This window comes from Orbicella faveolata, unplaced genomic scaffold (assembly GCF_042242905.1).
Source record: "Orbicella faveolata isolate gen_17 unplaced genomic scaffold, um_ofav_v1 contig_26, whole genome shotgun sequence".
In the NCBI taxonomy this organism is placed as follows: Eukaryota; Metazoa; Cnidaria; class Anthozoa; order Scleractinia; family Merulinidae; genus Orbicella; species Orbicella faveolata.
In genome coordinates, this window is record NW_028301554.1 from 15,478,418 (window position 1) to 15,622,596 (window position 144,179).

At 38.9% G+C, this 144,179-nt stretch overlaps 7 protein-coding genes, 3 long non-coding RNA genes and 1 other non-coding gene across 13 annotated transcripts in view; 6 read left to right on the forward strand and 5 right to left on the reverse strand.

The window, feature by feature from the left end:
- Positions 1-5,426: 5,426 nt before the first annotated feature.
- LOC149108276 (uncharacterized) lies at positions 5,427-7,458 on the reverse strand. Its single transcript, XR_016209113.1, has 2 exons — positions 7,387-7,458; positions 5,427-7,065 (listed from the first exon to the last, which is right to left on the reverse strand). It is a non-coding gene; the product is annotated as an uncharacterized LOC149108276 (long non-coding RNA).
- On the forward strand, positions 7,028-8,344 carry LOC149108277 (uncharacterized). Of its 2 annotated transcripts, XR_016209111.1 has the most exons (3): positions 7,028-7,123; positions 7,282-7,469; positions 7,789-8,344. It is a non-coding gene; the product is annotated as an uncharacterized LOC149108277 (long non-coding RNA). The 2 variants fall into 2 exon arrangements; XR_016209110.1 differs by lacking the exon at positions 7,789-8,344 and having other exon boundaries at positions 7,282-7,514.
- Positions 7,906-11,552, forward strand: LOC149108278 (uncharacterized). Its single transcript, XR_016209112.1, has 4 exons — positions 7,906-8,081; positions 9,232-9,408; positions 9,756-9,837; positions 10,363-11,552. It is a non-coding gene; the product is annotated as an uncharacterized LOC149108278 (long non-coding RNA).
- Positions 11,553-12,815: 1,263 nt separating this feature from the next.
- Positions 12,816-29,499, reverse strand: LOC110044112 (electron transfer flavoprotein subunit alpha, mitochondrial-like). The gene is made up of 13 exons (XM_089296180.1): positions 29,352-29,499; positions 27,959-28,123; positions 26,987-27,068; positions 23,974-24,056; positions 23,671-23,770; positions 19,713-19,823; positions 19,088-19,192; positions 17,067-17,135; positions 16,310-16,392; positions 15,281-15,346; positions 14,545-14,590; positions 13,858-13,892; positions 12,816-13,007 (listed from the first exon to the last, which is right to left on the reverse strand). The coding sequence occupies exons 1-13, from the start codon at positions 29,391-29,393 to the stop codon at positions 12,978-12,980; spliced, it is 1,017 nt and encodes a 338-aa protein (XP_089152306.1). The 5' UTR covers positions 29,394-29,499; the 3' UTR covers positions 12,816-12,977.
- Positions 29,500-29,735: 236 nt separating this feature from the next.
- On the forward strand, positions 29,736-30,398 carry LOC149108279 (histone H2A-like). The gene has a single exon (XM_089296181.1). The coding sequence runs from the start codon at positions 29,902-29,904 to the stop codon at positions 30,331-30,333; it is 432 nt and encodes a 143-aa protein (XP_089152307.1). The 5' UTR covers positions 29,736-29,901; the 3' UTR covers positions 30,334-30,398.
- A 64-nt stretch (positions 30,399-30,462) lies between these two features.
- LOC149108280 (uncharacterized) lies at positions 30,463-37,760 on the forward strand. The gene is made up of 8 exons (XM_089295261.1): positions 30,463-30,501; positions 30,615-30,826; positions 30,947-31,036; positions 33,213-33,249; positions 34,400-34,617; positions 35,001-35,232; positions 35,695-35,790; positions 36,672-37,760. Exons 1-8 carry the CDS (start codon positions 30,463-30,465, stop codon positions 36,822-36,824), a joined length of 1,077 nt encoding a protein of 358 aa, XP_089151387.1. The 3' UTR covers positions 36,825-37,760.
- On the reverse strand, positions 31,576-31,648 carry Trnaa-ggc (transfer RNA alanine (anticodon GGC)). Its single transcript has one exon. It is a non-coding gene; the product is annotated as a tRNA-Ala (tRNA).
- A 490-nt stretch (positions 37,761-38,250) lies between the features above and the next one.
- On the forward strand, positions 38,251-68,920 carry LOC110044111 (E3 ubiquitin-protein ligase NEDD4-like). 2 transcript variants are annotated; one of them, XM_089296178.1, is made up of 28 exons: positions 38,251-38,412; positions 38,533-38,609; positions 40,054-40,138; positions 42,575-42,613; positions 46,939-46,992; positions 49,307-49,357; positions 50,097-50,152; positions 50,395-50,483; positions 52,340-52,518; positions 56,000-56,080; positions 56,290-56,363; positions 57,742-57,865; positions 57,968-58,072; positions 58,572-58,670; positions 60,315-60,369; positions 60,644-60,702; positions 61,344-61,409; positions 61,903-62,066; positions 62,616-62,684; positions 63,795-63,916; positions 64,267-64,337; positions 64,768-64,863; positions 65,236-65,309; positions 65,873-65,933; positions 66,206-66,265; positions 66,674-66,781; positions 67,444-67,613; positions 67,920-68,920. In XM_089296178.1, the coding sequence occupies exons 1-28, from the start codon at positions 38,359-38,361 to the stop codon at positions 68,020-68,022; spliced, it is 2,445 nt and encodes an 814-aa protein (XP_089152304.1). In that variant the 5' UTR covers positions 38,251-38,358; the 3' UTR covers positions 68,023-68,920. The 2 variants fall into 2 exon arrangements, with proteins under 2 accessions (XP_089152304.1, XP_089152305.1); XM_089296179.1 differs by having other exon boundaries at positions 52,346-52,518.
- A 17,214-nt stretch (positions 68,921-86,134) lies between these two features.
- On the forward strand, positions 86,135-123,022 carry LOC110044104 (uncharacterized). Its single transcript, XM_089296229.1, has 20 exons — positions 86,135-88,802; positions 93,141-93,233; positions 96,696-96,861; positions 98,759-98,940; positions 102,250-102,427; positions 103,193-103,365; positions 103,753-103,974; positions 106,181-106,340; positions 109,339-109,511; positions 111,830-112,450; positions 113,233-113,398; positions 114,705-114,916; positions 116,348-116,532; positions 117,710-117,814; positions 118,965-119,081; positions 120,158-120,346; positions 120,574-120,785; positions 121,654-121,694; positions 121,800-121,896; positions 122,003-123,022. Exons 2-20 carry the CDS (start codon positions 93,143-93,145, stop codon positions 122,160-122,162), a joined length of 3,450 nt encoding a protein of 1,149 aa, XP_089152355.1. The 5' UTR covers positions 86,135-88,802; positions 93,141-93,142; the 3' UTR covers positions 122,163-123,022.
- LOC149108282 (uncharacterized) lies at positions 104,533-105,424 on the reverse strand. The gene has a single exon (XM_089296099.1). The coding sequence runs from the start codon at positions 105,422-105,424 to the stop codon at positions 104,648-104,650; it is 777 nt and encodes a 258-aa protein (XP_089152225.1). The 3' UTR covers positions 104,533-104,647.
- Positions 123,023-132,810: 9,788 nt separating the features above from the next.
- LOC110044115 (uncharacterized) overlaps positions 132,811-144,179 on the reverse strand; it is a 169,446-nt gene continuing 158,077 nt past the window's right edge. The window contains exons 19-20 of the mRNA XM_089296221.1: positions 137,764-137,930; positions 132,811-134,778 (exon numbers count right to left, since the gene is read on the reverse strand). Of these exons, the coding sequence (XP_089152347.1) occupies positions 134,500-134,778; positions 137,764-137,930 (446 nt within the window). The 3' untranslated portion in view covers positions 132,811-134,499. The remainder of the gene's footprint in view (positions 134,779-137,763; positions 137,931-144,179) is intronic.

Here is a 144,179-nt window from a genome sequence, read left to right on the forward strand (position 1 = left end):
TCAGTTTTATTCGTGTAAAGATCCAGTAAATTCTCTGTTGTCGATGAATGAGAGCGCCCGCCGATGCGTGTTTTGTACAGTCAGTAAACATGACAAATTGTACTTCCGCCGCACTTTCGTGTGAAAGCGTACATCGAACTCAAACAATAGCTCTATAGTTTTTAAATATGTTTGAGATTGATAAATGTTTGAGAACATATTAAAAGCTAAGCTGAAAATATGTGAATAAAGCAGAAACAATCAGCAAAGTTACGATGACGCTTTCTTTAATCAACTTGGAATAACGATTTCGATTTTGTTGATCGAGTTATAAAAACTCCTTGTCTATTTTCATTTTCGCAGTGTAAAACTTCACTATGCTTATGTTGAAGAAACACACATGATGTTAGTAGCCTTTTTTGCATTCGTGAAATTTGTTGCAGCATCTCAACACAAAAGATAACGAAAGAAATCTTTGTCAAGATTTGTTGACAATTGAAAACACCGACTCGGACTTGAAAGTGCACGAGCTGCACTATGCAAATGAGCTAATTGTACGCGTCAGACTTTCCTTTCAAAAACCTTTGCAAACTCACCAAACAAGCAGACACAATAAGAAACCATCAAAACAGGTTTTGTTTATGATTAAACATTGTCTGAGAAACTCACAAATTAACTCGATACCAGAGTAGAGAGTTTTCTTGCTATATTCTTAAGCATACGCGTGAGCTTACAACTAGCGTGAGCAGATCTTATTATTCATTCCCAGCGCGAGATTGAAGTCTTGTTTTCGACCTTGAAAAACCCACCTTTTCCGTTAGCTCAGAGTATTAAACTACATATAAGCGCCCTGGTTCGTATTCCCTGCCTTATTCCCTGCCATTGCTGTGAAAAATACGCAAGAGAATCTCTAACTCTCACCATTTGATCACGCAACGTGACAACATCCACGCGAGAGCCCCTGACATGTGCGTGAATCCGCGCGGATATATGACGTCAGGATGGCGCAATTTGTTCTAAAAATAGAAAAATTGTCCCATATCATAGGTGCGCGCGAATCCCGAGACTTACGGTCTCCGTCCCCGATTATGGCTCCTGGTTCTATAGAGTTCATTAAGCGCAAAATTTGCATTTGTCAAACTACCGTTTGTGGGGGCTTTTACATGGGCTTATAAACGGAGGGGTTTATATCCGAGGGGGCTCATAACCGGAATGAAAAAAACATTTCGGAACGTACTATAGCTGCACATGTTGATCGAAATAGGTTTTTCGTTGACTGGTAATTAAGGGCCCATTAACCTATTTATGCGCGCGCTCGCGCGCGTTGCTAAGGAGGTGAAATTTCACTTCCGGTCACCTACGTCAGCCTGAGCACGGAAAATAAAAACAACTCAAAAACTTGCAAATTCGCATACATTTTAGATGTTTTTCTTTGTGTTTCGCAAAATGCAAAGAAAAAAAGTACAAGCAAAGACAAAATAAGAGAAAGACAGAAAAACAAGAGCAATAGAAAGAGAAAACTAACTCCGTGTGGCTTTGTTCGATCTTACCGAAGTGCGCTGGTAGTGTAAATTGCGCACGCGCTGATAGGGTAACTTACAATAGATATCGGGCGCACTTCCGGCTTCTTTAAATGCTAAAGGAAACGCGATTTTTCGTTAAATCCAGCCTTTTTCGACGAATTTCGATTAAAGCCAACGTTGGCAACATAGCTATGCATTCCTTTTTCGAAATCATGCTTTTTTCAGAAAATTACGAATTTTTCAATATTTTGAGATGCTCTCAAAATCTGACATTTTAGAATTGAAACAAAATCGATACATAGCGTAATGAGGATTTAAAATTAAAATATTAAATCAATGAAAAAAATACCGAGAAAGTAATTTGCCTGAGAGCCTTTGCGTTTTTTCTGTATTAGTCACATGACCATGGGCGTGGCCTGATGACGTCATCACTAGTGTTACTGGTCATGAAAAAGTTGAAACACACGAAATAACTCTGAACTAGCTAAAAATGAGGAGGTTAGAGGAGACTAAATTTTCCTTAGCAACGGCTCGAAAAGATCGGTTAATGGGCCCTTAAGCTTTAAAACATAAAACGAATTCAACACATGGAAAGAACGTATGTTTTGATTTAGAGATAGATGAGCCTATAATGGGGGGGGGGTGGGGGCGTTCCTAAGTAGGGGGGGCTTATAAGCGGCAGTTTTAGGCAGGAGGGGGCTCCGGCTTGGCAAGGCCACTTTTTTCTCAGAATGTCTTCTCGACGTCATTAAAGTGGTACTACGACGAAACCATTTTAAAACATAGACAAGTAGTCTGTACGAGAAGAAAAACACTGTTTACTATTTTCAATTATTAGATGGCTAGCTCCGTGAGTGGACAAGATGAATCAAATCCTGCACTGTGATTAGCTACCCGAGCGGGCAAGATGGAGCTATCTTGCCCGCTCGGGACTACCCGCCATATAATAAATCCTTTATTGACCAAGCTTGCGAGTTTATAGACCTTGACTCCGTCTCGGTCCGTAAACACGCTAAAAAAGAACTTGGCCAATATCCAGCCATCTTGACCTCACACTTGGCCAATAACCCATACATATCCCTTTTCGTTTCGGATTTATTCAAGTTTTTAAAATATGCAAATTACCTAAGTGATGGTAAACCAAAAGCAGGAAAGAAAACTCAAGGACTGCTTTGGATGGTAATTTCTTCACCTAAACACAAGATTCCCACGCGTGTTAGACTGCAAAACAGCCGTTTTCGGACGTTTTCGGACGTTTTCGGAAGGCGCGAAGCGCCGTAAGCGCGATCCTGGCGTGTGAAGCGCGCGAGCCTCACACGCCCGTAGGGTGTGTGAGGCGAGAAAACGTCTCTCCACATTCTTCCTCGTCGTTTTTACACTCGTTCCAGACCTTTCGTTCGAATATTGACCGTCGCCCGCGTTCGCAAAAATACGACTGTTTTGCAGTCTACACGCGTGTTTATAGTCTGTTTACATTTGTCCTTAGCGAGAATGTATTTTGTCAAGGTATAGTTGTTCTATTAAATCCAGTTTGTGTTTTACTATCTGGAATGCTTCATTTTTATAAGAGCGACGTAAGTGTTGCAGTTTTGGAGACTTGATGACCTCCAAAACACTGGCTTCGATCGATTGAAACTCGTAGAATTGTTCGGACCTGTATTTTTTGAAGCAGTGGGAAGCAAGGCGGAAGGAAACATTTCATACAATTACCGATTTCACATCGTCACACGTTTAAAGTCGTAACTCTAAACAACCAATGTAAATTTTTCTCAAAGTTTGCAATGAAATTCTTCGGATAAGCGAAAAGGATGTGTTCCCTAAGCGGTCCGCAGATAACGTTACGCGGTCATATTAGTTCTTCAATGGTTCTGACAGGCTCAGTTCGCTTGTTTCGGTTCAACAAAATCAACCATCGCTCACGTCTTTATTGTACCATTTATCGATCATTGCCCGTAAATTCGAGGATTTAACTGAATCGAAACATTTTTTCGCAGAAGTATTTCAAATAACAAGTAAATTCGTTTTAGCACAAAAAAAAATTGGGGTTAGGTGCACTTTAATTAGTGAATTACGAGACCATTGTACTTGGATGACTGCTTTAAAGGTGACTTGACTACACAGAGCAACAAAGATATCACTATTGAAGGAAAATCTTTGTATTAGAAAACCTTAAGCAAGCTTACAGCCGGTTCTATTCTCAGCAGGCACAGTGTGTTTACACGCAATGGAGACGTTACCTCTTTGCTGCTTAAATTTACTCAAAATATTTATTCAAAATATTTTACTGAATCAAAATATTTTTATTGCTTGGATTAGTATTGGTTAAGTTTAATATTATTGTCTCCATTTTTTAGCACGCGCATGTTTAAACGAGTTATTTACAGTGTCCCCAATTAGCACATTAGTGCTAAATACATCGACACTTAAATAAAGTTATTATTATTATTATTATTATTATTATTATTTATTACTCATAAATGTTGCGTGGGTAAATAAAGGATTGTATTGTACCTAATTGCAAAGAAAACCCTACTATTAGTATAAATTGACCACCTAGTACATTTGCCACAAGACCCTGAAACGTGACTGTTCAGAGAAGAAATTGGATGTGAAATAATAATTTGTAAAAAATGGTTGGAGGAGCAGTGGCTCGATGTATGCGCGAAACCTCTTTCAGGCGTCTGTTTGTTGTTGAGAGAGAAAAAATAAGGGAGGAAAGGGGGCGGGAAAGCTAGAGGACGTTCGTTCACTCCTCGCACCAACTAATTGCGTTGGACTCAGGATCTAGCAGTGCAGGTTGGTGCGTTAGCAGGAATGCATCTCTCCACTTCGGGATATTAAAGGTTGACGCCAAAATGTCAGGTCAACCTGAGGAAATGCTCAGAGGTAGCCTGCAATGGGCTAGCAGTAGCATTACCTCTCGCTTGGAAACCGGGATAGCTTGCTCAACTGCAGTCTTCACCATTGTCAAACTTGGCATCAAATTTGGAACTTATAGGCAGAATGGCTTTTTTCATCACCAAACTCTAAGGTATTTTAAGTAAAATAAAAGTATACTGTACTATACTACTTGTTAGCAATCATTTTTGTACATCGACGTTTTTTCTTTTGTTCCACAGATGAGCTCGTTCAGCTCGCGAAATTATCCAGCTTGACAAGTGGGAACTTCTCCCCGAGCAAATAGAACACGATGGTTTACAAAGCAACACCAAAGAGACGAGTTGGAATAGAAGTGTTTGATACCGAAAAACAACTGAAGACCCAGGAGCCGTGCCAGGTGGTTGCAGTCAAAGAACTGCAAGGTAACTGCAGTCATCATGCAAAATCATGTATGAAATGACAAATCGTTACACAACTTGGGTAGGTCCAGTGTCTTTAAAATACACCTGAAAGAGTATTAAGAGCATGTCCACCAGAGGACCAGGCAGAGGTGATACATGACGTCTCACCGATTTCAGTGAAATTTGGCCAGATTGAAGGGCATACCCAATAACTCAAAAAGCCAAAACGGTTTCAAAATTGCAATTTTCCGGGGGGAGTTACACCACCCCCCTACTTTTTTCACATAAATTTCTTTAAATACTACAGTAAATGAGGGTAAAAGTAAGGGGCTCTTAAACCTGAGCAATTCATCCAATTCAATTGTGGCTATACATGAGTGTAGATTAGTCCTACATGAGTTATGTACGGGAGTTTCATGTAATTTGATTGATTACCTGTCAATCAATGTAAGCTAATAACTACCCATGTAAAATGGCATAGCAAAGTATGGTGATTTTGAGGCCAAATATCTCCTGTGGCCAAGTCCCTCCCAAAGAGATATCTATACCACGGTTCAGTTCCACCTTTGGTCTGTACGAATTATCAAAAAAAATTTTGGGACCTGCCATTTTTTGTCCGCAGATCGACCTCAAACCCTGCACATCTTGCACAAGATTTTAGTTTAATGACTGACATCGTAAAAGTTCCTGCATAAACCGCACCCGTAGATTAGCCATAACCCCAAGATGGAAGCTCAAATATTGAAAAGCAACGTAAAGACAATAAAGTTTGAAGTTCCAGTGAAGTTCTAATTGGTATAAAAACAAAGACAACCAAGTGCGGTTTCAGAACACTGATACAGCGGCTGTTGCGAGCCTTCAAATGCATTTAAAAGTCTTTAGACAACAAATTTTCACTTGTTATACCTTCTCGTCTTCCTAATTCACTCTTCCTAAACTTGAGATTTTCTCTTGATAACATTATCGCTTCGCCGGAACACTCCATGACATTGAACTTCGTACACCATATCGAAACGATACGAATTAGTGCTTAGTAGCCAAGCTTTGAAATGTGGAGAGGAGTCTGGGCATCACAACCCGTAATAGAGGGGCTACGACAAAACACTGACCCCTGGTCAACTGACCCCCTACTTACCCCCCTTACCGACCCCCTCTTAAATCCACTGGAAATAATAATTAAAGAAAAATATACATTAAGGCCGACTTACCCAAGGAAAAAATTATTTTTCAATACCGCACAGTGTTATTACGGATACACAACGTGTATGAGCCGAGCGATAATTTTCACGTGCGTTATATCGTTTGCACGTTCACTGAGAGACTTGAGAACATCACAGCATAAAACGAAAAAAAATAGTAGCATTTCCCCAAAACATTTGCGTTTCTGACGGGCAAAACAAATTGATTGAAAGGGGGAAATAAATTACCATTCCTACTGTAAACATTTTCACTGATGCGCCGAGGTTTCTTGCTTTGTTTACTTCTTGGCGCAAAGATAATTATGTGGCGTCACGAAATATCCCAGTTCATGTTTCACCGAGGTTTTTGAATAGTAAGTTCAAAAACGATTTGATGATCCTGAACTTGGAAAAAAGAAATTAACCCGACATTCCCTGAAAAAATTCAGAAAACTATTACTGCAATAAGCCGAGACAGAAAATTACGGACATTCATAGTTACTGTCCATTTTCAGCTTAAATAAAACACTTCTTCGCCTTGTTTATTTCAAAGTACCTTTCCTTTTTCTTTTTAACAGCATTTCTTAACGACTATTATTAAATATATTTTTGTGAAATTGTTCTTGAACTTATTGTTTAAAAACTTCAGCGAAACATGAACTGTGATGTTTCGTGCGCCAAATAATTACGTCTACACTGAAAAGTAAACAACTTTGTCTGCGATTGTAAGTGGGACCTTGGCACAACAAAGTCATTTTCTTCGTGACCTTTACGTTGTGAAAACAATGTCTAATTTTTCCTGTTCCTTTGCCTCGCACTGTGACTCTCACTGCGATATTTCATCCCAAGGAAACGAGCTTCTTCCTCTGAGCTCTTGCTAGAGATATAAGTGCTCATCTTCGACAAATCTCCGTATCCCAAACAAGCGTCTCTTCTGAGAAAGAACTAATTCTTGCACGCGTGGGGTTGTTTGATGAAGGCGGCCGTGACTTCACAATTTGTCCAAAACACCGGGATCAGTTAGGCGTCAAGTTCAAGGCCTCGATAAAATGTCAGCATCCACTCCATGGAAATCGTAAGGGTAAGAGGGAGAGGAGTGTTAACCTGCGAATGTCAAAGGAAATCAAGAATAAATGGAATGCTGTTGTCCCCGTTGGAGCAGGTAAACTGCTTTGTCTCTTTATCTTCGAATCCAGCTAAAGTACGAATTCCTACCTTGATTTGTTTTCAAGAATTATAAGCTCGATTACCAGTCGGTGTTCGAGAAAGCGGAGAAAATCTGGCCTTACAAATAAATGATGTCATATTCCATGAACACAGGTATTTCTAGAATTTGTCGTGGGAAACATCAAGCTACCATGAAATTCGTAGCAAATGCTTCACCGCCCCAGGAGCAGAGAGAGGAACAAAGTTCAGCAGACCTACCCATGGAGAAGGCTGACAGCACCATTGTTGATCCACAAGCGCACGTGCGATTCTTGTTACCACCGGAAGAACCATCAAGTGAGGTATTACACATGTGTACTCAGTTATCTATTAGTTTGTTATGGTAACACAAGAGTATTTTATACGTAGATACGGTTCCAAGAGATTTTCGAGTCGATTTTTGAAAGGAGAGTTTTGAAGAGGCAGATGAGGAAGACATGCCTTTGGTTACACAGCTCATTAAATGCAGAAGAGATGAGTATATGCCCAATTAGCGTTAAAATATTTAGTATTTGAGAATTATAATGCACTGTTGATCCTTTTTGATAAAATTATTAGCATTGTAAATAATTATCATTATTAGTTCTTCTAGTTTAGCTGCGACTGCTATCACTTTTACAGCAACATTTATCCATTGGATTATCCAACTACTCGTCTGTGTGAAGTTTTTGTCCTGCTGTAGTCGATCAAAGATCTTGATGGTACGTAGTATCCCTCGAAAGTAAATAGGTGTCTTCTTGTGTGTTGTGATGCCCAGACTCCTCTCCACATTTCAAAGCTTGGCTACTAAGCACTAATTCGTATCGTTTCGATATGGTGTACGAAGTTCAATGTCATGGAGTGTTCCGGCGAAGCGATAATGTTATCAAGAGAAAATCTCAAGTTTAGGAAGAGTGAATTAGGAAGACGAGAAGGTATAACAAGTGAAAATTTGTTGTCTAAAGACTTTTAAATGCATTTGAAGGCTCGCAACAGCCGCTGTATCAGTGTTCTGAAACCGCACTTGGTTGTCTTTGTTTTTATACCAATTAGAACTTCACTGGAACTTCAAACTTTATTGTCTTTACGTTGCTTTTCAATATTTGAGCTTCCATCTTGGGGTTATGGCTAATCTACGGGTGCGGTTTATGCAGGAACTTTTACGATGTCAGTCATTAAACTAAAATCTTGTGCAAGATGTGCAGGGTTTGAGGTCGATCTGCGGACAAAAAATGGCAGGTCCCAAAATTTTTTTTGATAATTCGTACAGACCAAAGGTGGAACTGAACCGTGGTATAGATATCTCTTTGGGAGGGACTTGGCCACAGGAGATATTTGGCCTCAAAATCAACATACTTTGCTATGCCATTTTACATGGGTAGTTATTAGCTTACATTGATTGACAGGTAATCAATCAAATTACATGAAACTACCGTACATAACTCATGTAGGACTAATCTACACTCATGTATAGCCACAATTGAATTGGATGAATTGCTCAGGTTTAAGAGCCCCCTACTTTTACCCTCATTTACTGTAGTATTTAAAGAAATTTATGTGAAAAAAGTAGGGGGGTGGTGTAACTCCCCCCGGAAAATTGCAATTTTGAAACCGTTTTGGCTTTTTGAGTTATTGGGTATGCCCTTCAATCTGGCCAAGTTTCACTGAAATCGGTGAGATGGCATGTATCACCTCTGCCTGGTCCTCTGGTGGACATGCTCTTAAATTCTCGGTGATCGTGCTTGGTCTTTTGCAATCAGATCGTAAGCTGTATCTCTCCAGTCTAAAGCTTAAGGTGACATTACGAACGACAAAACTGAGCCATTTCCCTTTATAGTGTGAATATGATTAAAACTAACCATCGGTCGCCTGTTTGTCTTTTCTTTTCATGTCCCGTTATCCCTAAATTAGACAGCAGATAGTCCTGAGCATGAAACGCAATTGAATTTCCTGTCGGAATGTACTCAGACCGTGACTGAAGCAAAGCCTAATATATGGCCGATTGACTTTTGAATCTGGTTTTAAAATCTTCTAATCGTAGTTAATAGGAATTTAACTGTATCATTTGCGTTAATATGATCCAAGCGAGGACCAAAAACAAGAGTTCTCTCGCAGGAGATAGAGCAGATGAAGCTGTTGGGTGTACACCAGAATATTGTATCCCTGGTTGGCTGTTGCACTTTTCAGGAGCACAAGTTCCTGGTGATAGAGTTCGTTCCTTTTGGTGATCTGTTGCAGTGGTTACGGCGCAGGAGACGATCGGTAAGATATTTTTCAAAGGAATATTTAAATGATTTGATGTTGCCTCAAGTGTTTGTTAGCAATGGATTTTACGGTAACTCTGTTTTAAAGGACAGTGGTGTAGTCCTTCACAAGATAGTTCGTGCTAATTATATGTGGCTCTTGCCAATCTATCAAAGTTCACAGTTTAACCTGCAGCCATAGGATTTTCAATGGCTAGATGTCTCTCAAGTGGGCAGTGTTGGGTTCTGAATATAACTAAATTTCCAGTCGATATTGTTCAGCCCTCATCTTGAAACTTAATTACTTCCACGTTTAGATCAACCTTGCTGGTAATTTATGACCTAATCATGTTCATTGTACTCTAGATCAATCGAAACCAAGGCACTGGAGGGTAACGAGGAGAAGAAATGTCATGAAGACAAGGAAATGTTCAATGCTCAAAAAGAAGTGAGTGAATGTGACCAAGTTCATGGAGGCGCCTTACATTAAACCCTATTCTGACGGCAGATATGTTTAGAACTTCAAGAATGTGAGTGGTGTGATGGAGTGGCGAATAAAAGTTCTGAGGCCTTTGAATCCACCAGTATGAAACACGGTACATGTTTCCTGTTAAAGCATGGATCGGAATTGAGGTCGAGAGGTTAATAAGGGACACAGAGCTAAAAAAGATTCACAAATTCATTAATAAAACCTAATAAATACTAATACAGTGTAATTAAAATTAGAATTGGTCTAGTTACAAAATGTCCTTATAAACAACCAATCATTGGCATAGCTTATCACAAGATTTACTGATGATACATTGCTGGGCGCGATCCAGGATGTAATACGTCACGTTTATTTCTTTTTCACATTATTTTGGATCTAGCCTTGTAATGTATTTCAAGTTGCCTTTGACAAATATTGTAGATTGATCGGGTTTGTTCCGCAATGCAGTTATTTAACTTTTTGTTATCTTCTTATCCATGATAGATATGAACTGATGTCTGAGTGCTGGAATGAAGATCCATCCTTTCGTCACAGTTTCTCGGAGTTGATTGACCGACTGGAGGTGTTCATGACGAGGAATGTACCATATTGTGACTTGGACAAACATGATGAGTCACGCTCCTACTACAACCTGCCCGCTAAAGCTGATGAACACAGCGGATAAGAAAGTGACAGAAAGGTCTACAGGATAATGCACTATGGACGAGAACTTTAAACTTTAAAAGACCATATTTAACTTTTTATAGGATAAAAACTAGCGACAAGTCAAAAACTGGTTAAAATTTTTGCATATGTCATTGAGTAAGACAATAGGACTAGATAAGACAATAGGACTATGTTAAAAACTTCAAACGGTCTAATTAATATAAAATATATTATAATCTGCGCTACAAACATAACTTTGTGCCGATGGTGTCAGACTGCTTGTTCAAAGTTGGCTTTTTAGGTCTGTTGTGCAAAGCATATCATAAATTAAGCATTGAAATTTAACTTGAAAAAGGAAAAAAAAAAGCCTATATATATAAACCAGACTTCAATCATAAACAGAACTAGTTGAGACAAGTCGAGCATCGTGCAGATAATAATTTTCCTTCAAAAGCTTCATCTAAAACAATTAAACCTTGTTCTCATCTTCAAACGACTCACACCGTTCAATGTTATTTAAGGAAGTTAATAAACGAGAAGACATAGACATAGCAATTTTTCTTGGACAATTCTGTTTGAAGGGGAAAGGCGCAATGAGGTTAACCCTATATGAAGCGTCAACCTGTGAGACAAGGCCAGACCACGACATTGGGAACTCTGGGCTCCTCAGGGGGTCTCATATAAAAATGTCAAGGATGCTCGTCGGAAAATTTGAATGCAACGCCTAAAGGAAACCAATCTGGGTGTGCCTCAGGCTTTATTTGACCCCTAAAAGATACCACTTAAAACGGAATTTAGAATACAGTCAAACCTGTATTAGGCGGACACCCTCGGGACCCATGCTAGTGTCCGCTTAATACAGGGTGTCCGTTGAAAACAGGTTACCTCAGAGTTCGTCTTAAATGGGTCATATCAATATTGGTCAGTATTGAAAGACCTTGAAAGAGACAAATAGCATTCTCGTGATCGATCTATAACTTAAATGACCGCTCTACTAAAACGTGGACAATAAAATCATGTACTTTTCGCAGTGTCCGTTTGCTACAGGTTTCTAACGATAAAAATGACCATAAAAGTCAAGTTTAAGGTGTCCTTGTCCGCTTAATAGGTGTCCGTTGAATACAGGTATTTTCTACAGTGAATGTGGGAAAAGAAAAATGGGACTTGCACTGCTGTCCGCTTAATAGAGGGTGTCCGTTTAATATGGGGTCCTCTTAATACAGGTTTGACTGTAGGCTCGATTACCAGCTGTTGTTCACGTAAGTAGATCGGACCTGGGAGACCGACGGAAATCGAGCCTAAAGTTTGTTATTATTTCTTCGAGTGCACCCTAAAAGCTACTTTCTTGACAGCTAAAAATAGTGGCGTTTCTTCATTAGCATCCTAAATGAGACCAGAATCTTTGATTGATACCCCTAAGCAAGGCGAAGAACATCCCCGATCTTTTCATACGGGAGTTCCCTCCTCCGGGTCCGTACCCTGCTTAATCTCTTTAGTAGATAAGTCTGTGGGTTCTTTGACGTCCCTTGCTAACCTTGCAACACTTGGACGTCTGAGTAATCATTTGCAGAGGTAATTACAAAGGAAGCACATTCTCCCGAGTGCTCCTGAGAAGTTTTGGACAAAAAGAAAAAAACTCCTGAAGAGGGAGAAGGTTCGGAAGTTAGAAAGGTTGCTAGCCCATGTTAGACTTCCCTTGTCTCAGCAGTTCTATCAAACATGTTATTTTAACATGAGCAAGGAAAGTTAATGCGTTTGTATGTCTTGATGTGCTAGTTGTGTACGATGAAGCAAAGAGAGTGTCAGGGGCAAAATCCTCAACTGATATAGCCCTCCAGGACTACTAACGAACCCGACACTAAACTAATTCTTGGCGTCACAAAACCAAGCCATACTAGTTCCCAGGGCTTTCTCTTGCTTTGCGCCAAGCATAGAGAGAACGCCAGGGACCGGTAGTTCAAAGTCCGATTAAGCTAACCCACGATTACCAAGAAGTTTGATTTCAATTTTGTAACTTTTTGGCGAGGTTTCTGTTTATATCGTTTGCCCATTAGTTTTGAGCTTGAATGAGTAATCTCAAACTACTCAAAACATACGCAATGAATACCATTTTTATGCAAGAAAAATTAATACTTTGGTTAACTTTTAATCCTGGGTTAGTGCTAACCGGTTTTGGAACAACCCTGCCCAGGAGACTAGACAGTCTTTGCGACTAATTCAAGGATGCGCCTCTTCAGCCACTGCCCGCCGAGAAACGCGTGACTACGAGTTACAAAGACAAACAAAAAATATGAACCAAATCGATAATTTATTCATCAAACCAAAAACCAAGCTTCAGCAGGCAATTCACCCTCACGAGACGCAAAATTAAGTATCATTGATCGACGCAGTGTCTTTACACGGCTGTACAGTGCTAATGTTGTGCTGCACAATATTACATGAAGTTTTTCTTCTCAGATCTTCTCTGTCATTTCAGGAACCGCCTGTAAGAATGAAGACGGAATTTTTTAAAAAGTTTTACTTTTAAAATATACTTTCCTCAGAAAATAACATACACCCATTTTATATTTAAGAATGTTGTTTTTTCTCCCTGAGGCTGAAAATTCTTATTTTTCTGTTGAGTTTAGGCTGAAAATATTACTAGATTATAGCATATGACATTCCTATTTTCGAATGTACTTGGTGTCTGGATGGTATTAACGTAATTTTGAAGCCAGCCTCCAGGCATTGAAAGCATGCTACGTCTTGCAGAAATGTTATTAGCATTGAACATACGGCTAGTGCTGTTTTTGTATCTTTCTGGCTACAGCGTATTTTGTCCTTAAGAGAAAGGAAGAATTTTATACGGTTTAGTTAAACATATATTTGTACTGTATTTACAAATTTTCAACACACAAAATTATTTGTGATCACGTCACTCCACCAAATCATCCTCTTGGGCCCGATCCACAGTTGAGTTTAAGTTCAATTTGGAATACACTTTGTTCAATTTATTACTCAATAGAGCGGTTTTCAATTGAGTGTCGGGTTTTGGTTTTGGTTTTACTACGGTTTGAGATTTGCTTAGTAGTCTAATTGGTGAGTAATTGGTTTGGTTTTGGTTTCACGACAGTCAAATGAAAACCGCGAGCTAACTTTCCTTCTATATAATTACGTGGTGGGCATTAGTTATTGCCTTCTGAATCCTCTATTTTCAGACACTGGTGATCAAAGCACCAGCGAATGTTTTCTTTTAAACACTAATCCCCCATTCTGATTGATGGCATACCTTCATGAATTACAAAATACATGCAGCTAGACCTTTAATATATACAATAGTCAGTTGTGACTTACTTTAAATAAATCAGCAACCAAGCCGTAATCAGCCACTGAAAGAAAGCAAAGAGGACAAGCTAAGAGGTGAGCACTCTTTCAGAATAGTAGAATGTGTGGCATAGCTGTTGCACAGCAGGGATTGGTGGGGTGGGGGTGGGGGTGGGGGTGGGGGGCAACCATGCACGACAGGTTAGGACCAGAGAAGGAACAAGTAGCCTGTGGAATGGACAGAGGAAGAAGAACCGTGTATAACAAAGTGGGCCTGAGTAACCTTGGTGAAATGACGAGGGAAGGGTAAGCTGTAAGTCTGAGCGAATTATTGCATTCCTTTGAGGGTCCCTCTCAACCAGTTTGCATTGCAGCTGTTTCTTATTGCTTATCATCCAGGCACTTTTTTCTTACTTGGGCACCATAGCTGTCCATGACAGATTTCGAGGTTGTTCGATTTGGCATTACACTTGGGTAATGAATACAGTCGACTCTAAACAGCACCTTAAATAAAGCCAAAGATTTCACAAAGAACCTTCAAGAGTAACTATTTTTGTATGCAACAAATGTGACAAGCAGTGAGGTGCTTGGTGCATACTACATAAAGGAGGCATTTGATTTAAAGCCAATTCTAAACAAATAATAAGAGGTTAAGATCGTTATTACAGTACTTGAAGTAACATATGCATACAGCAACAAACCATTAAGAAAACTTACCTTGGAAAATTGGAGCCTCAGGGTCCTTATTGATTGCAACAATAGTCTGCAACAAGAATTATAAAAGACAGAATGATGAATGATAATGTCAGTTAATGGCTAAGCTTTTAACAATATTTGAACAGTGTCTAATTTTTCCTCGCAATTTTGATACAAAGACCAGACATGGAGGTAATAAGAATTTATTCTCTAACTATGAAGCGACTAGGAGTACAAATTTTTTCTTCTTCTCCCCCCCTGGATGGGATGCTAGTCCATCACAGGGTTATCCCCAGCATTACATTCGCCGATACCCAGTTATACACCTGGGTGGGAAAAGGCACTGTGACGGTAAGGTGTATTGCCCAAGAACAAAACACAATGTCCTCAGCCAGGGCTCAGGCCTGGACTGCTCAATCTGGAGTCGAGCACACTAACCATGAAGCCACTGTGCCTCCCCAAAAAATTGACATACAGTATAACCCCAGCCTAGAGTGAATCATGAAGTAAGAGAATCTACTTTCTTAACCCTCCTTCCCCCCCCCCCCCCCAAAAAAAAAACATAATGATTATGGTGTAAGTTAATTCAGTTCCCGAGATGGAAAAGCATACAGTAAATGACATTACAATAATGATAATGCAGGGGAAATCTTTGGAAATCTTCAAAATAATGATCTTAGTTTGGAAGATCTCAAGTGGTGTCCCACAGAGTTCCTTTCGAAATATGAATTAAATGCTACCCCATGCTGCAACCCACCTTGCTGTCTTTCATGCCAGCTAAATGCTGGATGGCACCAGAAATACCCACTGCTATGTAGAGTTCCTGGGAAAAAAAGATTCAGAGAAATAACTTCAAAGAAGTTAGTTATCGAGGAAATACAGTGTAAACAACAAGGAAAAATGGAAACCGTTCTCATACACTTAGCAGTAGTGTACTCAATTTGCCAACAGGAAATAGAAAGAGGACCCATCTCTGATTTTTCTTGACAAGAATAGGTGGCTGTACACAGGTTACTTTTGACATTTTAAAACCCAGCTAAAGGAATAAAACTGCAGTTATACAGACATCATACAGGAATGCAGGTTCAAAGAACTGGAACAGCAAACAAGGGTTCTCCTAATGTGCATCTCTGGTAAATATCCATACCCATCCCAAGGAAGGTTATGGAAATTCTAAGGTGGAGGAAGGGGGAGGGGGGGGGGGGGGGGTGGGGTGGTTGTAAACCAAAATAAGTATAAAGATACCTGTAAATGGGAAATTCCAGGGGGTATGAGGGGGTTTTGAAAACCAACATTAATTTAATCTAAATGGCAATTTCCACAGGGTGGGGTGTGGGTTTAATTAAGAAACCTTTCTATGGAAGGGTTATGGATATTTTCACTAACAACGCAATCACTGATACCAAATATGAACGAAATTCATGTGAATGCGAATGAGTCAGTGAGGTCACAAAACATTAAAAAGTTTGTTTACTATAACAGAGAATTTACAGCTCCAGTGTTTTCTTTTCTTGAATCAAAATTGAGTCATTTCATGCTAACTTTACCTCACGGAGAAACAACGACAACATGATTAAGTGCAAATTCTGGGAGAAATGTATACTCGGAAAAAATGTGAGTCCCAGAATGGGATTTAAACCCACGACCCTTTGTGATCTAGTCGAATGCTCTAACCACTGAGCTACTGGAGACTCTATGGTGAGCAAGGGTAAACATTTCTCCCAGAATTTACACTTAATAACTTTAACTCAGCTGTTGGATTTTCTCTGTAGCCTAATGAACTTACAGGAGCCACCATCTTGCCTGTCTGTCCAACCTGCATGTCATTTGGTACAAATCCAGCATCCACAGCTGCTCTTGAGGCACCCACTGTAAAGAATAACAACTTCACGTACTGTACCAGAGTCATGCCCACAGGCCTGAGAAAATGGTTGTCTCTCACAGAATTCTTGTTTTTGTCTTTTGTACATGAATGTTTACAAGCAAAATATCTTGAACTGGATTACTTTTTGTAGATATTGGAGGGTTGGGCAGACTTATCCATTACCTTTAACATTATTCATAACCCATACACTGCACCTGTATTACTTTCTTCTAAGTTCTTTGCAAGATAACAGGTTCTTATTTTTCCAAGTTAATTCAGATTTTGTTATATCGAGGGCAATAGTAGATTTGCACCATATTGTCATTTGACTACAACTATGAAATAAAATAAATAACCAAGGTAATACAACTTTACAGATTAATACAGGTGATATGTGCTGGATAAAATTTGTGCAATTACTTGGAAGCAAGTGAACAAGGAAGCGCCTTGCTGGTGTGTTCAAGATCAAGGATTTAACTCACATCAGAGTTAAATATTAATGTAGAATTTTAGGACAACAACGTATCTTTATCATATCATAAAATTGGGACAGAGGAAAAATCTGAGTCCCAGACAAGATTTGAACCCACATGACCTCCCAGACACTGGGTGGGTGCTTACAATTCCATGGACTTTCTAAAAAATTCCAGCTCTTAAAATTCTTCAATTTTCCTCTTACCTGCAGCATTGAACTTTTCAGCAAGCTTATAAAGTAGTTCGAAATTATCTCCACTTTTCAATCCTCTCCCTATTATGGAGATAATAATGAAAATCATTATTCAAAATGCCACTGTACCACTAAATTGTACATGGTAATGTACAACTAATTAGTCATGTTCTTGTTTGTTAAAATTACACCAAACAAAATAGAATGTGATGGAATGAAACAGAATAGAGCATATAATTATATTAAATAATTTAGGTATTATTACATTCATATACTACACTGTGCATTAATAGTTAACAATTATTCACCGAAGTGGAGGTAAATATCCATCACTTTCACCAACACTATATAGTATAGTAATAAACACTATATAATATAGTATATAGTGTAGTATATACCACACCAGCTGAATAAATAGCGGACCAAAACTTTATTTTATGTGTGACAAGCGGTCAGAAATTTTAAAATTTCTCGCCCCGGCTGCTTGAAGGTGAATAGTACTTGCTAATCACCTCAAAGTTTACCAATCAGAGTGTGCGAAAACCACTATTCACTTGTGTGGTATATGCTAAAATATAATACAATTAACAATACACTATAACAGAAGCAAAGCAAAGAGAAGAGAAGAGAAGAGAAGAGAAGGAAAGAAAAAAATAGGTCCGCAATGCGTACTTGTGAGCTTATGCTTAGTTTTATTCCACTCGGTTGGAGTTTGTTTTTAAAAGTCAGTGTCTGGGAGTTCAACTGCTATAAGTGAGAAGGCAATCACTACAAAGATAAAGGAGTTACTTTGAAACTGGAGACATGGTACTCGTTGTAGAAAACTTGTGGCCCTTTGGTTGCATACTCGAAGTAAACCCAAACAAGAGAGACAGGCTAAAAACCAAGTCCGCAGTCCTGGAACATCCCATCTACAAGATCATTCTTCTAGAGGTTCCTAGACTCCATGAAAGCAGCTAAACATTGTTGAACTTAATGTCCTCAATAGATTGTGAGCAGCTTCTCTTTTGCTCAGAAATCCCTGAGGAAGAACAAACCGTGATCAAGACAGGCGAACTACATGCAACGTGACCTAGGACAATGAAGGAATTTGACACGGAAAATCCCTTGAACTTTGAAGGTGACCATTACCAAGTAGACCAAAGAAGTTACGGAATATATTTATTTTTCTTGAAAAAAAAAAATTCTGTGAGATACATTTGGATGAATGTTATGTCATGTTTTGATGTTAACTCAGCACGAATTCAAAACATAAACAAAAGAACAAGCTTAAATTTTGGCCTGTAAGCAATTTTAAAGCTCCCATCCGATTTGCGTTCATGAAAATCTTCTCGCTCACCCAAAGGGAAATTTGCTTTGGTTTGCAAAATTTCATAATTTGGGCTCTGCATCAATGCTAAGTTCTGTTTGTTAATTTCAATTTACTGTCAATGAACTCAGACCACAGGGGACTCAAATAGCATAATCATTTACATTCATGTAAACATTCTCATGTTAAATGTGACTTCTGTTTCCATTCATTTAACCTGCTAACCAGGCAATTCAAATTCAAAAAACTGCACAACTTTCAGAAATTTTCCACGAAAAGAACACATCGCAACGCTTTTCATTGCAAATAACTTTATTTCACTGAACACCTTAGCGTGAAAAACACAAACACTGCACACCAAAGGGTTTGAGATCACCACAACACTGCAAGTTGGGTTGCCCAAGTTGCCATTTTGTAAATGTGACAATCCCACTTTGTCTCCAGTCTTCACTATCTTCATTGACTATTAACTCTCATTAAGGGAGAGATTCTCAGGTTTCATAGAGTCCTCAAACCGTCAACATGCACGGTGACTATATGAGATTATGCGATAATATTGCATTATCTCACAAAAAAGAAAATGAGAGAAGAGAAGGGTAGAGAAGAGAAAAGAGGAGGGCAGAATAGAATGGAACAGAACAGACCAGTGTACAGCTGTATGACATGCAATGACGAGAGTGAAGTTGTACTTTCTAGGTCTTTAATATAGATCTCATTGTCACACCTCCAGACACAACCACTTTGGCACTTGTTAACTCTGGTCTGTCACTGACATTCAGCTCTTCCCCGACCCATGATGACAGATCATTACCGGTTTCTGCTGCTGGTGCTGTGAGGCAGAGAATAATCACAAATAAAGTTATAACAAATCAGTGTTCTTACCAGGAATTTGCCTTGGGGGGTCCCATAATCCATTCTTGACTAGGGTACAAAAAAAATCAACAGGGTGCCAAGATCGTAATCAAACTGGAACATTGCGATTCTTCATATATGTATTTTGATGCAAAGTCAAGAGAGGCAATTACAAATTCAAAGAAACTGAACATAAGTAGTTTTGCACATATATGGTAGTCTAATTTTTAATTTCTTTGGTATTGAAAACAGCTCACCAAATTGGGGACTTTTATGTCATTTTAGTCACCTTATTTCCTTTCACTCACTCTTGGTGACCAAAATGGTCCCAGCTTGGAGCCTTGCCCTAACAGTTTGCCAGTATCAAGATCATTGTCAGAGATAGTGCCAATCCTAAAACCACTTGGGCTGCCACTAACTGGAGTTCAGGGTACTAATCATTTGTGCATTTCACACAACAAAAGTTATGTACTATACTATATCCTTAATTCCTTTACCATTTTCACTGGCAGCTCCACCACCAGATGTCTTTGCAGCCTCAAAAGCCGTCCCTCTGACAGTGAATATCTTTATGTTATCATTACATTTACAAGTCATAACAGCATTGCCTGGAAAAAATAATTACAGCAATAGGGTAATCACCATGCTGTCAAATGCTATCTGTTTCAAGGATGACAACAATTATAGATGATTTATTTTACTTAGTGTCCAAAACCTTCACACCCTCAGGGATTGGGAAGGCCATGTGCCACGCGCATATGGTGCATAAAGCTACGAAATGACGCACTATATAGTACCCACCATGGCCTGCGATGCAACCTAGCCGTGAAACCGCTATTTTGTGGAAATGATTTTCATTTGTGAAATTTTCAGTGTAATCATGAATAAACACGCAAGAAATCACAATGCCTATGCTCTTTAATTGACGTTATAAAAGCGTCCATTTTGTTTTCATCCCCAGATCCCTTACTCTGACTCTACCCACAAATGAGGCTTTTGCTCAATCCATGTGCTTTCTGTTTTCAATGATAGAATTGGCTGATTTGAATATGTTTTGCATGCTGTAATTAGCCAAATATGCTTCCAAAAGCAAAAGTTTCAAAATTGGAAATGTCTCAGAGATTGCTGCCGTTTTGTACTATGAACATGGAGTCCCCCACAACAATAATTGTGATCCTGAAAACAACGACCAAGACGAAGCTTCCAAGCTGTCTAGTTCTGAGGACCAACAACATTTTTGGTTAACGTTTCATTAACTGTTAGAGAGCTACAGGTGTGTTATGTACAGTTCATACATAACTCAAGTTTTAAATTGAAGGGGTGAGTGCAAAACCATGCTAAGTGACGATTTAGGTGAAAAAAAAATTTTCATGAAAGGGCTTGAATTTTTGCATGTGGTCTTCAAAGTAATAGAAAAACGCGGCCCTGTATTTCTGTCGCTGGTTTTTGCTTCGTTTTCGAGTTATAACGTATGCAAAAATACTTGGCTTTTCCTAGCCATGTCTTTAGGAGTTTATTTGTTGAACAGCAAACAGGCAGACTGTTTATAGTGTATGAAGTCAAAATCAAATCTCACAGCATATATAGAGTGGAAATCTGGGAACAGATTGTTTACATTGGTTATTGTGACGTGAACACAACATGTGAATCGATCGAGCGCCAAACTAACATCCAACAATTTAAAAAGAGATGTGCCGCATTAGACCTCTGTCAACTAATATCTTAAGCATTGTTTAAAAGTACCTTGTATGCCTGCCTGGTGGTTGAGAGGCATCATAAAGACTCGATAAACCCATAAGTCATCAGCACGTTTTAAAGAATCAAAATGTGTTCTGAAACTTCGAAGGCAGCTGATATACCGTAATCGTGTTATCAGCATTCGAAGTCAGATCGAGTAAGGCAGCAAAGTCCAAGAGCAGTTCTTGCCCAAGAAAAATACCCTCTGGTGAGTCGTGGCCCAATTGCCAAGCGTTGCTAGCATCAAAGTTTGGTAAGCGAGAACTGGTTTTAGACTTATAAAATTTGTCTTGTATCGACCACCATGTTTCCCGCACACGAGGTGTAAAGACCCTTCCCGGCATGCATTGCGATCACGTTCTGTGGACGTTTCTCGAACTGGTAACTAGATTGTTTAAACATAATAATGGCCAACAAGTAGCGATTGATCGTAACATAGATCTGTGATCCAGGTTGCGTTGATTTTATTTCAAATCGGCATGATTTGTAGCGTTGTGAGCTTCTGGGATCAGTGGACATGCAGATGTATGGAGACCCGTACGTTGTGCAGAAGGGTTAATCTGTTAATCTGTCAGCCCTATTTATGGCACGTTTTCACGTGAAATCAACATCATTGAGCTTATAAGTTGCGGGAAATTACCATTTTGCTGATTTCTAAGTGAAACTAACATCCTTGCCGTCAAGCGTTAATGTGAAATCAACATTTTAACCTATTTAGACCTGAAATCAAGATCATTGAGCTTATGCGCTGCGTGAAATTGACTTTTGCTGGTTTCTAAGTGAAACCAACATCCTTGCCGTCATGTGTTAACGTGAAATCATCATTTTAACCTATTTAGACCTGAAATCAACATCACTGAGCTTATGTGCTGCGTGAAATTGACATTTTGCTGGTTTCTAAGTGAAACCAACATCCTTGCCGTCATGCGTTAACGTGAAATCAACATTTTAACCTATTTAGACCTGAAATCGAGATCATTGAGCTTATGCGCTGCGTGAAATTGACATTTTGCTGGTTTCTAAGTGAAACCAACATCCTTGCCGTCACATGTTAACGTGAAATCAACATTTTAACCTATTTAGACCTGAAATCGAGATCATTGAGCTTATGCGCTGCGTGAAATTGACATTTAGCTGGTTTCTGAGTGAAATCAACATCCTTGCCGTCACGCGTTAACGTGAAATCAACATATAAACCTATTTAGACCTGAAATCAACATCATTGAGCTTATACGTTGCACAAAATTGACATTTTGCTGGTTTCTAAGAGAAATCAACCTCCTTGCCATCATGTGTTAACGTGAAATCAACATTTAAACCTTTTTTGACCTAAAATCAACATTTTTGAGCTTATACGTTGCGTGAAATTGACATTTTGCTGCTTTCTAAGTGAAATCAAAGTCCTTGCAGTCGCGGCGGGCCGATCCTTTGTTATGATAAACCGAGGCGAGACTTTGACTTATAAGAAAGGCTTGGCTTTGTTATTATAACAAAGGATCGGCTCTGTTTATCATAACAAAGGCCCAGCTTCGTTTATTTGAAGGCCTCGGCGGGACAAGGGCGTTAGTATTTTAATCAAAAGTGAACTTTGTCGAAAACGCTCCAAATTTCACATGCAGTTTTGTTTAGGTATGTTTAGCAATGTCCCGTGGTTTTTCCGCTAAGCTTCGCTTCATTTTCGAGATAGTGCGTATGCAAAAAAACCACTTGGTTTTCCTAGCGGTGTCTTTATAAACGAAGCAAAAACCAGTGGGAAAAACACAGCACCATGTTTTTCTATTACATTGAAGACCACAAGCAAAAATTCAAGCCCTTTTGCAAAAATTTTTTTTTCACCCAAATCGTCACTTAGCATGGTTTTGCACTCACCCCTTCAATTGTAAATGCAACTTTACTTGTATCTCTAAATCAAAAACTGAGCATGTCTGAGTGATGTTGAAGTCAGACTACTCCATGTGTTAAGTTCAATCAGTTCCAGTTCAGTATGTATAGTTTAACCTCAGTGAAAGGTTATAAAATTTGTATTAGCTATATTCTGTGACTGCACACTTAAATCAAGCTTGAAGTCCGGTAAAAAGTGTAAAACAATAGCAATCAAGAACTACGTATTGTTTGTCAAATTTTTTTTTGTGGCCCATTTATTTACCTTAATGGTCCAAAATTTTTGTAAATGGCCCATAACTTTCCAATGCCATGGGCCATAGGCTCATTTGCTTGTTTTGCCTTCCCGATCCCTGTACCCTTAACAAGCACACCCTTTACAAAGGCTATCTGTAGCCTTGTGAGATGGCTTTTGAACACAAAAACTACTTAGTACAATCCTGAACAGAACTTGTCGTAAGAAACAAGACAAGAAAATGAGCAATCATTTGAAGCTTTCCAAACATCAATTGATGCTTAAATTCATTTGATGCTTGTGTCTTGAAATTTTGTCCAAGATTGTAAAATCTTGATAAGAAGCTTTTTTCCCACCAAAACTTGCACTCAGTAAATGAACTTGACCAGGCTGTTTGGCTTACTTTTATTATAACTATTTAGTACCCAAGCAGTTAAGTTGCATCCTCTCTTAGGTTCTCCATGAAACCAAAACCATACTTCCCACTGGTTATTATCAGGAAGCCTATTCTCATCTAGGTACATGTATTCATAAATTTGTGATATAAAATCAAAATCTCATAACTCATGCAAAAATTATATTCTAATCAGTTCTTTTGTCACCTGCATAAATTGTCCTGACAAATGTATCCTCTGACTGAATCTCTATGACATCCTGCAGAGGTGCAACATCCAAAAGTGCAGCTACACGAGGAAGCACATTCTACAAGAAGGTCCATAATTTGGTTATAAACAAAGTGAGTTTTACTTGAAATAACATAACCTTCCGTTTGTAACATTGTAAAAACAAAGATAGAGAAAGATAGTTCAAAAAGCTCACTACACATATATGTACTGGTAGTTTACTGTCTGATAACTTTGAGGAACTAGTAAGGTTAAATAAAGAAAAAATATTAAGTACAGTACCTTTCCCATAGCTGTTGAACCAGCAGTTATGTGAGAGAAGTTGAATTGCTTTTGGGTTCCAACAATCAGTGGAGCTAGTACCTCTGTCCAAAGCAAAAATTGAGTTTTAGATTAGAACTGTATTACAAGCTATATCTTAAATTCTACACAATTTCACAAATTGATGTCAGGTTTTCATGCGTCCGTCCTGTTATTGATCATAAATTTTACCATAACATTGCCAAAGTACTGTAGCTCTGGATCCGCTGAGGTGATAGCCAAGTGGATCTGCAGACTACTTTGACATTCATTGTCAATAGCAGGACAGACTAAAGAAAAACTGACATCAATTTTTTTTTACGATAACAAAATAATTGTCAAATTGTCCACTCTCGCTTGTTGATGCATCGCATTAATTATAAATTCATGAGTCTGTCTGCTAATTGACCATGAAAATAAGCCAATGAGCAAGAAAGAATTTCTGCAGTGTAATTCTCCCCTCACTGATAAAACTCATCCTGTTCCATGCACAAGGTTTGTCACACTTAAACTGTAGTTACATGATTGTAAATATACATTTGTAACTCTCTTGAGTCTTCTGCATCTTAAGGGTGAGCCAAAGGTCACACATGTAGACACTGCAGGTTTGACTACTGGTCCTGGTGGATGGATAATGCTATCCACTGGCTTCATGTAAATAACCATCCAGTGGATAGAGTAGCTTGAATTCTAGATATTCGTCCACTAAATAGCAGTTTATTTAGTGGATGAATACATGAAGTTAGTGGTATACCAAGTGATAACAAATTGACAAAAATGATATCTCACATGTGAGGATATCATTTTTGATAACATTTTTGTCCCTTTAACTGCACTTACATTTGTTAGTGTATGATCAAAGTCTCCATAAAGCGACTTAAGGATTTTGTAATTTCGAACCCACTGACTACATGTCTATCACTTAAAAAATGCCATCTCATTGTGACAACTAAAACCATGTGATTAACTTCTAGTTAGGACTTACAGTACCGGTCAAAGGGACTGCAGCATTACACGCGCGTTAAGCGTGTGTACTACACGCACATTTCACACAGTGTTCACGCACCTTACACGAACCTTACACACAAATACACGAAAATGCATGTAATTACACGCGTGTAACTACATGCAGTAAACGTGATATTGTGTGTAAAATTACTCACAGTCTTTCAACTGGAACTCACTAAGTGCATGTAATAAGAACGAAGTATTAAAAGTGCGTGTAATGAAAATGAAACATTTACCGAGTAACATTTACCGAGTAACATTTACCATACTGGACTGCACAGCGATACAGTTTAGTCTTTCGCCTTCTTGCTTCTGGTCGTCAAACATTTCCGATAGAATTGACAAGTATCCTTAAACTGGCTTACCACTTTACAGTAAAAGTATTTTTCCGTTGTAGTTTCAACAAGTGGCACCAGCGGAGCACAGGCATGCTTAAGCTAGAATTCACTGAGATAACAGAACATAAAAATACAATGCCGCTTTCATTTTTAAATTACACGAATCAGTGTACTTTAAATCAATCCGAAGATTCATTAAAAATATTTTGTACTCCAAAGCGTTTGGAGTTAACCGGTGTTCAAAAGCTTTTCCCGTTGTGTTTTTTTCTTTTCGTGAGAAACAACAAGGGCGCCAGCGACTGACGAACTGAGGCTTGACGGACATGAAATAACAGCAAAACACAATATTTTGCTTGAGATTTTCAGTTAATTTTTAAACATCAGTTATCCTTCTTTAAGTTTAAAAAGCCTTTGAAGATTCGTCATTAATAGCTCAGAAGCGAATGTTCTCTATCTGAAAACAAGATAAAAATGAAATTTGATCTGTTTCTTGAAACACGTTGCCTAGGATGTGACCAAAATCTACCCCAGGCGAAATCCTGTGCAGTGTGAGAGTTGTTTTGAAATTAGTTACTGCTTCATTTCATTCTATACGCGAATACATATACAGACATGCAACGATCTGTCAACCAGACTTAACCCACGGTAGTCTGAGTGAAATGTACTGTAATTTAAGCCAAATAATCAAACGAACCGGGTGTAAACATTGCAGGTTTACACACGAATCTGATGAATTGAAAATTAACAAATTTGCTTAGATTTTGTTAAATTTTTTTTCGATTTTTCGCTGTTTAAGATTAAGAGAGAATCCGCGAGTTTCTGTTTGAATCCCTATTTCATTGTTATCGAAGGAACAGGAGTTCAAAATGACATTTCTTGCATGGGTAAACATTACGTTGCGACGTATGTCATACGTGTTTTAAGGTAAATGAAAGCTCAGAGATCTTTAAGAATTAAGCTTTGATGTTAAGCAGAAGTGCGTACTGCTACAGATTAAGAAAGAGTATTTGTTTGATAGGTGCTCGAGCTAGTCCAGTAATTTAGCAGTGCTTGTCGGCTTTTAAATTTACTTTTTGTTGTGAACATTGAAAGTCGTGTGTTTCAAATACAAGTTCGTAGTGGCTTTTTGTTTTGCAAAATACATGCAACTGCGTGTATGAATAACAAAGGTTTCTTGCTCCAATTAAAATACACACATTTGCATAAAATTACACGCAAATGCATGTAACTACCAGATCAGTAAATTTTACACGTGTGTAATTACATGCACCTTACATGTACCGTCCACGAATACTACGTGCAGACTACACGCATTTTATGCATGTGTAGGTGCTACAATCCCTTTGACCGGTACTGTATGGTGTTCAGTAAAGTAAATAGTGACTTTGGCATTAAATAAATGCTGTCTATGTGTCTGAAAAAAAAAAAAAATTGATAGGTCCATCTCTTTTTTGTTTGGGTTCCTGAAAATGCTCAGTGCTGCCTACTACAAAACATTCTCCGTCTACTTCAAATTTTTGGAAGAACCCTGGAGAGATCTCACATTTTCCCAGGTAGCTTGTGCCATTTATGGATAATTACTGCAACATTCTCAAAATGTTACTCCCCCTAAAAAGTAAAATGCGTGACAATTAGATTTTCTTGATTACCTGGTAAGAATCCTTTGTAAGCTTCATGCTCAGCTACAAGAATCTTACTCAGTCCCTCGACCTTGCTCAGTTCTTCAACTACCTAATTAACAAAGTTGGACATTAAGTTTGCTACAGACAGCTCACTATAACAGTCAATTAAAGGTCTGGAACCAGATAAATCAAATGATGAAAATTACTAGTAACAAGGTTTCCTCCTTTTATATATTCTAGCTACAGAAAAATTTAATAACTTAATAACTTACAGTATATATTAAATAATAACTTTATTAATGTGTCAATAAGATTTAGCACTGCTGCTCATTGGGGACACCAAAATTAGTCAGTAAATTGTAAAAACTAATTACAATATGATGATGACAATAAAACTAAATGTACAAAAATAAGAAATACACGTAATTATTATTATTAATAATGATAATACTGTAACAAAACTAGCAAAACTAAGTGGATATTACTATATATGATAAGAATAATTAACCCCAAGCATAAATGACATTTACATTCACTTGTAGTTTAAGGAACTCAAGTCTTTATTTATCTTTTTTCATGGGCACCCATATTCACCGTGGGCACTTAAACTACAGGAATGTCGTCTCTTTCATGGACAATCAGTTTAGCCATTTTTCCGTGGTCCACAAGTACTGAACACAGTGGGGTTAAGGAGAAGGGAGAAATGGGATCTAACTTCTCACCTCCCAGCCATTTTTTATCCTGTCCAGGTCCTGTTCCTTCATTAGTGGTTCTTACTCCTTGAGATCAGTTCCAAACTGACCTACAATATCACAGATTAACCCTTTTCCCATTCTCCCCTCTCATCACCTACATGTTACAATGTACATGTATGTTAAAAAAAAGTTCACTACTTTCATTCACTTACATGTATGTAGTTTTAAAACCTACTTCCACCAATCTCTCCGTCTCTAGGCTACCTCCTGTCAGTGTGCACCCAGCCCCTCCACAGTTACTAACCTTGCCACAGCTGGTTCCAGCAACCAGTGCCGATACATCACCACCAAGTTTATTAGCCGCTGTGATGGCACTCAGAGTTATAGGACCTACAGAGCTGTTATCATGTTCAGCAACAACTAGAGTGGATGCACATCTGCCAGAGATTAGACATCGCAAAGAGCTTCCCTATGTTATTGTTAGAAAAGAAATGTCAACAGGTAGATTTGACATACATATAGACATGTGCTTTCTCTTTGCAAGCTGATTTCTCCCCCACCCTACTAAATAACTTGATCAATTAAGCTTGACTCTGAGCTATTTTATGACAATTAACCAAAAATTGCACAAAGTTAATCAGAACTCAATGCATCACTCATTCAGTCATTTGAGTTTTGGGGGACAATCAACTCACATCAATTTTTGCCAGCCAGTAGAAGGTAATAATAATGGGTTATTGACCAAGCGTGAGGTCAAAATGGCTGGATATTGGCTAAGTTCTTTAAATTATGCATGCTTATGGACTGAGTTAGAGTGAAGGTCCATAACCAAGCAATAAAAGAAAGAGTCCAATATTCAGCCATCTTGACCCAACAACCTTGGTCAATAAAGGATTTATTATATGGGATAAAGAATAAATTTTTCTTGCAGGACACAGCACATAATCCCAAGTAGGCAAGATAGTGCCATCTTGCCCGCTTGGATAGCCAATCACAGCGCAAGATTTCGATCATCTTACCCACTCAGAGCTACATGTAGCCATACAATACAATAACTTATGTTATTATACTTTGTAGAGACCCTGTCTTCTCATTAGCTAAAAGCCTACAGTTAATTCTGGGGAACAGCACAACCTACAGATTAGCGAATAATCTGTAGGTTATGCGTACAATGCATGATTTCCAACTGCGTTCTGTGCGATAATGCATTTGTCGTTATTTTCTTTAAAACAATGTATAATAAAACAATTATTAGATTCGGTTTTTGTGACATCTCAAATAATCAAGGTCTCGGTTAGTATTATTAGCCTCTGCCTTCGGCTTCAACTGATAACACTTACCTCGACCTTGATTATCCCGGATATCACAAAAACCTCATCCAATAATTGTTTATTATTGAGTTGGGACAAAAAATGCACCAAAACATGCCCGTGTAAATGGGCCTTCCTTATCATCCCTTTTGAACCAAAGGATCAGCTTTAAATTTCTGTGCGGGTTTGTAGTATCAGATTGAATGTAAATTGCACTGGAACGTTACATCTCTAGTATTTGCTTTCACAAATTGGATGCGCTATTTCGTGAGTTTAGAGACCGTAAACAGACACGCGCACGGATTTCAACTTCTGTCAAACATTTCCCACTTTGATGCCGATTTTCTACGAAATAGTATAATTCCAAATACACTTAAAAATACTCACAGGTCTCCCTAGAGCCCTGGAAAGAGTTCCTATTCTGATCATTTGAGCCCTTGCCTGTGATTTCTTGGTTTAACAGCGAGCGCAATTCAAGTCCTGTTGAGTTTTAGTCGACGTTTCTGTGGGTTTCGTTATCGGTTATGCAAGATGTCCTTTAGGGCATGCGCAGCATCCAGGCTCTTCGCAAAATTGTGGTCACGCAACATTTTAGTACGGTTTTCTGGGCTTTTCCTTTCTCCTTTAGTCTTATAAAACACTGAAGAAAAAAAAAACTAAGATTTACTCTTACTTTATAACTGAAATATACGTATGTTGATTTTTGACAGAAAACTGACTCAAAACTGACGTTTTACCTAAGTAATTCGTATTAGCTGTTTGATGCGAACCTTGGAGGAAACAGCACGTACATTTCCACCAAAGTAAGTTGCTTTTCTATTGGACGAAATGGATCCTACCCGACACTATAAATTTCACGAAAGCGCAGAATATTGTAGTTTGTATCATTCTAAACTGCTTGGATCTAGGAACATTAATTTAGATTTGAGACGAAAGAATGGCGTATTCCCAGAGTAAGTCTCCCAGTAAACCTATTGGAGGGAAAGGAAAGAAAAAGTTCACCCTCAGCAAAAGAAGTCGCTCTTCAAGAGCAGGATTGCAGTTTCCAGTGAGCCGTGTACACAAGTTTCTACGCCAGAGGAAGTATACTGAACACATTGCGGCGGGTGCCCCAGTTTACTTGGCGGCAGTTCTCGAGTATTTGGTCGCTGAAATACTCGAATTGAGCGGAAACGTGGCCCGGGAAAGCAGAAGAAGGCGGATAAACCCCCGCAGCATTCAGCTCGCCGTGCGAAGCGACGAGGAGCTGAATCAGCTGTTGCCAAAAGTTATCTTTCCAAACTCCGGCGTGTTGCCGAATATTCACGCTGTTCTGCTAAAGAAGCCCCCGAAGAAGTACAGCAAAAGACGAACAGATACTAACGAGTGATCGCTGAGTTTCTAAAACACACAAAAGGCTCTTTTAGGAGCCACCAAATAAAATGAAGTCTTTGACGGCAGAATGCCCACGTGGTTCGCTAATTGCTTCCTTGTATGATGTTACCAAGTCCTACCAAATATGACGAGACTCGATATCTTCTGGGGTCTGCATTCATGGGTGGGTTAAGTCAACTACGATGAATATCAAGAGATAGAAGATAAAAAAGAAAGTAGACCAAAAACCGCTTTAATCAGTTTTATCGCAATTCCTTCCCCCCATTCCCCGCCCAGCAAAGCGCGGGTAGCCCTTGGCGGGGGAAAAAGGGCGCGAAAATATATGGCACACCGTTTCCGGCGAGTGATACGTACGACGAAAATACCTTTCCATATGATCGAAAGTGGATCAGGGATGAAACTTTACCTCTTCAAACGGGAATGCACGGCTACGAAAACGACGAATTAGTAAAAGGTGAAGTGAACTGGTCACTTATTCCCTCTGCAAGGTGATTTTGTTGTAACCGAAAATTTCTGCATCTGAAGACACGGTTGGAAAATCTTTGATGACGTCTAAAAAATATAGCTTTATCAATCTTACAACATTGTGGTACGAACGTTTTTATCAGGAGCTCGCAAACTGTAAGGAGGCACGAAAAATCCGTGGACTTTGACGCCATTGAGGAAAATTTACTGCTATCAACCAACGATCTGAATAGGTAATGAATATTCTTTTTCTGTAGGGACAATTTTATTACAATTAAAAGGAAAGTTGAGAACTTACATGAGATACCTGTAAGTTTATGATGGAATTCATGAAAACATTCAATAGACTTCCCACCCTTTAAATTATCAAAATTAAAATGAAAACTGAAAACCAAAGTTTTTTCCCCTTCCTCTTTAATTAAAACATAGGCACGCAAGGCGTGCAAGAGTTATTTTTTTGTGTGTGAAGTGTTGGAGATAGGAGCATTCTTGGAGCTGTTTACAGTAATGATTTGGTTAATTTGACAAGTGTTTTTGGTTGCGATGTACAGCAACAAAGAAACTGGGAATTTATGATGTACATGCGATGTTACATCGGTCATGGTAAGATAGCTAAATAGTGAGCCATAAAATGTTTGACTGAACAAACTACAGTAATCTGACATGTCTCCAGATTAATGTAGATACCATCTTATTTTCTGAAAGTGAAGAATGATCATCGCAGTTAATTTTCCAATTTAAGCAATTGGAAAGAAGAAGCCTGAAAAAATCAGGGCTTCAACGGGATTCGAACCCGTGACCTCCGCGATGCCGGTGTGATGCTCTACCAACTGAGCTATGAAACCACACATTGGGAGCAAGGTCAATTAATTGAGTTCATATCTTAGAACTTCACTGAAAACCGAAGTTCACCGAAGTTGTCTTCCTAGAAACACAACTTCACCGAAAATAGAAAATAAGAGAAAAAAAACCTCTCCTGACACGTGGAAATTCTGATCTAATTAAATTGCACTTTAACTTGGTGTCACGCAGTCTTCAAAGAACATTTGAACAGTTTTTATACTTTTTACTTTTAAAAATATCGGACTGAAATGAATGTCATTAAATAAATTATTAAACTGCTACTGCAGAGACATAAAAACCGTCCAGAAATGAAAGCTTCTTTTTCTGTCTTATCCTGGAAACAATACCTGATAACTTGTCAGGTCTAATTGAATTTACTCCCATACAAAAAACAAAATTGTTAAGTTACCATTTGTTACTAAGATAGCAAACATCTCGAGGGAAAGAGTGGTGACGATTCATCAGCTCTAATAGGCCCTTTGCAGCTGGGGTCACGTGACCACATTTTCCGAGAAAATTTTTATATTATGGGCTATAACTTGAAGAATGCCAGAAATGGAAAGAGCGCATCGAAAATACCAAAATGGCCAAGTTTGAGGCCCCTGGCATTAAAGAGCAAGTTTATATCACAGTTTAATTGAATTTTCGGAAAATTAAGAGGATTTGTATGGAAAATGTTGCTGGAGAGCAAGACCTCGCTCTCCAACAACGTTTTCCGTACAAATCTTCTTATTCTTTTAAAAATTCAGACTGTCATAAAATCTCATTCCTTAAAGATGGGGGTCTCAAACGTGGCCATTTTGATATTTTCGACATGCTTTTTCCATTTCTGGCATTTGTTAAGTTATAACCCATAATTTTATGAAAAGTGGGTCACGTGATGGCTTAGCTGCAAAGGGCCTATTGAATTTACTCCCTTGTGAAAAACAAGAGTGTCAAATTACACTTTGTAACTAAAAAATGAAAATATCTCGTTATATTTGCATGCAACAAGAACAAAACAATCCTTACCCGCACTTACTATTGTAAACGTTAGAACTGTTTCAAATCTAAATAGTCTCGTCTCCTCTAAAACATGTCCTAAGAACAGCTAGAAGCGACGATTCGTGACCTCTAATTGAATTTACTCCTTGTGAAAAACAAAAGTATCAAGTTACCTTTGTAACTAAAAATGAAAATATCCCATGCATTTGCATACTACTAACTCACGAACTGTCTCAAACCTCAAGGCTCATCTCGTTCCTAACTAAAATCCTCAGCCAAGTAAACCCAATATATGAATACTTCCTCCTCTTGTATAGAAGAATAAATATGGCTGTTCTGAACTCTATCGGGATCAGATCTTCTCACATACCATTTAGCTTTACAACAAGAAATTTGATTGGCTGTTTATAGTAGATCCAATCTGATTGGTGTGACATACATACATCTCTCACTCACTCACTCATCCATTGACCCGTCCATAACATACCCGACGCGCCGACTAAGAGGTATTTTTTTTAACAAAAAAATAACTCAATTATTTAATATGCCAACTTCTGTGGCAACAATATTTCTTCTTGCCAGGGAACATAAAAGAAGTGGACATGATATGCCAGTTGGGGTAAGATACACTCATTACAATGAGGATAAGTATAGTAAAAACCTGCAAGCAAGAACCTGCATTTTTTGAAGTCTGGCAAAATAGGTTCTTGTATTTTGGTGTAGTTATTGGCAATTTAGGCCAAGTAGGTTCTTAATTAGGTTCTTAATTTCTATGAAGGAGATATCGTTGTTGATTACCAGAAAAATAAATAAACTTGGGTTTGGTCCTTGAATATACAGCATTTATTCACAACTGTATTAAGCTTAGTATTTTCTCATAATATAAATTTGCAATCTCGAAGTCACACTCCTTGGTCGAAATGTTTATCATAACCCACATTTAGGAACCTGCTTGATCTTACTTGGCTAAAAAGGTTCTTACATTTTTGGGTATTAAAATGGCAAGTTTTTGCCCGCAGGTTCTTAAACCTCTAAGTTCTTACATGTGGGTTTTAATTGTGTGTCATGGAAAAATTATGTACCTTTCATCCATTCCTACCATTGCCAGTCTTCTTTCAATACCGAACAATGACTTGGAAAAAAAAATGGCCAATTGAACACTTGTTGACTTGGTTAAAAGAAACACTACCAGTCATTTCTAATGAAATGTTCCTCTCAGACATTGGCAAGCACCCTTGACAGTATTGGTTTGAGTTTATACTGGTCTGCTGCTCACACTAACCCAAATAGCAGCTTTTTTTAGGGTGAGGGGGCATGTATTTTATCACTAACAGAATATATAGTTCGCAAATTTTGTGCCTGGGGGAACTCCCTTATATAAAGGACGGGGGTGCTCATCAGAAATCTTGAAAAAGACTCCCTAAGAGCTACCAAGAACCTGTTTGTGAGCGTGGCTTAAAATTTTTCCACGCCTAAGAGGTATCAATTTTAAGGCAATACATTATCTCCTGTCATATTTCTTTTTGGCTCCTTACCCTAAAAGGTACTGCAAAAGCTCTCGCTGTGGACCTTATGAGGTTGAACGCCTAAGAGGTATAAAAACCACTTTCTAACCCCTAAAAGGTATAAAGAGCACCCCCATCCTTTTTTATATATGGGAATCCCCCAAGATTTTGTCAGTATATCTAGACTGCTGGCAGTGAACCCAGCTTAGCTTGCAGGTCATCATGTGTCTCTTGTATTAATAAGCTGTATATTTTGTGGTTTAGGTTTGTAGCAAAGTTGTGGCAAGAACTTCTGAGCAGTGTGGCCATGAAAAACCAACTACCTCTGTTCCTTTGAAGGGATATCTTCCACATCCTTCAAAACTGAAGAAAAGAAAGCGAAGGCATTACAAAAACACACTCTCCACAAGTCGCAATCACTATGGTTTTGATGTGACTGCCCATGTTGCACAGTTAAAAAGAAAGCAGGCTGAATTTAACTGGTAAAAGAGTTAACTCATCTCTTTGATCTCTATACATGTATAAGTTCGTGTTTTAGTTTCTATTTAAAGTGGGCATTAAACTTGAATTAAAGGGCGTTCCACTGCACAAAAATGAATAATCTCATTTGTTATCCTAACGTTGTGAAAGTTACAAAACATGACATTTCAGCCCATCAGTGAAAAGTGAAATAGTAGCTTTTTGGTACCAGGTACCCCTAATTTTAGTGCCACTGGTGATTGTGATAGTTAATCTGTTGTAATTTTGAATCATAAACTGCATTTCATCATGGGACTTAAATGGTGGTAGGTTTTATACATGGTCCAACCAGGTATGTTGCATGTGGTTAATTTATCTTTCTTTTTTACTCTTCTTTTCTGGCAAGGCTCCCTGCCATTTTGGGAAATGACATGACATCTTCAGCCTGTCAAGTTGATGAAGAGCCATGTCCTCCAGACAGCATTGGACAAGCTCAATGTGTTCCCAGCACCCCTACTTTAGTGAATGAATTGTTTGAGTTGCAGAGTGGAAATATACTGGAGTCATGGCAGCTACCGACTCTGCACAACAGTGGAAGTAGTAGGGCTGAAGTGGACTTATTCAACACTTACCATCAGGTAAATGATTACTTCAAAAAGTAAATTAAATATATTTTGTATGAAAGTGATACAGTGACTTAACTTCAATAATTGAAGTTAAGTCACTGTATTGGAGGTATAGCACTCAGCATGGTATCTAGATCACTTAATCTGTTCTACAATCCTAGAACAACACTCCCAATTTTGAAATGTTAATTATCAGATGACTATGAATGTAAAAACTGCTTCCGTGGTGGGTTGACTCTACCATACATGAAATGATCAATGTGCATTCTGGTGACTTCTATCAATAAAACATTAAAACACAAAGAAGAAGATTTATGCAAGAAAATTAATGTAAGTAAAGTAGCAAGACGTTTTGACAACTTCATGTCATCATATTATTCCTTTTTTTATTTCAGCTAGAAATTGTTAATATTTCATCACAAGAAATGCAACAGTTTTACTCTACTTTTGTTCCACTCCTTTTAAATTTTACAGCCACCACAACTATCTGGGCACTATAGTATACCCTCATATGCTGTTGCAAGGCGGGAAATCCCACAAGAGGAACTCCGAGATGAACAAATTCACATAATATCCTTTTCAGATAACGAAATGCCCCTGCCTAATGAAACTAGATTTTTTTGGTACAGAGCATCTTCACTTGCACTTTAACCCACATAACCCATTGTGCTAAATCATTTAAAACACGAGTCATAGTTTGGATTAGCAGTTTGACTCAAGCTTAGTCTTTCTCTGCATAAAGTTTAAGTGTTGTGCATGTCAAAATTTGAGCCTTAAGCATTAACTCATTAGTTTTCTAGTAAATTGGTCACATCATGATAATTATCACCATAATCATATCTATAACAAAATTCTTGATCGTGATTGGTTCTCTGCACACCTATTTGTCACTTAATCAGTGCGCGATCACGTGGGTGTCCAATTACAGGTATCCAATTTGAACCTTTTGTGATTGGATACCTGTAATGGATACCCACGTGATTCGCACGTCAATTACGTGCGCTTTAAAGGCTTCCTTCACAATGTTTTCTACAGTTATCAAAGCTTATGAAAAGCGCTACAGATGGAATTCGCTCAAAACTAGTTCTCAAAAGACATCTTTAATTCTGAAATTTGTTATAGATATGATTAATTAGTAATTGGACCTCGTGTCATACAATTCAGGGAGTAATCGTGCTCGTAATTTCAAATCGGCCTCACGCTTTGTGGTCGTCCAATTTTGAAATTACTCGCATGGTTACTCTCTGAATTGTACTCCACTCAGTCCAATTACTATTGCTATTCACCATAATATTGTTGTCATCAAAGTGATAAAATTTTGTCAGTCAAAACAATATTGCTCTTTGCAATCAGCACCAACATCATCATCCTCAGTCAACATTGTCATAAGTTATAGGACTAAAAAAATTTCTACATGACCAGAAATGAAAGACTCCCTAACTTTGAAATACAATCTCCACAGTGCCAGAAGTTTGCCTGACTTTGACAGTTTCAGTTCAAGAATTGAACAGCCAAGTTGGACGGCATGGCTGAATCAACAGCACCCTCCATTTTCACCAGGAAACCTCTATTTTCCAATCAGAAGGCCTCTAAAAGAGGAATGATATCATGTGAAAAGAGTGATATTTTTACTAATGCATGTTAACTCAGCATCACCTGATTAGTTTGAGAGCAGTAGCCAAAAATGTTTATTTTCCATTTGACCAGCTCAGTCAGGAATAAATTGTCTCAAGAAGTTTGTTGATTGACTCATGTACAGTCCGGAATATCCCGATAAATTAGGACAGTCATGACGTCATGAGGTTATTGTTAGCAGGGAAAATGGCGGACCTTCCATGCGGACCAAGAAAATATGTTGTTTCCAGTCTCGCATAGAGTCTGGCCAGCATTATCCAGGACTTTTTGCGACCAAACGTTGAGAAGAAGAACAAGCGGCCATTTTGGTAGTGGGAGAACGTATAACATTTTGGACATCTACAATTTATCGTTGCTGGAATATAAGAACACGCGCGTGCTGTCGATTTCGGCCCGATAATCCCTAGATAAGAGGAAAGCCTCAATTCTCATATCGATCATTTCTGTGCTTAGAAAAATGCAGAGTAAAGATGCTTACCGATTGTACGGTCTCTTTCCAAAGAATGATGACAGCAGCTCGTCAAACGTGACCCGCATTGCGTTCTGTGGTGCTTCCTTCGGTCCGAGGATAATCGTTACCTGGGCAGAATTGTCTGACATGGAACGCGAACACAAACTTTCCTTTTATTTTATAATTTGGACAGTATTTAACTCAATTCGCGATAAATATATACCTCCTGAAGGTCCGCATTCATGGCATTGGAAAGTATTCGCGACTCTTTTTGTCCGCCATCTTGAATCTCTTGGTTTGTTGTGAAAAACAACACTCCAATCAAAACACGCATTCTCATTGGTTGAAACGTGAGTTTCGTGACATCACAGATGTCCTAATTTATCGGGATATTCCGGACTGATGTACTTCGTTTGAGAACCCAATAAAAAATGTGTGACGTCTTTATCACAAATTATCTCCACTTTGGCTTCCACCTCTCACCTCTCCTACCCCCCCCCCCTAGCACCTCTAACCTGGCCCCCACCCTTCCCTCCCCTTCATTTTTGGGCACTTCACAAGATTTTAATATTTTGAGTCGTTAATCCATGTAGGTGAAGGGGATGGGACGGTAAGCTTTAACTACAACATAAGTAAGAAGTAAAAATTCCGAACAGAAGTGTTGAAAATAAATAGAGACGATGGTAAAAAAAAAATTCAGTTCGTCGATGAAAGCTTAAGCTTACCTTCATACTGACTATAACTTAAGTCGGCCAATGCTGCCATTTTCCGTCATCGCTAAGGCGACCATAATATTTACATGCGTGTCAGAAAAGAACTGTGAAGTCATCTACAACTATAGCTTAATTATTCTTACGTAATATTCCATAAAAGAAAACGTAGAATCACGTAGGATATGTGTAAATACGCAACGTCGATGGTGTCCGCCTTGATTGGTTCTCCTCTGCTCGACACTAAATACCGCGTGAGGTCTGGTTCTGGAACACGAAGGGATAAAATGGCCGCCATTACCTCAGAAGTGTAGTATTGTATTTATCGTGGTTATAGAGTCCATGGATTTGCCCCCGAGAACCAATTACGTCGTTCATGGTCTAAAACCTTCACGAGTGAGTATGTTATTGAACAGTAACGTTTTGCAGATGTTGTTTGTTGTCGTTCGTCGCTCGTCAACTACGTTGTTTCTTGAATCCGGACTGTCATAATGCCAGTCTGTTTGTTTATTATAGAATCCATCAGTAAAAATTGTGCGGGTAGTCGTTCTTGAGGGTGTTGAATTGGCCAAGAAGGACATTTTTGGGCTGAGGTAGGGCATAGCTTAACATTTTCGTCGATCCGGTTATTTGTCTGTATGCTTGTTCGGGCAAATTATTTGAATTTTTGCGACGCTAGTATCGCGTCTCACTTCAATAGAAATTTGATTGGATTGGATTCTCTGATTGACTTTGGCAGAAGTATTACGCTTTCCCACCATGTAACGGTTATAAGCTCTAAGTTTGAACGTAAAATCCAGACAGTTTAACGTGGGTTTGTGTTGAGCATGGTCACAGCAAATATTAAATAAAATTTACAATTGTATGTGTTAAAGACCTAATCTACATATAAGCTTACAAATGCTCGCGTGAATTGACTGAATTGACCACTTGAAATAAATTCTTTATATGAGAACAAAATAACGAAAAGGCTTCTTAGTTTTTGAACCTAGCAATATACATGTATGGGAAGAATTATTCACTCAATATTGTTATCACTGACATTTTCATTTCTGTATTGTATAACGCCATTCAGTGACATACTGTACTTATTGTTATCACATGGCAAACTGGTCAACAATGTAGAGAAGCATTTTGATTGGTTTCCTGACTGGTCCAGACTTTGCAATATGTACTGTTATTGGACATTACTTGTGATTTAACTAATTTGCAACTGTATGTCTCAAGCGACTAAAGGATGTTCACGCTCAATTGATTCTGTTAGTAAAGTAGCTTTATCAAGTTAATAAAGTTTTCTATAATCTATTATACTACATATGGAATGATTGTCCTTGATTTCTTCTAAATGAAGTTAGTAGAATTCTACTAGGATACTAATGCAAATGCTGCAATCTGATTGGCTGAGCTACTCGTATACTATTGGCCATTAGAATGCAGGGGCTGGAGGTTGTTGGCCTCATCAACTATAACCTCATAGAAATCTCAAGCTCACAATTTAATTGTTAATTATAACTATTTTAAAAACATTACTATTTTTTAAAGTAGTTGACCTTTGAGTCTGGAAATTTTTTCTGTGGAATGCCACTTCCTCTGTGCCTAAAATTGAATTATAGCTTACAAAATTAATCACAAGATCACAAGATCACAGACTTGCAAAAAAGGGGAATCATAAGTGAGCATTCCACCTATAATATTGTAACTAGTAGGTAAGATTAATATTGTTGTCAAGTGAATTTTAGTAATTATAAGTACATGAATCTGCATAGTTTATACTCAGTCAGGTAGTCTATCCTCAGTGGCAAAATGATCTGCCATAAACTGTTGTAGACTATTTTCATAACTAAATGTTCATCATATTGACAATAAATTCCAGTTTCTATTCATGACAGTAAATTAATATTAATTTATTACTCACTTTAATTCAAGTATTTTTATGAATGTCACTTAAAATAATATGTAATTTTCATATGTACTGTAGTATCTGTGTACTTTTTCATCTTAAGACTTATTTGTTTTGATTTGTTATCTTTTGTTTAGTGATCCTTACTGTAAAATAAAACTGTTTAGGGGAGACAGGGAATATGGAGAAATAGATGCTGTTTGTACTGAAACTATAAAAAAGGTGAGGTTTTCTACTATCGCAAACTGTTGATACAAAATTACTGATGTCTGTTCATAAGTTACAGTACTGTGGACTCCTTTCTTGTAGAAACCACAATTGACATAACCACAAAAATGTTATGCATATTTTAAGTACATGTACACAAATGGTTAAGTCCAGGGCTACAAACTGACAGATGCACAGTCATCAAATATGATGATTTAACACAGAGTAGGGCCACTAAAAGTTGAGGTTTGATTACTCAAAATCAAAATAAATCTTATATTGTGACTTACAAATTGAGATGGAAACTACAGTTACTCGAGTTTCACACATACATGTAAAGCGATCATCAGACTGTGCCCATAGCGACAGTTGAACAAAATTTAACCTGACTCGTGGAGGGCATGTGGAGCGATCCTGATTCTGATCAGCTGCATAGAACTTATTCTCATGCCTGCATTTCGTTACAAGTTCAGATCTTTTGTTTAGAGGCGTACATGAATTATACAAAGAAGTATCGTAGACATTTCTGTATTCTTTTCCTTAACTCTAGTTCATTGGCTTATTATTTTTTTTTGGTCTGAACTAGAAAATTCCACCTAGATTTAAACAGTTTAATGAGTCCTGCATTTGGCAAAATTTATTAGAGATTTTATAATTCCTCCTACAGTGTACATGAACAATAAACTCTCAGTTTTACAAACACCACACCACAGTCGCCAGTCTGTCTTAAAATGAGTGTTGTCTGTTTAAAATAATGGTGTTCATGTATTTCAACTCAGCTTCAGAATCATGTCATAAATAATTAATATATTCCACTTGAGCTTTGACCTCAACTGCCCATAATTAAAGCTCATTTTTATGTGCTGATGTCTATACAAAACAAAGAACACATTAAGTGGGGCTCCCAGAGGGGTATATAATTCATGAAGGGTATACTGGGGTCTGCAGGGATTTACAGGGGTATACAAGTGTTTGCAGCTCCTGGGTATACAAGGGTTTACAGGAGTTTACAGGAGTTTACAGGGGCTCACAGGGGTTATTATACCAGTCAGAGTATTCATGGGTAAGATAGGCATTATAAATGGGATAGTTGGGTAACTGTATTGTGGCCTACCATGAACAGGGCTTCTGATATTTCATGTGGCTGCAGAGCCGCAAATTTCAAGGAAATCTGCAAAATCCCGTGAAATCCACAAAAACACGTGAAATACCACAAAATTCACTGGAAATCGTACCAAATACATGTCGGTACAACACATTTGAAACTTATCATGGCTGTTGGGGCTGTTGATTTGTCGTAAACTTGCAAATTTAGCGTGAAACTTTGTCACTGCAACAAGTAAACAACATCCAAAAACTACTAGGTGTTCTTAGATTAATGGTGCAAAAAACTGGGCCCTCACTGTGGCCATGATGTAAAAAGCTTTGCCATTGGCGCATTTCTTCAGCGCATTGTTTAAAGAACAAATGGTGATCTCTGTTCAAAAGAACCTCGTGGTCAAGCAAATACAAACACATATGATAGTCCAAACGACTTGCTCAAATTTCCCTGCAAAATAGCTGGTTTTACAAAGGCAACACTTACAAGTAGTCGGTGTTTCTGTTGCTGTTGTTATTGCATAGGCTAACACTCATATGTTTCCGAAATAAAAATAATGGCAAAATTGGCGTCTTTTCTTTAGTAAATAAGGTTCATCAAATCAGTGCAAAAGAAATCGCTTTCCAGCGAAATTTGCCTAAAAAATTCTCTCAAAATTGGCTGTTTTTTAACCGATCATTTGTCAGCGAAATTTAGGCCAAACATTTCTGTAAATTTCCTGCAAAATCGGCCATTTTTTCCACAAATTTGTCTCTTAAAATCCTGTGAAATTTGACTTTTTCTCTGTGACCAATCAGAAGCCCTCCATGAATTATGTGCTTACAGAGGCTGGTCATAAAAAGATTCATTGGTGACTGAATTTGAATGTTTTGAATTGTAAATGAGAAAAATTCATAATTAATAGCCCCCATTTGACGCAAAAATATGCTTGAAGATTTGTCCAGGGGCATCTGTTTCAGGAAGTGAACAATTTTCCAAGAACAAAGCTTGAGAAAAACTGTGAGCTTCAAGGAACAGAATGATAATTTCCATGGACAAATATCTGGGCATTTTTTTAAAGTTGAACAGTGACTTTTGTGTTTGTTATCCTTCTAATATCAATCAGTCAGTCAGATATGATATTCCAATATTCAGTCATGTGACATGTTAATAGACCAATAGCAAACAAGCAAAAATATTTTATGCTTTCTAGTTAATGTTATTCCTGTTTTGAAGAGAAAAGATTGCACACGGTAATGTTATTGGGCTTTATTCCTACCTTCACAAACTTCTGTGTAATGAATATTAATTAAATATACATTAATTACTTAAATTTACTTTTATCTTATGTACATTATTTTCTTTTCCTAAAGAGTTTGCATCCAGTCTGGAACCAAGAATTTCTCTTTCGGGTAAGGACATTTTTAGGAAATAGCAAATGTTCCCTTGGCTTGACTAGTTCATTGTTGAATTAATTTCAAACCATAAACAAAGACAAACCACAGTCTTCACAGTGAACATTGTACAATGATGTATTAGCAATAACAATTTATTACTAACCACTACTACTTTTAGTACATGTATTTTTGGTCTTTACCATAATGATTATATGATTGATTTTAGTGAGTACATGTACTCACTGCAAACTGGTCTGAGGACATTGTTGAGTTATAAGTATATGTTAATAATAGTAATAATAATAATAATAATAATAATAGTAATAATAATAATAACAATAACAATGTCAATTATTAATTTAATAATCAATTTTAATTAATTTTAATTATTAATCTAATAATTAACAAATGGTAAATGCCATAGCATGCACTATTGAGTTATGAATGCACGCGGGAGGTTGCTAAGCATGAAAGAAGCGTAAGAGTCGCACAAGGCTATCGCAAGTGCATCCATAACTCAATAGTACACACTATGGCATTTACCATTTGTTTTATAACATAACATTGAGACATTGGAACAACAGAAGTCCTTTTATTGAGCTACATCATAAAAAATGTTCGTGTAGTCTTACATAATAATAATAATAATAATAATAATAATGATGATGATGTGAAGTTTATATGAAATAATTTATTATGAACTGCGGTTGTAGATGAAAGTGAAGAATGATCAAAATCAGGGCTTCAACGGGATTTGAACCCGTGACCTCCGCTATACCGGTGCGATGCTCTACCAACTGAGCTATGAAGCCACACATTGGGAGCGAGGTCAATTAGTTGAGTTCATATCTTCCCGTGAGGAGTGAAATGATGTGAAGGTCACGGGTTCGAATCCCGTTTAAGCCCTGATTTTTTCAGGCTTCTTCTTTCCAATTGCTTAAATTGGAAAACTTCACATCGTTTCACTCCTCACTGGAAGATGTGAACTCAACTAATTGACCTTGCTCCCAATGTGTGGCTTCATAGCTCAGTTGGTAGAGCATCGCACTGGTATCGCGGAGGTCATGGGTTCGAATCCCGTTGAAGCCCTGATTTTTGCAGGCTTCTTTTTTCCAATTGCTTAAATTGGAAAATTAACTGCGATGATCATTCTTCACTTTCAATAATAATAATAATAATAATAATAATAATAATAATAATAATAATAATAATAATAATAATTAGTGAGGGAATCCAACTCACCAAAGGTGGTTTTCAGTGGAGCCCTCCTAAATAAAAATCACCTAAAAATGACATAAATAAAAGTTACCTAATAAATTACTACAAGCTAAAATAAATAAGAGTAAAAAGAGTTTGTATTAGTTAAAAAGTTAAAATTCTAAAGATTAAAATTAGCTAAAATCATTCAAAAAAGTTTTCAGTTTTGCTTTAAAAATAGATGAAACACATGTGTCTTTTAATTCATGCGGGAGGCTGTTCCAGTCCTTCGCTGCTTGATAAATGAACATTTGCTTGCCCCAGTTAGTGCGAGGGAGGGGCAAACGAAGATCGTTCAATTGTCTCGTATTGTGCGAGTGAACAGCTTGATTTCTAATGAAACTGAAGTCAAAATCTGTTGACCCAATTAAGCACTTATGAATTGCGGTGCAATGATGAAAAAATCGCCTTAAAGCAAGTGGCTTGAAATCAAGGCTTTTTAAGGCTTGAGTTGACGAGCTTCGGATTGGAAGGCCCAACAGTACTTTAGCAGCATTATTTTGACGTACCTGCAGTTCTGACATTATGGTGAGATTGTTCTTGTCCCCCCAAACGAGGTCTCCATAATCAAAGAGTGGTAGGATTAAGGTGTTGTATAGGGTGACCCTGGCTTGACATGGCAGTAGATTTCTAACTCTTCTGATTAGGTCTATCCTTTGATTAATCTTCTTACAAACAGATTCGATGTGATCTGCCCAGGACATAGACTGATGAAGTGTTACGCCCAAATACTGGAATGATTCTGTTCTATCGATTATAGTACCCTTTACTTGAATAGATATCTCCTGGATACGGTTTAGTTTGTGTGGACTCCCAAAGATGACAAAGTTGCATTTTGATAAATTAAGAGTCAGGAGATTTCTGGAGAACCATTCTGACACTGTCTCTAAGTCAACATTGAGGTGACGTTGGAGATCAGTAAGATCTTTAGATGAGTAGTAAAGTACAGTATCATCAGCATAAAGAACAATATCACTTGCTAAAGGACAGTTCGGAAGATCATTCACATAAATAAAAAAAAGTAGCGGATCCAGAATACTACCTTGGGGTACCCCAACGGGCATTTTAGCAGCTAAGGAGTGAGCATCTCCAACTGCTGTAATTTGCGACCTGTTCGTGAGATAGGATCTAAACCATTGGACAGTAGAGTTGGTAAGGCCAATGTTTTTTAGCTTCTGCAGTAGTAGATGATGGTCTACCGTGTCGAAGGCCTTAGATAGGTCCAGAAATACAGCACCTGTAATTCTACCAGTGTCCATATTCTGGAGAATATTATCTGTGAAGTGAGCTAAGGCTGTTCCAGTTGATAACTTTGGTCTGAAACCAAACTGTATGGATGTAATGATCTTATTGTTTGTGAGATAAACGTATAGTTGGATGTGTACAGCTTTTTCAAGTATTTTGCTCACCGTCAGCAGGACTGTTATGGGCCTATAATTGTTTGCATCGCAGCGATCACCTTTCTTGAACAACGCTGACACTTTTCTCAATTTCCAAAGAGAAGGAAAGGTGCAAGATTCAAGAGATTGATTAAACAATCTAGTAAGGCTGTCACTAACTACTAAGGCTGAATCTTTCAAAAGGTGTGCGCTTATGTTGTCGAGTCCGATTGCTTTATTAGTTTTCAGCTGTTTAAGTTGATGGAGAATGAAGTCTTCTGCAATTGGCTCAAGAACAAATTTCTGAAGTGAATGGAAGTTTTCTGGAGACTTTGAGAAAAACAAAGAGCTGTAAGACTTGAGTTTTTGAGCTAGTTTAGTTCCTATAGTTGAGAAATGGTCATTAAGGATCTTGGATATAGATTTACGGTCAAAGTATTGAACACTGTCTGCCTCGATGCAGGATATGGGAGTTCTCTCCTTTCGAGATGTTATGTCATTAAGAGTTTTCCATAATGCACTTGGATTTGATTTGTTTTCGGTAATGAGAGTGGTATAGTATTCCGATTTACACCTCTTTATCTCCCTGTTTACATAATTCCTCAGTTCTTTATAGCGTGACCAGTGGTGGGCAGCTTTTGATTTCAGGGCTTTACGATGGTAAAAATCTTGTTGGTGTATAGCTTCAGATAACCTTGCATTCATCCATGGAGAATGAACTCCCTTAATTCTTGATTTCCTTATCAGAGCGTGGCTGTCATCTATGTTTGTAAAGAACTTGTTCCAACAACCGACAGCGGAATCAATGTCCTCTTTGTTTAGCGCTTGGTCCCAATCAATGTCTCTAAGATCTTTGAGAAATTCCTGCTTTGAGTAGTGTTTGTATGACCGGTATTCAATGGTTCTCCCAGGTGCCTTGGGAACACCTGATTTCATCACGCAGAAGATTAAACAGTGGTCGCTCAGAGGTGATGAGATGACGCCTTTGTCAATAACGCGATGAAAAGTGTTGGTAAACAATAGGTCAATAAGTGTTGATGACTTCTCCGTTATTCTTGTTGGTGTATTAATTTGTTGGTCTAAATGGTGAGAATTTGTCACCTTGAGAAGTTTGCGTTTCTTGGCCTTATCATTATTCATCTTAGTGTCGATAAAATTAACGTTAAAGTCCCCGAGCAAAACAAACTCACTCTTATCGGTCAAAGAAGACAGAGATCTATTTAAACTATTTTATTTAAATTTAATTTAAATCTTCCATATTTTATTTAAATCTTCAATAAAAGTTTCAAAGTTTGTGTGAAGAGAAAACAAGCATGCAAAAATTCATTCATGACAACTGACTGCACACCAGTAACTTGATAAAGTTTCATCTTCACACAACTGTGAAGACAGTTTCGCATTTCTGGCAGAAGGACGTCGGCCATTACTTTAGAAACAATGTCTGTCAAAAGATTGCTTTGTAAACATTAGCACACATCTCAGCAACGTACACCTATGGGCAAATAGTAGACGCTAGATTAACCAATCATAGCGTGTGCTTTGCTTTAGTTATGTTATAATTTTAGAATAGTATGAGGCACATCCAGTGCTTTATTTGATTTACATGTAGATGACTACAGTCTTTCTATGTACATTGTAAACTAAATAAGTACAGGACGTGTACATTTTTTCCTTTAAGTGAATCTTTTTCCTTTGTCTTCTCAGGTGAACCCTAGAGACAACAGACTCTTGTTTGAAGTATTTGATGAAAATAGAATTGTAAGTTGTGTTACATCACTTGTCAATGACATGCTCTCATTAACCAATTGCAACTGCTTGGCGATACTGAGAGAATATCAGCCCTACAGTACCACTCAGAGTAAAGCAAACATCACATGCTTGTTTTTAACGCACCATTAACATGAAGGAAATTTGCCTGCACGTTTTCTGTAACATGTTAGAAGGCATGTGGGTACACGTGTTTTCTTCATCGCTTTAACTCATTGACTTCCGGAGCTTTTTGCCAAAAATGCATTTTTTGGACATTTTGGAGATTTGCAGCCTGGATATGGGCCAAATTAGCTCCAATCTACTCAAAAAGGCATTTGCAGCATGGCAGCATGCCTTTCCTTCCACTAGCATTGCAATTTACAACATGTTTGCTCAGGCATGCAGAGAAATCTAAAATTTTGAGAGTTTTTTGGACGAGAAAGTGACCTACATGTACATGTACGTCTTTAGGCTTTTTTTGTAAAGTTTGTTTGCCTTTCCTTTTTCTCCTTTTCTTATCTTTTTGCTCCAGTGATTGACCTTCTACTGGGCTTGCTGCTAGTTCAAAAATTTCTGAGAAAGTATCATCGAGGCAGGCAATTTTACCATGGTAGTCGCAGGAAATTTTGCTGTGAGTTTTTCTCTCAAATTTCTGAGCATTTTTGTGCACATTTCAGGCTTGTTTAAGCTGATAACTCTGATTTGGGTATCATTGGAAAGATCTTTCCCTCCTGCAGATCTTGAGTATAGATGATGCCAATTTTGGTCAACGGTGATGATGTTAGAAGTGGAACAAAGGCTTACTGTATGCTCGTCACAGCTGATTACAGGTGGCATGGGAGTCCTTGGGTTAACAAAAAAAAAAAGTAAATCCACTGGTGTTTTTTAGCTTGCTTTGGATAGATTTCCCAAATTTATCACAAAAGGACCCATCTTTTGAAAAATTTGGTCATGTGATTAAACCATTGACTGCCAGAGCTTTTCGCCAAAAACACATTTTTTGGACTTTTTGGAGCCTTTCAGCCTGGGTATGGGCCAAATTACATGTAGCTCCAATCTACTCAAAAGGCATTTGCAACATAACAGCTACATAGAGGTTTTGCTCAGGCAGAAATCAAAATTTCAAGTAGCTACTGTTAGTGTAGTCGCAGGAAATTTTGCTGCAAGTTTTTCACTCAAATTTCTGAGCTTTTCACGCATATTTCAGGCTCCATTGAGCCGATCGTTCTGATCTGGGCATCATTGGAAAGATCTTTCCCTCCTGCAGATCTTGAGTATAGATGATGCCAATTTTGGTTAAAGGTGATGACGTTAGAAGTGGAACAAAGGCCAACACTCGTCACAACCGGTTATGGGCGGCATGGAAGTCAATGGGTTAAGCCTTTGTTATTTTATTACCAACTTTCTTTCTCTCTCTCTCTTTCACGAGACACTTTTCACATTGTTAAATGCATAACACTTGACATTCATTCTTAATGATGTCTTTTACAATGTATGGACAAAACCAGTGAATAATAACCAATCAAAATGCAGTCTAATGCAGGTACAGCAATGGGTGTATGTGTTTGATGGCACTTGCATTTTCAACAGTCTGTTAGCATGAAAATTGGTTTGCTTATCCCTGAGCAGCACTGTAGGTCTTGGCAGTTCAAGGACCAAGCACAATGAGCACAATACTTTCCCACTAACTCTCTCTCCTTGCCCTGGTATGGGTAGATATTGATAAACTGTTATAGAAACCAGACAAATTGCTTTGGGGCAGGGGAGGAGGGACCTGTCACTAAAAAAAATATTTCCATTCAGGAGGAGTAGTTAGACAAATACTCCAATTCATTTTATTCTGTCAAACTGGTGTGGGTCACTTTGGCCACAGAGTTACATGTACATACACTGTAATTATTGTCCTTCTTTAGTCTTGTCAGTTGGCACTCAGGTGCAAAGAGAAAATTTAAACTAAGGGAGTAGCAATGGTTATTGATATTATCAATTATTGCAATGGAATTGTATCTGTAGGTAATGTCTCATATCGTATTCCAATCATTGTGATGAACATAAAATAATCATTTGAACAAAAATGTGGTGATGAAAATAGTGAAAGTGAGTGAGATCTTTGTAGTTATACACCATTGTATATCATTCAATTTTTACGTACTGTATGTACAAATGTAGATGTACATGTAGAGCACCTTTAGGGATTCAAACCCTCTAACATTTAGCTACACCACTGAAGGCTCAGAATCAAAAGGTCATGAGTTTGAACAAGGATACATGTAGGTAATTATATATTTATATGTATATACGTGTGTTTTTTTTTCTCCATTAGACAAGAGATGACTTTCTTGGTGAAGTGGAATTACCTTTGCTTGGTTTACCAGTAAGTATTGTTTAACATACTGTAGTAAAATAAAATAAAATAATTATTAAACTTACATGTAGTCATGTAGAAAAATATTAGTGAGAGATTTTCAAATAACACAGTTACTATAATTTATATGTACACTTGCAACTTGTTGATCACTGACTCACACCTGTAGCAGCATTACTTACTTACTTATCCTCTTCATCCCAGCTGGGACATAAGGCCACAATCATGCCCCACCACTGAACCCTGTCCTCTGCTTTGGCTTGTGCTTCAACCCATAAGAGACCCATCTCTTTCAATTCCTTCATCACCGTCCTCTGCCAGGTGGTTGTAGCAGCAGTGCTTTACATAAGAGTCACAGAGTCACTGTTCATCTCTGCACAGGCACACTGTCTAACATTTGCTGACTGGTACCCTTTAAGGTGCCAAAATCTAAAGTGAGCACTATAAGGGCTATTGCTGTGGCTCCTTGTGGGGGTGTTGAGCCAAAAAATAATATTGTAATAATTATTGTCAGTGTTGGTTAATTTATTTCTTTAGAATTGGCACCTCTTGGAGGTGAAAATGAATCTGAATCATGCCCACCGAAGATTATGGTGCTTGTTAGGGCTTTTTTACCTTAGAGGTGGATTACACGTTTATGTATTAATTATTATGTGCAGCAGCAGTAATTAACTACATGTAACATCCTTGTTAAAGATACAAAGTTATCAAATTACAATGTACTTATAAACTAATATCTGTCTTTTAGACTGAAGGTCCTTCTCTTCAAATCAGACCAAGAGATTACAGTGTGAGACCAAGAAGGTAACTAAAGTTAGTTACATGTACATAATTATAGTCTTTATTTATCAACTTTTATTTCATCATGCCATGATGGAGTTTAATCTTTTTGTGTGTATTCTGGGTTGATGAGGGTAAGACACTTTTTTGTGCATGTTGTGTCATCATTTAGTTGATCTGGAGTGCATCACACTTTAATTAATGGTCTAATTAAATTATGTGCATTAATTGAAGCTTTTTATCCAATGTTCCTTCAACATCTGCAGTAGTAAATCAAGAGTAAAAGGCTATCTAAAGTTGCAGTTGTCATTTCTTGCATCAGGGGACAGTCTCGTGCCACAATCAGAAACTCCTGGTAAGCAGACATTCCTTTACAGTACCTATGTTAATTTTTATTTTAATTAATCTAGGCTCAATAACATTATTTTTAGCTTTAAAGTCATGTCATGTGGAAGGTGATAATTGTATTGGTTGGTGTTGAGTATTCAAGATCAAGGTGTCTTTGCTTAAGCCTTACTGGGGTCCTTACAAGTGTAACGTTTATAATGTGAACTCCCTTGCAACTTCAAAGTTGTCTTCTTTAAACGTTATTGGTGGTAATTATGCTTTTAACTTGTGAATGCGTAGCTGTATGAGCAAGTTATAGCAGTTAGTAAGGGAATATTCACTCCCTCTGTCAGTCAGTCAGTCGATGGGTCATAAACATTAAATTTTTGTGGTAAATCCACTTACCACTGCTCTCTTTTAGAGGGTGACATTTGCCTGACCATTATCAACAAAATGGCTGCCAAAGGGAAGAACTGGTCTTTCATGTTTGGAGTCAAACAAGTGCTCCAAAATTAAAGACTATAAGATACATGTACCTTGTATCCAAAATGTATAGCAAAGGTGGGTAATAATTTGATCCCTCAACAATTTTGACGGCTTTTAACCAAAACATTGCCAAAAATGGTATGTGAGGGTTTCACACTTACAAAGTGCTTTTCTTCTGCAATTCATTTCAAATTTCCATACTGTCCCATTTCGTATATACTACGATTATCAGTTGAGTAAGGCGCGACGGAAGTTTAGTGATGAACTTTTGGCCTTAAAATTGGGGTGTTGTCACGGGCAACTTACCTCGTTTCCATTGGTAACAATATCAACAGACGTGAATTGCCTACAAATTCGTGCGCTTTGCTGCCAATGACGTCAAAGGCCCGCAAGTTGCCGCTGGAAACGGAGCCAGTTGCCCGTGACAACATGATTTTCACGTTGAAACCTGGTGATCAAACTTTTTTCCTGCCTCACTCAACTGATAATCGTAGTAATAAATCACATACTATGTAGCACTTTTATTTTGCAGGTTTTAATTTTTGCGCATTTTGCGAATGGTACCGGTACTTGATCTGCAAAAAGTGAGTTCCAGCAGGAAAAACACCAGCAAAATTAAAAACCACAAAAATTTACTCCTGTTAATGTAATCAAAAGTGCCTTTTAAACCACTTGTGTTACTATGTATCATACATTGGGGTAAAAGAACGTTTATTTTGATATTTGCATTGAGAAAAAGCGATCGGAGCTTGCTACAAACAAAATGAAATGATAAAAGGTTAAGTCAATACTTTTCCCATCTCTGAGGCACAAAAAACAAACTCTAAGCAGTCAAAAGTCACGTGAAACTTGTCGTTGACTGAAATGTCTGAGAAGTATAGACTGTTGTTTCACATAAAAAGTAATAAAAGTTGAAAATATTACATTTCCTTCTTTGCTGATGTCTCGCTGCTTGAAAGGAAACCGCAAAAATTAGCGGAAATTTCAGCCAATTCGAGCCACAAAAATTTGTTCCCACAAACCTCAAAAAATTGCCAATCCACTAAATAAAAGTCCTGCAAAAATTTCATGCCACACAGTAACTTTTATTTTAAATTATGGCTTCAACAGTTTGAAAATGGTCAAATTTGAGCCAACAACACCCAACATGTCACAACACATGGCAACATGGTGGCCAAACGCACGCAACATGTTGCGCCCAACAATGTTGCGATATGTTGCGTTGACATGTTGCGATCGTTTGGCTGGGGCTTAAGCAGCAAACTGCCAGCCCAGCCCAGTCCAGTTGGACCACGCAAAGGTTCACATGCTTAAAGTTTTTTTCTCACTCAATATGAAATCTTGCTCAGGGCATACTCAAGAAGATATTATATTAGACTTAACATCATTTGTTTACAGAAACAGCCACAGATGCTACTACAGATACTAACCTGAGACTGGTTGAAAACCATTACCCAGTTCCTTCATCAAATGTAATCAACTCAGTGCCTGACGCTGCCAACGCTGAGCTTCCAGTTCCTAGTGCTCCACCATTAAGTGATCACCCATCACTTCCCTCCTTGTCTGAGCTAATTCAGGTTGGTTTTACTATTTTGTGTTTTGAATGTAGCACTTTCCTTCCAATAAGCACTAGCCTACAGAAAAGGCGTATTTTTTTTGCATATTTTAGGAAATCAGAGGCGAAAGCGAGGCAAGTGCAAAGCGCGAGTCGCACATGAGAGGAAGAGTGTGAAAAAAATAATGCCTGTACGCGTACCATTGTTCAAGCTGTTTCAGCATTCAAATATGAATGCAGCTATCCAGTTGGTTACTTTACATCACGTGATCCTCGAATGTTTTTCAAGTACAACATGGTGGTCGCATCATCTATTCATCTTGTTCTGTGTATGAAGCTATTTGAGAAGCGGTTTGTTTATTTTCGAACGTGTCTCCTTCCTCCCTCCCCTTTAACCCACTGACACCTGCATGTCCCATGAAATTGCTTGCAACCCACCCCTAACTCCCCGTAGTTTTTTGGAATATTTCAGAGCAAAAGGAAGCACAAAAATAAACCACATGCACAGTAACCACAGACACAAGATCAGGTTTCAAGATGTCGTTTATTTAAAGTTGAATAAATGAAGAGCCAAAATATTAAGAAATATCATCAAAAAGAACTCAACTTGATGTGTGAAGCTCATATTGAAGAAAACAAAAAAAATTATTTTTTCTTTGCCGTGCAACAAAAGCCGAGAAAATCCATTATATAAATGAGTCGACTCTTAAGGACAAAATGAAGCCGAATAAAACAGAATTTCCGTTCTTTTTAACAAATAACATTTGAGAAAACATCGGAAAATAAAAGCGAAAGACACAAGTAAAAACCAATTAAAAAAAGAAATCAGATAATTTCTTTGCCACTTAACGAAATAATATGGTGCAGTGAATAAAAAACGACAATTGTAAATCAAAATGACGACAAAAACAAGCCAATTATTTTGAGATAAATCATATTACAACTGTGTTAAATTAGTGCCCACTTAGTTCTTTTCTCAGGAGTTCTGTAGAAGCTGAATAAGACTTTAAAAAAATATATTTGAACAAAGCAAATAAAGTAAACAAACAAATTGCGGAGGTTGCTGTAAATTAATCGTGCAGAAATCTGGCGTGCAAAAATACTGTTCACTTTTAAAACCTAAAATTCCCAAATAAAGACAACCAAAGGAAAGAAATGTGACAGGAAGTTCAATAACAATACATTCTCATTCAAGATGAGGCAAAAAAAACTTATCTAAAAGCAAAAAAAATGTTCAAAATTTTGGATACATGCTTCACTGCATGGCCGCATGTTCAAATTAATTCTGCACACTAAAGCGGAATTTTGAGTTTTTACTGACGACTATTACAGTCATTTTATCGGCCGTGGCCTTACCAATCATTTCAAAAGTTGAATTCAACTTCGAAGTAATACTGTACATTACCATTTTTGTTTTCTAAAGTCCAGGAAGCTGCTTTAACCCTTTGACTGTCAACAGTGCATAGACACGCCCTGAGTAGTCGTGCTCTTTTTACCACTTGTGATGTCATCAATTTAAATATCACCAGATATTCTTGATAAGCAGATAGTAGAGCTATAATAGATCTATGCGCACAACAGACTGTTTTTGATATCGACGGCATTCTGACATAGCAAATTGAAAAACAACGTCATCTGTTTTGATGCAAGAATGGTGGTAAAATGGCCCATTATACCTGTAATTGAACAAGATCCTATTTCCAGGCTTTGCCCGTAATTAACGCCCAGCTTTTTAATGGCAGTCAGAAAGAACATGAAACGCAAAAGGTAGCAAGAGTAAAAGGGCCCGGAAAAAGGAAAGCATAGGGGCAAGAAAAAAATTCGGAAGGTGCATGGCAAAAAAAAATTCCAAATTTTAGCTTATACGCCTGTGCCAAATTAAAATATTGTACATTTTGGTACCTAATTGTGGGGAAATCTATCTTTCTGGTAAAAAATAGCTTTCTGCACAAAACTAAGGTCCATTTAGCATCGTGGCAGCCAAAAAAACTGATTTAACAGTTGAAAACGGCATTTTTTTTGTGAAAATTTGCTAGTCAAAGGGTTAAATTCGCGATCTGTTATCTCAAAACTCACTAGAAAGCGCACCGATCGTCATGTTTTCGCGGCAGTTGAAGGAAGGAAAAATTCTTCACCAGAATGTTTTGAGGACTCTATACACCCTGATATTCCATTCTGAGGCCACCGAAACATTGATTTGTGTTTTTCCTTTCCACTTTAAGGTCATTCCACTGAAATAGAACCTGCACTGAGATTTTTGTCAAACTTTGCCTATTGACTGTTTATATTGTAGGAACTTAAATTTGGAAATAAAAATGAGGGGTCCCCATGTTCGTTTAGGAGCAACAGCACCTTGTTTATACCATATAAATCCTTACAATAGCACCATGATTATAGTCACGATTGCTTGCTAAAATCACGTTTCCAACGATTGTTTCTTGCTCAACAAGAATTGGCCCATATTTATTTTACATAGAAAAATTTATTACTCAATTCAACACAACAGAAAAAAATGATAGGTCACCGTACTCGTTTTCGAGAAAATGAGGATTTACCTCCATGACGAGATCCAGCCGCAAAGAAAAAGCCACCATTTTCTAATGCGCGTGCCCTAATCACGCGTGAAATTATGCGCAGTAGGGATGCGCAATGCAATACTGGGGAATGACCTTGAAATTATGCGCAGTAGGGATGCGCAATGCAATACTGGGGAATGACCTTGACCCAAAGAAAAAAATTTCTCTGTTTTAGGGATTAAAACAAGACCTTGGAAGTCTGGCCCACAACGCACCATGATTACCACTGTTTTACGCTGTGGTTGACTGATCATTTAGGGTGTCTCTGGGGGCAGAACAGCTTGAACAATGGTATGCGTACAGGCATTTTTTTTTGTTGTTTTTTTGTTTTTTTTGCGCTCTTCTCCTCGTGCACGACTCGCGCTTCGTGCTCACTTTGCTTTTGCCTTTGTTCGCCTAAATATACGCAGAAAAATTACGCCTGTTCTGCAAGCACCTGCTTTTTGATGAGGGCTTCCCCTGGAGTGCTATTTCTGTAATAAGTGCACCTATTCCAGTAAGCACCCCCTTCCAGTAAGTACGCCCCATAACATTAACTTGATTGACATTCAAAACATTGACGTGGAATAGGCTGACTGGATGAATGAAGTACTCTCTTCATCAGAACTGAATGTCAAACATATTGACTGTCAGAGCTCCTGGTGTATTATCAGTGTCTGATTTAACGTATCTGTTGTTTTTCATTACCATTTTGCACCGCATTCAAATGTATATGTCTAAAAGAAATAAGCACCCTGTCCCTAAGAGGTGCCTCCTCTCCAATGAGCTCCCTGCCTATGTATCAAAAGAAAATTGTGCCCAGGCACTAAATTGTATTATAATTACAAGAAAATTTTTCAAACTTTAGAGTCCTGTTCCTTTCATTGTACATGTACATACATTGTGACAAAAATACTAGGCAATGTGTTATGTTTTTCTCTGCTTTAGACACTCCCAGATGTGGAGGAACCAAGTTCTCGTCCTTCAAGACCACAGGAACCTCTTCCCCAAGGCTGGGAAGAACGACAGGTTGGTTACATGTTACTCGTTTTTGGAGATCAAGCATGAGTAAATATTGACATGTGAACACTTTTTTACTTGTAACACTTGTCTACTTGTAACAGCACTATGTACAATTTCTCCTCTTCCTCCTCCTCCTGTCAATTACATGACTTTATAACTGAACTTTTTAGTTTATAAGTGAAGTAATTTTGCTAATTTTGAGTCTGAACTTGCAGGATGCTATCGGTAGAACATTTTTTATTGACCACGCAACCAGAACAACTTCATGGGTTCGGCCAACTGGTAGAAGGTAAGTTTTTTTACTGATGATTGAAAAGGATTTGTTATGCAGTGTTCTCCACAGATTTTAGAGTAGTCAGCTAAAAATTTAAAGTAGCCAGTGCTTGCAAATTGAGCATCTGAAGGATGCTAGCTTCTAGGGGGATACAGGGGCATGCACCCCAGAAATTTTTCAAAAATTATATAACTGAAGATGCGATCTGATGTATTTTGGGGGCAACTGAGACAAGAAAAGATGAGTCATTTTTGGTCAGTTTTTGCAGAAACAGATGCGAAGAGACTCAATCCGACTTTCAACATGGCTGCTGTGTTTACTGGTTAGCGACCTTTAGCAACTAGCAGTGAACTGCAACCTCATGAAAATTTACCTTCTCTTAACGAGAATGTTGCCTTCTTAAAAACTATTAGAGTTGTCTCAGACTTAGGAATCACCCCACGATGAAGTTACACCTATCTTGAACAAAACAGCAAATTTAACATCGTGCAATCGAACAGGTGATCGGCTGGCAATCACAAGGTATTGCATGTAAACTAAAGACCTAGTATAAACCTACTGATTTCTGTATGTTCCTTCAAAAAGGAGAAGCTTTCTTTTCCTCTCTCTCTCTCCATCTTTTTTACTTGCCACGGATTCTGATTTCACGAAAATTTTCTTGTTGGGTGCGTCAAGTTGTTCACACCAAGTGCTCTTAGCCTGTGAAAATGCTGGCCATTGGCGCTTCTGGAGAACACTGCAGTATGTTGCTTTTAGGTGGAGCTAGAAGTTGATTGAGTTATACGCAGGAGTGACAATATTGCTCTCCGCTCTAGGGAGTAGACATGGCATAGTGTGGTGATCACTCTTGCCCTGAGTGTGAGCGCCATAAGTCTAATGGTAGAGAGACATGTACGTCCAGAAATACACATGCAGTAATGTAACTGGCAGATTTTACAAAATTTTGTTGACAAAATTGAAAGATGTCACAAAATTTGGGGAATGATCATTATTTGGTTAGAATTTTGCAAAGCTGATTTCACTTTGACACTCAGTTTGATGAAATTTCGTCAAACCTGCCAATTTCGTTACTGTGGCAGTGTGCATTTCTGGACATAAATTGTAATCTTAACCAGTGTAGCCCAGTTTCAAATAGCATCTACCAAGCATTGTATGTGGGTTGTCTTAGCACATAGGGTTCTATCTAACCTGGTTCTCTGGGTTTTTTCCTCGGACATGACTACTGAAAAAAAAACTGACTTTTTTACAAATTGGAAATAGTGGACAAACAGTTTTTTGTTGCATATGCAACTGCTAACTCTCACTTTACTTTGACAATTTTTTTGCTATTTTTATAGTACACTTGCTTATACATGTAGATTGATGCATTTTCACTCAAAACTTTATTTCTTAGTGAATCATTCCATCAGCGTGAGGTGCAACAAAATGATGCTCAACGAGAAAGGAATTTTAGAATAAGGCGGCACCTTAGCGTTGACGATACTGAACAGTCATCGCAAAACACTGAAACAAACCAGGTAATGTGTGCTGTAAGGGTTATGATGTGCAACCAGGCATTAGTAAAAGTGCTTCAGGAACTAGTTCATCCTCTGTAGTCATGTTTCCTTTGTTTTTTGTAGGCACACCTGCCCTCAGAGGAGTTACTGCCTCCTGGCTGGGCCATGCAGAGGGCTCCAAATGGTAGAATTTTCTACATTGATCACAACACTAGAAAAACCACATGGGTGAGTTCAGTGATTAGTTGTACGGAACTTACACTTGTAATAGCTTCATGTATAACATTAAGAAAACACTAACAAAATCAAAATCACTCTTACATTGACAAAAAGTGTTAGTTGACCAATTTCTTCTCAATATGGGACCTTGTACAAACTCAACAGCATCTTTTTCTGCTATTGCTGATTGCCTTGGTAACGAATTGATCAACCTGTTATGAAGTGATCAGTGATAAGCACATCATGTTATAAATTGGCTCAATGTCTGCTTGTGTCACAGAACGTTGTAGCCCTGCATTGTCCAAGTTATGAAGGTTGTTTTCCTTTTCGGACTGTCGGTACAATTTACGCTTTTTGTCTGAAGAGGAGAGTAACTGTTTCCAGATCTGCGTACATGTTACTTAAAATGGTCTCCTAGACCTGTCAGACGCTCAATAGAGACATATTAAAATATCTTACTAACTTTACCTTGTCTTGTTGTATAGTTTAATATGTTGTTTTATTCCAGCGTGATCCTCGACTCCATCACCATCCAAGTGGAGGACCCTCAATGTCTCCAGAAATTGCCAGATCAGCCGCACTTAGCCGAGACCTTGGACCCTTGCCTGTAAGACTTTGGCTGATGTTTCATTAATCATTTAATTTTCCTTTTCCAGAATTTCGATAACTAGCCAACCCTAAATCGAACATTCTTGAAATCCCCAGAATTATATCCCAGTTCCGTCAACTCAGTCAAGTACTTTTAACACGGCAAAATAAAAGAAACAAAAATGGCGTTTTTCGTTTCACAGTTGAATCCAGTCAGTATTTGAAGTCATGTTATTTGTCGCCATAACTGAGAACTTACAATGCTAAACTCTCAAGAGTTTGCTGCAGTTTTAAGATCCACTTGCGATGGCGTCAGCTCTGTATCTCATTCTGTGCTTTTATTTTATGGACAAAACAGTTACAGTTTTTCCGTGTTGAGGAACTGTAACAGTTATCGTAGTGAGGAGTATTTTTACTCTTGCTGGATAGAATTTTAGTCCATTAAGGCTGGTTTTTACTAGCGACAGAGTCAGGGTCGTAGTTGGAGTCAAAAGAACGCTTATGACCTGGTGAAAATCGAAAATCAGAGTCGTGAGCCTCAGCGGAGTCATAAGCTTGACGGAATCAGACCTGGAAGAATCACAACATTTCCATTTATTCCGATTCAGTTTACGACTCCATCCCTTGGGATACAGTGAAAACTAGATTGTCGGTGTCGGAAGTAGAAGTGGAAAAACCAACCAATCACAAGTCCCGGAATCGAGCATTGTGATTGATTGATTTTTCCGCTTCCACTTCTGCCGGTTTCCGACTCTGACAATGTAGCGTTCACTGGTTGATAAGCGACGGAGTCAAGCCGACTCAGTGTTCTGCTCCCCACTCCGTCGGTTTGATTATACTAGATCATATTACCCTGTGCTTCTGATTATGACTCCGATTACGACTCCGTCGCTAGTGAAAACCAGCCTTTACAGTTCACCCTACCAGCATTTAAAATAGTTAACCCAACAATACTTGTTGGTACATAATAAAGTTGTTGTTGTTGTTGTTGTCGTTGTTGTTGTTGTCGTTGTTGTTGTTGTTGTTGTTGTTGTCGTTGTTGTTGTCGTTGTTGTTGTTGTTGTTGTTGTTGGTGGTGGTGGTGGTGGTGTTGTTGTTTTTGGTACCCATCTATTTAACTGGGCGGAAAGAAACACTACAAGAGCTACATGTTGCTTGTCCGGGTATTGTGCGCTACACAGTGATCTTTTGAAGCATAGACACACTAGTTCATCACACCTACAGTACGTAATAATAGTACAACGTGCAGAACGATTGACAACAACAACAACAACAACGACAACAACAATCTTTATTTCGTGCCCAGAAAAATTTTACAATAAAAATAAATACATGCAATGTGAAAAAATAACAATGAAAAACAGAGCACAGCCACTTAGAAATAGCTAAGGCTAATCGAGCTAAGTGGCTGGGCCAAGCGGAAAAAATATTGCAATAAAGTTACAGAATATATACACACACACACACATACAGAGAACGAAAAAAGAAAAAAAAAATGAATGTGAACACAAAAAAATGAAAAATTAAAGTACATCAATGTACCAGTCAGTAGTTGGAGATAATCAATTCTTTTAAGAGATTTTTGAAACAAGCACGACTCTTAGATTTAAGATTTATTGATTTATTGAATATTTTAAAAATCGTTTGAATATTACTCTGGCAGGACGGCTGGGAGGAAAGAGTTCACCAAGATGGCAGAGTCTTCTACATTGATCATAGTAAGTATTAAGTTAAACTACTAATCACTATAAAATTCTCAAAGTGCGATGTGATGGTCTTCAAAAATAGTACTACTTCTTAAAGTCGTTTGTGTCAGTTTATTTTAGAAACAAAACTAGTTCCTTATGCGTCGTTTTAGGGGTGTGTTTCTTTCTGGTTTGTTTAGTAATATGTGTTTCGTTCACTTTTTTGACGAAGTAAAAGAAATATTCCAGTGTTTGTTAACATGTTCATCACGTGTGCTAATATTGGTTCTGATCGTTTTTCTTTTAGACACAAAGTCAACGCAATGGGAAGACCCTCGAGTTCAGATCAACAACAAACCATCCCAGGTGGGAACAGTGGACAAACATTATTGAGCTGTTAGGGGATTAGTATTATTTTTTTTTATTGCCGTTCAGCATGGTGGAGATAGCCTGTGTCGCAGACGGAAATTTACTCGTAAATGACCCGCGGTCGGTTGCGTCTGCGACGCAGGCTAGATGGACAGAATGAGCAAAAAAATTTTATTTTCAATTTATTACACAACTGTACAGTACAAAATGTCTCCAAAGTTTCTCCAACTGAAGTCGTACAAACGTTTTGTATACAGCATACGTCTAGAATTTGATTTTGCTAAAAGCTTGATCCGTATCAGAAAGTGGTGTTTAGTTGTACAGTTGAATTCCGATTTTTCGAAAATTACAGTGTTCGACTGAGGAGAGGGAAACGACGTTGGTTCGAGTTCTCGAGAGGCTCGAAAACTCAAGGGTTCGAGAAATTGGAGTACCACTGAGTGTTTTCAGCTCTTTGACAATGTTGAGAAAGACTTTTTCCGATTCAGTATTTTTGGATGAGATTTCTTTACAATGTAATTACCCTGTAATTCTCTATGGTAGAGAGTGCAACTTGTGCATGGCAAGCACAAATAGGTTTGGCTTTTCTTTGGCATTTAGTCTCTTTTTAATTTCTTATGTTTTTTCCCTTTTTCCAGGCTGTGCCTTATTCTCGAGATTTTAAGCGAAAGTGTGATTACTTCAGGTCGAAGCTGAAGAGACCAGTAAGTGTTGTGTCGTGTTGGTGTGCATGTGCTTTGCTTTTATTGATTTCACTATTGACTTACAGTAACGTCGATAGTTTTGATTTTTTTGATAATTACCATGCACACGAACCCGTACGTGTCATTACGTGAACTTCGAATAACCTCGAAAGCATTACCTTTATGCTTTGAGGATTTAAGGTCTCCTCTTCTTATGCTGATCTTGTTAATCGAAATTGGCAGATTCACATTTCAGCACGCTTGTGAACATTTTAAGATGAAAGATAAAGAGCAAACAAAGCAAGAAACAACAAAAAATAAATAAAGTGACAAAGAGACAGACTGATAACCATTTATATATAGTTACATAATGATTATTTGTATTTCGCATCTTGTAAGAAATATTACAATGTACTTTAAAAGAATGGAGACATATATAAAAGCAGAGCTTGACTTCTGATACATTTCTGCTTTTGTCTTTTTTTTTTCTCGCTTCTATTTCATCATCTTTCAGGTCAATGTTCCTAATAAATACGAAATTCACGTAAGAAGGAATAACTTAATGTTGGATTCGTACCGAGGTGTTTTTGTTACTGTCACTAACACGGAGCTTCTTAAAACAAGACTTTGGATTGTTTTCGATTCAGAGACTGGCTTAGATTATGGCGGACTTCAGAGGTAAGTGTAGCGACTTGGCATTAGCGCGTTGGACTTTGGGTCAAGCCCATGTCATTGTCATGTTCTTGTGGCCGTAGTCAAGCACGGTACTCTCTCACAGCGGAGAGAACACTGGATACTAAGCAAGGACAATGGATGGGCATTACTCCAGACCTCTGGGGCTCCTTTCTCGAAAGTCCCAGTAACTTTACGGACCCGAAGAAATATTTTAAGATCTAAATCTCAGGAATAGAAGTGCGGGTTTTAGCACAAAAACCAGTCCATTCTCTTTCGTTTCCTGATATTTTTACTGTTTGAATTTCAAAACTATTAATATCTCGGTCTTGAATGTAAACATGGCAAACAAAACTACTACCGGGACTTTCAAGAAAGGGTCCCCCGGCTGGTCTTGGAAGGTGGTTTCCGCTGTTGCACTTGTTCTAACAAGTAGTCGTGTAGAACTGTACCAATAAGTGTAAAAACTAACATTAATGTTCAGCCAGCAGTAATTAGAAGATTCGATCCGATGAGCTTGAGACTGACATTGTCTTGTGTATTTGCATCAAACAGAGAATGGTTCTATTTGCTGTCCAAGGAAGTGTTCAATCCTTATTACGGTCTGTTTGAATACTCGGCAAGGTAAGCAGAACTGGCATTGTGGTGTGTGTTGCAGGATTAGCTTTTCCTAATATTTCATGAATTGCACAGATTGAGCGGTTTTCAGTCGAGTGTTGTAAAACCTTGTCTGTCCAGGGGCGTTTGTATTTTCTTCGAGCGCGCGAACACAGCGACCGTGAAGCGGGCATTTAAAGTAATGTTAAAATAACATGTTTTGGCTCGTTCATCATACCCCCACGGTAAATATTATGCTTGCGATCACAAAATAGAGGGTTCGTGGACAGACTACGTAAAGTCAAAACCATAGTAATTACTCCGATCAGTCACAAAGGGCACAGACAATCCAGTGAGCCAATCAAAGCTCGAAGTAAAGATATGTAGCTGACGCAAAGCGCGGGAAAACGAGTGCGAGTACGTCAAGATTGGTTTTGGCTTTACTTCTGATTGGATGAAAATGTGGCGCGAGTTTTTTAAGCCAATTTTGTGGCGTAGTAATTCAAAACCAATTAGCTTTCGATACTCGAGCGAAAACCGCCCTATCTGACATACACTGTATCAAGAGCTACATGAGAATCAATACCAATCGTAGCTCGTTTTCCCGCGATTGGCACGCGGTTTGAAGTCATGTTTTCACATCGAGTTCTGATTTACCATGAATGTATTCTAAGATTAGCCAGTGTGATTACAACTACTAGAAACTCACTCTATTTTGAGTTTCTTATATGATTTACAGACTGTAATACAGTGGAGCACGGTTAATACGGACATCAAAGGGACAGGCATACAGAAGTGCCCGTCTTATCCGGGTGTCCGTACGGCGTAGTAAGCGGTGTTTCTCAGAATAAACTTCATGGACGTATGTTTCATCCATATATTGACTACAACATACAAAGCAAAGTAACAAGATGGTGTTTAAGCGGGCTAAAATAAGACGTTAAGTGAACCGGTGTTAAACTGATCTTGACCGCGTACAGTGTTGTTAACCTCTCGTGTACCTTGGTGCAAAAAGTCGTATTCAGTAAGTGAATAGATATGAAGTCTAATTAATATGTTCCCTACATGATCTCAGAATGTCATTTACAGGCTACAACAACATAGTTCTCATAACGTATGCTGTGTTTTACTTTCTAGTGACAACTACACGCTCCAGATTAACCCAAATTCTGGCTTGTGTAACGAAGACCATCTGCCCTACTTCAAGTTTATTGGTCGGCTAGCTGGAATGGCCGTATACCATGGAAAACTACTTGATGGTAACGCGTTGCACTCTGATTTGAAATCTTACTTTGTTAGCCTCGGAAAATAGGGTCAGGCCTCTTTGCGCATTAAATTCTTTCTTCACTAGAGAGACGTCTTGAAAATTGGACGCAAAAGTTCCATGATAATGTAAAGGTTGTAAGTTGTAATCAATCAGAGCCTCTACGTAGATCTCTGTAGTGGTATGTAATCAGAATGATGATTTTCGGGCTGAATCCGTCTTTCAATTGGGAAAGAATCTAGCGCGCGAAGAGAGACTTAAGACTTGATATCTCTGCTTGTTGTTCTAATGTCCGTGTGTTTTCCTTGTTTCTACCGTATAGTTAAACATGTGTGTTTTTTACAGCTTTTTTTATTCGCCCATTCTACAAAATGATGTTGGGTAAACCCATCACGCTGATTGATATGGAGAGTGTGGTAAGTGTTATTTTCAAGACATTTTGTCGTAATGACGTTCTATAAAAACCTCTCACTCATAAAATTTACCTTGTCCCCAGAAAATATTGAATTTCGTCGGTAAACAGTGGGAAAATAGAGAGTGGGCCATAACGGACTCTACCCACTACTCCACGCGCATCGCGCCACTACCATAGTGATATAGTAACACCTAAACGAATCCAAATTCAATTATATTGAAAATTGTTCCTCCAGTGGGATCATAATCTGTCAAATTCTTTCACTTTCCCGTGCGTTATACCTTAAAGTGACTAATAGTTTCTTACAAGTGGCAACACTCGCCTCAACTTTACCGTCATTTGTCTCTCAAGTGTTCCTTCCTTGTTCGTACGTTATGATGGTGTCACTAGAGCGTAGTTTTGTTTGATTTTTCTCGTCTTCATTTTTGCAGGACTCAGAATACTACAACAGTTTGAACTGGATTCTGGAAAATGATCCAGAAGATCTGGACTTGACTTTCAGCGTTGATGAAGAACTGTTTGGACAGGTAAACTTAGCTTGTAACGTAAACCACTTCCTATTCTACAACAGGGAAAATTTACTCATTTACATTTGTTTGTGTTGTAAGATTGTTTCTTTTATTTAGGTCTCACGTTGTGGTTCTTACTAAGATTAAGTATTTGCGATTAATTCCGGTCTCTGGATCGCTTGTAGAAGGAAATCGTGGAGCGATAATAAGCGCGTTTGCTTCCGGATCGACCGACCTGTGACTCGTGCTTGGCCATTATTTATAGCAACACAGTACTCAGGCAGTGCTTTTGTATGTCCAGGCCTACCGGATAAATTACTTTCCAGTTGACCTTTTTGACTGATGCCGACTTCGATGTTAACCAAAATGACTTTGTCTCAATGTTTATAGGTAACTGTGAAAGATCTTAAGCCAGGTGGATCAGAAATCAAAGTCACCAATGCAAACAAAAGAGAGTACATCAAGTAAGTAATCACACCAATGAAACAGCCGTGGTTTTTACAAAAACCTTATCAACCTGTCCATGTGTCGTCGGGGTATTTTTCAAAGCTGGAATAAATCTGATATTCGAAAAGGTCCTTGAATGTACCGTGCAAGACTGACGTTTGTGAACTTTAACAAAACTGGTTTGATTGTAAACAAAGACCTTGCGCAAGATTATTTCTAAATCCAAGAATACCAATTATTCGACTAGCGTGATCGACTGGGCGAGTGTAGTCAATAAAAGGGACTACTGTTGGTGACTGAAATTTCTTTATCCTGAACGGAAGAAATGTTCTGAGTTAAGGGTTATCTAAGAGTAAACGGTCGCCTGGACGGCAACTATTATTCCCCTTAGAAATTATTTTGAATAAGGTTCTTGCGTCCAATATTACTTCCCTTGGGTTTCTATTAACAAGCACACATGTAGAACGATAGCTCATTTTCTATTCTTTCGTTGGTGCAATAGAGACGAAAGGTTGGCTATTGAGACAGTACCTTCTTAAGAAAACAGTTGCCGTATTATGTTATGTGATTTTCTTTACAGCCTTGTAATTAAGTGGAGATTTGTAAGCCGCGTCGAGGACCAGATGAAGAAATTTATGGAGGTGAGGGTCTCAGTGATCCCATATATAACATAAAACAAATTATGGTTATGTTACCAACCCAGACCCATCGTAAAGTAAGTACAACTTTGTTTTCCCTCTACGGACGTGGTGGTTAGATCTACGTTGCATTCAATTGAAACCTTAAAGCCATTCAGTAGCTAGGCTCTAAATGTGCAGGATGTCAGTGGTTTAGTTCTGTTCGCACTTAGTTCTGTGCATAGAATTGATTGCTGCCCCCAGCTCTTCGAACTAAATGATTCTGTTCTTTCCAGGGCTTTGGGGAACTCATACCACACAACTTGATTCAAATATTCGACGAAAGGGAACTGGAGGTAAGTTAAGAGTGGATATTAATGAGCGTTATATATCGTATGGTCCAACCCGGACGGTCTGATAAACCATGGTATTGCACCAGTTAGCTTAGAAACGGCTTGACCTAGCTAGCTAGCCGGGAAGTGGTAGGAGAAACAGAAGGACTCTCTTGGTGTTTCGCCACCTTCCATTCGTGCTCTTGATTAAAAGAAACGTCTCATACCTTAGAGTGCTCTTCAACTGAGTATCTTAAAACCAAAACCAAAACCAAACCAATTACTTACATACCAATTAGACTACTCAGCCAATCTCTAACCGTAGTGAAACCAAAACCAAAGCCAAAGTAATTGCCTGATTACTTTCGACACTCAATTGAAAACCGCTTTATTTGCTTTGTTGTAATCTTGTATAATTCTTTCTCCTGTTAGCTCCTCATGTGTGGCTTGGGGGAGATTGACATCAATGATTGGCGTAGAAACACAAATTACCGAGGGGATTACGGCGATAAACATCACGTGATCGTCTGGTTTTGGAAGGTAAATAGTAACTACTCTAGTTGGCTTGAAATAAAAGTTTGTTGTCTATACTTACCGCTTCAGGTTAATTAACCATTTGCAAGGTTAATAAGAGTATTAAAATACTTGCAGGGTAAAGATGGGATATTTTAACTGGTTATTTGTACATGTTTTCCTTTCACGTTTATGCAAGAGCTCCGTTCAGTTTTCTGTCGTTTCAATTCATTGCCTAGAATTGTTTTCAATGTCAAAAAAACAAAATTTTGCGTGTCATAGAATCGGATCTAGCCCTTAAAAAGATCGTTAAGTGGCGCATAGCAAACCACTGTTAATCTTTACAGATAAAACAGTTGCTGTTTACTCTGTTTTTGTAAAGACCATGCGTCCATAAGGATAACAATAAAACAACGTCATCGCAGCTAGAAAATGGCATGTGTAATCAGTTTGCATAGGCCATGTCTGTACTTTTTGGCTGAGCACTGACCTAAAAACTCGAAGTTTGCCAGAGGATATCATTACTAAAGAGTTGACAATCGTTCCAAGTGAAAACAGTGCAGTTTCTTTTACTGTAAGATTTTTTTTTATTTTGATACTACTGGCTTACAAACGGGATTGCCGCAAACTCACGGGCTGCAGCAACTATACGATGGAAATGGCTGTATCGACTCTTGTTTCCCTTTTAGGCTGTGACGTCTTTTGACCTGGAAACTCGTGCCAGGCTCTTGCAGTTCGTTACAGGGACATCACGTGTCCCGATGAACGGATTTTCCGAGCTCTATGGCAGCAATGGACCTCAGAAGTTCACCATTGAACCGTGGGGTACTCCCCATTCCTTACCAAGGGCTCATACGTGGTAAGTTGCAACTGTGTGACGACTTGCGATAGCTCCAAGCTGTGGCCGGCGAATTATAATCAATAGAGAAAAGTTTGATTTGTGCGTCTATTTATGATTCAGTTTGACCAGGACAGCACTAGTTGTAGACCTCAGTCTAAATAGTCACACTAACACAACACAGAGGGAAGGTGTGGCAATCGCTATGAATGAGAGTTCGAACTCTGATCCGTAAAGGTTAACCTGTTGCGGGCACGCTAGTTTCTGGAGAATGGTCAAAAACATAACCCAGTTCTTCCCTTATCTCGTACTTTTGCTTTAATTCAGTTTCAACAGGATCGATCTTCCTCGCTACAGAACGTACTACGAACTTCGAGAGAAGTTGCGATTGGCCATCGAAAATACCCAAGGATTTGAAGGGGTGGATTAACACGGAGCTATATACACTGGACTTGAGGCGCTACATTTAATCAAATGAAGCAAAAGACCTTCAATCTCGATGAAAATCACCGAGGCATATTTTCCCTCTCAGTGAACGAATTTAGTAAAGATTATTACCTCTCTCTGATGAACGAACGCCTGTACAGTGGTGTCAAATCGGCTTTCCAGCTGAAGTATGAAACACGTCTTGGTAACATAACCAAGATGTAATGATGTAATTAAGTTGTGGACTGTTGTTTTCAATACTGTAGTAAAACTAGAAGAAAAGTAATCACAATACTTTAGGAGCTATGTCACGGTATTTTAGGTCATTTTCCAGATGTACAAACTGTTACTTTCAAATTGGAGGGAAGCAGAAAAAAAGGAAGATAGTTTTATATGGTAGAAAAGCAAAGCAACGAAGTAGATGACGACCGACAAACTTGAAAAAGAACATTTTGCGGTTTTTTTCAACATTCGTCATCCGCGACATAGCCGCCCCTTAAATGAGCTCAGTCACAACATTTTGAGTTATTTTGGCCACGTACAAAATTACCTTTTAATTGAATAAAACATGAAAATAGTAGTTTAAACCATAAAGGAACTAGGATGGTTACGGATGTAGAAGATTAACACGGATATCAAACGACAAACTTCAAAAATTTAGGCGAAACTTTTCAAGATGCACACCCCGTGACGTAGCTCCTCTAAGTGCTACTTGCATAAATAACGTAATTTGATAATGAGACCGCCTGAAAAGGTTCAGTCGTTTTAAATTTATTTGTAAAAAAAGGAGAGGCTGATTCGCAGAACAGTCAGTGGCAAAGCGTGGGCGAATTGTGAGCGAAACATTTTGTTGGTGTACTTTTAAACTAGTGGCAAATCAGGAAAAAAATACTTGAACTACATCTCCTTGCGGTCTTTACAGTGTACCTCTTTAGTGGCAAACCACGGGAGATATCCCGTGAGGTAAATATCTTTGCGATCTTCTGCAGCGTATCTAAGTGGTAGAAAGCGCGGGAAAAGGCAGGTGGACCAAACCTTTCTGCGGTCTATAAACCTGGTAACAAAACACGGCCCGTTTTGCATCTGCTAAAGTGACCAAACATCACTTCACTTGAATTATATAGATAAGCAATGTTGCACTAGATTTGTATCCCTAAACTTCTGACCAAAATCAAAATACCGGTAGCTTTCCAATTTCATTGGAAAGTTAACCTTAACATTTATGAAGGATTAACTTGGTGAGCTTGCAATGCATCAACCACGAGTTACGTAGTGTGTCAGTTCTTGATAAATTAGCTACGTGTCCGGTGACGCGTTCCAGGACGGAACATCTCAGGGAATGTAATCTTTATATTTCAAGCTCTTCATCATTTTTATTTTTCTTGAATAGTAGGAGACCATTTTCCGTGACGGTTCATCATTTCTGTGATGATGTTCTGCCTAAAGATGGTTAATTTGCAAGTTGCGAAACGGAAAAGAGTGTAATGTTTTTACTATAGTCCCAAGACTGACGAAGATCAAATGTCTCCTTACATGGTTAATACATTACAGTCTTCATTTTTTATTTAACAAATAAAGAAGCCTAAGCCGTGTATTACACTGTGATAAAACACGACGGGCATTTGTGAACACGAGGGAAATGTAGAAAACACGAGCCGCATCAGAATATCAGAAATATCATACGCTACATTCTGAGGATATTATTCGCAAGAATATTTTCAGCCTAAAATCGGCGGAAAAAAAGAATATTCAGCGTCGGTCGGAAAAAGAATATTCTTATAAAAATAAAGAGTGTCAAAAAAAAAAAAAAAACAAGAAGATCTTTTAGATCTTATAACCGCGCTTTTAAAATTTAACTGTTTACTTAGCACTACCGTCGGAATGTAGTGCACATTTCAAAGCAGTCATTGATGATTCTTTTCTTACTGTAGACATCCCATCACTTGATCAACACAAACTGTATTATTGCACCATCAGTGGTAGCCGTTGACAGATCTCCGATGACGTAATGGTCCTAATCTAGAACTTTCTTCGGGATATGTATGGTCATGAACGGTATGAACCACACGATAATAACACTATTAACAACAGCTTTCTTTCTTTAAAGACATGATTAAATTTGATTGGTGTTTTCCACGAGTAAAGGGCTAGCAAAGTAGTCACGTAATTTAATAATGAAACTCTGTCCCGACCGATGTATCGATTTTGGTCACTCCAGTGGCTACAGATTGAAAACGTGACAGGAAATTGGCGTTACTTTCGATTCTCACCAAATTTGGACAGTGGGAAGATCTCATCATTAGCCAATTACAGGCCATTTTTCAGGTCTTTTCGTCACATCCTCCCCCCTCGGGAGAATTTTGTCAAGTTAGCTAATTTAGTATGCAAGCCACCGTAATGGTGGTTGCTGTCGGCGAAATGTTTATTTGCTCAAAATTGGGGCAAAATCTTTCGGAGATGGAAGTCAGGACATTTGTAAGGATACAGAAAGTAATATGGGACCAGTTGGTCGCTTCTAAGGCTGAATTTATCCAGGAGTAAGCTGTACTTTCGTTTTCGTGCCGAAAGCCACGCGGTGAAATATTATCGGTTTGTTCTGCTGTCTTGTTCTGTTTTTTCTCTTGGTCATTTTTGTAGCCCGCCGAGGCCATTCTTTCGTCTAAATGAGTTGAAAAAAGTTCGAAAAAGATGTTCCCATTCAAGTTTAAGCTCTCAGGCGATAATTCTGGAGTTTTTCGGCCGAAACGTCGGCTTTGTTATGTTCGTGTTTTTCGGTTGCTATGGGCGACCGTTGCTCCCTTTGTTAGGTCAAGTCTGGGGAGTGAGGTCACATAAAAAATCCTAATTAATTCTGGTTTTGTTCGATTTCGCTGAAATTTTAGCACGATAAAGCTGGATTGTTAAGGAATAGATTTACCTTCTGCCGATGTGTGGTAGCTATTAACGCTAAAGTGATTTATCGCTTCGATGTCAGGGTTTTGAAGAGATTTTTTTGCAACGTGTAGGTTCGGCGTGATTTTGTAATCTGAGATTTCTGTTGACCCTGAAGAAACAGGGTTTGGCGAGTAAACATTACAGGTTGCGTAATTCAAAGTTGGCCGAGTGGAGATCTGCGTCTGGCCTCCGACAAAAAAAAACAAGAAGATCTTTAAGATCTTGCAACCGCGCTTTTAAAAGTTAACTGTTTTGGTAGCATTAGTGACCCAAAGAAAAAAAAACGAAAAAAAAATATCGGTTTTGAACCTATTTCCAGCAAATTTGGCACACTGGAAGCTGAGAAAATTACTCTATTTCCGGTCATCATTTTTCAGCTCTTTTCGTCATATCCCCCCCTCGGGAGGGTTTTGTAAAGTTAGCGAATTAGTTGCAAGCCACCGTAATGGTGATTGCTGTCGGCGAAATGTTTATTTGCTAAAAAATTGCGGCCAAATCTTTCGGAGATGGAAGTCAGGACATTTGTAAGGATACAGAAAGTAATTTGGGACCAGTTGCTGACTTGTAAGGCTGAAATAAAACAGAAGTAAGGTTTTTTTATCGTGAACGTAACGAAGGCCACGCGGTGAATAAATTATCGGCTCTTCTCACTGTCTCGTTCTGTTTTTTGTTTCGTTCTCTTTTGGAGTCCGCCGAGGTCATTTTTTCGTCTAAATAACTTGAGGAAAGTTCGAAAAAGATGTTCCTCTTGAATTTTCAGCTTTCAGGCAATAATCCTGGATTTTTTTTTACCGAAACGTAGGTTCACTGGTTAAGTTAATGTGTTTCGGTGGCTATGGGCGACCGTCGCTTCCTTTGTCGACTCACGCAATGAAGCTAGGTTACAAAAAAAAATCTAATAATATTTATTTCTGGTTTTGTTCGATTTCGTTGAAATTTTAATATGATGAAGCTGGATTGTCAACGAATAGATTTTAATACTGCCGATATGAGGTAGCTATTAACGCTAAAGTGATATATCGTTTCGATGTCAGGGTTTTGAAGAGATTTTTTTGCAACGTGTAGGTTCGGCGTGATTTTGTAATCTGAGATTTCTGTTGACCCTGAAGAAACAAGGTTTGGCGAGTAAACATTACAGATTGCGTAACTCAAAGTTGGCCGAGTGGAGATCTGCGTCTGGTCTCCGACAAAAAAAAAATTAAAAAAAATAAACCAAGGGTAGAACATGAACCGCGCTCGGCCCATGGCCGCGCGGTTAAAAAAAACTGTGACGCGAACGAGAAATAGTCAACTATGACTAACTATTTTGATGCCCCTATAAAATTCTCAAAACTAACACAAGGCATCGGTAAGGAGAATTGGTCTTTCAAGATTGAGACCGAAATTTAAGATGTCCAGATTTTTTTTGCACCACTTTGTTTTCTATAAAATTTCATCGCTCAATACTGCAGAACACATGCATGGTCATGCTCCAATTTAAATATATAAATGAATTTGAAAGTCAACTGACTGAAATCGTTCTTTGATTGTTACATTATCCTTACAAGCGGCAAACCTGTTCCTGTGATTAAAATAATAACAATAATGCTTACTAATATAATAAATTAATGAGTTTTATCATTCTAATCATTCATCCTTTCTTTTCATTGGCCGAGAGCCCAGCACGTGATCTTCAAATATAACAACTTATTTGCATTGGTATTAAAAGATTATAATATTTACAAATTGCAAAGAGAGTGCCAACATGGAGGACTTAATCTGTATATTAAGCTGACCCCCAAACATAGATATAAACTATAAATAAGGATGTAGAAATATATTCCGTGTGAGATGAATTCAAGGTTAAATCTAATACTTTTTAAAACTAGTAGTAATCAGAGATTATGAGAGTGCGTTCGACGCTCTCACTTTAATATATATATACCGTAAATAAATGATTTCACTAGCTGACTTTCAACCTTTGTCTATTGCTAAAATCAACATTTTTCAGCAGCAACCGAGGTTTTACAGTCAGATATGCATAGTGTCAAAGTCCATGCTAGTGAAGAGGTCACGATTTGTTGATACGTTGCGTGACGCTGCCAGTTTCTTTAGACTCTCAAGTTTCATAGAAGATTTAAATTACGTACATTGTTCTAAGCTGGCATTATCAATCGCGTGGTCGTTTCGCGTGCTCGATTCCCGTAAACAAACTTCGTGCGACTAAATCGAGTATTTCCCCTGATGAATAAAGTAGTCTTATGAATCTTGCCTTCAGAGTACTTTTCCACCGATTCCAAACATTAAAATTGCGACCGGATAAAGACAGAGCTATCTGTCGCGACTGGAACTAATCAACAAATGCAATCAAAATGTAGCTGTTCCCACGGTTATCATCCCAAAGCCAAGTCGTGTTAATAAAGGACAATTCCCTCAGATTTCGATAAATGCTACCGTCGAGACGTTTAAATTCGCCAAAATCTAACGCTGAGAGCACATTATAGCGAAGCGTACGGCGACTGAATGAAAAGAAGTCAAAGAAAGATCCACCGGAAAGACGAGCTCACATGGCCTGCTCACACACTCACATGTTCGCCACATGTCTTATCACATGTCTTAGCATTAAACGGTACCAGTTTACTGGCCGTGACATCCCCTGCAAAAATCAAGCGGGGGTGGCCATTTTGATGTCCTTACAGGAATGCGGGGTTTTCGGCCTTGAACCGTGCACAGGGTAACCAACTCTGAAAAGCCACAGGTCACAATTAGGTTTGCGTTCCACTTCGTCGAACGCAATTATTAGTTTTTACTTATTAGTTAAGGCATACATCCATAAAAGAAAGCTAACGAGCACTTAAATTCGTGTACAAAAGCTTCTTGAACTTACTAACATTGTTTTCCGCGACAACATTGCTTGTTAAGGAATTCCAGTCATCAATTTACCTATTCCAAAAGTAATACTGCTTACAAATAATTGTCTGTTCATTCACATTACCATCTGATAGTGATTTACTGCAAATGTTCTGCTCATGTATAGAAGTATCCACTCTTTGATATTCCATAGTTGTCGTAAAACGATTTGACGTTTGTACTATTTGTTCTAGACCCAAACCAACTCCGTGATAGAACAAGATTATTGTTGAACTCGGTTATCGCTAAATATCCTGATTTGTCAGTGTCTAGCAGATCAACTATTTGACTGGGCCTTTATCTTCGGCAACTAAATGTTGTGCTCGCAACTGACGAATCACGATTTTTTTGCTCCAGCTCGTCCAATAATTGTCAATTATCCCATGTTTCAAGGAAGCAGCCGATAAGAAAGCCGAAAACCGTTGCATAATCGGTATTATTCTGTATGTCGTATTCCGGCGGCGCACGTTCTGGTGTTCCAGTAAATGAGTGTTCTTAGTTTGACATAAAAGATATCTAGGATATCTGCAGAATGTCCTGGGAAATCCTCAGTCCACTTTGTGCTACCGTTCATCCTGGTCAATAGACGATATTCGTATTCACAGTATTGGACTGGAACTAGCTTACCTTCATATGCAAATGACATCACTCTCTTGTTAATGGCATTTCCACGCTTGAGCCTCCATTGCAAGCTACCGGTAGTTCCAGTTCAATTACCCCGATAATACGAATATGGTCTATTGTGTACGTTTTATAAACGTGATATCCGTCAGCTCTCCAACGGAAAACAAGCTAACAGAAAGGTACAACTTTAAAACCTTAACATAAAAACCTAAAATCCAACTTTTGTGGCATTCCTGACGTTTTTGAGCTTGCTTTGGATAGATTTCCCAAAGTTATCACAAAGGGACTCATCTTTTTTCAACATTGGTCACGTGATTAAGGTACCAAATGCTAACTTTCTTTTTTTGTACGTGTTTCATCTCACATGGCCAATTTAATAAGAATGTTTTAAAATATAGATTTCTTTAAAAAGGTTGAAAGTGTACAAATCATTCATCACTTCCCGTAAGTCCTGCTTGGTTACCAAGCTTTTCACAAGCAATAAATGGGAAAAGAGAGTTGACTATTAACGTGCATACCATTTGTCAGAATAAACCGGTTGGGATGACCGTTGAATAATGGTAAGGGTTTTTCCAAAATCAGCAAACCAACTGAATGAGATGGCGCCTACCATTTGCAATTCGTTTTCTTGTAATTGTCTTCGGCTGATGAGAGACTGGAAAGGGAAGGAAATTTCCGTCGTTCCCTTCCAAACGTAAAAAGAGGACTACCTCTGGAGGTAGTCTACAATTTCCGAACGGATTTTCCCGAAAAATACCGTACCATTTGACCTTCATCCGAAATTTCCGGATTTTTTTGTTAAATGGTAAGCACACTTAGTGTCACCTTTTTTAGAATTCTAGGATTTATTTACAATGATACCTGAAACTGTGTCGCTAAAAAAATCAGTAGAGATGGATTCTACTTGTGAGTGTCTTTTGTTGTATAAGTGTTATTTACATAAATTAGCTTCTGTTATCACAGGAGAATCGGCGTGATCGCAAACCTCGGCTTCATGATTTTGGAACGCTTTAGAATTGAACGGTACAAGCGATAAGAAGCAATAGTGGGACGCACAAGAGATTTCGATTTTACCAAATACTGTGGCTGTGCCCTACATTCCGCTGTTCCTGCACTGAATGTGAGGCTGCTTCTACAAGCCATGCGTCTGTTTCTAGTTACCCAATAATGGGTTTGTATCAATTTTTGCAATTTGAAATTACTGTAGCAGCTACTAATTTCTCCAAACTTGCTTTAGGGAACAAAATCGCTTCAAGGTAATGCTGTTCTGTCGCACTTTGTAAGAGTCAATGTCAGTGAAAATCAAATATGATCATCAAAATCGCGGACAAACTAAGCCAAAAAACCGATTTCGTTCATACTTATTGCAACATATTGATAGACCCTTGTGCCATAGTAAACAACACAAGTTTGGTTTGTTCTATTATTCACTCTTTGGGAATAATTAAATATAAACCGTCGAGTCCGGATCGACCTGTGTTTCGATATTCGAATTATGGAAATTCCGTCTTGTTCATGGCTCGTTAGCGTAAGGGCTTCTTCATATGAGCCCGGTAACCAGGCTGGCTCGGTTACTGGGACGAATTTTGTTGTCTGTTCATATGAGAAATTTCAGCCCGGTCTACCGAGATAAAATCCAAGAAACACAACCAAAATGGTGGAACATAAAGTTTCCTTTGCGATAATAACATTATACTTAGAGCCTTAACCAGTTCATTTACGCTATAAGAAGTACACATTCTATAGTTATAAACATGTTATGAAATTTTTCTGGAAGACACGTTGCAGCTGTTTTTTTAAAAACTCTGTGGTAGCCTGATACAACCGCCGAAAACGCGTGACGGTACGCGAAGAAAAAGCCACAACTGTGTTGTCTTTGAAGATACATTCTGGGGATAGACGTTCACAGACATACCTGCAATTTCTTGGGACACTAGTGCTCTTTAGTTTTGCGGAAACTCTTGTTTGAAGTTTGCTAATTTTCGAAATTTTCTGCAGCTGAAGCCGACTATATTTCTTTAAAAGAAACTTTGAAAATGAAACTATGTTAAACAAAATTAGATGAGACTTCGTTTCCGATAGAAAATAAATTAAATTGGAGGTTTTTAATCTCCAACAGATTTACTTGTTTACATGAGAATTGTCAATTCGTTTACGGCTACTGTAGGATGAAGCTGTGTTTTGTTGATATCTTCGGTTTCCGTTGCAAATCTCCTTTCTGGGAAGTTCAGTATTTTAGTTTTACTTTTCAGAATAGGCAATCCACGAAAACTGTTTTCCGTTGACAAACACTGATCGTGCAATAATTAAGTAACACTATGTAGTGTGTTGAAACAACCTGTGAAATTAAAATATATATACGTCAGCAGACTGTCGGCACGCTTCTCCAAATATCGCTGATTTTACCCTTATTTATAATTTATAAAGCAGGATTTGTCCAATTTTTTTAATTTGGTTATGTCTGCAAAGTTGATCTGAAAGTAATCATATCCTACCACAGTAGCCGTATTGTTGTCTGTTCTGCTTGCGTGACATTGTGGAGTGTACAATTTTGAACTGTCAATTTTCTTTGAGCACGTTATGAGAAAGTTATCGCATAACATTGCGTCATTAAAACTATAAACCTTTTTCAAGAATGGCCTATACCTTCTCACTTTTCGTAGGTGGAGATTGCGGACTTGATCAAAGATCAAGGATTCAGTCTTTTCAGGTACTGCCCCTTGTATCTTGCCGCAAGAATATTTTATGCATGCCGCAAGAATTTGCTGAAGTTCAGGCCGGAGAAATTTGAAACGGTTTTTCACACTGAAAACGCATCAAATGTTTTTGGTCCACACTACGCTGGAGAAATTTAAAAACGCAATAATCACCGGTTGTTTTGAATTTGTGTTTGAGCAAAATCAAATCATTATCGTGACGTCATCGTTTTTGAACAGTTCCGTTCGGTCCACACTCCGTTTTCGTGACGGGTTAATATGGACGGTGGGCGTAAACGTATAACTAAAGGCCCGTCCAAACGGGAATGTTTGGCGACCAAACACCATCAAACATTGTTTGGTGACCAAACATTTTACCGTTTGGCCACCTTGTTTGGTGCTGTTTGATCGTGTTTGATGGTGTTTGGTCGTGTCAGGAGCCATAATCGGGGACGGAGACCGTAAGCGCGCGCCATTTCAAGTATTGGGGTTGTCCCCATGATATGGGACAATAATTGAGAGATTCTCTTGCGTATTTTTCACAGCGATGGCAGGGAATAAGGCAGGGAATACGAACCAGGGCGCTTATATGTAGTTTTATGCTCTGAGCTAACGGAAAAGGTGGGTTTTTCAGGGTCGAAAACAAGACTTCAATCTCGCGCTGGGAATGAATACTAAGATCTGCTCATGCTAGTTGTAAGCTTACGCGTATGTTTTTGCGTTTGTTCTGACTTAAGAATATAGCAAGAAAACTCTCTACTCTGGTATCGAGTTAATTTGTGAGTTTCTCAGACAATGGTTCATCATAACCGAAACCTGTTTTGACGGTTTCTTATTGTTTCTGCTCGTTTGGTGAGTTTGCAAAAGTTTTTGAAAGGAAAGTCTGACGCGTACAATTAGCTCATTTGCATAGTGCAGCTCGTGCACTTTCAAGTCCGAGTCGCTGTTTTCAATTTTCAACAAATCTTGACAAAGATTTCTTTCGTTATCTTTTGTGCTGAGATGCTGTAACAAATTTCACGAACGCAAAAAAGGCTACTAACATCACGTGTGTTTCTTCAACATAAGCATAGTGAAGTTTTACACTGCGAAAATGAAAATAGACAAGGAGTTTTGATAGCTCGATCAACAAACTCGAAATCGTTACTCCAAGTTGATTAAAGAAAGCGTCATCGTAACTTTGCTGATTATTTCTGCTTTATTCACATAATTATTTTCAGCTTAGCTTTTAATATGTTCTCAAACATTTATCAATCTTAAACATATTTAAAAAGTATAGAGTTATTGTTTGAGTTCGACGTACGCTTTCACACGAAAGTGCGGCGGAAGTACAATTTGTCATGTTTACTGACTGTACTGAAAACACACATCGGCGGGCGCTCTCATTCATTGACAACAGAGAATTTACTGGATTTTTACACGAATAAAACTGAGCAGTATCTACGGACGTAAAGTTATTGGGCCTTGATGAAACATCAAGCGTTGCTTAAAATTCAAGCGAAACTCAAACTAGCAATTATTTTGTTTTACTCTTCGGTCGCGATAGACTGACAAATTCCTCGCAAGCGTGTGGCAAGAGCAGCTAGGAAACTATGAAGCCCTGAAGTTCTGCTATATCTAAATATATCCAGCTAGTTTTTTGCTGTGTAATGGAAAAGCTGTTAATCTTCAACATATGTGAAATTTAAAGTGGAGTAATGTACAGCTCATGTAAAAGAAGCATCCGTCGGAACAAAACTTGGTCAGCGATATATATAAGCTTACAGCGTAACATACCTAAATTTGACACTGTCTTACTTCACTCAAACTGGAGCAGCTTGCGACGAAAATACTTAAGCAAAATTCCAACAGACGTGAACGCGTTGAGTTTTGGGCCAAAACCATGAAAAATTCCGGGAATTTCGGACGCCATTTCCCCCGCGCGACATCCGCAAAAATCCTCGCAGCATGTACGCGCGTGTGCCGCAGGCGATGGCGCAATTTGTTCTAAAAATAGAACTCTCACCATTTGATCACACAGCGTGATAACATCCACGCGAGAGCCCCCGACATGTGCGTGAATCCGCGCGGATATATGACGTCAGGATGGCGCAATTTGTTCTAAAAATAGAAAAATTGTCCCATATCATAGGTGCGCGCGAATCCCGAGACTTACGGTCTCCGTCCCCGATTATGGCTCCTGGTCGTGTTTGATAAAATTTGAAGGTCATCAAACATTCGATCAAACAACTTAAAACATTTCTTTTGTAGTCGTGTCTGATGGGCGATGTTTTGTTCGTTTGGACAGCTATGCCGCGCGCATGCGTACCACATTTGCTCAGTGGCTTGTATCTATTGTTTGATCAAACGTGTTTTAACCGTTTGGCCACTCACTTCAACATCAGCATGTTCGGTCACCAAACAATGTTTGATGATGTTTGGTCGCCAAACATTTCCCGTTTGGACAGACCTTAAAGCTGCGTTTTTGAATTTCTCCGGCATAGTGTGGACGGGGCGTTAGGGAACACCGCTAACGCGAGGCATTGGCCACTAAAGTTCCCCGTGTAAAGAAGAAAACCGCACAATTCAGCGAAGAACAAACAAACAATTTACTTGTCAAGAGGGACCAAAAGTGCCAAGACAGAGGTGAGTCACATCAGATTTTTGGTAACTTTTCTCGACGCGTTTCTGTTCGGTGTTCTCCTAAATGTTGCCCTGACGTATATTCAACTTATTCCGTCGATTTTGCTTCGCTTAATATAACAATACAGACGAGTAAAACATTAGAAAGTTTTAATGCAAACCTGTGTTGGAGGACGGCAATCTTCCAAGTGTTTATTAGTTTACTTAGTTTACATATTTTAAAATGGCGGATATTGAAAATTGGCTTATTTCAGGAACGTCTTGTTGTGAAAGAACAAAAGATCCCCAGGAAATTAAACGGCAGAAAGTTGAAGCCATCTTTGAACATGTCTCAGGAGATTTCGTGGTCGGATTCATTGCGTACCACGCGCATTTTTGGCACGTTTGTTTGAAGTACCAACGAATCCATTTCAGAGCAGCTGTAAGTGCACTTGTAAAAAAATCATGTTTTATTTGTAAGGAAAGATTTCGAGTTGATTTTGCTGTCATTCAATTGCGGAAGCCTATTAGTCCAGCTGTTAAGGGACAAAATTGTTCGTTTTTTGATAAAAGCATCAAACTTGGTAGGGCAGCTAACCTCCATAAGACAAATATTTCCTGATATGGAGCCATGCCAAATTTGTTTCCAGAACCATGGAATGCGCATGTCAAAAATATAGCATACGAGGCCCTTACATGGAAACGAGGCTGATGCAAAATACCGCTTATTTTGGCCTTCTGGGACTACTATGCCTAGTATCTTGCTTTTTTTAATACAACAACAAATTAACTAGTGCTTTTGAGTCTTAAATTATGTCACGTGACGTGATATTCACGTGACCATTATTTTCAACTACCGGCAATAGGCACTGATGAAATCATTACCAGTTTTTACGTGCCAATTTTATCATTTGCAGTGTAGATTCTATTGTCTAGAATAGGAAATTCAAACCTTAAATGTATGTTTGGGATGTACCAAAAACTTAATATCAGAACTATGTATCAAATCGAGGCCGAGATACAGAGTCAATTTATATAGGTTTCATTGACATGATTTTCTTGAGTTACTTGCTCAGTGTGATTGAGACACCTTCTATTTCGCGCTTGAGACTTTCAAATATGCTGGAATAGATCAGGTATGTTACAATAAACACTTGCTGAACTTTTTGGTCTGAAGGAAACGTTTTGAAAAACAGCTTTCATTGGCTATAACGTTCCTATGCCTCCCTTTAAAAACACTAGCTGGATAAAGGTTCTTTTAGTTGCAATTTCCACCACAATTGCACAAACCGGTCCAGTCAAGATTAGCCTTCAAGCATATGTTAATGACTTACAACAATATTCTACTTATACACCTGATTTCCATGAATGCCGTGTGTTTAAAAATTACGATAGGGAAAGCATTTAAATTGACTTAAGGAACCAAACTCTCTAATGTTACAGGGTAAGCTGTTGCAAAGGGTTGCACTGCTGTAAAACTATTTTCCATGTAGTTAGTTCTCGGAAAGGGAACAACAAGTTTGTTAACTGAGTCCCTCAGAGCATAATTTGATTCATTTCGCATTACAAATTTAGAAGTGAGATATTCGGAAACCAGACTGTTTAAAGACTTGAAAACCATTAATTAGGGCTTTCTGAATTTGATGTTGAAATTGCAAGTCTTTCCAGCTGAGTCTGTGAAACAAGGAATCGACATCAGCGTCATAGCCCGATGAAGTTATTACTCGTGCAGCACAGTTTTGTTATTTCGTACCTTGTTAGATAATGTTTTGCCACAATTACCCCAGACTAGGTTGCAGTAATCAAAGTGAGGTTGAACTAGAGGCACAAATGTCTTAACTCGCTTTAGGGCTCCAATTGCAGTTCTAAGCGATCTTTTTGCACAGTTTATCAGTGTGGGAATGCCACGTTAGATTTTCATTGATATGTACTCCAAGTGATTTCAAAGAGGAAACTTTTTCAATCGGAACATTATCAATGGAGAGTTCGAGTGTATCAGATAGAGTACTTAATCTTTGCCTGGAGCCGATCAACACAAATTCCGTTTTTGTAGCGTTCAAGGGAAGTCTGTTAGACACAAGCCATTTGCTTAGCTTTTCAAGGTCGTGATATAGACTAGACTGAATCAGACGCAAATCAGAACCAGCATAAGTGATGCGGGTGTCATCATCATGCATTCTAGGTACGCTAAACGATAGACAGTTACGTAAATCGTTAATATAAATTAGAAATAAAAGAGGACCAAGGATGGTTCCCTGTGGCACACCACATTTAAGAGTAGTTAAGTCAGAGAGAAAGCCATTAACTGAGCAACCGTTGTGTGCGATTAGTCAAATATGATTTAAACCAATCCAGAGTTTTCCCATGAGTTCCGCACCGAAATTAGTTATATCCCGTTAAGCCAGACTTTCGTGCGAGAATTTTCCAACTTTGATTTTTTTCTGAGACTTTTACCACTGTAACATGATGAGTTAGTTATGTCAGAAATGTAAAAAAATGGGGGTTCACCGAGAACATGCCCGAAAGAACACCCTAAATCTGAAAAAATCGGGCTTCGTTGGCGAATAAGGCCACAGTGTCTGTAAGCCCAAAAATATTGCAAGTAGATCTTTGAAATGAAATGTTCTCTGCCAAATATTGTTTCCGTGGACCTATTAGGTGAATTTAGTTAACTGGTGACGTTCCTTAAAGAACAAGTTCGCATTTAGCGACCATCGTTTCAAGCGCCTTGCAGCCGCAAGATGGCAGGATCCGATGTCCCATGTGCAGAAATCTTTTTAACTTCCCACATTGATTTTCTGTTCATTTTTGGACGATGTGGAGATAATGGTAAATAAAATCTGTTTCTGGAAAGAAAAGTAGGGGTCACGGAACGTCCAAGATCGTTAAATCGAGGCAAAGCTATAGCAATAGCCATCTGTCCTATCATTGCTTATTTTATTACTTAGCGCGAGCTCTCATGCATGACGTGACTTGTGAATTTGCATGCGCAGTAAGGATGCGCAGAAACAATTAGTGCGAACGTCCTTTAGGTGGCTCCCTAAAGTATTTACGAACACCCTTCCTATGAAGCGCGAGTTAGAAAAGGAAACTTAGTTAATTTCTCCTAACGTTTTCCCTGTAGAGATTTACCAGTATGGGTACTGTTAAAATAAGGCTTATTTTTTGGTTGTCAATTTTTGAATTAAGGCCGTTACTATGGCAACACCTCATATAATGACAGGCAGATATATTCCTCATTTTGGCCTAAACTCCTTAATATTTATACTCCCTTTCGGTAAAATGCTTTTACACTTTGCCACATCATGGAAATGATATTGCGTGACATTTTGAATTGATAAAAAGTCAAGGTTGTTCAGACGGTTTTTTCTAATATTCTGTAATTTTTCATTCTTCTAAATATATTAAGTCAGCTCTGACAGAGTTTAACAAAATAGGGTATTTTATAGGAATTGTATGTGGTTACAACTGAGCCAAATTAAAAAAAACACGCAGCGAAGAAAACGCGAGAAAATTCACAGTCAGTTTTGCCATTTGTGCTCATGTTGACGTCATAAAAATCGAAAAAGACTGACGTTTTCCTTTGAGCACGCGCAGATTACTTGAGCTTTCGTCCTATGCGCGCGTGCAATCGTAAAATTATAGTAAGCCACCTTAAGCAAATCACCTCAATAGCCAGCATAGATCCATGCCTTGTCTAAACCTCGATTTGATGAAGAGCCCCAATATGACACTGTACATGCCGAAACACAAGTTTCCAAGTTTGAATCTCTGATGACTCTATATGTAATGTTCAAAATGATTACTTCTTTTTATTTGCGAGGAAAAACGAGGAAGAGAAATAAAAATTATTAATCGTATTAATGCAATATTCGGTATTATTTTGTTTATTGAAAATGATGGTCACGTGACTAATCACGTGACAAATTTTTAGACTCCCAGATACTTTATAAGTTGCTGTTATATTAAGAAGCAAGAAATCTAGGCAAAGAACTCCGGAGAAAGCTTAGAAATAAGCATTTTAACTCAGCCTCGTTCCCATGTAAGGGTCTAATATGTAATTTTTTGACACGCGCGTAGCGTGGTTCTGGGGGTAAATTGGGGATGGCTCCATATCAGAAAATGTTAACCTTATAGAGGTTAGTAATCCTGGAAAGTTTCATGTTTTTATCACAAAACGAACAATTCTGGTTATTTTTGGCTCTTAACAGCAGGACTACATGGCCTGTGGCCTACCAATGTACAAAGTATGTGCGAAATTGAATTTTGATCTGTGTTAACGATTTCTTAGATCCTCACTGGCGTTTCTCGTAATATATACTATCGCGTTTTGTAATGAATTCGTCGCACTTTGCAATGGCTCTAAATTCCAAGCCCTTTCACTCCCTCTTCCCGGGCATTTGTCGGGTTTTTGACAACCTTTCCTGTGCCAGGGAAGGGCCTCTGCCCGGGGGTGTGGCATCGTCAAAGGAAAATATTTTCAGTTTTTAAAATACTTACATTTTTCGTTGTTTATTTTTTAAATTTCCTGAGTTGATAAACCTCATTGGAGTCCTGCACTTTTGTTGTTATTCAGTTAGAGTGTTTTTAATAGAGCTCAGATTCTGGGAATGCACTGAGAGGTTGCAAAGCTGTCTTATCACTGGTCAAACATAGCCTGAACATGGGCACAAAGTCCTCAGCTAAATCGAATGCCAGTTGTTGCATAATTTGTTAACGTTTGCTACTTTTCGCAGAAGCAATGCTCTGAAAAATCATGGCTACAGCATTTATTGCTTCCATCATCTATTAGGGAAATAGAATTTTGACCTTGTCCCACAAGTCGGACATTTGCTATATTCCCGAAGCCCTCGAAGGATTTTCACAATTATTCTAGCCCCACTGTGGGGCATTTGCAACAGTTATTGCAAAAATTTACAAATACCCGACGAAAGTCCGTGGGAGGGAGGGAGGGGCTTGGAATTGACAGACCTATAACACCTGTCACACGTCGTAATAACACAGTCGCACTTAATAACAAAATAGCTATCACTCTTTGTATTAATAGCTTTTCGTAATATATTAAGCTGCCGCACTTTGTAATAATTGCCATCACACTTTTTAATAAACTTCGTTCGAATAATTCCATAATTTGTGGACAAAGTTTGGGTCATACTCCATCCTCTAATTTTTCGCTTTTTAAGGCCATTTACGAAGTCTCTTTGACTACGTTTTTCCTAACGACCAATTTAAATCAATTTTTTGCCGATTGTAAACACCGGAACTATTAAAAAGGCAAACCAAATCGATTGTATTTTCTTTGAAATCAGCATAACGTGACATACCACTTCGAAAACATCTTAGTCTCTTTTTTTTCCTTCTTTTTCATGTTATTATTTAGCAAGTTCTATAGAAACACGAGAAAAATGTTTTCTGTTTCTTTTAGAAAACACCGTAAGAAAAGCAGAGTAAAGTCGCTCGCTTATTACAATTATTAAAATGTAAATTGTCTTTGCTCGCGCCATCATTATGAATAATTAGCTTTTATGTGGTGGTTTGGTCGGCAGGTGGGTTGGTGGTTGGTTGATTACCTTTCTGTTAGGCTAGTGAAGTATGCGCCCCGGTAATCTAATTTTAAGCGAGCATACGGATGAAATTAGCTTTCTATGGTTATCTCGCAGTTCTTGTTAAGTTCAGCAGCTCAATACACTGAGGTGAGTACGGTTCTTTAATTTCTTTATATGGACTTTCGAAGTAAATATATCTTGTTTTGACAATCTTTCCTTTATCTTGCTCGTTATCTCAGAGCCGATGTATGCAGCCTGCTATTTTCGGATGTTTTCAAGTCCTCGAGAAATAGTTTATTAGGATGACAATCCAAGCGACTTAAACGACCGTTTAGAATAAATTTCCTGGATATTAACGAGAGACAAATACAAACATGTCTAAAGCGAAAGCTATGTTTATATATTTTCCAGTAAAATCCATATTTCAATTAAAACAGACGTTTTGTGTTAGTTAAAAACACAATAACACACACTTAAAGCGTTCTTACGAAGTTTGACATAACTTTCTCGAGAATGCTTGAGAATTTAATCGCGGGGTCACTTAGAGAAATGAAATAAGGTGAGTTGTTTTAAATAGATACTGTGCTATGAGTAGATTTCTAGTAAATAATTTTTGCATTTATTGCTCGAACTTTGAGCGGAATCCGTCTTAATACTCTCCTATGATCGAGAGATACGCAAACTTGACATACATTTCAAAAACCACTGGCGTCTGCACAAGTCTCAGAATAATCATTTTATTTTTAAATGTGCATTTTCTGCATGCAAAACAGTATCGCGGTCTCTAAAACCCCGACCAAACGATCGTAGCATTTCAACACAACATGTTGCGCGAGTTTGGCCACCCTGTTGCGACATGTGGCGCCTTGCTGTGGGTTGTTGGCTCAAGTTTGAAAATGGTTAAATTTGATCCAACAACACCGAATTGTCACAACATGTCGCAACAGAGTGGCCAAACACGCTTAACATGTAGGATGTTGCTCCCAAAAATGTTGCGATAAGTTGCATTGAAATGTTGCGATCGCCGTTTGGTCGGGGCTTAAAGGGGACACATTGGTCGTGGCTTAAAGGGGACACATTGGTCGTGTAGTTAATTGCATGCATGCAGAGACAACGGACTTTCAAAGCATCAGCTGCATATTTGCATGTTTTACGTTTTTGAAATTAAGTTAATCAGAGCCGACAAAATGAAAATGAAAGTTCATTAAATACAATATTTTGGCTGGCTGCCACCAGCCTTCTTCAGATTGTGAGGCAAATTACAAAATATTTCATATTCACGTATTTTGCGAAAAGCTATTGTCAAATGCAGTGTAGTACGTACGTATGATAACTTGACAAGCCGTCGGCATGCTTGTTAAGTCGCTACAACAGTTAGGTTTCATTACGCGTATTTAAGCCAGGTTTAGCTTGGACAATTAGGGTAGCATCCTTGGCTTTACGAATAGAGTCTCTCGAGGAAAAGATTTTTTAACCTGTTCAGACTTCTCTAGGGACTATTAAACATTTGTCGACTACTTACTGCACGCTTCAGTTGAAAATTCGAAATAGATCGCCCGCATGTTTGCATGTCCAGTATGTTGCCCAGTTTCTGACCGGCACCAATAAGTGACTAATAGCCCTTTTTGAGGTAAACCTTTCTCTTTTACGTTGCACTATAGTCCAACATATAGTCCAACAATTTTTCAAAATTTTTCAATTTATGCCCAAAAATTGCTTCGCATCCACGTTGGATTGCATTGCAACAGAAGCATATCACCTAGAAGCGTTTAACTTCCCCTATCTGTTTCAAGCAATGCTACCGATTATTCCCGACCAATGAAAATCACTCTTCTAATTTTTGCCCACATAAGGAAATTCTGAATAGCGCGCTTTTCGCGAACTCCTTGCGTGAATCTCTCGCAAAACAAACCTGTTCAAAATGGCGTCCAAAGCGAAGAAGCTCTCGGTCATGAAAATAAGGAAGATTTGTGCCTCGGGAAGAGAACTGAGAAAGGAAGTTGTATTTGAAAGAGTTTCTAGTGAGTTGGCAGAAACCATCAAGGTTTATCTGGACTCTTGTGCCAACGACTTTGAATCGTTAAAACGTCGTAGCAGTCTGATTTTAGTAATGAAAAGGTCAAGTGAGAGATTTTTTGATTTATTTAGTGAAAAGGTGAAGTTTTCTCGGGACAAATATGCGGTGCTTCGGGTTAGGTGGTACGAGTATGTTAGGGAGGTATTAAGCAGCTAGAAAGTTAGGAAGATAGCTGAGAACAGTGGCAAACATGGTGATATTGTACAGTCGATTGTGTCGTGTTATCTGGAAAGTTTGTGGAATGTTAGTTTGGGATGGTCTCTCGGTCTCTTAGCAGGTAGCAAGTTTCCTCCTTCGTCGAATTTAACCTCCATGAAGGTCAGCTTTCTTTTCACCTTCGACATATTCGACGATTATTAATTAGTGTCAACTATACGTTGCGGTTGTTGCAGCTTTCCCCACTAAAACCTGCGTGTAGTCCGCGCGTACACGACATGTCCACGCGATATCTGCGCGAGAGCCCGTGCTCCATATTAGGAAGTTAAATTTGATTGGTTTGGAATAATCGGCAGCATTGAACCGGGGTAAACGCATCTAGGTAATATGCTTCTGATTGTAATGCAAATGAGAAAAGTTAACCATGAAAATGGTTATTTAAATATTATTTCAATTTTTGCGTCATACTTTAATGACTTATGAAAAACGAAATATGCCGAAAGGACTCAGAACTGTCAGTTGCAGCTGTCGAATAACTATAAAAAGGTTTGGGTGCGCTATTACACTGTAGCTTGAACACCACTTCCACAGGCCAACATCTTGGTCAGGTGAGTGATATTTTCATGACTTATGTTTGCGCTTTTCACAACGCAGTAAAATTAACCTACCGTTGGTCTACAGTTTCTGAAAGATGCGATGTTTTCATAGGAGTTTTTCTAGATTTGGAGTGAAGATACTCGAAGAGTTCAAATAATTGTGTCATCAATACATTTTACCTAATTGAATTTACCACTCACAAGGTTTAGATTTAGTATGCCCAGTTTAATTTCCGTCCAGTTTCTCCCGACTGTAAAAGATCGTTGCTAAAGTTGTGAACTACTTTTATACCTCTACCTATAGTTTTAGGATATGCATATAATCCCAATCTAGACACCACTAATTAAATGTCATTAATTTATTATTTCAGGCAAATGGTTTTCTGTGTCATTTTGTAAAACATGGAGAGGAGGATCACACCTTTCTTCCAGCTTTTTATCACAATGCACGGTTCCTAGCAAGCAATTGTTTTTTGTTTTTGTTTTTTCAGATCGAAGGCCAAACAACTTTGCAAGTGCCAAAGGAGCTTACCACATCGGTTGGCTGCCGAAAGTGACGTTGGTATTGCATTGATCTGATCGTTGCTGGCGGATACTGGGCTTAAGACTCGGACGTACGTAAACTGGGCATGTAACTGAACTGAAATCCAACTAGGGACACGAGGGTACAAAAGTAAACTGTTTTAAGTTATATTTTGCTTTATATTAAAGAGTAAATGTATTGTTTCTGGGCCAAATATCAGACCTCCTGTGATCATGAAGTAAGTAAAGATATAGCCGTTTTACAATGAAGTGGTCAGACTCGGCTGAGAAACATACTGTACTCTTCCGTACTTTGTTTCTCTTAACATTGTTCAACCGCCTTTTAGCTTTTTCTCAAGATTTTACAGCAAGAATATCTCTCTGGTTGTCGGCTATAAAATCCACCCTCATTATAAACATTGAGGGCTGTTTAGAGCGGTTTTCAATTGGATGTCGAAAGTAATTAGACGATTACTTTGGTTTTGGTTTTAGTTTTACTACGGTTTGAAATTGGCTGAGTAGTCTATTGGTAAGTAATTGGTTTGGTTTTGGTTTTACGACACTCATTTGAAAACCCGGCGCTCTACTACGATTTCAAGTATATGCAAATTCGTTCGAGGGACTTCCATGAGCGGTTTCCTGTCTCGATCACGTCTGGATCCGTTTCCAAACTCGAAAATTATTCTTCATTTCGACAAATTTCTGTTAAAATTTATACCATCAGGCATAAAAAATCTGTTACTTTTATTATCACTTATGGGGATGATTTTTAATCTACATTGTTTTCCAAGGTGAATGTCAGCTAGGAGCTATTTCACAAAGAACTGTTGCTTCCTTTACATTAGGGTGTTGGAATGGAAGACTTAAAAATGTACTGCAGGCGAAGACCATTCATCGTAACGTGAAACATAAAACTCTTTTTTCCATGTTTGTTTTGGAAAATAATAACTATAAGGAGCGTTTCAAGCTTTGATCTTTATTTTTGTACGTGGTAACAGTTGAAACGACCCTGAAATGGTGCAACATTTCATTTTTTGTTGCCACGCACTCAAGCTTGTAAATTAGAACTTAACACGGAAAGGAAAATACCTTTATATTTTTCTACATCGCGTTGTTTCGATCTACCTTGAAACCACTTCAATCTTGAAACCAAACTTTCAATTTGTGGAACATTTCAATAATTTTCTTTTGTGTTCGTGATTATAGTTTTGGGGTTATATGAATAACAACAGGTTTTCACTTGGTTTGTTTGCCTAGCTAGAACATGTGTACATTGCCAATTACGGACGTTACCCTGATTGGATGTTTCCACCCCAGTGTAAGTAGCTCACCAAAACAAATTGCCTGTAGTTATTAAATGACCGGCGGCCGGTCAAGATTATCAAAATACGAAATGACCTTGTTTTCAAAATTGTATTAAATCAAAAAAAAAAAAAAAAAAAACCTTGGCCAACCCTACTATATGTCGATTTAGGAGTGCCAAGCGATTCAGAAAAGCGCTATTGATCCCAAGTCAAACCCTTGGCATCAGAACGAAACCATGAGTTGTGACACTTGAGAAAGAAGTTCTGCATGGTGCAGACCGCCGTATTGAAAACAGCTAACAGGTAAACTTGTTCATATATGACCTGACACTCGAACAATCCGGCTCTGTGCAAAAAATATGTCATTTCGGTAAAGTGATCGTTGAGATCAATGCTACGGAACTATCGTTTGATTAATCTACCAACCGAAGAAACGCTGTCGAGGGAAACGTGCAAACCAAAAATTTTATGACCCAATGAATTTCTGGAAAGCGGGAAAATTTAGTTTAATTTTTAAACGCCGAACACTTGAATCCCGAAGCTACTCTTGATCGACAAATAATAGTTTTTGATTGCTCAGTTCTTTTGATTTACTAGAATGTAAAAGAAATTCGGACTGCCTTACATTGAACGTCTGCCAGACTTTTTCAATTTGATATAGCAATCTTAGCATACGCAGCTCAGTACATCACTCTTTTTACAGCTTAAGTGCATTCAGTACATAGTGAACATATGTTGATGTGAGTAAAATGCGTATGTATTTATCCAAAGCACTCATTTAGAAGTTCTCAATTAATGGCAAGACGGAGTTTTTAGGGTTAAACTTTCCGTGATCCTATCTTATCTTATTTTTGTCGGTAGCTTTCAGCTTTGGCATGCTGTTCTTGTTTTGTGCAGATAATTCGTTTGTTTTGTTGCTCTTTTTACCGCAAGCATTTAAACTGACGATGAATAAATCCGTTGACATCTTCCGTAACATTTGGGCAGCTATCATTATGCTAGCCTTGGTCTATCCGTATGACTACTCAAATGCTATCATCGGCTGCTTTCACAAAATTATAGTCTGTGATTACAGAAATGCATTTGGTTGATACGAAACCGAAACTGTACTTTATGCATGGAGTCGGAACGACCGAAAAGAACTCTAAAGAGAAATCTTATCTATATCCTCACTTCGCTAAATATTCAAAAGAGACATATGTGTATCCAAGTCAGTGGAACGCTCCAAAAATATGCACATAATGGCCACCACTCAATTGTTTGCCAGAGACTAAACAAGTTAAGATCAATTTGAGAGGAAATGAATTCGTAGATGAGATCCTGACTGTTTCATTAATTAATTTGCTGCGGATTTGGATTTCTTGAGTTGAGCCGACGTTAACAAAAAAGATTTAAGGTAGGTAGCGACATTGCACTTATCTCAGTATTATTGACAAATAAGAGTAGAGTCGACCTTGCTACCTCGAACTTCGCGCTAGCTCGAACCAAAATCGATTTTCCCTTGATTTTCGTCAACACTTATAGCAATTTTACCCTCGGTAACTCGAACCCTCGATAACTGGAACCTCTTCCTGACTCGCTAGGTCATTTTAGACATCAGTCAAAGTTATTTTCGATCACTTTTAACTTGGAAAATCCAAGTTGTAGGTATGGATTGAAGACTCACTCGATCCTTCCAGCACTCCTTCGAATCTGCTCACCTAGTCTGCGTAGTGAGTAGTTTAGATTTAATTTACATCTGGGTAGTAAGAAAGGGCTGATGAAACAGAGAAACGGAAAAAAGGAAAACTTGTATTTGAGTATTTCGCCAAGTTTTAAGGAACAGAGCATCTGTACAATAAAGATTTATTGAATTCGACCTTTTGAAACCTGAGTAAGAGTCTAATAATAATGACGCATAACGTAACGCATATAGCGTGGAGAATGACTCGTTTTTTTTTTTCGTTACGGAATCTTTATTAAACAAAAGGCAGTTAAACTTGATTTTCGTTTTCATAAAAGGGATTTCATAATTAACTTTTACGTCCTAGTTCTTCTTCTAAAATAGGAAAGAAAAAAAAGGATTCTATTACTATCAAACGATTCGTGAAATCGATATATTCTTCTCTTTCAACTACAGTGGGCTGAGGTGGCACTTCTAGATTTCTGATTTCTTCCTCAAAAATCGAACCATAAAACAAATGTAGTTTGACCCCCTTTAGCAACGACAGTCGCTATTGGGCTCGACGCCAAACTCTGCATGCATCAAACGCCGGCTCAGTAATAACATGGGCACGGCTACTACTTTGCGTGGAATTAGAGACCTGGGCACGCTCCGTCTGCAAGGCTTATTAGTTGCTTCCCCTGTGTAACATGGGTAAGAAGGCTTAAATTTTACCACGCCTCTTACATTAGATAATAGGTTAAAGATTTCAAGTTTTGACCGACTAATGCGACCATAGGTTTCTCCTCAAAGCTCTGTCACGTGCAAAGGGCAATGCCGCAGACACGTAACAAAGGCTCAACCTCCTTTCCACAATGTCTAAGTCGATGAAGAAAATTAAGAAAAAGATATGTTGGAGATGTTGACAAATGAGTTACTAAAGAACAGATAATGTGGACAGAGTGTTACTACAGACGACAGAAGAACATTTACGAAAGTTTTAGGTGCTGATAAAGACAAGTTGCATCATGATCAAACGCTAGGAACTGACGAAAACAATAATGTTTGACTGCAAAAGAGGCTTTCGTCAGAGGGAAGATATTAAATGTAATTGTCATATTTATGTAGTCTCTATCTTGAGTATTACATTTATTATGTTTTTGCTCAAACAGAATACATTATCAGCTGTTATTTTTCTATTTGTGCCATTAGTTTTGTCGCTTTTATGTGTATATTGTATACGTATGTTGCGCAGGAATGTTTGTGAGGTATCAAACATAAACGAGACCCGTTAGGAACTTGGCGTTTTACAACGTTTTAGCTTGACAGGGTTCTTCGCTTTGTAAATTTCAAAGCTTTTGCGTTGGGTGACATTAAATGGCGACCCGAGAAGGTTGTTGCGTAAGTCAAAAGATAAGTTATCGCTTTAGTTTTTGCTAACTGAACAATTCTTGCCCTAGAATAAGTAGTAGTTTCAACGTCATAACGTCTAACTACAGCCCGACTTGCGATCTTAGATCGTCTTGTTTCTACAGAAATGACGATTACACCGTCAAGGAAAATCATAATGTTCGTCTTACTGTTTTTTCTTCTATGGAAAACTATGGAAGGTGCCAGTGCAATGCAAGGTAAGCAAACATATTGGACTGTTACGACATCTTTTTTAACTGTCGTCGTTTATGGTAATAAAGACACTCTGAAGGTAGTAGGACAGTTAAGATAGCTCGAGTATAATCTCTCTTCTTAGCTGTTTAAAGATCAATTTCTTTCAGATTGGCTCGTATATAGACCCTTACGTTCCTGAGAGTAGTCCTAGTAGTTTTAATTTAGAAAAATGTCAAAATCGATTTGGACACTAATTGGCCAATGCCAATGCCAATGCCAACGCCAATGCCAATACCAATACCAATGCCAATGCCAATGCCAATACCAATACCAATGCCAATGCCAATGCCAATGCCATTGCCAGTGCCAGAGCCAATGCCAATGCCAATGCCGATGCCAATGCCAGTGTCAGTGCCAGTGCCAGTGCCAGTGCCAGTGCCAATACCAATGGCAATGCCAATACCAAAGCCAATGCCAATGCCAATGCCAATGCCAATGCCAATGCCAATACCAATGCCAATGCCAATACCAATGCCAATGCCAATGCCAGTGCCAATGCCAATGCCAATGCCAGTGTCAGTGCCAGTGCCAATGCCAATGCCAATGCCAGTGTCAGTGCCAGTGCCAGTGCCAATACCAATGGCAATGCCAATACCAATGCCAATGCCAATACCAATGCCAATGCCAGTGCCAATGCCAATGCCAATACCAATACCAATGCCAATGCCAATACCAATACCAATGCCAATGCCAATGCCAATGCCAATGCCAATGCCAGTGTCAGTGCCAGTGCCAATACCAATGGCAATGCCAATACCAATGCCAATACCAATACCAATGCCAATGCCAATGCCAATGCCACTGCCAATGCCAATACCAATGGCAATGCCAATACCAATGCCAATGCCAATACCAATGCCAATGCCAGTGCCAATGCCAATGCCAATACCAATGCCAATGCCAATACCAATGCCAATGCCAGTGCCAATGCCAATGCCAATGCCAATGCCAATGCCAATGCCAATACCAATACCAATGCCAATGCCAATACCAATGCCAATGCCAATGCCAATGCCAGTGCCAATACCAATACCAATGCCAATGCCAATACCAATACCAATGCCAATGCCAATGCCAATACCAATACCAATGCCAATGCCAATGCCAATGCCAGTGCCAATGCCAGTGTCAGTGCCAGTGCCAGTGCCAGTGCCAGTGCCAATACCAATGGCAATGCCAATACCAATGCCAATGCCAATACCAATGCCAATGCCAATGCCAATGCCAATGCCAATGCCAATACCAATACCAATGCCAATGCCAATGCCAATGCCAGTGCCAATGCCAATGCCAATACCAATGCCAATGCCAATGCTAATGCCAGTGCCAGTGCCAGTGCCAGTGCCAATACCAATGGCAATGCCAATACCAATGCCAATACCAATGCCAATGCCAATACCAATACCAATGCCAATGCCAATGCCAATGCCAGTGCCAGTGCCAGTGCCAATGCCAATACCAATGGCAATGCCAATGCCAATGCCAGTGCCAATGCCAATGCCAATGCTAATGCCAGTGCCAGTGCCAGTGCCAATGCCAATGCTAATGCCAATGCCAGTGTCAGTGCCAGTGCCAGTGCCAGTGCCAGTGCCAATACCAATGGCAATGCCAATACCAATGCCAATACCAATGCCAATGCCAATGCCAATGCCAATGCCAATGCCAATGCCAATGCCAATGCCAATGCCAATACCAATACCAATGCCAAGCCAATACCAATGCCAATGCCAATGCCAGTGCCAGTGCCAGTGCCAATGCCAATACCAATGGCAATGCCAATGCCAATACCAATGCCAATGCCAATGCTAATGCCAATGCCAATACCAATGCCAATGCCAATGCCAATACCAATGCCAATACCAATACCAATACCAATGCCAATGCCAATGCCAGTGCCAGTGCCAGTACCAGTGCCAGTGCCAATGCCACTGGCAATGGCAATGGCAATGGCAATGCCAATGCCAATACCAATGCCAGTGCCAGTGCCAATACCAATGCCAATGCCAATACCAATACCAATGCCAATGCCAATACCAATACCAATGCCAATACCCATGCTAATGCCAATACCAATACCAATGCCAATGCCAATGCCGATGCCAATACCAATACCAATAGCAATGCCAATGCCAATACCAATGCCAATACCAATGGCAATACCAGTGCCAGTGCCAATACCAATGGCAATGCCAATACCAATGGCACATCCAATGCCAATGCCAATGCCAATACCAATGCCAATACCAATGCCAATGCCAATACCAATGCCAATGCCAATTCCAATACCAATGCCAAAGCCAATGCCAACGCCAACGCCAATACCAATACGAATGCCAACGCCAACGCCAATACCAATACGAATGCCAATGCCAATGCCAATGCCAACGCCAATGCCAATACCAATGTCAATGGCACTGGCAATGCCAATACCAATACCAATGCCAGTGCCAATGGCAACGCCAATGGCAATACCAATACCAATGCCAATGCCAATGCCAATGCCAATGCCAATGCCAATACCAATACTAACACTAATAATTAGCATGATTAGCGTGCGCGCATTAAAAAATGGCGGCTTTTTCTTTATGGCTGGACCTCGCCATAGAGGTGAATCGTCATTTTCTCGCAAACGAGTATGGTGACTTATCATTTTTTGTTGTTGTTTTGAATTGAGTAATAAATTTCTCTGTGTAAAATAAATATGGACCTGTTCTCAGTGTTTAACAAAAAAACAATCGTTGGAAACGTGAATTTAGCAAGCAATCGTGACTACAATCATGGTGCTATTATAAGGATTTCTTGGATATAAACAAGGTGCTGTTGCTCGTAAACGAACGTGAGGACCCCTCATATTTATTTGAAAATTTAAGTTCCTATGTAATATAAACAATCAATAGACAAAGTTTCACAAACATCTCAGTGCAGGTTCTATTTCAGTGGAATGACCTTAAGGTCAATTAATGGCATTGTACTACAGCCTTCACCCGGAAAGATGATAGTAGCGCCACAGCTGTGGGATATGCCTAGTATTCGATGTATTAATTCCATTTCATCTTTCAAGACGGCTGTGAAGACCTATCTTTTCAGGACCGCGTTCTCTTCAATTCAATTTTTAGTTTTATTTATAATAAATTGTATAAGACTTCACTAGTAAACTACATTTTTCGATCGCTCTTATGTTTGACACTATTAATACAGTTTTGATTTAGAAGTTGTTTATCTATGTAGATATTTCTACTACTACAGGCTTCTAAATATTTATTATTATTATTGTTATTATTATTATTATTATTATTATTACTATTATTATTAACGCTTCTCAGCAGTACAAAGTAAGATACAGCTTTCGTCTGAAATTCTTAATATAGCTTATTCCCATGCCATTGTTGTAAAGAAAATTCACATATACAGTTTTGTTTCAACAGGATGTGGAACTGTGGTAAATAACACACTCAAAAGTCCTGGATATCCCGAAGATTACCCAAACAATATGGACTGTATTTATACTATTCACATTCCACCACGCATGAAGGTTAAATACGAGTTTAAGTATTTTAAACTGGAAGATCCTGATCATGATAGAATGTGCAGGTAAACGGTTTTTTTGTGTTACTGGTTCGATACTGGTGGGAACTCTGAGAGGCGTTACAAAGAATGCCGGCTTAAAAGTCCTTATGGACGGGACACACGCATTAGTGTTAGAAAATGTTATGTTTAGGTCAAAATGTTGTATTTGTTACATTTTCGAGTTTGCTCGTACAAGCTCGGACATATGAATCTCATTGTTGAATAGAGTCTCACAGATTTTAGGCGGCTGTGGTTTAGCACTGAGTTAACTTCTTAGCCGAGTTCGTAGAAAGTATAAAAAGACCGCGTAAATAAGTCGTTTTGCTAGTTTAGATCTTTTGAAATGAATGAAAAATTGCTAACAATGGCAACACCGGTGTCAATGAAAACTACGTTTTGGAAAATTTCATGATCAATCTCATGCAAACAGTTGTAGAACAGTTTAGTCTTATTTTCTCGGCCGAGGTGACAGACTGCAGTCGATCAAGCGAGTGTGAAGTCAAATGCCATTTAGTACAAGCCAAATGCTACTAAATTTGTGTCCAGTATTACTCGTAGAAAACTCGAGCTCGTAAACAAATTGAAGGGCCCGGTGGAAAAAGGGCGTTAGGTATTTTGCTCAAAAGTGAACTTCGCTGATAGCTCGATTATATCAGCTGCGTTCGAAGTTTCAGAACACATTTTGCTTCTTTTATGCGTGTTGATGACTTACGGGTTTATCAAGGCTTTATGATGCCTCTCAACCACCAGGCATGCATACAAGGTACTTTAACACAATTCTTAAGGTATTAGTTAACAGAGCTCTAATGCATCATCTCTTTTCTGTTCGATGGTATTTCCTTTGACGCTCGAGCGACTCAAGTGTTGTGTTTCACGTTGCAATAACCTATGGAAACAATCTGTTCCCAGACTTCCTTTGACTTAGAAGAAAGACAGCTAAGATTCTGTGGGATTTGATTTTGACTTCGTACAAAATAAACAGCCTTCTTGTCTGTTTGTTGTTCAACAAATAAACTTCTAAAGACGCCGCTAGGAAAAACCGAGTGGTTTTTTTGCATACGTAATATCTCCAAAACGAAGCAAACTTCAGCCAAAAAATTTACAGGACGTTGTTTAACGCACCTAAACAAAAATGCATGCGAAATTTGGAGGGTTTTCGACGAAGCTCACTTTTTATCAAATACCTTAACGCCCTTTGTCCACCGGCTCTTCATTTGTTCTAAAAAAAAACGTAATACTTTTGTGTATTTTGAAGCAAACAAATCAAGAACGCTTTTGCCGTTCAAGAGTAAATTGCGCGCGTTCGTCATTTATAATTATTGTTATCATAATTATTATTATTATTATTGTTATTGTTATTGTTATTGTTGTTATAGTGTAGCATGAAGCATGTTTTTCCTTGCTGTTCACATGTACGTTACAAATATATATCATCACTTGCTTGTTTTCACCATTTATGTGTAAATTACGGACTCACAAATTGACCAACGCTCAATTGACTCGAAAGCTGACTTGGTAGGGCATTGCACTGGTGTAACAGAGGTCAAGGGTTTGCAGGGTTTTAACTCGTTCAAGCCAGAATTTGTTTCAGCCTTTATTCTTTACAGCTTTCCATGCAGTTTTTCAGCCAGATTCACTATGTGTTCTGTGTTGTATGTGTGTGTACCGACCTAAATTTGTATTAATACATCTGTAGACCTGGCTGCCTGGCCGCCTGCCTGTTTTAACTCTCTAGTTATTTCAGGTAGCCAGGCCCCTGGTTCTATTAATGTACAACCTTGTAAAAAAATATGTCTGTAATAAAGCTTGTTGTTGTTGTTGTTGTTGTTGAGATGTTGTCTTTGTCTTCCAACTGCCTAAGTGCAAGTGATTTTATATGTAGTAGAAAAACCATTAATTTAATAGGTTAATTCTTTTGTAGCTATGACTACTTGCAAATCGTTATTAAACCAAAAGTGGAAGGAAAACTATGCGGTAATAAGACTGGATTAAATGATGAGCTTTCAGCAGCTGAAACCGACAGGTACGTGGAGTTAACATTCCACACAGACAACAAAAATACAGACAAAGGATTCCATTTAACCTACCTTATGCTTCAAAGTGGTAAGTACCATGGGAATTAAAACGCGTACTAATACCATATTTCAGGCCTTTTAACTTTTTAAAATATGAACCATGATTCGACCAGGTATAAGAATCAGGATAAGCGATATAACTACCGAATAGACATCACAGTACAACTTCTGGTATATAGTGCTATGCGATGTACAAAAGACCATGTGGATAGTCTGGATAGTAGTCTGTGAGCAGGCTCACCTTTGCGCCACGCGCGCGAGCGGCGAGCAGCAAAGCGATCCGGCGGGAAGGAGTCTGGTAAAGAGGCGCCAAGAAAGTTTACCAGCATCATCAAAGATCAGACTGCCAAAGCAAGATCACTTGGAATCAAGTGTGTGTCCTTGTTAGACATAAACTTCGACGGTTTTTCTTCAGCAACAACGGGCATCGCGGCCGAGGTGACAGGTTGCAGTCAACATCAACAACGGATATCGCGCCTGCATGTTATGAAAAAGATTTACAATTTTCCCGAGACTAGAACTCTAAGCTGCCAAAGTGTCATGCTTCCGGTGAAAATTAATTGGCTCAGTTTTTCTGCGGTTTCCTTGGTAGAAATGAAAAATTTGCAAAGATAAGAACAGGCTCACTTTCTCGTCTCGCGGCTTAGCCGCTTGATTTCGCGCGCGCTTGTGCTCGTGCTCGTGCTCGTGCTCTAAAGTGAGCCTGCTCGCAGGCTATGTGGATCGGGGCGCTTTATATATGTAGGGCGGTGAAACGAGCGGGTCCGAGCAAAAAGGTGTGATGCAGTAGACTGGGGTCTACCAAAACGAGCAGATTCCGCTTACTTACACTGGAACTTAGATTTCTAAAGAAATTCCACGAAACTCTCTTCTATATGAAGAAGGAAAGTTTTTGGCGAATTTTTGTTCTGAGGCAATGGGAAAAGGTGAGTTTTTCAGGTTGCCGGAAAACAGAACTTCGTATTTCGCGCTGTAAGATCTGCTCGCGCTGTACGCGTAATCTTTTGCATTTCTTCTGACGTCTTACGAATAAACGTTATGAAACTCTTTACTCTGGTATCGCCGGTTAATTTGTACGTTTCTCAGAACAATCAGAATAATGCTTAATCACAACCAAAATCTGTTTTTGATCAGTTTCTTATTGTTTCTGCTTGTTTGGCGAGCAGGAAAGTCTGACGCGTACAAGAAGCTAATTTGCATAATGTAGCGCGTGCACTTTCAAGTCCGAGTCGGTGTGTTTTTTAATTTCTCAATATAAAATCCTGCCAAAGTACTTTTTCCCCCATCTTTTGTGCTGACATGATGCGATGATTTTTGCCAACGCTAAAAGGCTACTAAGATCACGGTTTCTTCATAGTGAAATTTTATACTGCGAAAATGAAGGAGACAAGGAGTTTTGAGAAGTCAAACAACAAAATGAAATTGTTAGTCGGGTTGATTGAAAAGTGCTACCGTAATTTTGCTGATTTAATATCTGCTGTCTTCCCACATTTCCAGCTAAACTTCTAACATGCTCTCAAATATTTATAAAATCGATCAAACATATATAAAGCTAGAGATACTGTTTGAGTTGGATGTACGTTTTTACACGAAAGAGCGTAATTGAAGTCAATTTTTCATGTTTAGCTACAAAACACAGATCGCCGGGCGCTCCTTTTCATCGACAACCAGCGATAAATTGGATTTTTACACAAACAAAACTGAGCAGTATTTACAGACGAAAGCTCTTATGCCCTGATGAGGCATTACGTGTTGCTTGCAATTCAGACGAAACTCAAACAAGCAAAATTTTATTACTTTTCGTTCGCGATAAACTCTATGGCGAAATCCTTGCAAGCGTGCGGCAAGAGGAGGGAAACTTTGAAGTTCTGAAACGCTGCTATATCCAGATATATCCAGCTGGTTTTTTACTATGTTATGTAAAAGCCATCGATCTTCAACATATGTAAAATTCAGAGTGGAGTAATGTGGAGTGCTCGTAAAAGAAGCAGCGCATCACGGCTTGGTCATGATAAGCGGGACATACCTGCATTCGACACTGTCTTACTTCACTCAAATTTGGGTAGCCTACGACGAAGTTACTTAAGCATCATTACAACAGACATAAACGTATTGACTTTTAGGTCTAAAGCATCAAAAAGGCTTTTGAAAATACACCACTGGTGGCTCAAAAATAAAGAAAGAAAAGTTGATTTCCGGTTCGTCGAGAGGAGATTTTTGGTAGCCATTAATCTCACCGGAAGCGGGGAAGGAGTGCTCGTGCCAGTCCTTTTCCGCATCACACATTGGACAAAGAGCGGACTGCCCGTTTCACCGCTCGGCCTTTTTCCGCCCTGATGTGGATATATGTCGTTTCCGCTGCTTCTCCTTCGGAAATGAAAATCTTACATATTGTAAACACTGGCCGACAACAAAACAGAACTCAACCAGGTTTCACTGCCGGCACTGTAGTGAGTTTGTGAACTTTAAACCGGATGTTTTGTTGGATACCATTAAACGAACCTTAAATATTCGTTAAATCGGGTTTGTATAAACAAACCTAACAAACCTACTTATATGTCTTTCTACTATACCAGCTAAAGTCGCACACGCTTTTAACTCGTTTCGGATCTTCCGTTACATGGAAATTTATTTCCCCAATGATCGAAACACGGGAATGAACATAAAATAACTAACAACGACCGAACATGAAGAATGCAGAAAAGCGGCAAAGCGAAATAAACGAAGAAACTTACAAGACGAATGTGAAAAACCAAAGACGAACCGAAAACCAGAGACGCTCGTAGTACCCAATGACGCTACTAACTGAAATAAATTACACGCAAACCGAACTTATAGAGTATGCAAATGAACATAACATATACAAAAAGGGCACAAAACAAAAGAAACTAATTACGCAAAACTTAACACCAAACACCAAGCAAGAAGCATGAACAAATGTCACAAATTCTGGCGCCTACACCAGCCTCAATATCATTTTGCCCTTAAACTATGGTAACCTATGGTACCTAACTATGTGGATTTAGTTTTTTGCTCCGAGGGTTTTTCTTCGGGTACTTCCGGCGGCTTTCCTCCCTCTGCAGAAACCGGCCTCTGCAAATTCCATTTCGACCATGATAAAGGACCTGCATGAAAATCAGCTATGGCTGTTGTTGCTTTCTCTCTAATTGTTGTAATGCTTTTCGGTTTTTTAACCTAACTATTGCTATTCGTTTTCATGATGATACGTGCATGCTCTCCAGTATCACATTTAGCAAGTTTTTAGTTTTAGTAATAAATAGTCGGCTGTTAACTTGTGCTATTGCAAAGTATATGTGCATGCTTTCATTTTGTACAGACCCTGTGAACTCTGTGTCTCAGTGTGGCTCGGTGATCAATAACGCACTGAAAAGTCCCAGATATCCGAACGACTACCCAAGCGATATGGACTGCACTTATACGGTTCCTATTCCACACAACATGACAATGAATATTACCTTTATTCATTTTGAATTGGAAGATCATCCCTTATGCTTGTAAGTAAGCTCAGAGCTGTGCGATAAAGCTTCTCATGGGAAAGGGATAGGCCATATTCGTGTTCTCGGTATTGGACTGGAACTAGCTTGCAGTGGAGGCTCATGCGGGGAATATCAATAAAAAAAGATGAATGTCATTTGCATTTGAAAAGACTCCCCGCATCAGTCTCAGTTGCAAGCGAGTTCCAGTCCAATACCGAGAATACGAATAGGGTCTATTAAATAACTTAATGTGCTATCTCGTAAGCTTTGGTTTAGTTCTTTCTACAAACGCATCGTCAGAATAAGACAAAAGAGGGAAGTAAAAGTAACAGGCGCCACGTTATATCTTCCATGATTAAGAATGTGTCGATCACGGACCCCGGGGGGGAGGGGGGGGGGTAACTTCCATATGAAAAGGACGGTGATGCTCGTCGGAAAACAAATTTGAATTAAACTGAAGGAGACTAATCTGGGCGTGGTTCGAGCTTTATTTGTCTCCTGAAAGCTACTCCTTAAAACGGAATCAAAGCGTTTTCAATTATTTCTTCGTGTGAACCCAAAAAAGATACTGTCTCGTCCTAAACACTCTAACTGAGACCAAAATCCTTGAATTGATATTCACAACTAACAAAGACGACGAACACCCTAGACCTTTTCATATAGGAGTCTCCGAAGGGAGGGTGGGGAGGGGAGTTATAGACCTCCTACTCAGTGTAGACTAAATCTTCACAACATCTAACAGATTCAGTCAGGTCAAATTGATTATCATAATGTTTTTGACAGTTTTGACTATCTCAGGATTGTAAATGATAAGCAACAGATTGTTGGTACGTACTGTGGTCAGAAGACTGGGGAAGACGTTTTCTTAGCAGGAGACCAGGTGTCGATAACATTCCACTCCGACAATACTGGAGAGAGAAGAGGATTTCACCTATATTTCACCGCTGTTCCACACGGTAATTGGTAATTTTTATGGATTTACAATGTTTGAGGTGCTGTGACGATGGACTATTTTCGTCTTATTATTATATGGCAAACTGGTCCAAGATGAAAAAGAGAATTCTTATTGGTTCCTGATCGGTTTGAAACTTACAGTACGAATCGCTTAGATGGACCGCTCGTGAATCAGTTTCGACGGACTGCATCTTTAAAACATGCACACAAGAAAACAGTTTGTTATTAGGTCAAAATTCCCCTTGATTGTTTGACGGAAATTTCAGCTTAACTTTCAAAGTGGACCTGAAAAACACTTGTCTCGATTTTTCCCGTCTCTCGTATATTGGACCTCGCGCTGGTTGAATAATATGTGTGAGGTCAACTGATTTAAACCATTATTGTACTAGTTTCACCCAAGATAGTTTCTGCAGAGGAACCAGTCACTCCGGGTAACAAAGTGTCATGTTCAGCCAGAGGAACTCCTCCCATATACAAAGCACTGATATGGGGCTCTACAGTACTGCTGAATACAACTAACACTGCAACCCTCCCTTTGTACGACGAGGGCAACTACACGTGCGAGGCCACCAGCAAGTATGGAACTGACAAGAGGGTGGTTTTAGTAGAAGGTGAGAAAATGATTTCAGAGTAACACAGTACAGTTTAAGATCAATCCCTCTCCCCTGCGAGAAACTTTTTTACCTGGTAGTACGGACTTAAAACGATTTTACTTAAGGTGATTCCCTAGTAAAAGAACCCGCCATAGATTTCCGGTGAAACTTGGTGTGTTGTTGCTACAGGACAAGAAGATATTAAAAACGTAGTAAAAAGAGGGGGTCACCGTGCTTGTTTTTACGCCACAATGCTGACAAACACGGTCACTTAGGTGACTTTTGGCAATCTCCTTGCGCAACAAATAAGGTCGATTATTTTCCAATGCGGCGTGTTTTATCACACAAATTTCCAGTGACAATTCAGTGCGTGCGATTTTGTTAAAGCATGAAGCTTCATAATGCGTAGGAAGATAATTGGAAACCGTTACTGTCGTCAATTTCAGTTAGAATTCTACTAAAACAATTAGATTATTCGCTCTCGCTTTCTATGAGGTGAAAGTTGATTCAACCTTCGGCCTCATCAACTATCACCTCATAGAAATCTCGAGCTTATAAACTAATTCTTTAAAAAAACGTTTAAAACAGATCTAAAAAGTAAAGTTGTCTCTAAATTTTCGACCGCCTTCTGCGGTCTTCTTCAGAGAATGATGATTTCGCGCGATTCACAGAATTTTAATAAGCTGGGACGTTATTGTTCGTTGCCCCCTAGGGAGGCAACCAGTGACGCGTAAACCCTTGGGAAGGGTGCTCTTTCATTTACGGAGTTTTTGTCTAAGAAAGAGTGCAAGGATTCCAGAAACAGTCTTTTGTTCTTGCTGCTCACACCTGTTTCAAGAATGTTGGCGTAAATAGGATCTATATCATGGCCGGTTTCCGCATGCTGTTTAACTGCGGAATTGACATTTCCATTGGTTCTGGGCTTGTATTCAGCCCCCCGAGATTTCCAATTTCTTCTACTTTCCCCGACATACGTGAAAGAACGTGTCCTACAGGTCACTTTGTACACAATGCCTTTTAACTGCTCTTTTGTCGGCCGGTCTTTGGGCTTTTTGAAAACATTTCCCAATGTTTGTACTTGTTTGAAAGCTGTCCTGATGTTTTCGCGGCTCAAAATGCGTCGAACACGTTCCGACACTCCTTTCACATATGGAATCGACGCGTATGCCTTTGGATTCTCCTGGGGTCTTGGTTGCGTGTTTGTTCTGTTCGATTCACCAACCGACTTGATGAAGCTCTCGGGATAACCATTAGCTTTTAGATCACTAATAACACGTCGTTTCTCGTTTTGTCTTTGTGCAGTTGTTGATGGAATGCATTTAGCTCGGTCCATTAGAGTCTTAACGACAGCTGTCGTTAAGACTCTAATGGACCGAGCTAAATGCATTCCATCAACAACTGCACAAAGACAATTGTTGAAGACAAAGACAAAGGCAGTTGTTGATGGAATGCATTTAGCTCGGTCCATTAGAGTCTTAACGACAGCTGTCGTTAAGACTCTAATGGACTCTAATGTCAATTCCGCAGTTAAACAGCATGCGGAAACCGGCCATGATATAGATCCTATTTACGCCAACATTCTTGAAACAGGTGTGAGCAGCAAGAACAAAAGACTGTTTCTGGAATCCTTGCACTCTTTCTTAGACAAAAACTCCGTAAATGAAAGAGCACCCTTCCCAAGGGTTTACGCGTCACTGGTTGCCTCCCTAGGGGGCAACGAACAATAACGTCCCAGCTTATTAAAATTCTGTGAATCGCGCGAAATCATCATTCTCTGAAGAAGACCGCAGAAGGCGGTCGAAAATTTAGAGACAACTTTACTTTTTAAATCTGTTTTAAACCTTTTTTAAAGAACTATGAGCACAGATCGTTCAAACAGTTTTATTTATAATCTAATTACTTAATAGAAATATTTTCAACAACCTGATAGCTGGAGTCCGTCAATAGTGATGGGTTCATACTAATAACTAGTAGGCTTAGTGGCCAGTCCCAGGCATTGAAACCTAAAACTACTGCAAACAAACAAACAAACAAACAAACAAACAAACCACTTACCGGGTATACTAAAAAGTCGAAGAATGCCATCTGCAGACTGCATATCTGCATTTGTCACAAACCATACATATAGGTAATCCCTGCTGAATGAAAATACCCACAGTTTCGTTTAGTCCATTCAGTATAACTCTTCTTTAATTCTCATATTTTTATACTTTTCCTTCAATAGGTTGTGGCCCTGTGATAAATAATACGCTAAAAAGTCCCGGATATCCTGAGAATTATCCACTTAATAGGGACTGTGCTTCGTCGATTCCTGTTCCACCAGGCATGATGGCGATAAATATATCCTTTCAAGAAATCTACCTGGAGTATAGTTCACCTTGCAAGTATGAATTGACATGATTTACTTTACTGTATTAACCAATTGCGGTTCTTAAGAGAAGCAGGGTTCAATGTAAAGTCTGAAGAGGGTAAACATCCAGTCGCTGTTTTTAAAGGAGTTCAGTCACGGAACTTTGGAGTTATTTTAGCCACGTGCAAAATCATCTTTAAATTGAAGTAGACCTGAAAATAATAGCTTACTAAGATAGGAAAACACTAAAAGGATAATGATAATAAACCATAAAGAAACAAGTATGGTTAATGACGGAGAAGATTAACACGGATTACAAACGGTGAAACTTGAGAAATTTAGGCTAAACTTTTCAAGATGCACAAACCATGACGGAGCTCCTTGAAGCAAGGAAAGTCACATGTTTATTTAGTTTAGGTTTAACGACGAAAATTCAGTGTGAATGAACTGGAATGTGTCCATCACGAGCCAGAGCTAACCGGAAGCTCAAAAATTCGCCAGGTCCGGTTGCTATGGGGTGATGTCATTTATCTGTTAGGTTGCTGTCATCGCAAGACTTTTGCGGTTCTATTGTGGTTAGCGATAATTGCTTTCAGTGACAGTAATTGTGTACAAAATTAACCTAGTTATTTTCAGATATGATCTGGCCACATAATTGATATTTTATAATAAATTTTCATAACGCGGGAATATTGCGCGGTCATATATATATAAAAAAAAAAAAAACTTCGACTTCGAATGAACTCGTCATCGGTCGTTAAAAACGGACACAAAACGAGATGTGCCTCTGAGTTACAAGATATGGTGTCTCTCTGACGCATTTGTGCGAAATTGAGCCAGTTTCCAATCGAATTTGCCTTGAGGAGTTAAAGAAGGCGCGTGGGTTTTCTTTTCACGGGAAGGGAAACAAAGGAGCTGCCCTGACTATACATTTGGATTGGTTTTCGCTTAAACCATAAAACAGTTGTTGAAAACCAAACGAAATCGCCAGCCACGATTGATTTATACGTGAATTCATTCACCCAAGAACGACGGAGAGAACCAGAAAGCGTTTTCAGCTTGCGCTGCTCGTGACCAACCTCCCAGAGCATCGAATCAAGACAACAGCTTCAAAACTCAAAAAGTCAAACGCACCAAGTTAAGTCTTCCGATTAATATTCTATTTATATCATAACTTACACCCATTGTCATGCTTTTAGATTGTGTGGGGACTAGATAGCTACTAAAATGTTAAATCACTATTTTCATTCGTGGGTTAGACCCTAGACTGAAGTCCATGGTACACCAGTTTTCTGAAAGCCACATATTATAAATCCGCTCTGGTTTTTCCACGCAAACGTCCTCGCAGTATTTCTACGTTACCGAGTGCTACAGGATATTTTACAAAAACCACATAATTTTTCAGTAATGCGTGACACTATAGGAGACAAAAACAACAACAAAATCGTCATTTTTCCCTCGCTCGTTCATATCATACGAACATGTTACATATCCTTTCTGGTTCATCCAGGCTGAAGTCCATGCAATACAGTTGCTGAGTACTTCGGGATATGTAACAAAATCGTCATAGTTATTTTTCCGTCGTGCATGACAATATAGGAACATGTTACATATCCTTTTCTGGTTCACCCAGGCTGAAGTCCATGCAATACAGTTGCTGAGCGCTTCGGGATATGTAACAAAATCGTGATAGTTATTTTTCCGTCGTGCGTGACATTATAGGAACATGTTACATATCCTTTTCTGGTTCACCAAGGCTGAAGTCCATGCAATACCGTTGCTGAGTGCTTCGGGATATGTAACAAAATCGTCATAGTTATTTTTCCGTCGTGCGTGACATTATGGGAAAATGTTACATATCCTTTTCTGGTTCACCCAGGCTGAAGTCCATGCAATACAGTTGCTGAGTGCTTCGGGATATGTAACAAAATCGCCACAGTTATTTTTCCGTTGTGCGTGACATTATAGGAACATGTTACATATCCTTTCTGGTTCATCCAGGCTGAAGTCCATGCAATACCGTTGCTGAGTGCTTCGGGATATGTAACAAAATCGTCATAGTTATTTTTTCCGTCGTGCGTGACATTATAGGAACATGTTACATATCCTTTCTGGTTCATCCAAGCTGAAGTCCATGCAGTACAGTTGCTGATTGCTTCGGGATATGTAACAAAATCGTGATAGTGATTTTTCCGTCGTGCTATTTCCAGAATCACTCGGCATTTCTCGAAAAGAATTACATCATGTACTCGAGATTTCTATCGCTCTTGAGAGCTTTGACATAATTTTTGAGATGATTTCCTGACTGCCCATAACATTAACTGATTTTCAAAGTGTCGGTGCACATGATCTTCGAATTCGAATACTAGAAAATTCAGATTATTTTTGGAATCAATAAGCAACAAACATGTATACAGAGCATACCCTAAACAGGTTTCAATCAGGCTTTCCGCGGAAAATCTGAGAACATTTCTGACTCTCGGGCATTTCTGGGCTGCTAGGCAAAGTCACTTCGCTTACTGAATAACAGTGATAACTGAGATTAGCGAAAACGTTTCATCTATACGTGCTCCGTAGCTTTACAAGAGTAAGAAATGTATCAAAAAGTCTAAGTTTTAAACTGGCGTTTGCACCCCAACCTAGAAAACACATTGTTTCAACGTTATTTTTTCTTTTAATCCAAATTCTTCACGTCAGTCGCGCGATTTCCCGAATCGCCGACTATTAAAATGTTTTGTATCTTTCTGACACGCTGGAATTGTCTTACAGTAAATATAATTTCACACTTTAGGATTATGACACATTCGTGCAAAACTTGACGCGTTTTGTGGAACATAAACGATCACCGACAGGGATATGATTACACTGGAATGTTGTAAGCCACTGGATATCCCGTGGAGATGTAGGACTAAAAGTTCTACATCTCCACGGGATCCCAGGTCTGTTTTTTGGTTGCTAAGAACGTCTGGCTCGTTATGTACCCGAGATGAGTATTAAATGACAGACTAACAATATTTTACTCTTCTTTGCAGCCGAGATTACTTGGAAATTACGAATGAAAAAAATCAGGAGTTTGGCAAGTACTGTGGTAACAAGACTGGACAGACAGTTCTTGTATCTGGAAAATACGCCTTGATAAAATTCCACTCAGACAACAGCTTCACAGGGAAAGGATTTCTTATGCATTTCACTGTTGTTCCATTAAGTAAGTAATGATAATAGCCCGCAACGTGATGCTTAAAATGACAAAAGACATGTCTCTTATACGACCTTATTCAGTTACAAAGGAAAGACTGCAATTTGAGCTTGAGGGAGTGTGAGTGAAATAAGCGTGTCCATGTGAAGTCAACGGATACACATTTGTAATTTCTTGCTTAGTCTTAGATGTATTCGTTCAGTTTTTTTGGTGGTTGGGTTGTACCAGCACAAGTAGGGTGCAGCGCAGTAAGGACGATGTTAAGTAGCACAATTTCACTAACAAAAGGCGCTAATTGTCAGCATGTTACTAGGCCTGCGTATGTTGCTCACGTTCATTAAAGAGTGGAAACCCAGCAGCTTTTAGTAGAAATTGCGAGTATAGAAAATAACGCACGGATCTAACATATGTTAGTATAAATCTACTATCGTTCTATCACGAATGCCGTTCTCTGATTGGCTACCCCACTCACTCTCTATTCTGTGATAGATAGTGAGTAGCGTAGCAGCGTGCGCTAGGGGCCGCTTCTTAGCGTTTTTGAAGTGTCTGTGAAGGGAATTTAGATTAAAGTTTTGAACGACTAGTAGATTTATACTTAAACAATTAGATTATTCGCTCTCGATATTTCTATTTACTGGGGCTGCGCCCTTGTCAAATATCACGCGTTCTAGTTCACCACTAAATTTTCTCCGATTCTTATTGGTTTAAATTGATCACGTGGTGTGATAGTGTTCGTCCGCGGAGAGACACTATCGGCCCAAAGTGCCCGTCTGCGGAAAATACCCGGATGGATAATACTCGTCCGTGAAAAATTTTCTGTAAACAAGCGGGTTTGTAGAAATAAAGAACTGAAATTGTATTAAGCGGGTTTTTGTCGGTTTTCTTTTTCAGATTTTACATCTGGCTGTCACGGCTTTCATCTAAAAATGTTGAAAATAATTTAATATGATTTTTGAACTGGCGCGCAGAAGAAAATTTAGTGGTGAACAATAAAGACAATCGGAGTGTTTATGTCTCGGAACTATCGGTCTGATAGTTGCCCCTTGGAAATTTGATGTTCTTAAGACTGGCATATTTGCCCTCGAAGCTTCCTTTCTCGGGCAAATATTTGTTTTAAGAACATCAAATTTCCGCGGGGCAACTATCACCCGATAGTTCCTCGACAGAAACACTCTATTGTTTAAATCGAGAGCGAATAATCTAATTGTGTATTAGAAATCTAAGATGGCGGCTAGTTGGAAATCATAATTCTCACGTCATATGACGTCATCGCACATGTCATAATGCTGACCTCAAAGCAATTTATGGCACTTTCGATCAAAAGTAAGTCTATCATCAAAAATGGATCGAAGGTAATCAGTCCACAATCGTGGACGTGACCGTTTGAACCCGCTACGCTAAAATATTTGGCGACAGCGTTGGCGACAGCCTGAAACGTATCTGTTAGTGAGATCCAAATCGTATCCTCGACTATAGTTAATAGAGGGTATGGTTGTTAACCTGGCAAAGTTCTTTGTTGTATGTATTTGTTGGCTATTTTGGGGGTTGACCCTGCACAAAACCCGGCAAAATACAAAAGGTGGTAATTTGTGCTCATACAACTAACCAATAGAAGCGTTGCGATTACTTTGTTTATTTATTCATTTATTTATTTATTTAGTTAGTTACTTCTTTAATTAATTAATTATTTGTTCATTGACAATATTTAGTGAGGGATGCCCAGTTCAGCAATGCTGGTTTAAATGGAGCCCTGCATAGCCTAAGCATAAAACAAAAGATGTGCAGCGTGAAGGACCTTCCAACATAAATGTTAGCCTGTTTGTTTGCTTCTTTGATGTTTACCAAGCTTCTTAACCATTCCCTCTTTTAACTATGCCTCGACATTACGTTAATTTCTAGACTTTCTAAAAGTTCTTTTCTATAATCCTTCCCTGGCCTGTTGGTTTCGCTGCTGGAAAGGACGCCGACCTTTCGCCACTTCCGTCGCTCGGGCTCACGACTTCGTCGTGAAGATTGCCCTCTCGCTTTGCTCGAGGGAGATGAATAAGAGAAGGTCAGACAAAAGTCGACTTGTGACAAGTCTAGTTAATATCCCCAACGGTTGTACTGATGATACCGTAAGTCTTAAACGAGAGCTATATCAGGAAGGGTTAAATTCCTCCTTTGTCTGAAACTGGCTAACAAAGGCACCCCAATACCATAATCAAAATAATCACAAAAAACACAAAAGTTATTATGCTATATTATGTTTCCACTGCTATCGTACTTTCATATCATTTTTAAAGATGCAAATAAAAGTTTAATTGTTGTTATTGTTTTACTCTTAGCTGTGCCAGAACCTGTCGCCTTCTACCCCTTGAATGAACGCTATAAAGCCGCAGAAAAAGAGAACAGGCAGCCGAAGGGAATCGTGGGGGATGTTGCGATTACAAACGGACCCTACAACGAACCAGGCGGAGCGTACATGTTTTATGGCATTGTTAGCAGCTACATTGAGTTTCCGAATAAAGGGGGCCTGGACACTCGGTTCTCAATTACATTGATGTGCTGGATTCAACCCGGAGGCCAAGATGGACCGTTATTCAGTTACGGAAAAGATGGCCGTGGGATCCAGTTATGGATTGAGACGGGCAGATTCAAACTAATAAACATCAGAAACAATGGTCAAGCTCATAGTATAGCGTCAAGTGACGCTCTTCCAGCAGGAGCGTGGGCTCGTGTTGCGGCAGTTTACGATTATGACACCGGACTCAACTCTCTTTATATCAATGGACATTTAAATAAGTCGGAAAACATTGGTACAGGTTATGAGATTTCAACCAACGCCGAGGAAGTTCGAATGGGGGCTAGAGATGACGATGCAAGATATTTCAAAGGAATAATCACGGAAATGAAAGTTTACGATGTTGCACTGAACGAAGCCCAGATAAAGCAAATTATAAATCAAGGTATTGCAAATATTGAATCACACTTTTTAACACTTTTCTTTTTTTACCATTATACAGTATTTGACAGCTATCTGCTACCGAAGATAACGGTTCTTATGACATAATAGATGGAGATCTTAGCAATATCAAGTGAACTTTTCTAAGAAGATCACCATACCTTAGCAAACTAACTTTAAAATTTCAGATGGATTTTTTTCTGCTACTAAGACTACTAACATTCTACTAACTTCATCTCCAAATCTTTGACTTGCTATTCTCTCTCTACCCGTTGAACCTAGGGCCCTAACTTGTGTCCTTGGAGAGTGTTTTATTTTCAACATAGGGCACCCAAGGCGAGTCATTTGACACATTAGAGACCTCAGTAATCTTTTTTTGGTATTTGATTTCCTACAATCTATTACAGCTGAACATGCATTAAGAGGCCCCGCCCTTAAGTGGGCACTATGCATCCTGGCGATTTTCTTTCTAAAAGGCAATCTGGATTTCTCTCGTAAGTGGTGGCGACATCCATTTCTAGGTTAGGGTTTGTCAACCAACTCCTCCTAAGCGGACATCTAAAAAGATCAAGACCCAAATAATGATAAATTAATGCCTAGAGGGACTCCCAGTGGTTTCCATCTATGAGAGGTGGTTCGACTGTATTACAAAAGTTCATCGTATTGGTTGACTCCTGACTCAACAAGAGTTTTTATTTGTCTAATTATTTCTCATCTAGTCCTTTCAAATTACTAAAATGCCCAGAGTTTCTAAGGCCGGTATCTTTTAAATATTGCATTTTTCAGTGCCTACAATAACGAAACCTGGTCAACCGACGGAGGGAAACCCCAGTTCCAATGAAACGATAATATTCATCTCATCTGGCAGCATGGCTTTTATTCTGTTACTTGTGTCATCTTTCGCTCTAGGCTTCATCTGCTACAGAAGGTTACATCGCAAGCGAATAGACAGGTTATATGTTGTCATTATTATCTCACTGCTTACCCCGAAGCGTGATGAATTCATCGATTAGTAGGTACACCAACACAGGAAAGATTCTCAGAGTATGCCGCAGGTAGAAGGTAACAACAGCTAAGTAATTACAAGTTCCTCATCAAACTGGCATTTTTGCGCGAAGTGGAAAATGAACTTACTAGCACTTAAAGGAACATTACCTCCCGGGGGGACTCCCACATGAAAAGGACGGGGGTGCTCGTCGTACCTTTTAGGGGTCCAAAAGCCGTTTTGGTACCTCTTAGGGTATTAAGCCTCGAAAGGTCCACAGCGGGAGCTTTCGTGGCACTTTTAGGGTATTGAGCCAAAGAAGGATGACACGAGATTTTGACAATCAACTTTACAAGTAGAAGGTATTCGAAATAATCTTCTTTATCGCTATTTAAAACTATGAAAATGTTTCTGTTAACGTGTCGGTTTAGAATTGGCAACTCTTAGGGATGCGAAAATTTTCAAGCCACGCCTACAAAACAGGATCTTGGCACCTCTTAGTGGTTCTTTTCAATATCTCCGACGAACACCCCTGTCCTTTTTTTTTGGGAGTTCCCGTCCTCCCGGGACAGTACCCGGCTGATTATCGAAATTTCGCCTGCCATTAATCTATATGATATTGTCAAATGCCACGAAAATTAACAAACACATTGCATAAAAAGATTCTTCGTGGCAAAATGGAACAAGTAGTTTGGGGAAGAAGTACAGGCGTAAATAGCCTTCTCCAGGCTCTCGGTTTGTGAAGCGCGAGAACGAGGGGAATCTGGGAAGAGCGCAGACCAATCGAACGCTTCAGAGCGGAAAAACGTAATAAGCATGCGCGAGTCTTGGCCAGGCGCCAGGCTCCCAGTTTGAAAAAAATGGCTGGAATTTCGTCGATTAGATAAGCAAAAAAAGTTACGAACTAACCCTATGCTTTCCCAATTTTCCCGGTAGGCAGCAACATTTTAGCGTCAGTAATGGAAAGCTGGTGTATTGTTTTCATGGGGAATTAACATGTTTGTCTAAGCTCGATTACTAGCCACTGTTCAAGAAAGGAGCCCGCGCTCCTCTCCCGCACTCACGAACGTAGACTGGATAAGAGTGAGCGGCGGAAATCGAGCGTAGCCATGGTTTGTCTTTTCTCTTATGTTAAGTTATGAAGTTATGAAAAAAGTTCCCGTTCACACGTACTGTATCGAAAGAAGCAATATAACTAAAAGCATCGTACACTGTACCATACCACAGAGTGATAACATTTTGGTTGTTAAACTATTTTCCCATCGTTCCACAGATCAACTCGTTCAGTTCGCGCAATTATCCCGCTTGACAAGTGGGAACTTCTTCCCGAGGAAATAAAATACGAGGAGGAGCTGGGTCGAGGAGCGTTTGGTGTGGTTTACAAAGCAACTCTGAAGAGACGAGTTGGAATAGAAGTGTTTGAAACTGAAAAAACACTGAAGCCGGAGGAGCCATGCCAGGTGGTTGCAGTCAAAGTATTGCAAGGTACATAACAAGATCATACTAAATCATGTATCAAAGTCAGCAAAGTATAACAACGCAAAAGCTCTACTTTCTCTAAATTATACCGCTATAGCAGTATAACTATAGTAGAACATACTATAAAAATGTGAGTAAAACAAACTATAAAAATGTTAGTATACTAAATGTTAGTAGAACATTTACTAGATATATGTTATTGAACTAGCTTGTTCGGTTCGTATTGGAGAACCTTTGTCGAGTTCCTTTTTTGCAGGATTACGGACCTGCGAAAAAAAAAAACTCGACCAATGTCCTACAGTACGAACCGAACAAGCTACCTTATCACATGATATTTTCGCGACGCGTTAATTTGGCGAGTTTCGCGATTTAAAAAAATCGCAAAACTAAAGTGATTAAAGTGACGCGAACAATAAGTTAAAGTGATTCAAAATACAAAATTTCCGCCAAATCGCGGAATTCAAGTGTCGCGAAAATTTCATATAATAAGGTAGTCCAATAAAGTATTTATTATAATGGCTCCGTTTTAAGCTGCTGATAAATTTACGCGTCTTCGCGATCCATAATCCATAATCCATAATCGCATGAAGGCTCGAGCAATTAAGGTTTTACACTACTAGTGTTATCTGAAAATTCTTTCAAATTGCACTCGACTAAAGGCTTGTCCAATTTTGAAAGAATTTTCAAATATCTGATCACTCGTAGTGTAAATCCTTAATTACACTCGCATTCATACGATTACCTTTACTAATTATCTTTTCTGTTTTAACTATCTTTTCTTGTAACCAAGAGTTTTTCTATTTGGGCAATAAAGCGTGTGCTGTTGGTGTATAAAAATCTAATAGTAAGCACCCTAAATTTAACTAAAATTGTCTTCCAAACACGAATCTTTCTGTGGTTGAAGATCTCACTCCTGACTGGTTATAACACTATTAACATGCCAAACTTATTTTAGGTGTTCACGGTTTTGTGAGTTTGACTGTACTACTTTTCACTTACTAAGTAATATTTCCCTCGACATTTGCTTTAAGCCTAACATCATGATCACGAGAGATTATATCCTTTAAAAAATGGTTATTATGATACCTGTGCTTTGCACATTGCGATCGTGTAAAAAAAAAAATGCAATTCAATAAATGACAAGGAAACAAAGGCACAACAACAAAAAATAACAATGAAACCGTAAGTAAGGATATAACTTAGGAAAAGCGGTGTGATTGAGAGACAAAAGACAGAACAAATTGGTTTAGAAGCCAATCAGTCTTTCTTTTATCCGATGCCAAAAGCCTCAACCTCCTTACATCTCAATGCACTGATCATAAGCTGCAATAATGCATAATTAGTCTTGATACCAAACCGTACATTAATGTAGTTTTATCAGCTTCTATTCCTACTAAGTTGGGATTCTTCCTGTGTTATTTGGACCTACATATGTAGATAATCCAAGCGAAGACCAAAAAGAAGAGTTCTTGCAGGAGATAGAGCAGATGAAGGTGTTGGGTGCACACCAGAATATTGTATCTCTGGTTGGCTGTTGCACTTTGCAGGAGCACAAGTTCCTAGTGATAGAGTACGTTCCGTTTGGTGATCTGTTGCAGTGGTTGCGACGCAGGAGGCCATCGGTAAGACGTTTTCTAAAGAGCAGTTTCATTTTGCCTCAGTTATTTCACAGGAATGTATTTTACGCAATAGAATGAAAAGGAAGAGAGTCAATCTCTCACATAGGCTTTATTTTTAAGGTAATCTTCTCATGTTATTTTAGATCATTCGCGGTTGCGGAATAGAAATGACAGGAAGGTCTAGAAATAGCAAATCCTGTGCACAAATTTTAGTCACGTGGTCAGCCCAAGCAGCTTTGCACGTTTTTTTATCTTCCATGAAAACATCCACGCAACGTGCGTGGTAACATTAGGGAGCTTAAGCAACAACGACGACGTCTAGTAAAAAATGAACTTATATTGTACAAGCGAAATTCGCGATTGTCTAGATCTGTTCGGTACGTCCATGGCTCTAAAACCGTGCTTAACCTAAATATGCAGCGACGGCGTTCAGTTCCAAATGGAAATACGAAAAATTAGCCGTCGTCGTCCACGTTCCGTAGACGACGCGGAACATGGTCATTTCACGATGTTGTTTTGCAGAGGACGGCAAAAAATGTACATTCAAACATTTATAACGCACGTGCACAGCTATAGTTTTCTCATTAAACCTTTTGTTTGGTGACGTTCTCGTTGCCGTCGTCGTCGTGGCTTGCTTAGGCTCCCTAATATCCGCGGGAAGACTGGATACCTTATCTAAAAATAAATTGTAAGGGATTACCTTCAGAATGAGGCTTATTTTGAGGATTAACGTTGTTAGCCTTCATCCTCTCTTGAGTTTTTGGTCTCACTCTCTTTCAAAAGGGTTTGGGCTCTTAGTTGGTGTAGAAGACACAGTTGACATGAAACAATAGAGAACAAAAGGACAAGAGAACGAGGAAAACAATGAAAACAATAGGTTTGTGAGGCGGTGTTCTATTGGGACTTGTGTCCTGTGTCGTCTACACCAAGAAGGAGCCAGTGTTTTGATACAATCCTATTCGTGATGGTTCATGTTAATGATTTGATGTAAATAACCAGAACTTGCAGTTTAGCTGTCTTTCGCTGCAGGATTCTCATGGTTTTGTGTCTTTTTAAGGTTTCGGTTGCAACAAAAGTGTTCTACTGTGTAGTCTATTCATCTTTAAATTTACTTGTGTACACACATACGATACAAACTATGATAGCAAATCATGAGCCAATCATTCTCACTGTGCTCTAGATCAATCGAAACCAAGCCGATAATGTTAAAGGTGAAGAAAATTCTTATCAAGACAAAGAAACATTCAATGCTCAAAGAGACGTGAGTAAAAATAACCAGCTGCAGGTAGGTGCCTTGCATCTTATTTTATTCTCATGAGACAAGATTTGGTATTCTGAGGCGGATTGTGGGAAGCTCGGTCGGCCTCGTCAAGCGCCATCGACCTAACGAGCGTGAAAAATTATGATATTAAAACTGGTACGCTATTTGGTACTTCCTCATCGAATTTTTACAAGAAATTAATACGTCAGTTTTGATGCCACATGGCTGAGCGGTCGACAGAGGGGTAGATGAGAAGAAATGAAGGTGGGTTGGGTCGGTGGGTTCGTTCAGGAATTAAATGAGTGGATGAACGAATGCCCGTACGAATACACGGAAGGCCGGACGGACGGACGGACGGACGAACTAACGTACGAGGACTTACGTGTATGATTCACAGTTTTCGGGAGCTGGCGCCCAAGTTGAAAGCAGAAGTCGCTGTTTCCTCAGCAGACATTTCTGAGGTAACCGGCTAGAAATGGCAGGAAATGCATGGTTATAACTTATCAACATACATCATTAATTTCTTATTGTATGGTCGAACTTTTAAGTATCGGTTTTTTACAGCCCAATTAGTACGCTCAGATATAAACCGTACCTGAACTCTCAGGCATTTGGGGCCTTCTCAGCAATTACACCAGGAAATGGAACGTAATTTATCAAACACGAGAGACAGTGTTTCATCGGGATATCCAAACACCGAGAGGAGAGTTGAAAATACGAAGCGCAGCGGAGTATTTTTGACGAAATTCGAGGTGCTTGGATAGCCGATGAAACACTGTCTCGAAACAAAAACTAAGGAGTAAACGGAGAACTAAAATCGTCAAAATCTTTGCTTATTAAGACCGGGTATCCAAACACCCTTCACAGTTGTGATTTTCCTTTGTTTTAACTTGATGAATTATTAATGAGTTTGGGAAGAAATGTGTCACTTTCATTAAGAATTAAACTCTTCTGCCTCTCACTCAGTTTTGGAGATATGTACTAGTTTTCAAGAATACACTGACCACCATATTGGACTATGACAATCAATTAAGTTGATATATAGAAAGGCTTCTCACTTGCTTCAAGTAGTTATTTTCACATACTTCTCAATGTATAAATTTCCATATTATAAAGGGTTGGCTTACTACCCGTATTTCATGAAGGTGTGCCAATATCATTTTATTCCATACAGGAAACACCGGAAACACACGTTAGAGAGAAAACTCCTCGGATGACTGAATCGAATCCATCAAGTGATACTAGGGATGTCGTCCTCGACATAACACTGTCTTCCGAGAATCTTGATAAGGTTAGAAATTGTTATCTATGAGGAATTTTGTTTTTGCACGGCATATTTCCCTGACAGTTTATTGCTTTTGCACTCGCGCAACTGAAAAATGAAAGACACAAGTTCATGAAGTACTTTGTAAAAGTTAGAAAAATTTGTTTGAGTGGCAGTTTTCCGCCATGCCTTTGGGACAACACTCTCGAAGACGGCTCAAACAATATATTGCGTTTCTGAAAGCGTAAGAAAGCATAAGCAAAGTACCAGACAGAGGCAAACACTATAGCATCCGTAACGGTATTAAGTTAGCTTTATAAATAGAGTTATTCAATTCGATTTTATAGTGCGACTATTTGAACCGGGCCACCTAGAGGAAAACTAGCCGATCAGAACTTAAACTGGAGTGCTGTCTTTTTCGGGAACGCAAGCAAGGGTTCGTTCGGCATGAATACGTGAATACTATCTACTCCTCTGTGTTATAGACACTCTACAGATTCAGCCCTTAACCGCGAATTTACATAATTATAAATTTCACTCGAAAACTCTAGTTTGAAACCTCGTTTCGCGACAACTAAAGCGAAACCGCTGAAAAGCACAAAAAAGTTGAAAAGTTTCCTGAGAGGTCCGCAATTACAGTTCACAGTTTTGTTGGGTTTCCAATTTTGTAACTGAACTATTGTTTGTATATTTCAATGTTATTGGTTTATCTAAGAAAAAGAAAGCCATCCTTTGCTCTGAAGTAACATTCTGATTTGTTAACTCTTTTCCAAGTGGTTCGAGCAGTCGCACTGTAATAACGGCGAGAGTGTAGTCGACCTGCCGTGAAATGTCACCACCACGCATTGCGCAGTTCAAAAATGGCGGCGACCGGGTAGAACAACCCATCAAAAGATGGTTTCTATGGAAACATGAGGGCACCTGGTGAAATCGGCACATTAATATCTTTTTTTTCTAAATGCTACAAAAAGTCATCAAGGCTGGTACATAATTGCAGGAAGAATAGAAGTTAGCGAGAACTATTTCTATTTTCCGCCTCCCGAGCGTAGTTATTTATTTTGCTCTTTCTTTTTTGATCTTTATTTATTTATCTATTTATTCAGGAAAACAACAAAAGTTTCCTGGATCAGGAAAACATCGATTTGTTGCCGTTGCCATCGACATCACAGGGAGACAGCAACGCTGCCGCCATGTTGATATCAACTGAAAATATTGATGATGACGACGAAGAACAAGACAGCTTTACTGATCAACAGCTGTTTTCATTTTCTTGGCAAATAGCAAAGGGAATGGTAATAATGAAACGTTTTTAGATTTTTTAATTTGCTCAAGATTTCTATGTGGTGATAGTTGGTGAGGCCGTTTGCAAATCAATTATCACATCATAGGAGTCGCAGTCAAGTAGTTCTAACTTTGCTTCAAACAATGATGTCTAGCTATTTCTTCACATAATGAAATTTTCGTTGTTCCTTAACAAAATGGCAACTCATCTATATCTCTCTTTTACGTTTTTAATTAGAATCACCTCGCAGAGAAAGACTTAATTCATCGTGACCTTGCAGCTCGTAACATTCTGGTTGGCAGTGATAACCGAGTCAAAGTGTCAGACTTTGGGTTGATGAGACAAATTTACGAGGACGTTTATAGCATAAAGAAGGCAAAAAAGCTTCCAGTCAAATGGATGGCTCCAGAATCGATAGTCGATGGTACTTTCACCATCAAGAGTGACATGTAAATAAATAATACAGTCTTATGGCACGACATTTCCTTACTCTTGCAGCAACCTTTTGATATCCAGATTTGCTCAAATGCCATTATTGTACTTTTAGCTTATTTGTGATACTTGTACATGAAATATGGGTTATTGATCAGGCGTGAGGTCAAGATGGCTGGATATTGGCCATTTTTTGTGAGTTTATAGACCGAGATGGAGTCGAGGTCCATAAACTCGTAAAAAAGGAAGAAGGCCAATATTCAGCCTTGTTGACCGAACAAGCTTGGTAATAGTGATTTATTATATGACTTTCGGGGAGGTTTTTCTCGCGGGACACAGCCGGTAGTCCCGAGCGGGCAACATAGCGCCATCTTGCCCGCTCGGTAGCCAATCACAGAGCAGGATTTGGTTCATGTTGCCCGCTGACGGGAGCGAGCCGTATTATAAAGAATGTTATTAAAGACAGTGGGTCCAAGATTTGATGACGTATGCAGGCTATAGACTGTATAGCATAATCTGTATGCAAGCGCATAATGCTTTCGGAATGTTTTATTTCCATGTCAACCCATATACATGGATGGTTTTCATCCAACTTTTCCTCCTATCCATATAACCTCGCGTGCGCATGTGCTTAGTGTTACGTTTGTTGTCAGTTCTAGTGTTATTGCAGACCCTGAATGTTTGAGAGCCAAGAATCAACGAAATTTTAAGTCAGGATAAAATAAATTGTGTTTCTTGTTTTGGAAATATCAGAAACACCTAGACACGAGTTTTGAATGAGCACGCTGTTATTATACAATTCTTCATACACAAATGTTTAAATTTTTGTGTCGAATACTTAAAAAACAAGACTTGTTAATTCTAGCGTTTTATATTATCTTATAGCTGGTCCTTTGGTATTCTTCTTTGGGAAATGGCCACCATGGGTAGGTTAAAAAAATGGTTATTTTTTAAATTTTATTTCTTCCTGTATTTCCGCAGAAGACAACTTTTTCCTCTGTTATATTTCTCATTTTTCTGATGTAATTTAGGAGGTATACCATATCCTACACTGACCAATTCAGAACTGTGTAGACATTTGAAGACTGGTTATCGCATGGAAAGGCCTGATATGTGTTGTGACGAAGTGTAAGTGACTGAATTAAGATGTGTTTCGTTGTCGTCCTTTTGAAGGAGGATTGATTAGTGAGATGTAGCCTTTTGACTTACTCACGCCTCTGTCTTTCTGTGATAGATATGAATTGATGTGTGAATGCTGGAGGGAAGATCCGTCGACTCGTCCCAGTTTCTCGGAGTTGATTGAGCGACTGGAGGTGATGATGACGAGGGATGTACCATATTTTGACTTGAACAGGCATGATGAGTTACGCCCCTGCTACAACGTGCCCGCCTGAAAGCGGATGTGTTGGTGGAAATGAAAGTAACAAAAGAAACCATGGCTGGTAAAATACACTGCAGGTTTACTTAGTACTGTGCGAAACTTGGAATAAATATGCTTACATGTTGTAATTGAGACTAGCTTCACATAGAGCGGTTTTCACTTGAGGGTCGAAAAGTAATTGGTTTTGCATCAACCATGGCTACACGACTGGCTTAAAATTTCACGCCACTTTTTTATCCAATCAGAAGTTAAACCAAAACAATTGTGACACACTCGCCTCGTTTTCCCGCGCTTTGCGTCAGCTACATGTAATTACTTTGATTGGCTCATTGGATTGTCTGCGTCCTTTGTGATTGGCTAGAGTGATTACTTTGGTTTTGGTTTTACGACACTCAATTGAAAACTGCTCTAAATTGGTAAAATCAATTTAGTGAAATTACTTCCTATTACACTGTAACTGATTCTGCTGTGCTGGTTGTATACGCTGTAACCTGAAGAAAGCAACATTGAAAAAGAAGAGACCAGACAACAAAATGGCTACGTTTGAAGTTCTTGGCATCTAAGAGAAAATTTAAGGTGCTTTAGATGGATTTTAAGATTGTGAGTTGTAATTTAAAACAAGAATTTTAAATTTTAAATCCTTCTTGTTAATTCCATGATGCTCAGATTTTGCTACTACTGTAGTTGTAAATATTTGTAAATCTATAATTTAGAATTCTCGGAATACACGACCACGCGTCGATAAAATCGTAAAGGTAAATAAAGCTAACCTTTATGCTCACTCAAGAAACAATACCACTCCTAACCTCTATTAAGAAATAGAAAAATGAAATGGAAAGAAAAAAACTCAATAAAACATTTTGAAAACACCTATTTATACTCATCAATTTGGACTTGACTTTTAAATACTGGAATGAAGGGGCAGTGACATGACCCTCGTATAGACGAAATTTGAGACGACGACGGAGTCGAGGTTCACAAAAATGCAAAAAAGAACGAGGCCAACATCTGGCTTTCTTAACTGAACAAGCTTGCGCAATAAAGAATTTGTTATATGGGATAAAGAAAACAGCAAACAGCACACAACTTTGTGGGAAACAATGCGTCATCCCGAGTGGGCAAGATACATAGTCATTCAGTCATTCAGTCATTCAGTCATTCAGTCATTCAGTCATCCAGTCATCCAGTCATCCGGTCATCCGGTCATCCGGTCATTCGGTCATTCGGTCATTCGGTCATTCGGTCATTCGGTCATTCGGTCATTCGGTCATTCGGTCATTCGGTCAGTCGGTCATTCGGTCATTCGGTCATTCGGTCATCCAGTCATTCAGTCATTCAGTCATCCGGTCATTCGGTCACTTGGTCATTCGGTCATTCGGTCATTCGGTTATTCAGTCATTCTGTCATTCGGTCATTCGGTCATTCAGTCATTCATTCACTCTGTCACTCAGTCATTCGGCATTCCCACATCACCCATAATACACCTTGTTTGCCCCCCACAAATTTTTCCAATTAATTGTATACGGATATGGTAAATGTTATTTTGTATTTTTGTTAGTTAATGTTCAAACCTTTGTTGTATTTAGACCAATACCTCCCTTTGGAGAGCAAGGCGCAATAAAGAATACTGTTACTATTACTATTAGTCATTCAGTGATTCAGTCGTCCAGTCGTTTGGTCATTCGGTGAGTCAGTCAGTCAGTCAGTCAGTCTGTCAGTCTCTCGGTCAGTCAGTCAGTCAGTCAGCCAGCCAGTCAGTCAGTCGGTCAGTCAGTCAGTCAGTCAGTCTTTAAATCAGTCAGTCAGTCAGTCAGTCAGTCTTGCAGTCAGCCAGTCAGCCAGTCAGCCAGTCAGTCAGTCAGTCAGTCTTTCAATCAGTCAATCAGTCAGTCAGTCAGTCAGTTGTTCATTAAGTCAGTCATTTGGTCAGTCAGTGATTGAATTGTACAGCAAGATATTAGGAATATGGAATATGGGATTTATTATGATATTTTAAAGCTTGATTGAAAACCACTATTTGAAAATCGTATTTCGATCAACACTGCTTTAGCTCATCTCATGAGCTATTCTGTTTCTAAGCCCATCCAAACCCTTTACGAAGCTGTATAAGTCCAGGGGTTATAAGCGGCAGTTTACGGGGTTGTTCACGGGTGCGGGGCCCAGAAGACTCTTTCCAGGCGGGATCACATCAATCGGCCGGCACCATGAGGCGCCACGTATTAACAGTATTGGTTGAAGAAATAATGAAGAAAACGTGCGTCGCTTCTGGGCACTTAACACGTAAGCTTGTGGTGTGGTTTTCTTGGGAATGGGTCAGTGTGACCAGCCAGTTATATAATGAGAGATCTTTCTGAAATGCTATTCCCTCATTCAGTCTGCAATTTTGTTTTCCCCATTCCATTCCATTCGCATTCCATAACCTTTATCCTGTTAATACGCTTATATCAATCAGCCATTCGATATAATAAATCGATATCCTCAATAACTAGCAAGCCTTCATAAGAAGGAAACAAGAAGCTTCAAAAGCTCATAACAGGACGGTTAAAACTTTGTTGGTTAAAAAGTGTAACATCTTTCAAAGTTTTGGGAAAGTAATCGCGTGAATCACAAGAATATCCCTGGGGTATACTATTTAAATCTGTTAAAATGTAGGATGTATATCTCGCAGTCTGTGACAACAACTTCAGGTCCTCCATAACGAGGTAAATAATTTTTCTTTTGTGATGCACATTTCTGGTGCCAAGTTTGAAGATCACCGCTTCAATACTTTCGGAGATATTCTTTATTCAATTTTTCACCGTTTTAGTTGGACAACTGATGACGTCATCACCTTTCTAATTTGAATAATACAAACACGACCATATCTCTGAAACGAAAAAAGATATTCCAAAAAAAAAACGCCATTTTTCTGTATTTTGGAAAGCCTTTCAAATCTCTCCAAATAAGCAGCAATTATTTTTCAGTTCATAGGCACTTTAAATAAACAAATATCGGCTAAGGTCGTTTCACGTCAAATGGCCAGTAAAGATACGTGCCTATATCTAGGACGCCTGAAAGTTGTAAAAGACCAGTTCATCGCGGTTTTGACTGCGAACAAAAAGAGTGTTATGTGCTTTGTCAAGAAACTTTACTCTGAATGTGCCCCTCTCCACCCTGTAGTATAAATGGGTACCAGAACTGTTATAGCAATTAACCTAACAGAATGCCGAGAGGGAGGGGGCGGGAGACCTGCGATGAACTAGGGGGAGTAAAGCAAAATTTTTAGTTACGTGCGCCATGCTGACGTATCCATCGATATCTTTAAATAATTTTTTTCAGATTTTAACAAATCTGACCTTTTTAGTAATAAAACAAAAATCTATGCATAGCTTAATAGAGACTAAAACAAAAAGATTAAATCAATGAAAAATATCCCGATAAAGTAACATGCCTGGGGGCCTTTGCATTTTTTCAGAATTAGTCACATGACTATGGGCGTGGCCTGATGACTGAGCATCCCATAATAGCTATTTGAAACAAAAGAATTCAGAAATGGCCGCCGTATCGCCGAAAAGGTCCATTAGATTTATCTCGTTGTAAAAAAATGGGCGAAACACGCTCTTCTTAGTCATCACGGCTGGCTGACGTTATAACCAGGAATAAAAATAAATATATTTTATAGTTATTATTAATTTATTTATTTTTCTGTCGTACCTATTTTAAAAAAATTGCTTGCTCTTCGTCTGTCTGAGGACCTTCATCATTTTAACCATCACTCGTAGAGGCTCTAATTCAACATTTGAACTGAAAAAAAACATCACAATAGCCTTTCATGCATTCAAAACAAGGTATGTGACCATTGGAGTCTCTCTTTTCGCTCGTCTTCCGACGCCCGCGCTGCTTAAGGCTCGCGGCTGCGCATATCACGCTGGCACGCTCACGACCAGGGCGGAAAAAGGCCGGGTAACATATAAGCGCCCTGCTCACGACTGACTGCTCACTGGTGTTGCCAGGGCGGGAAAAGCGCCCTGGTGTTGCGTTCCTCTTGCGCAACGTCCCGCCATTTTGAAAAGTGGAGAAGGCCCTGGGGACGACGTTGGCTATTCCCCACGAATTTTCGAGCAAAAGAGAGACTGCAAAGTTATTCCATGAGCCCACGTTGGTTACGGGTGGCACTGAGTTTGGTATAACCTCCACGGATGTTTACCATTTACACGGAAAAACCGGTTCGTCGAAGGTAAGTGAAAATCCCTGATGGAAAGTTGCGTTTGGAAACAATCCCCAATTTACCGAGAAAGTAGGACGAACTTTACCTGATCATAATTTCAAGAGTTCCAAGATGGCGGTGAAGAATTGCAAATGGTAAGGTCATTTCCATTCGGATATTTCGGTTAGAAAATTTTGAATACCTTTCAACTCAAATTTTCCCGTCCCTCAAGCTAAAATTGTCCTACTGATCGACTCTTCGACCGAATTTCCGGCATTTTTGGGTACCGGTAAACTCGACTGGATGATGTGGACATTTCAGTGTGATGTAAACGAAGCGACAGTCCTAAAAAAGGCGGGAAGATGTGCCACGTCGTTGAGTTGTCAGGAAAACAAGCGGGACAGTTTTCTTCCGAAATATAATCTTGTCATAATCACCTCCAAAGTTGTCTACAGTTTGAAAAAAACGTGACAAACGACGAAGGGTTTGCGGGAAGATCTGAAGTAGTTGTTGCTGTAAAGTGATATCCTTTGTTTAAGTTATTACGAAGCAAGTTTAACCGGCTGTCACCATGTCAAGGCTACGGATTGTGTTGCTCAAAATCCTGTCAAAATCGATCGAGTTCACTGAAGTATGAGAGGACGAGAAAGTTAACTAACTTTATTGGAGAGCTAAACTTAATTTTATACTGAAAATCTGTTTTCACTAACTGAGTTGGAACGATAATGTGTCGGTTTTTCGGGACGTTGGCGTGAATCCCGGGAGGGGGGGTACTTTGGGAATTTCTGGGTGGAGATGTGCTGCTGGGACCCTGGAACCCTTAGTCTATACCAGAGCTAGTTCAGCTGAATTTTGCTACCCTATACTAGAGTAAACTCCCCAAATCCCCCCATCTATCGACAATGTTGAGGCTGATTGGCGTAAATTTAAACTTGCCGATTTGATTTTTTTATATTTTTGGGTGGCAATTCCTGGTTTCCACTGTCTAGATAAAATCTTCAACCAACTAGTCAGTTTTGTGAAAAATTATACCTTATTCTAGACCCAAACGCTCTGATTTATATACCCTATCCTAGAGTAAACTGCTTGAAAACCATACCCTTCACAGCGGCACATACCTATATAGCCCATATATGGCAGTGCCCCCCCCCCCGGGGTGTGAATTAGAAGACACAAAAGAGTGGCCGGGCATTCTGAAGTTTAGCCCGTGAATGGCTGGTAACCAAGAATCAGTGAATCAGTCAGAAAGCTAGAAATGAATAATTTAATAAGAATATTCCACGAATCACTTGCATTTTCTCGGTATACACACGAACCTCAGGTGAGTGTGTATACATACTGCCAAGAAAATACAAGTGACAAGTGGGATCCATGTTAATATACATTGAACTCACCATCTCTTATGTGATTGGCTGAAAGCTTACAGTGAAGTTTTGAAATCAGTGCCTGTGACATCATCTAGCTGTAGATTATACAATAATCATGTCAAGGACACTCAAAGTCACAGGTAATCATGTCATGTATGACCGCCGTCCATGATCTCTAAGGGTAGTTATGTTAAGTTCACGTGTTTTGTGTTTCTTGCTGTCAGTAAAGAAGCAAAAACATGCCTTCCATTTTTTTTTTTTGCATTCAATATAAGAGTTATCAACTGCAGCCTTCGGCTTCGGCTGATAACCCCAACCTCAACGTTGATTATTCTGGATATCACAAAAACCTCATCCAATACTTATTTCTTATCACACAACTAAGTTAGTTAAGAGGGTCAGTAACTAAAATAAACCTATCAGATCGCTCCGTTGTCAGTATTTCTAAGTATTGGACCAGGCACTGTCCCCAATGATCCCGCACGACTACTCTTGACGATTCTATGATAGCTATGTGGCCTACTATTGTGTAGTTCCAAACAATATCCATTTTCCCCCAGAGAAGGGATTGGAATTTCCTGGGAGGTGGGTTTTCTTGCTATGGTTACACGGTAAATCGCACCTTTCGCAGCGAAAGTTAAATGGTTTGCTATTTCATTGGTGTTGATATAATGAATAGAACGTCACATTGCTGCTTGGAAATACGAAATTTCTCTTTTCGTGTTGAAAAATATTTCGCTTGTTCACTACGCTCACTCTTGAAACATTTTTCAGCACTCGAAGAGTAATTTCGTATCTCTGTGCGACCATGCAATACCCTCTATATCTTTTGTAGAGGTCGGCCCAAAGTCCATATCCACTCCCCTTCCATGTTACATGTAGTTTTTCTCTCCCGCTAATCTTTGCAAGTCTAGTTTGCAAGGCCACATCAAGGGCTGTAACCTGTAACACCTGCTCTGCCTGGGTATGCTTGATGAGCCCTCGATGTTGCAGGTGAACTTGCCTGTTGTCGATGCAATGTCGATGCAAGTTTCATCCTCCTCTTCCTCCTCCTTGTCATTTGGAGTACATGACGCACTGAAGTTCTATGGACTTTATACAGCTGTCTATGTCTATTCTGTCGTCCATGTAGATAGCGAGTAGCCTAGCAGTGCGCGGTTGTTGACAAAATGGTGTCCGCTTCTTTGGCCAGGTTTTTGAGGTGTCTGTGAAGAGGATTTAGATAAAGTTTTGAAGTTTAGACTATTAGATTACAAAAAGATTATTCGCTCCTGATTTCTATGCATGAGAGTTGACAACAACTGCATCCTCATTAACTATCACACAGTAAGAAATCTCAAGCTCATAATATAAAATGTTGTTAATTAGTGCTATATAAATGCTCAGTGGTTTGAATTAGTTTTAACTTTTATTAATAGTGGCCCCAGGTTTCAATTTATATGTAGTTATCAAACTATATATTTCAAAATTTTCTTGTTTGTAAGTGAAGATGATAAGTCGATAACCCTTTGGTCACAATGGAGTACTATATAGAGTAGCTGTCACTGTGTATAAGGCAGCAGGGATGGCATTGTGTAGTGATCACACTTGTCCTGGGCGATTAGCACCATAAACCTAATCCTAACTAGTGTAATACCCAGTTTCAAACAGCAGATCCAGACAAAGCATTGACTTTGACTTTATTGATTGGTTCTTGTGTTAGAGTAGGGTTTAAATGCTCCTAATCTGGTCCCCTTTGGTTTATTCTCCCTGGACATAACTACTGAAAACAACTTACTGTACATTTAGATTCCAATTTTATCTTCAAATGGTGGACAAATTTAGCTTTTTGATATATGCAGTGCTATTGCTAATTCCTATTGTACTTTTTTTTCGCTATTAATATATACCGGTAGTACACTTTTCTTTTATAGATTGATGGTGTTTCATCCAAAGCTCAATTCCCCAGTGAATCAATTAACCTTCAAGGTTAATTGCAAAAAAATGATGGCAGATGAGAAAGGAATTTTAGAACACAATTGTACCTTAATGTTGACAGTATGGAACAGTCATCTAAAATACTGAAAGAAACCAGTTAATGTGCTTGCTTTTTGTCAAACAATTAATTGAAAAGTTACAAGGGTTATGAAGTGGCTAGCTGGGCAATTAGTAAGAATACTTCAGGAAGTTTGCCTAAGCCCTAGCTGAGATGTAAATTAATTTAATAAGCTATACAAATGCATTCCAAAGCAACAGGGTAAATTAATTAATTAATTAATTAGTAGATCTATTTTAATTCTTTTTTTTTGTTTTGTTTTTAGCCTATTAATTATAGAAAAAGTTTGCTTATTGTTTGAAACAAGGCGTCTCTTTTCATCTTTCCACATCCCATAGCCAAGTTGTAGATTACACTCTTAATTGCTAGTCGTATTGAGTATGGAAGAAAATTATGAACAGGTAGCAAGTACAGTTAAAACTCTTGTAAGTTACACCATTAGAAACAGAAAAGTGTCTTCTTATAAGAGCTGTCCACTTATAAAAGGTTAAAACAAATACATGCAATGTGGTTTAATTTATGTACGTGCTTGCATGTTGTTGCAGCCATGATGAAAAGCCTGTTTAAATTCAGATGTGTCCTCATACACTTTGCAGGTGTCTTTTAGCCGTGGTTGGACAGTAATTTTGTAATCAGAGGCTCTACAAATTAATGCATTATGTGTCAATAATTATGGCATTACAAGCCAAAAGACTGTATGGGAATTCAAGTGATAAATGTTACATGCAGGACCTAGAAAAATCACATTACAGTTAAACCTCTGTTACACGACCAATAATTTGATCTTGGTAAAAGTGTGTCACTTTCTTTTTTGTTCTTTGTAGGTATACCCGCCTTCAGAAGAGTTACCGCCTCCTGGCTGGGCCATATCATGCAGAGGACACCAAATGGTAGAATTTTTTACTTTGATAAAAACAAAAGACAAATCAAAGGGGTAAGTTCAGTATTAATTGGTTGTGTGGTCGTTATGTTTACTTCTGTGTTGCGAACGAACGTCTGTTTAAAGAGGTGTCAAATCTTGGTTGAAGTTAAAGTACATGTATGAAACCATTTCTTGGGTAACATTCAGATGTAATGATGTAATTACATGTAAGTTATGGACTGGTGTTAATCAAATACTGTAGTAGAGCTAGAAGAAAAGTAATCATAGCGTTAGTGCTTAAAGAGCTTTGTTACAATATGTATTACAGATGCACAGAGATTACAAAATTCCGTTCAAATTGAATGAAATCTTATAAAAAGTTAGCAAAAAACGGCAACGAAATGGATAAAGAATGACAAACTTGAAAAAATTGGCCAATTTTTTTCAACATGCATGCGCCGTTCGTGAAGTATATGTTAGGTAAGTACTACTTGCACAAGAAACGTAACAAGATAATCTGAAGTCGAATTGAAGTAATGTGACGGAGGATGTTACTAACATGTAATTCAGGTATCAACTTGCTAGCCTGTTGATTTCAAGTATGAGTGGTGCTTGGATGCGACCTGTTAAAAGGGTTCAATTCCTTGGAATTTACTTGGAAAATAGAGGCGGGGCCGCAAAGCGTGTGAAAATCGTGATCGAAATTTTTTTGCAGCGGTTGTTACCAGCTGCAACGCACGAAAAAATCATTTCAACCAGATCTTTCGCGGTGCACCTAACTGGTGGTAACGGTTAGAACAATCGCGTGGGCCAAATCTTTTACGGTCTATTGAAAAGTCACGTGGTCAAATGATGGTCGGCTTTGCACCAAAGAATGTGGCCTTATCGCACCGACTTCACTTGCACAAGAATTTTTTTCCTTAAACCTGACAGCAAGTCATCAGCGGTCGAACGATCCTGTGATGTACAAGTTTTGTTAGAAGCCACCGTAGCCCCTGTTCGATCATGACCTTTTCAGTACCCTTTAGGTTTGACTGTGACAGTGCGTCATTTTCTTTGAGTGAAGTTATAGTTGCGCCCACCCTTTTTTGTTTATCTGGGGAATTTAAGATCCCGCCTTTCAAAACCTCAACTTTTTGATCACAAATGTTTCCATTATCTGGAAACAGCATCTCAGAAAACGCAGCTTTAAAAAAATTCTTACTGATATGGGCCTGCTGTCTCGTTAGTTGTCACACCAAATGCTACTACCTCTTGCCTATGTAGTTTTAGGTCTCTCCCCTTCCTGGGTCTCACTATGAAGAGAGACCAGTTACCCAATAAATATACGACAACTGGTCTCACTGTAAAGCCTACTTATGATATCTCAAACTTACTCTAAGTGGTGCGTAATAACCTAGCGGTATTATGTTTGTCACAGGTCCGATCTTGGAGTGTAGTTCAAGCGACGTATAATAAAACTGTCAAAACTGGATAACAATAAAGCACATAGCCACAAAAACGATAACAAGATCTTGACATGTACTATTCTTTAGTGAGCATCCTTGATTGAATATTTAGTACAAACGAAGTTTCCAACCTAAAGCAGTTGGCGTCGTCACTCCAGTATAACTTTAGTCAAACTCGCATGACGGCTGAGGGAGCGCATCTGGAAACCGTTTTGAGACTATGGAGAACGAAAAGTTGCATACATGCAATTTTGTGTTGTGTCAAATGTTTCCCTTGTGTTATATACATTCTTAACACTTTTGTTTCTTCCTCCGGATGAAATGCTGCACTCTGTCACAAACGTCCTCTCCTTGGGCGCCAGCATTAATGCGAACAATGAAATATCCACTTCATATTCCTTACTTAGTACTGTTATAATCCTATAATTTCACATTTAAAGTCATAATTTACCTGATATCGTAAGTTAACGATTTATATATAGCACACAAATTCAATTTTGTGCGTTTTTCTTAAAATTTAATTTCTGCACTATTTGAAAGTTTTTGACATCAACAACTCTGAGATTCCCATACAGTGTACGAACTCTATATTTCGCGATCAACTTGCCCCATTGTCAAAATGGTGGATTTGACTGCAAAAAGGTCTTCCCCCTGATGAGTGAAAAGACTGTTTACAAAATTTCTCTTTTGAGAGCAAAATACGAGCTAACCCACTTCATTCAGTCGACTTCGTGATACAACACTACTTATCCCTCAGACAATCCATCATAACCTGATAACCCTTTATTAATACATTTCAAACTTATCACCTTTTAGAAATCAGTCATTCATTTCTAGAAGTCGAGCAACTTTCGCTTTCATAAACTAGTAAATTGATACATTAGGTAATCATTAACAACCCTCATCTTCTAGTGACAGAGAGTGTATAGAAACTGTTCATGCAAATCAAATACGTTCACTCTAATAAAGAAAGCAAATTTGTAAAACATTTCGGAGCGTAGTGGCTTAACTCCGTTTTCCGTAGCGTAAAGCAGCTAGGAGGTTTGCTCCTTCCCCTGGTTGGGATACTAGTCCACCTGCCGACTACCTTCCTACAATTGTTGTCAGGTTTACCTGACAACAGCAGTACCCATTTATACTCCTGGGTTAGGAGGTGCACCGGGAAGATAAAATATCCTGTTCACCACCACAACAGGCAGATCCCTGCCAGTCTAGAACCCAAATCAATTGATCCAAAGTCCATCGCTCTCACAGTTAGGCCACTGCACCAACATGTAACACATTTTCGCTCTGTCATATGTTTATCTGAAAATACTGAAGAGAATGATAAGGCTTTCTGGGGAATAATTTTGCTGGTCGTGTACTTAATTTAATTCCCCTTCCCCTTTCCTTCCCCTGCTGAGGAAGATGAAAGAGGAGTACACAAACATGAAGTTACAATTACCTATTGTTCAAAACTATTGGAATTGACCCACTGTGATGGGTGAGCCAAGCACACATATACCTACATCAGCGACAACAGGTTAACAACTGAGTCTTAAACAGTGGCAAATCCAATGGAAGGGGCCGGATAAGGGCTAAGTGAAGGTAGGAAATTTCGTGATTGAAGGAGGGGCGAACTTTTCCTTACATAAAAAAGGGCAGGTGGGGTGGGGCGAGGGGCGAAATTTTTCAGGCTTACGGGACGTACAATTTTTAGCATACGGAGAAGAAAAGGAATAACCAGGCACCTGTCCCCAGATCTGTCACTGTTAAAAGCCTCCTAGAAAACTAGCATTCTTAAGGACTCTTTTAAAATCATTGTTTTCAATAACTAATCATTCCAAACGTTAATTTTTAAAGCTCTTAAGTCACGCCGCACTTGGTAACATACTGCCTTATGACTCAAACTACATAAGCAACACGGTTATAGTAAATTGCCATCTCAATAACAGAGAATTTTAGGTGGGAAACATCTTTCATTCCAACAACTAGAAATTTAGAAATCCACTTCTCTTTGGTCCAACTTCACTCATCCGTGCTTGTCTGTAACAGCAGTTTACCAAAAATAGCGTGGCCAGAGCCCTTTCAATAAAAAACAGAAACCAGTACTTCATAAACCTCCCTGACAACCCACTTAAGAATGATCGGAATCCGGACACTTAAAAACCCACTCGATATAAACTGAGGTAGAAAGCAAAAGAAGGTGCCAGGAACACTCCTTTAGCAAGTGGAAAAATCAAGTCCTAGTGAAATTCAGGAAGGTTTCCGTGAGGTCACCTACATTTTTTTTTGTTATAGCAGTTTGAAAATGTACTGTACGGGTCTAGCACAGTTTGGACTAATGACCAGAATGTCATGTTCAGCGGAGTGGCCGATTCTGATAATCCTTTTATTTGTAGAAGCCAAATAGGTAAGACCACAACTGAAAGGGGAGTAGGTTTGAAAAGTGTCTGGAAACAAATCATTGCCTTTAATCATGCTCTCGTAAGGGTTTCTCGCAAACGGTAATTGTCTTGTAACCAGCACCGTCGCAGTTCACGTCATTCCACTTGTTCAACCAGAATTTCGTCGACACTAACATCTCGGTGCAAAGCTCACGACCATTAGCATTGTTGGGTTCACCTGGGGTCCAGTTAGTGTAGCCTTCCAAGGGGCTTCCGTCCACCCATTGAAATTGACTCCTGGTGTGCATCCTTCTCAGCCCCAACCACATCTGTACCTGCCCCATTTCCTTCTCTTCCAGGTAAACCTAAAGTTGAGTTGTGACAAAGCGCATTAATATGAAGTCGATGAGAAACTTTTAAACAATAGGCCTTTCCCGCATTCCAACAAGCAAACAGGGTGGACAAAAATACAGCAAATGTATGAAAATGTGCACCCAAACCTCGCTCTGGAGCTATTGTTCGAACGCACTGAAGTGGAATGCGGGAAAGGTCTATTGAGCAGCCACTGTCAAGAGAGAAAAAAAATGCTTATACAGTTTATGAGGACTATTTTCTCTGCTCGACTACATTTTCCGGTAACTACTACGGGAAGGTTGGTTTGGTCAATCTTTACTGTACACCTTAATTATAAAGACTAAAGCAATTCGAATTTTTGATGTGTTCTATAACATCTTTATCATGTGCTGTATTAAGATACATGTAAACTATTGGTATTGATGTGGACGTAAGAGAAATTATAGAAACCTTGAATCGCTTCAGTTTCCAATATTGTTAATATTTGATAAATAATTGAAACGTACAGCTACCAAGCTGTGACCTTTGATGTGTGGAGAAAAGAAATTGTACTGGCATGTTACTACTTTTCATGTGACTTTATTTTACTGCATTTTGCATTTTTTAAATTACGCCAAATCAAAGAAACTGCATATCCTCAAGTTATTGATTGATAGCAGTGAGTAGAAGTAGTTTGGTTCCTTTTAAGTGCGCTGGAGGATAGCAATTTTCAGCTGAATTCTCGATTTTGTTTTAAATAAATATTTTTAGCAATTTCTGAGAAAATATTTTTCTTGAGAAAGGGGACGACAAATTCAATGATTGTGCGAGTGTTTCTGTAGGGTAAGCTTGGTTTCCAAATTTTGTAGTCGCTAATTCAGCCATAGAGATCTAAGATGTTTTATCCTCTTGGGTTACTGAAAATTTTCTACAAGTTAATGCCTTAAAGACGCAAGCAATGATTCTGGGAACAACCCAATATACATATAACTTTCTACTGAAGGATAATTCTATTGTAACTCATGGTACATTAAGAATTTTGAGTGTAACTTTAGATAATAAGTTATCCTTTACTCCTCATGTCTATGAATTGTTAGAGAAAGTATACTTTAAATGAGGGCTCTTTCCCCTCTTAAAAACATTATTCCTAAACATGAGGAATAAAGGATAACTTATTATCAACTGAGCTATCAATTATATGATCTTTCATATATTTACTTGCATTCTTCACCGTCTATGGGTATATTATGAACTCACAACATGATCAGCTTCCAGTTCCACTGCACCGGTATTGCAGAGGTCATGGGTTTGAATCCCATTCAGGCCTGAATTTTTTTTTCAGGCCTTAATTTCACAATTGCTTAAGTTGTGTGTATAACTGCGATGATCAGTCATGTCTTCATATCTTTCTCGGCAGTTCATATATATGATCTTTCATATGTTCACTTGCATTATTTCTAGATGTGTTTGTTTACAGACCAACATTCTCTAGTTAAATGTGACTTCTGTTTTCATTCATTTAACCTGCTAACCAGGTGATTCAAATTCCAAAACTGCGCAACTTTCAGAAATGGCTGAGGGAGGAAGCTCTTTTAATGACTTCGCTAACCACAGGGTGCGAGATACCATGCGACTCCAAGTGGACATATCTGTCATCTCGGCCTTGGTTACCGACCTAAACCATGCCTGATCACAAGGTAAATCGAACGTTTACCTTGGTTAACTTTCTATTGCCTCGGGTGGCGTTAACAATTTTCCCTGAAATAAACACGTCACAACGCTTTTCATTACCTACATGTTGATACTGCTGATGCCCATAAATCAGCTAAAAAAGCTACGCAGTCAATAATTAATTCAGTGTAGCTCCGGGTGCATCGTGGCAGAGGTAAAGTTACTTGTCAACTTTTGTATTAATGAAAACAGTCTCGGATTGGCAGCTGAAGCATATTGAAGATTAACTAGACAGTGTTGGTCTGTATTTTGTTAAAAAACAACGGTACGCGTTTGTCATAAATTAGCACGGATTAACGAAGTTTGGATGCTAAATTTACGTCTGAGAAAGGTCGAACAAGAAACCACAGAGCCGCAAATAACTTTATTTCACCAAACACCGTAACGTGAAAAACACAAACATCGCACACCGAAGGGTATGAGATCACCGCAACACCGCAAGTTATGATTTTATTAACCGCATCACCGCTTTAAAAACAAAAGAACAAGGTCAAATTTTGGCCTGTAAGCAATTTTAAAGCTCCTATTTGATTTGCATTCATGAATATCTTCTCGCTAGCACAGGGGACCGGAACACCGTATCAGCAATAACATAACCATTTACATTCATGTAACATAAATGCACTGTTATTTACCTCTGGTCCTGGACCTGTTTGAGCTGTTTAGATAGGATTTGACTAGAAGCAAAGGGGGTTTACATTTCAAATATCATCTTGTCTGCTGCCTTGTAAATGTGACGATCCGATTTCGTCTCGAGTTTTCTTTATATCTTCATTACCTATTAACTCTCATCGGGCGAATTTTCGCTATGTTCATTAACTATTAATTATCATCGGGGGAAAGATTCTCAGGTTTCATAAAATCCTTAAATCTGCAATAGGCCGATGACTATGTGTGATTATGCAATAATATTGCATAATCCCACTAAAATAAAGATGCTAAAACTGGGGTTTCTATGGGAGAAAAGCGTGAACAGTTTTTATTTTGCATTGCTGATTTTCTTTCAGTGTTCCATTTGCGGGGTGCTACGTAAAAAGCGTACTTGTTCCCTTGCATGTTCAGTTATTGACCTCGTATAAAACCTAACAAAGTATTACAGTGGAACCGCGTTAATGCGGACACCAAAGGGACATGATAAAGTGTCCGCATTATCCGGGTGTCCGTATTAAGCAGGCTAATTTAAGAGAAAATATATGAGCTTTTTAGTTGTCGGGACAAAGAAAACTGTCCGTTAGAAGCAGGCGTCCGTATTAAGCGGGTGTCCGTAGAGCGGGGTTTCACTGTACCTTAGTGAGCTGACCCGTGAACTTATTTTCTTCCTCTGAGGATATCGTCACCATATGCGAATTAAGATTCTGACACTTGGCGAGTGAGTCTTTCCAGCTGATTGTTTGAGATTCGATTACCAAGTAACAACGCTTCTTCAACTCGGTCCAGGGTGGAAAGCAGGTTCCTGCGTTGAAACAGTCAATACATACACATTAACGTCTGTCAAAGGAAAGAATGATAACCTTAAGGTACAGTGGAACCCCGTTAATGCGGACACCAAAGGGACATGATAAAGTGTCCGCATTATCCGGGTGTCCGTATTAAGCAGGCTAATTTAAGAGAAAATATATGAGCTTTTTAGTTGTCGGGACAAAGAAAACTGTCCGTTAGAAGCAGGCGTCCGTATTAAGCGGGTGTCCGTAGAGCGGGGTTTCACTGTATTTCGAAATGATTAAACTTGACCTTTGAAAGATGTGTTGTGAAGATTATTCTATTGATTCTAACTTGCTAATGGAGAGGTCGTCCTCAGGTGGTAAAGGTTTTAGTGTTGTACGCTTTTATATATACATGTATATATAACTAACTGCAGACAGTACTGTTTCGGCCTTCCGGGCCTCATCAGTGCAGTGCTAATGCTAGGATGGAGGAGAAGCCATATGGTCACCCCAAACGATTATATATGAAAGGACACGGAAGAAGGCAAAATGATTAGTTATACAAGATATGAAAACTTTGAAATCAGGCCAAGTCTTCTAAAAGAGATAAATTTAGCCATGCAGAGAAATCATTTCTGTTTAATATATATATGTCATTTGCCGGGTGGGAGGTCCGTATAGTGAAAAACTGTGACCGAGGTCTTGAAAAGCTGCCCGAGGCTGCAGGCCGAGGGCAGCATTTTCAAGCCGAGATCACAGTTTTCCACTCTTCGAACCGACCCCAAGCCGGCAAATAACATATTTATTTTTTCCTGCGGTAAGTTGGCTTACAAGTGTGTTTGTTTACGCAACTTTGTCATTAAATTGGCTTACGGGCCATCGTAAAAAATCTAACCAGCGAACAAGCGAGTAACTCAGATACTAGACAAAGAAAGATGTATTAAAGAACAGATTTATTTCAAACTACTTTATGTTAGTTTCATCTAGTTCAACAGTTAAGTTCTCCAAAATTGTTTTTCCGGTGTGAAATTTCGTGCAGAGTTTGAAGTCTTACTACAAAAACAATTTCTATCAGTCGTTACGAATCACTCGAAATCAGACTTTTCTACCGCAAATTGAGTAGCAGAAAGCGAAGAAATCCGTTAAGTGTATTCCACAGAGATTCTCTTAAATACAACAACAATCAGCGAGGTAAACTCGACTGCAATTGACTTTTTTGCTTAACCCTTTGAATTCCAAACTTTCGCCAAAAAATACTGATATTAACCGTTTAGTCAGGTTTTTTAGCTGCCATGACGCTAAATAAGCCTAAGTTTTGCTAAGAAAGCTTTTTTTTACTAAAAGGAGAGATTTTTCGAGGATTAGGTACAAAATTGAGCAAAATTTCAATTCCGGGCAAACGCATAAGCCAATAATTTGGAATTCTTTTTTTTTCTTTCTTTTTTTTTTTGCCATTAACCGTTCTCAATTTTGTTTGTTCCCCCTTTCCTTTCTGTTTTTCTCGGTCCTTTTACACTGGCTACCTTTTGTATTGTATGTTCTTTCTGGCTACTGTGAAAAGTTGGATGTTAATTACGGGTGAAGCGTAGAAATGGACCTTGATCAATCATAGGCGTTGTGGACCATTTTACCACCGTTTTTGCACCAAAACTAGCAACGTTGTTTTTCGATTTGCAACGTCGGAATGTCGTCGATATCTAAACTTGACCATTGTGCGGAAAGGCCTAGCCTAGTGCTACTATCTGCTTATCAAGAATATCTGATGACATTTAAATTAATGACGTCAAAGGTGGTACAAAGAGCACGACCATATTAATTACGCATATATGCGTAGTTGGTGTTCAAAGGGTTAAAATTGTGTGGCGAGAAAAACACAACTCTCACAACTTAAAAATATTCAATTGAATTTACTTACAGTGACTTTCCCTGCCATTTAAAAGAGAATAGAGATAAACTTGCGTTGATTAATCGTTGATGGAAGTGTAAAAATGGCAAAGGTCGACGATTACCGCTAATTCACTCACGAAAATTGACCAACACGACAATTTCACTCGAACTGTTACCCGCCGTTACCATGACCGTGGCCAGAGATAGGAACATCCGGACCGCGCTAAGAACCAATCAGAATGCATTATTGGTTACCGCACCCTCTTGGGAAAAAATAAAATCTCTGCCTTGTTTTGCATTCAATGTTACGCTGAAATGGTGCTCTGAAAGTGTGCTGATTCGTACCCAATCGCTATTTATCAGGCTCACAAAAAATCTAGCCGAAGTTGTCTGGAGCGAGATCATTTTAGGCCCCTCGAAGGGACGTTTTACATCCCTCCTAGAACCCTTTTGCGCTGCGTAATGTAATACCCTCGATCGTCTTTTTCCCACCCGGTGTTTATACAACGACTTGGAGCATTATTACGTCTCCCAAGCATTACTATTTAAGAAATAGAAAACAGGTACCGTGTTTCTATCAAGTTTTAGTATAAATCTGCTAGCGTTCTATCATGAATGCCGTTCTCTGATTGGCTACCCCACTCACTATCTATTCTGTGATAGATAGTTGCGTAGCAATGCACCCTTGTTAACAAAATGACGGCCGCTTCTTGGCGTTTTCGAAGTGTCTGTGAAGACGACTTAGTTAAAAGTTTGAACGACTAGTAGATTTATACTAAAACAATTAGATTATTCCCTCTCGATTTCTATGCGTGATAGTTGACTCGGGCTGCGCCCTCGTCAAATATCACACGATAGAAATATCGAGCTCATAATCGAATTGTTAAATAGAAATACGATTTTTAACCAATCGGTGCGCGTATTTTCTTAGGGCAGTTTTCTTAAGGTTGTTGCAATATGTATTTGTCCATCTCACCCTCCATGCTTAATGAAATACTTAAGACCGAGTTTACCAAAGCACCAGGCAGGGGTGATACATGCCATCTCTCCTTTTTGGATGAAACTTTGCCAGATTGAAGTTACTACCCAACAACTCTAAAAGACAAAGTGGGCCGGCTTGGTGATTTTTCCCTTAGGAGTTAGACCACCCCCTCTGTTTTTTTGCCCAAAATCCAAAAAATGTCACTAAAATAAGCATCAAATTTAGACACCGCTCCTGCCTACAGAATACATTGAATTTTAATGGCATTTCACACAAATAAAGATTGGACCTATCTTAGTTCACACCAGGAGTTTCAAGTCATTTGAAGTGACAGGTGCCAATCAAGGAATGTTATTTCCTACCCATGTCACGCAACATTTAGCTCTAAGGCAAATTAGCTCAAATTCTAACTCAAATATTGCTTAAGTCTAACTTTCTAAATCAAAACTAATTTCATCGCAGTTTACAGTCACCCTTGGCCTGATGAAATCAAGAATAAAATTTTTGGCATCTGTTATTTTTTGGTAACAAAAGCTGTTCAAACAACATGACAAGAAACTAGTTTTAACAAAGAGACAAGGGCGAAATCTAAAACTATTAGATACTATAGAATCAGTTTATCAAAGTTTTTCTATGTTAATGTCATTAACAAAGTCTTTGAATATTACTTAGGGCAGTGGAAGCTCAATGGATGCAAAACTCTTTGCAATACCCCTTAACCCTCGGATGTACAAGGGGGGGTTGGGGTTGGATGCCATCCCCCAACAAGGTATTTTCAAAATTTTCAAGACGATTTACTCTAAGGGGCTGAAACTTTCAGTAGCTGTTCATTCATCCTTCACGAATATTTTGATATGTCAATTGTGTGTCCATTATTTTTTGTTTCCATAGCAACCCCTAGTTTCATGTAGGTTTGGCCAAAAATCAACTTTTTTGACCTAATTCTGTATTTTTTCCCAGTTTTCTTCATCAGATTCCAGAAATTCAGCAATATGTACATTTCATAAGCACTTTGGCTTGATTTTGTATCAATTTCCGTTATTTCTTGACTTTTAAAGTAAAAAAAATCCAAAATGGCGGATCCACGATGGCGGGTTAAATGACGTCATTTGACATTATGACGTCACAGCCATTGAATATGGTATCATTTTTGTAGAACAAGCTCAGAGCTATCTAATCAATGTAAGTTTAGTACGCTGTGCGTTAACAGAACAAAAACCAGAAGGGGCTCCTTCCATTTCCCCTTTATACCACAGTGAGGGTAGAGTTAGCTTGTACGCCCAAGGGTTAAATAGCAGAGCAAAACACCTAAATTCTATTCGTACAATCTAAATATGGGAATGAACGGCCGTGATGTTTGAATTCTAAAACATTGACTAGTTAGATGAGAGTTTTTCTCGGCAGATCTTGCTTTTTAGATTACACTTGAAACCCTGCTCAATCATTACAGGTCAAATACTTGATCTTGCAATTGATTAATGTCAACTCTTACTTTACACTCGGCATACAAACTCATCAATCCTGAGAAGTATTCTTTGCTGAAATTATTGTTTGCTCTCATTCCGAGTTCAAGAAACCGTTGAAATTTTCATTTTGCTGCATCAGGCATGCAAGTAAATCTTGGTAAACACGTACAGTTGTATATAATACTTGAACTGTAAGATTGAGCTTTAGCTAGCTTTTATGAAAATGCGTTTTTCTTCTGAAAGTTCCTATACTGAATTGACCGCAGATAAAGGTTATACCTGAAAGATGTTAGTACAAAACATTGTAAATAATCGCATGTCTGCTAGTAAGAAGATGTGTGAAAAAAATTGCAATTCTGAGGAAAAATTGAGCCTCAAGAAGATCTAGTAGCTGAAATTATCTGAAAAACCTCGGGTCTAAGCGAGCACACATGACAACATACAAGGCACCAGTGCCTTAGGTTTAGTAAGGTTTGGCCCGTTTGAACTTTTTAAATTTTTCTAGGCACTCAAGAAGCTTGATTGGCTCTTGGCCATCGTTTTCTTTTCTGCTCAGTAACCTCCTGTGTATATCCGTAGCTCCATAGCCCTATAAAATAACTGATTTGTTTTTTTCCGGTCACAAGACTGTATTACATATACTACATGGTGGATGATAAAGTAGCTGGCAAGTAGTACTGTCTTCGTACTGCAAGCCTGGTCAAGATCTCTTCTGCCTCATCTTGAGAGGGACTCAGATCAGCCTGGTGTATAGCTAGTTGGCCACTTCTGTACATTACAGACAACATGCTGAAGTACTGGGCTATTTGGTCTGCAGCAAGCTACTCTTTGCTGGACATTTTCCTGCCATTACTGCCTTGCATAGTCTCATCTTACTGCACTCATTCACTACACTTTCGTCCTGTCCCCTCACCTTCCAAGAATGTTCTTTTCGGATGTGTGTTCACTTTCTCAGAAAAGCGGGCTCCTCTTCGTGATGTTTTCAGACCCATCCCTTTGAGATTTCTCATGTGATGCTGTCTATGCTGTTTCTCTCTCTAACTTCTTTAGGTGTTCGCTTGCATCCATGTGTCTCTACAGACTGCAGAAGATTGGTATGCTTTTGTGAATCCCTCTTTAGGGTAGGAAGAATACAATCTTGTAGCTTTGACAACTTGAGACTCTCCTTCAATAGATTGCGAGGTCCTAGACCATAGCTAACAGATGGGAATGGTTGTGAAGCCCGGCAAACATCAAAGGAGCAAACAAAGATGCCAAGATTTCTGTTTGAAGGTCCACGACCGTGCAAAATCTTTTTTTGCGCCCATACACTATGCATGAATTACATAACCAAAACGTTTCTATTGGTCAGTTACTCGGTCAGTAGTATACAACAATTGTCTTTTGTGCACGGTCAAGGCCAAAAAAAGAGAACAAAAACATACAACAAAGAACTTTGTTGAGTTTCTTAATAATCCCCTTCTATTAACTATGCCTAGACTGAGGCTGTTGGAGCTGACACGTCAAACTCTTGGCTGTAAAAGTAGCAGTCTCTCTTGCAGTACATTTAAGGGCTGCTCAATGCATAAGTCTGTAGGCCCTCGAGGTCTTCTAAATCCATTCCTCGTGTGCAGGTGTAAAACGTTTACCAGGGCCCATATCATTAGCCTTCTACACTTTCAAACCTCCGGACCTTAAGCTAAAAAAATTTAGAGACAGGATCCCAGACATTGTGCTTCATGGTCTGGCCTGACTCTTGAGTCTTAACAATACTATTGATGCCTGACACCCTTCAACCCGTCATTGGATATCACTAGCACTTTTAATGTCGTGGCCTTCATTTATGTTACAGCGCACATGGCTCTGCACTGTGGCAATTCTTGTGTCACAGAGGTCCTTTCCAGCCTGTGGATCACTGAAATCATATCTGACGATCTTAATGCCTGTGCACTCTTTAAGGCTGG

What these genes read in the sequence shown, in the direction of transcription:
- LOC110044112 (XM_089296180.1), bottom strand. Translation starts at nt 29,393, where the DNA reads ATGATCAGAATAGGAACTCTTTCCAGGGCTCTAGGGAGACCT. An exon ending in CAAAGTGGTTGTGTCTGGAG is followed by an intron (nt 17,136 to 19,087) that starts GTGTGACAATGA and finishes TCTCCATAATAG; the next exon opens with GGAGAGGATTGAAAAGTGGA. An exon ending in TGAAAAGTTCAATGCTGCAG is followed by an intron (nt 16,393 to 17,066) that starts GTAAGAGGAAAA and finishes TATTCTTTACAG; the next exon opens with TGGGTGCCTCAAGAGCAGCT.
- LOC149108280 (XM_089295261.1), top strand. Translation starts at nt 30,463, where the DNA reads ATGACGAGACTCGATATCTTCTGGGGTCTGCATTCATGG. An exon ending in GACATGATATGCCAGTTGGG is followed by an intron (nt 33,250 to 34,399) that starts GTAAGATACACT and finishes TTTGTGGTTTAG; the next exon opens with GTTTGTAGCAAAGTTGTGGC. An exon ending in GAGATGAACAAATTCACATA is followed by an intron (nt 35,791 to 36,671) that starts ATATCCTTTTCA and finishes ACTTTGAAATAC; the next exon opens with AATCTCCACAGTGCCAGAAG.
- LOC110044111 (XM_089296178.1), top strand. Translation starts at nt 38,359, where the DNA reads ATGGATTTGCCCCCGAGAACCAATTACGTCGTTCATGGTCTAAAACCT. An exon ending in CCTTGTCTGAGCTAATTCAG is followed by an intron (nt 52,519 to 55,999) that starts GTTGGTTTTACT and finishes TCTCTGCTTTAG; the next exon opens with ACACTCCCAGATGTGGAGGA. An exon ending in TGATCGTCTGGTTTTGGAAG is followed by an intron (nt 66,782 to 67,443) that starts GTAAATAGTAAC and finishes TTTCCCTTTTAG; the next exon opens with GCTGTGACGTCTTTTGACCT.
- LOC149108282 (XM_089296099.1), bottom strand. Translation starts at nt 105,424, where the DNA reads ATGGACCGAGCTAAATGCATTCCATCAACAACTGCCTTTGTCTTTGTC.
- LOC110044104 (XM_089296229.1), top strand. Translation starts at nt 93,143, where the DNA reads ATGACGATTACACCGTCAAGGAAAATCATAATGTTCGTCTTACTGTTT. An exon ending in CTACCTTATGCTTCAAAGTG is followed by an intron (nt 98,941 to 102,249) that starts GTAAGTACCATG and finishes CATTTTGTACAG; the next exon opens with ACCCTGTGAACTCTGTGTCT. An exon ending in GTAAAAATAACCAGCTGCAG is followed by an intron (nt 117,815 to 118,964) that starts GTAGGTGCCTTG and finishes TATTCCATACAG; the next exon opens with GAAACACCGGAAACACACGT.
- LOC149108279 (XM_089296181.1), top strand. Translation starts at nt 29,902, where the DNA reads ATGGCGTATTCCCAGAGTAAGTCTCCCAGTAAACCTATTGGAGGGAAA.